Source organism: Chiloscyllium plagiosum, chromosome 21, assembly GCF_004010195.1.
Source record: "Chiloscyllium plagiosum isolate BGI_BamShark_2017 chromosome 21, ASM401019v2, whole genome shotgun sequence".
NCBI lineage: Eukaryota > Metazoa > Chordata > Chondrichthyes > Orectolobiformes > Hemiscylliidae > Chiloscyllium > Chiloscyllium plagiosum.
Window position 1 is genome coordinate 18,876,878 of NC_057730.1, and position 118,781 is coordinate 18,995,658.

At 39.3% G+C, this 118,781-nt stretch overlaps 1 protein-coding gene across 2 annotated transcripts; it reads left to right on the forward strand.

Moving 5' to 3' along the window:
• Positions 1-4,532: 4,532 nt before the first annotated feature.
• tecpr1a (tectonin beta-propeller repeat containing 1a) lies at positions 4,533-78,736 on the forward strand. 2 transcript variants are annotated; one of them, XM_043711360.1, is made up of 26 exons: positions 4,563-4,594; positions 9,575-9,732; positions 14,647-14,879; positions 16,066-16,248; positions 21,229-21,351; positions 26,300-26,422; positions 27,132-27,306; positions 28,369-28,469; positions 34,970-35,071; positions 35,484-35,632; positions 39,968-40,518; positions 43,044-43,189; positions 43,965-44,120; positions 46,462-46,611; positions 49,907-50,064; positions 51,669-51,796; positions 53,001-53,103; positions 55,975-56,068; positions 57,549-57,628; positions 63,041-63,097; positions 63,238-63,412; positions 67,039-67,174; positions 67,826-67,918; positions 69,229-69,335; positions 75,370-75,489; positions 76,418-78,736. In XM_043711360.1, the coding sequence occupies exons 3-26, from the start codon at positions 14,655-14,657 to the stop codon at positions 76,571-76,573; spliced, it is 3,591 nt and encodes a 1,196-aa protein (XP_043567295.1). In that variant the 5' UTR covers positions 4,563-4,594; positions 9,575-9,732; positions 14,647-14,654; the 3' UTR covers positions 76,574-78,736. The 2 variants fall into 2 exon arrangements, with proteins under 2 accessions (XP_043567294.1, XP_043567295.1); XM_043711359.1 differs by lacking the exon at positions 9,575-9,732 and having other exon boundaries at positions 4,533-4,594.
• The last annotated feature ends 40,045 nt before the right edge of the window (positions 78,737-118,781 follow it).

A 118,781-nucleotide genomic window follows, 5' to 3' on the forward strand; every position in this document is an offset into this window, starting at 1 on the left:
CTCACCCATTGTACTCTATGCTACTTTCTCCCCACCCCCACCTTCCTCTAGCTTATCTCTCCACGCTTCAGGCTCACTGCCATTTTTCATGATGAAGGGCTTTGGCCTGAAACCTCAATTTCGAAGCTCCTTGGATGCTGCCTGAACTGCTGTGCTCTTCCAGCACTACTAATCCAGAATCTGGTTTCCAGCATCTGCAGTCATTGTTTTTACCTTTCCAAATACATGTACATCCTGTCCCTCAGGATTCCCTCCAACAACTTGCCCACCACCAAGGTCGGGCTCACCAGTCTATAGTTCCCTGGCTTGTCTTTACCGCCCTTCTTAAACAGTGGCACCACGTTTTCCAACCTTCAGTCTTCTGGCACCTCACCTGTGACTATCGATGATACAAATATCTCCGCAAAAGGCCCAGCAATCATTTCTCTAGCTTCTCACAGAGTTCTCAGGTACACCTGATCAGATCCTGGGGATTTATCCACTTTTAACCATTTCAAGACAGCCAATACTTCCTCCTCTGTAATCTGGACATTTTGCAAGATGTCGCCATTTATTTCCCTACAGTCTATATCTTCCATATCCTTTTCCACAGTAAATACTGATGCAAAATATTCATTTAGTATCTCCCCCATTTTCTGTGGCTCCACACAAAGGCCGCCTTGCTGATCTTTGAGGGGCCCTATTCTCTCTCCCTAGTTACCCTTTTGTCCTTAATATATTTGTAAAAACCCTTCAGATTCTCTTTATTCTATTTGCCAAAGCTATCTCATGTCCCCGTTTTGCCCTCCTGATTTCCCTCTTAAGTATACTCCTACTTTCTTTATACTCTAAGGATTCACTTGATCTATCCTGTCTATACCTGACATATGCTTCCTTCTTTTTCTTAACCAAACCCTCGATTTCTTTAGTCATCAGCATTCCCTATACCTACCAGCCTCTCCTTTCACCCCGACAGGAATATACTTTCTCTGGACTCTTGTTATCTCATTTCTGAAGGCTTTCCATTTTCCAGCTGTCCCTTTACCTGTGAACATCTGCCTCCAATCAGCTTTCGAAGGTTCTTGCCTAATACCGTCAAAATTGGCCTTTCTCCAATTTAGAACTACAACTTTTAGATCTGGTCTATCCTTTCCCATCACTATTTTAAATAGAATTATGGTCGCTGGCCCCAAAGTACTCCCCCACTGACACCCTCAGTCACCTGCCCTGCCTTATTTCCCAAGAGTAGGTCAAGTTTTGCACCTTCTCTAGTAGGTACATCCACATACTGAATCAGAAAATTGTCTTGTACACACTTAAGAAATCCTCTCCATCTAAACCTTTAACATTATGGCAGTCCTAGACAATGTTTGGAAAGTTAAAATCCCCTACCATAACTACCTTATTATTCTTACAGATAGCTGGAATGCTTTGATATGAAACATAAAAATACCATAAATATAATCTATAACTGTTAGAAAAGTAAGGCATGCTGTGTTGAAATAAAATTATACTGCACTATCAAATTTAAACTCTTTCATATTGAATCTGCAAATGTATTGAATGTGATGTGGAGGTGCCAGTGTCGGACTGGGATGAACAAAGTTAAAAATCTTACCAGATTATAGTTCAACTGGTTTATTTGAATTCACAAGCTTTTGGAGCAACGCTCCTTCGTCAGGTGTGTCTCTGAACGCTTGGGATTTCAAATAAATCTGTTGGACTATAACTTGGGTTCATGTGATTTTTGACTTTGTACATGAATATAGTACATCTAAAAGTCTCCAGCTTCCAGCACTTGATTTTGAATGTAACAAATGTAATTTACAGCAAATACATTTTTTAAAGTCTTAATTCTGCTGACAATTCCAAACCTGTTTTTAAGATCTAGGTTTTAAAATCTGAGACAAAAGCTCCATGTGTTTTTCTTTCACAGTAAGAAGAGTGTCTGTTATCAACCTACATAGCTAAGGATTAATTACAGCTTTAGTGTATCATGTGACCACAAAGCAGACTAGCAGCCTATCTCAGGTTCTTATTTACTAACAGACGAGCTCTGGAAACAAGAGACACAGTAACTGCAATTCCACATTTACATTGTGGCTAATGATGCGTGTCAACATAGTTAAAAAAATAAGGTTGCCCCGCAAAATTCACATGATTATCAAAAGGAAACCACAGCTTTTTCTGCAGCAAATACACTAGCATAGTCAAACTACCATTAATATTTTAATATATCAGTTTTATTTCTATGTCTAAGGTACAGGAGAAACTGTTCAGTGGATAATAATTAGCCCAAAGGAAGAGAGTTGTGGTTGAGACCAAGCAAATAAAATCAGCCCCCCAACATTGCAGGAGTCATGTCTGATGTTATTGTAACCTCAAATTAACATTCCCACCTACACCTCATAACCTTTCAACCCCTTACTTAAGAATTGTTCTCCCAAAATATAATTTAAAACCAAGTATTGTTGCCAGAGTTGAAGGGTTTAAGCTATTGGGAGAGGCTGAATAGGCTGAGGCAGTTTTCCCTAGAGCATTAGAGGCTGAGGGGTGATCTTATGGAGGTTTATAAAATCATGAGGGTCATGGATAGGGTAAAGAGACAAGGTATTTTCCCTGGGGTGGGTGAGTCCAGAACTAGAGGGCATAGGTTTAAGGTGGGAGGGGAAAGATTTAAAAGGGACCTAAGTGGCAATTTTTTCAAACAGAGGGTGGTACATGTATGGAATGAGCTGCCAGAGGAAGTGGTGGAGGTTGGTACAATTACAACATTTAAAAAGGCATCTGGATGGGTATATGAATAGAAAGGGTTTAGAAGGACATGGGACTAGATTGGGTTGGGATATCTGATCGGCATGGATGAGTTGGACCAAAGCATCTGTTTCCGTGCTGTACACCTCTAAACTGACTTTAATTGACAGGACTTATACAATGTTGAAAGTGTGTTGCTGGAAAAGCACAGCAGGTCAGGCAGCATCCAAGGAGCAGGAAAATCAACATTTCGGGCCAGAGCCCTTCATCAGGATTTACACAATCACATGTAGGACCCTGGGTAGTGTTGCAGAACAGGGAGACTAGGGGTTCAGGCACAATTCTTTGAAGTTTGCATCACATATAGACAGGGTGGTTAAGAAGGCATTTAGCATGCTTGCCTTCATTGCTCAGATCTTTTGAGTATAGGAGTTGGAATGTTATATTGAGGTTGTTCAGGATGTACGTGAGGCCTCTTCTGGAGTACGGTATCCAGTTCTGGTCACCTTGTTTTTGGAAGGATATTATTAAGCTGAAGAGGGTTCAGAAGAGATTTACCAGGACGTTCACAGGAATGGAGGGTTTGAGTTATAAGGAGAGGCTGACACGTTTTTACTGGAACGTAGGAGGTTGAGAAGTGACCTTTTCAATGTTTATAAAATCACGAGGGTTATAGATAAAATGCATTTCTGTCGCTTTTCCCTAGGATGGGAGATTTCAAGTCTAGTGGGGCAAATTTTCAAGGTGAGAGAGGAAAAATTAAAAAAAAGTCATGGAGGCATTTTTTTTTAAACCACAGTGGTTTCTGCGTGGAATGAACTTTTAGAGGGAGTGGTGGTTGTGGATACAGTTACAACATTTAAAAATCATTTAGATAAGTACATGAATAAAAAATATTTGATGGGATATGGACCAAGCACAGACAGGTGGAACTAGTTTAGTTTGGAGTTATGATTGGCATGGACTGCTTGGACCGAAGGATCTGTTTCCATGCTGCATGACCCTGACACATTCAACAGGGTATTAGATGATTTTTTAGATAGTGGTAATAATCCTACCTCTAAGACAGTAGACCTGGATTTAACTCCCACTTGCTCTAAAAGATGTGTAATAACATCTGTGCAAAGATATGTTAATTGGTAGTAGATAATGATGCTTAAAGAGCAGTTCAGTCACAATTGGCTCAATGGTCTTCTTCTGCACTTTATCAAATCCGTGAAGAATCAATCTACATCTGCCTTAAAAATATTCATGGACCTTGCTTCCACCACTTTTTCAGAAGAGTTCCAAATACTTACAACCCTCAGAAAAAAAAGCTGAATTTTTTGTCCCATATAGGCAACCTGTGATTTTAGGTTTATTCTGAATGCTGGATTCACATATATGAGGAAATGTCCACTCCACATCTACCTTTACATGATCCCTCAGGATTTTAAGTTCTTTTTATATTGTTAAGGTTTTCAATCTCTCTTTCAGAATATTTCTGTACCAAACTTTCACCCATCTTTCTTCAGTGCTCTAAGGTCCTTTTCCTTTAAGCTGAATGAGAAAGTATCTCAAAAATACCAAAGAATTGTGGACACTGTAAATTATGAACAAAAACAGAAATAGCTGGTAAACTCAGCAGTTCTGACAGCATCTGTGGAGAGAAAGCAGAGTACTGCATTTCCTTCACCACCAGCTGCTTAGGGGGCGGGCACGTCAAGTACGTAACAGCCACACCTGATTGACTTGTGGGTGCCCAATCGCAATCTTAGGGTCAAGGGAGCCGACCAATCAAGCGTATTGAGGGGTGGGATCTCAACGGCTCAACAGCGGTCGTCAAGGAAGAAGGTTCCGGAAGCCGAGTCCGGTTTGAATGGTGAGAATTTACCTTCGTCTGTCTGTTTGTTTATCAGGGTGCCGTTCAGAGTCGGCAGCGAGCGCCTGTTTTCCCTGGAGATTGGAGGGGCGAGGTGGAGTCATGTGCAAAGATGAGATCCGATTTATGGAAGATCCATTCACAAATGCGGGCTCTGACCCATTTAAAGGTGGTCCCCTCGAGAGTGGAGTGTGACCTATTTACAGGTGACCCCCTCAAGGGTGGGGTGTGACCCATTTAAAGGAAGTTTTCCTCAAGAGTGGGTTCTGATCCATTTAAAGGTGGTCCCCTTGCGAGTGTGATTTGACCAATTTAAAGGTGGTCCCCTTGAGTGTGGACTATGAGCCATTTAACATTGGCTACCTCAAGAAGGATTTGATCTAATTAAAGGTGGTCCTTCGAAAGTGAACTTTGATCTATTTAAAGTTGGTCCCCTCAAGAGTGGGCTCTGATCCATTTAAAGGAGATCCCCTTAATTGAACTCTGATTCATCTTGAGAAAGTGGGTTCGGACCTGTTTAGGGACCCAACCCCAGAGAAATGGGTTACTCGGTCGGACTGTGACCTATTTGTTGATGAAGACATTTTTAAAAAATTATTCATGCAATGAGGGCATCGTTGGCTAGGCCAGTATTTATCTCCTGGTGATAGTTAAGAGTCAACCACATTGTCGTGAGTCTGGAGTGACATATAGGCCAGATCAGGATAGCAGTTTCTTTCCCTAAAGGCTGTTTGTGAATTAGAGTCGTAGTCATAGAGATGTACAGCACGGAAACAGCAATGGTTTCACAGTCTTCTCTGGATTCTTAATTCCTGATTTTAATTGACATGCCATAGCAAGGTTCAAATCAAAGTCCCAGAACACAATCTGGATCACTGGAATAACAGTCCTGCAATAATGCTACCAGGCCATTGCCTCCCCTATTATTTGTCCAGTGATTCATTTGTCTTCAGAAATCAGCCTTAAGTTGTCAAAGGTCTAAGGTCTGGAATTATTTCCTTAAACCTAATCATTTTTTTAAGATGGTCCTTAAAACTTAAATCTTTGACCTAGCTTTTGGTAAAAGCACAGCAGGTCAGGCAGCATCTGAGGAGCAGGAGAGCCCTTCATCAGGAAGTTTCTGGTAGCTCTAATATATCCTTAGGTGATTTAATGGTCATGTTTGATCAAAGATATCTCCGTGTGCCTTGGGGCCTTAAACTACATTAAATATTGATGTAAATTGTTTATATTAACAGCCAGCTGACTTCTGGGAAATTCTTTATAACTGTATGTTTTGTGTCATTCACACCTCATCTGACTGACAAATGCATATGAGCATATCTTGCTACCTTCAGGGATCTGTGGACATTCATTCCAAGGAAAACTGAAAAAACTGCAGATGTTGTAAATCAGAAACAAAAACAGAAATTGCTGGAAAAGTTCAGCATGTCTGGCAACATCTGTGGAGAAAAATGTTAATGTTTTGGGTCCAGTTATCCTTCCTGATGGTAGCAGGAAGAATTTGTTTTTTGTGGAGAAGATGGGTGGATGGGGAGGGGAGAGAGGGGGTAAGGGGTCGATGATAGGTGGATAGAGCCCAAAGAGAGAGACAGGAGTGGACAACGATCAGCCTGGGAGAATATATAGCTACTAATGGGGACAATTAGCAGCTAACAATGGCATAACATGTGATAACCAGGTGTGCAGAGTTTGGGGTATGGTTATGCCAAGGAACAAGGTGGTGTATTGAAGTGGCAGGCAACTGGAAGCTTAGGGTGTTTATTACAGGCAAAACATGGGTGCTCTGTGAAGCAGTCACCCAGTCTGCACTTTGTTTCTCCAATGTAGAAGAGACCACATTGTGAGCAGCAAATGCAGTAGACTGGAGGAATGGTGTATAGCTTCAGGTTTAATTTTAATTTTTATATTGTATATTTTAAGACATGGTTTTATTTTCATTTTTGAGTTTGAGAACTTTGATGCTAACATGTTTCAGGTTTGTTTGTATAATAATAATGAGGGCATTTGCAGACTTGGAGTAGAGCTGGGAGTTCCTAGTTTAAAATATTTTTAAAAAGTAAAGAAAATTAGGTTGTTGACTAAGGTATTCAGTGACATAGGGAGACAGACAAGCATCATTGAGTAAATCTGTGTCTGTGGGTACTAAAAAAATGGCAGCTGAAATAATAAGCTAGTAAGAAACTGGCCAGAATACTGCTGGGAGCTGAATATTTGGAAAACCCATGTGCTTGCTCTGAATGGACATTAAAAGTCAGTAAAATGAAAGCTCCAGAAATCAATTGCAAGAAGTTTTAGCTTGGAAATAAGGTTGACTTTAAGTTTTGGGTCCTTGTTGATGAAGGGCTTTTGTCTGAAACGTCGATTTTTTTCTTTTCCTACTCCTTGGATGATGCCTGACCTGCTGAGCTTTTCCAGCACCACTCTAATCTTTACTTTAAGTTTTGAGTGCCTATATGTTTGTTGTTACGGACAAAACAGTTGAATTTTTCCTTCTGCTATTTGTAATGAACCCATTTCAAATTGTTCTTGTATGATGCAACATAGTTTATGTTTTTTTTTTGTATAATAAAATTTGTTCTTTTGCTAAAAGTACATTGGCACTTTCATGAGAAACTGGTCAGTGAGTGACCTCTGCAATAAACAGAAAAAAGCAATTTATGGTCTATCAAGCCAGGTTTAATCTTGAGGTCTAATTTGTCCAGTTGAGATCAGCTGGGATCAAAACAAAGTCTGTGGGATCATAAATTTTTGAGTTTCAGCAGGGTCTATGAATTTTAAAAACACAAATGTGGAGGTACTGAGCATAAAAATAGGGATAGTTGTGAAGTATGTTACACATTGGAATTTCAAATTGGTTTTGACTGTTGCTAAGACTACTAGAATTAAAAGATGTAACAGTGGATTATTTCAATCTTTGACTAAGGCTAAACTGAGAAGGTTAGCAGATAAATTACAGCTGGAAGTAGGATCTCATAAGGATAAAATGCTTAAAGTAATTACCCAGTATTTAGAATTTTAAATGAGGAAATAATGTATCACTGCTCAAATTAACTAAAATAAATTAAGTTAAAAATTTAATAAAGTGTGAATTAGCCAATAAAGAAAGAGTAAGTTAAGAAGACAAGAAATAAAGGGAAATAGAAAGGAAACTAACGTTAAAATGTTTGAACTCCAAAGAGGCAGGGAAATAAGACATCGTGTAGGTGCAAATACTGCAGATGTTGGAATCTGTACTAAAAATTGCTGCAGATCACAGGATGAAGGGTCATCTAGACTGGAAACGTTAGCTTGCTTTCTCTCCATTTAAGCTGCCTGACCCGTTGTGATCGCCAGCACTTTTCAGTACACGTAAGACATCGTGTTTGGCTAGAGGAAAGCTTAAAGTAAAGGAAAAATGAAGAGGTAGTAGTTCAGAGAACAATTCTGTTTCTAATGAGTGATTTGATTTAATTACAAATCTGTATTTAGTACCTACATTTACAGATTATGGAATTGAAAGATCTGTCAGCTAATTTAAAAAGCTAGAGCTGTGAAGTTGAAGTTGCCAAAAGATGCTTGGACCTTAATGTTACAGAGTATCCTGATGGGTATACCAGTTTGTCAGAAGAGCAATCTGCAGACTATGGCGCTGTTATAAGGATGGTGGTTGGTTAGCTTAGTTGTCTGCACTTGCAAAGCATAGTGATGCCAACAGCATGTGTTCAATACTGGCTTAGGTCACCATGAAGAACTCTCCTTATCAACCTGTTCCCTCATCTGAGGTGTGGTGACCCTCAGGTTGTACCACCACTCGTCTCTCTCTCTCTCTCTCTCTCTCTAATGAGAGAGCTGCCCTATGTTCTCTGGGACAATGGTGACCTTACCTGACCTTATAAGGGCAATGCACTTCCCTGAACCTTCCCACTTAAAATTTAGAGGAATAAGAAAGAAACCTAGTCATAACTTTGTAGAATTTGCAAGAGAAGAAAAATGCTGTTGGATCAGTGGTTTTGTTTACTGACGTAAGTGAAACAAATTGAGAATAGAAAATAAATCATATTACTGAAGCATATGTCAGCAATCTATAAGACTTATTTAGATGAGTGCCTCGCACCAAAGATCCAAGAAGCAGCAGTTGTATGGATACCTATGATATCTCAATTAAAAATCACACAACATTAGGTTATAGTCCAACAGGTTTATTTGGAAGCACTAGCTTTTGGAGCGCTGCTCCTTCATCAGGTGGTTGTGGGGTGTAAGATCGTAAGACACAGAATTTATAGCAAAAGTTTATAGTGTGATGTAACTGAAATTATGTACATGTATTGAAAACAAACTTGGATTGTTTCTTAAGTCTCTCATCTCTTAGAATGAACATGTTGGTTTCAGTTCTTTCACATGTAAATCGCAGAACATTTAAAAGTTCTTGAGAATGTAACTTTTAAATGTTCTGCAATTTACACACGAAAGAACTGAAATTAGTTCCATAGATTCACCACACTCTGGCTGAAGAAATTACTCTTCAGTTCTAAAGAGTCATCCCTTCAGTCTGAGGCTCTGTCCACGCATCCTAGTATTGCCTACTAGTATTCACATTTTCTCCACATCTGCTCTATCCAAGTCTCTCCTTATTCTGAAAGGAAAACTGAATGAATAGAAAATCTTGGAAAGGAAAATGTATGTTTTTTTTCTAGAGCAATAAAGGGAAAAAGACTAGGACCTAAAGATGATATTGAGAAAGTAACATGCTTCTATTGTGATAAGACTCGACACACTAAACGTAATTGCTGGGAGTTCCATCTGAGAATCATCATGAAATTTTACAAATAGCTCATGAAATTCCAATGATAAGGCACTAGGATTTCAGGAAACTGCAGGCTAAAATACTAAAATATACTGTATAAATTTGTAGTTAAATTTGCCAGGCATGCCATGCACATCAAGTAATTGGGGAAACCCCAACCATAAATTAAACCTGTGTCTTTATTCCAATATTAGCTCTAGAAGAACTATTTAACAGTGTCCTAATAAGATGTGTGGGACCTGTACCTAAAGCAAGAAGAGGGAATCAATATCTTTTAACAACTATGGATGCTTTGACAAGAATTCTTGAGGCAATGACTTTAGAGAAAATTATGGTGGAACAGTAGTACAAGGTCAGTTCAATTTTTTAAGGTATGCATAACCCAAAGAAATATAATCAGATCAAACTTCAAGTTTTATATCACAAATATTCAAAGAAATAATGAATAGTCTGGGAATGAAACAATTTGTGTCTTTAGCTTATCATTCATAATCGTAAGGAGCATATGAAAGATGGCACCAAATTTAAAGATCATGATTAGAACATATTGTCAAGAATGTGCTAAGGATTGGGACAAAGGAATTCCCTTGTCACTGCTGCCAATAAGAATGCTCATACTGGGTCCCTTTTGAACTGATATATAAGCATGTCTTAAGAGATTCCCTTAAATCAATAAAACCAAAAGTCATAACCTAAAGGTGAGAGTACCTTACTGACATATGCATCAAGTTTTAAGAAAAGCGAAGCAAAATATACACGGTTTGTGAAAAAAATTGAAAAGTGCTCACAAACAATGAAAACTAGAGCAACCAAAAAGGCCAAAGCTGGTGACAAAGTTTTAGTACAGTTACCTATCTCCAGGATCCATTAAAAGCTAAGCAAATTATTTAAAAGGTTAATCGTTAGAAGTTCACTTGATCTTAGCAATTCAAACAGGAACTCAATAATGTGAGTTTTCTGGTGAGTATCCCTGATGAGAGGCAAAAAAATCAGTAAGTGTCATATTAATATGTTAAAATGATACTAAGACAAGGAGGATAGTCAGAACAAAAGTATATTTACAGTGGTGAACAAAGTAGAGAGTGAAATGAAAATATCAGTGATTTGAAAATCACTCTGGTATTGAAAATTCTAAAGCCAACCATCCAATAACCAAATTGGATAATACGAATAATGCAAGAGATGTTTAAAAAAAGGTGGAATAATATACTATCTTCCAGAAAATTATTGAGGCAACTTATAAAAGCTATTATAGACTCATAGGTCAGGGAAAATTCCTTTGGTCATATATGATGTTGATGTAGTTAGCGCATTACCAAGAAGGTAATATCCTTACGTACTGATACTCATGAGAAGTTAGCCCAAGTGAGGGAAGAGATCAAGATCATGATGGGAGTGACATTGTTGAACCTAATTGGAGCTCACCTATTATGATGATGCTGAAACCAGACAGAATTTTACAAAGCCAATTCATTAACAAAGGAGGTTCAATCCAATTCCATGATGTTAGGAATGTAAAGAGAGGACTGAATAAGCACAGTGCATTATACACATTGATTTTTTAAAGAGATATTTTTAAGTTTCGTTGACATCCAAAGAAATATCAGCTTTGTAACCCCCAATGGACTTTATCAAAATCATGACATTCAGAATGAAAATGCAACAGCAATTTTTTATATTAACCAACAAGGTCATTGAAAGATTGTGTTGTATATATAGACAGTTTGGTTTTGTTCAGCCAAACGCAAATATTTGCAACATTTGAACAAATTGATTTGTTACAAAGAACCAATTTAGTTAAAAAAAATTAGGTAAAATGAATTTGTCATAGTAAAAATAATTTATTTAAGCTACACTGTCAAACAAGGCCAAATAGCACCTTGAGAAGCAAAATTAAGGACTGTTTTTTAAAGTTTCCCATGCTTAAGAAATAACAAGAAATTTTGCAGTATATTGAATTTAATTGGAAGTTTGTTCTAAATTTCAGCACTCTGATAGCTCTTCCGTAAAATTTCTTCAAAAAAGACAAGAATTTGAACAGGCAAAGGAATGTCTGAGTACCTTTCACAGCTTGAAAGCTGTGTTGAATACCGTACTTCCTTGCTGCTTTTTTCAAAATATTGAATCAAGTTAGTTAAGCATCATCTTACTAAATTTGTTACTATCCTAAAATTAATTTGTGCCTTTCTAAGTGACAGTTTATTCTGACCCTCAGAATTGATTTCATTAATTTGCCCACCACTGAGGTGAGAGCAACTGGCCTGTAGCCATTGGTCTATCCCTTACTGTCTGATTAACCAAAGATAAAACATTATCGATCCTCACCAGTAAGGATTAAAAATGGTGAGATTAGATTAGGTTACCTACAGTGTGGAAACAGGCCCTTTGGCAAAAGTCCACACCAACCCTCCGAACGGTAACCCACCCAGATCCACTTCCTTCTGACTAATGCACCTAACGCTATGGGCAATTTAGCATGGCCAATTCACCTGACCTGCACATCTTTGGACTGTGGGAGGAAACCGGAGCACCCGGAGGAAACCCACTCTTCTGCTAATTTATCCCGGTTTCTTTTAATGGATTGGGGTACATTACATCTGCCTGTGGTTATTTATCCACTTTGAAGGATGCTAACCCCATTAGAACAGCCTCTTTTCCTACGTTTATAACTTTCAAAAATTCTCATTTCTTCTCTTTAACTGCAAAATCTCTGCCATCCCCATCTTTTGTGAAGAAAATACAAAGTATTCATTAAGAGCCATATCAACATCTGCTTTTACACTTAGGGTATCTTTCTGGTATTTTATGAGTCCTACTCTTTCCTTAGTTATCCTGTTATTCCTGATGTGTTGATAAAACATCCGTGGGTTAATGTTGATTTTGCTTGCCAATATTCTTTGCTTTATCAATTACCTTTTTGATTACATTCTCCACTTTCTATACTCTTGGTCTTCTGCAGTATTGAGTTCTTGGATTGCTTATCTTATCCTCTAAGCTCCTTGACATCAAGGAGGCTGTAGATTTGGCCATTCCCCCTTTACCACTGTTGAAACGCTCTTCCTTTGAATTCTTGAATCTCCACTTTGAGTATTCCCCTTTGCCCTGACATTGATTTACAATCATTTAGCTGTTTCCACTCCAATTCTACTGAAACAAATCTTCAGCTTAGTACAATGGGCCATGCTTTAATTTAGAACTCTTAACTAATTGCTACCACTAAAATGCTCTACCACGGACACCTACCGGGCCAGCTTCTTTTCCTAAAATTAGGTACAGAGTTGTGCCCTCTCTTTTAGACTTGCTATGTATCGGTCATAAGTGAGCTACTGAACGCACCTCAAGAATTCTATTTCCTCAATTCCTTTCACACTAAAACTATTCCAGTTAATATGGGTGTGGTTTAAATTCCCTCCTATTTCTAATCTATTGTTTTGCAATTCTCAGAGATTTGCTTATGTGCTTGCTTTCCTAACATTTTTAGATTAGATTGCTTCCAGTGTGGAAACAGGCCCTTCAGCCCAACAAATCCACACCAACCCTCCGCAGAGCAACCCACCCAGACCCATTCCCCTACATTTACCCCTTCACCTAACACTACGGGCAATTTAGTATGGCCGATTCACCTAACCTGCACATTTTTGGATTGTGGGAGGAAACCGGAGCACCCAGAGGAAACCCAGGCAGACACAGGCAGAATGTGCAAATTCCACACAGACAGTTGCCGGAGGTGGGAATTGAACCTGGGTCTTTAGCACTGTGAGGCAGCAGTGTTAACCACTGTGCCACCGTGCAGCCAACTCTGTTTGGGGGTCTGCAGTACACTCCCAGCAATGAGATTAACCTCTTTTCTTGTTCTTTAACTCAATTCATATAACTTAATTTGATGATCCTTGTAATATATCTTTTTCATGAGGTTCTTACACACTTGATGCAACTGCAGATGCCAACTTCTGTGAACAAGCAAAATTTTATTTGACAAGTACAGCTCATGTTTTCTAGAGGAACCCTTTAACACACTTCACAATGCTTGCAAGGCCAAGTCAAGGGATCTCTCCCTGAACAAAGAAAACAGTCCGTTCTTTATACAAGATCTTTACATCACAGTCAGTAATGCCCACAAGACACCCCCAACCATTCCCCCGCCCCATAGTCACATGCCACTCAAGACACAATGCAGTGACCTGATCATCTCCAGAAACAGTGTAATGTAAATCATCCCTTAATGGTCAAATCTGTTGTGAATAGTTTTTTTTTTAACTGCAGGGAATAGTCAGAATTTTAATGGCAATGTTCTTATTGATTTCTGAATAGGAGATGATAATGTAATTCTTTTACTTTGAATAACTAGGAAATGGCCATGCAATTGATTCTGAATGGCAAGGGATGGGAATGTAAATTCCCTACATTCTACCTGTAAGACAGAGACATCTCACCCTAGCCTCAGGACATCCAATTTCTTTCAGGTCAACAAAGCAAATTAACCCTTTAATATCTCATTTTATATCATTCCTCCTTGCAGCTATAATTGTTTCTTTGACCAAAATGATTAGCCCCCTCCCCACTCCTTTTTATGTCCCTCTTATCCGAAAACACTGCAACCTGGAATGTTGTACTGCCATTTCTGTCTCTCCTTAAGCCATCTTTATTTGCTGCCACATTTCTATCTGTGCTGTCAGCTGCCTCCTGATTAATTTAACTTATAAAAATTGGACTAGTATAGAGAAAAGTTATAGAACTAACAGGGATAGCTGTGGATCAGATTGAAAATAGGAGCAGTGACTAAATGTGCTTTATTGTTTATAAGCAGTTCCTAAGTGAAAGCCATCAAATAAACCTACTAACAAGATTCCCTGTGATAAAAACTTTGTACCATGAACTCACATTAATCCTCTACTAACTACTAATAAAGCCCAATGTTAGCAGGATTTTTTTCTGGATTTCTCCAAATGCATCAGAAGATTATTCAATAACAGACATTTCAAAATCAAAGCTGCATTGGCAACCACAGAATTTTCAGAATCACTTCAAGTACTGTTCTAGTTGAGAATTGTTCCCAGTTTGTTCCTACTTAGTATGGCTTCAACAGATTATTATCAATTCTGCCAGATTACAGAAGATTGTTCAGGGTTACTCAATGTTTCTGGCCTGTGCTTTCATAAGTTATTGCTTGGGAAATTGTTTGGGGAGAAACATGACGATTGATTGATAGGAGGTGATCAGTAGCAGACCGTCAAATTTACTAATGGAATTCACTCCTCCTTAATAGAAGCTGGCATGCCTAGTTCCCTTCTATGGGCTGTGGATGTACATGGAAGAGTTTATAGCCTCTCTACAGCTGGACAGTACTGGGAGTTGTGCAAAGATGAAAGCTTACAATTTAAGAGATTGGCAGCTGTTAAGCAGTGCTGCTGGGGAATTGCATGCGACCATCAGATCTATGTCTACGTCCATTCAAGTGAAGTCCCAATCCATTACCAAGAAGAGACCTATGAAAATCAGGTATGGACACTTAAAATTAGATAGCCTTTTGTTCATGCTGATAATTTATATTGTTATTTGTTTTACCCTTTTACGACACAGGGCACTTGTCTTGCCTCCTGAATGCCCTCAGTGCTACTCATTGGCTGAGATGAAGCCAAATGCACAACATTGTACCAAGACACACATTTAGAGTCATAGAGATGTACAGCATGGAAACAGACCCTTCAGTCCAACTCGTCCATGCCGAGCAGATATCCCAACCCAATCTAGTCCCATCTGCTAGCACCTGGCCTATATTCCTCCAGACCCTTCCTATTCATCTCTCCATCCAGATGCCTTTTAAATATTGCAATTGTACTAGCCTCCACCATTTCCTCTGGCAGCTTATTCCATGCACATACCACCCTCTGTGTGAAAAAGTTGCCCCTTAGGTCTCTTTTATATCTTTCCCCTCTCACACTTAACCTATGCCCTCTAGTTCTGGATTCCCCACCCCTGGGAAAAGATTTTGTCTATTTATCCTATCCATGCCCCTCATGATAAACCTCTATAAGGTCACCCCTCAGCCTGTGATGCTCCAGGGAAAAATATTTCTGAAATGTCACAAACCTTTTCAAATGTAATAACTTGTTTTGAAGTACATTTACAGTTATAGTTGTTTCTTTTTCACACAGCAAAATCCCATAACAGCAATGAGTTTTGAGATTAGTTCATCAGTTTTATATTTGATAATGTCAGTGGCAGAAGGAAAATTGGTCAGGACTTTGTGGAGTTCATTTAAAGTTCTATTCTCATTTTAAAATCCAAATCTGATATTTGATAGTGCTATTGACTGCATGAGTTCTAGTCATTTAGAGTTGACTGTTCTGTAACAATATAACAGTGCCTTCACATTTAAATACCAACTGAGACCAAATTCAATATTGTGCCCTCTGAACAGAATAAATTTCTTATGTAGATACTTATAGCCATAGCTACCAATAACTACAAAAGTAGATATGATCAAGCGAGAAGGTGAAATATGAATAAAATAGCATTTATTGTCATGTGATTTTACAAAAGAAATATAGTGAAACGTTTTATCTGTCATCTGTGGCTGTGCTGTGTAACAATTGAAGTAAAATTCTATGACTAGACTTGCTAAAAGTGTGTCGTGTCTATGCATATTATGCCTGTGAGCTATGTTTTGTTAATCTCAATGTAGCGATGGAATCCTGTGGATGGTTTCAGTGACCGCCTTCTACCCAGTGACCGCTGGCAATGGAGTGATGTTACAGGTTTGATCCATCAACCACTAAATGAGTTTAAACTTGCTTCACCGCAATGGGAGTGGGAATCTGACTGGTACGTGGATGAAAATATTGGAGGAGAGCCAACAGAAAAAGGGGTAAGAAGGTACAAGTGTTTGTGGTTATGATAAACATGAGTGAATGGTATTCCAAGCAAGCAGACAGCGGTGTGTTGAGGTTGCCTATATCCTCTTTTGATTTTCCATCTTTCCAAATCAGAATTTTACATAGCAAGGTTACAAAGATTTAAGATCTGTTCTGGAAGGACAAATTGTAAGTTTTTTTTTCATGAATTGGTTAAGAATTTATAAAAAGGAAAATATAGTTTCAGTTAATAATGTAGAGTCATGGCAGATCAGATGTGCAAGAGCTGAAAATGTGTTGCTTGTAAAGCGCAACAGGTCAGGCAGCATCCAAGGAACAGGAGAATCGACGTTTCGGGCATAAGCCCTTCTTCAGGAATGAGGAAAATGTGTCCAGCAGGCTAAGATAAAAGGTAGGGAGGAGGGACTTGGGGGAGGGGCGTTGGAAATGCGATAGGTGGAAGGAGGTCAAGGTGAGGGTGATAGGCCGGAATGGGGTGGGGGCGGAGAGGTCAGGATGAAGATTGCAGGTTAGGAAGGCGGTGCTGAGTTCGAGGGATTTGACTGAGACAGATGTGCAAGATGATTTCCTGCTGTGGTGTAATTCTGTGTGATTCTATGTGCTCCTCTCGAGTTCACCTCTAGATTGTCTGTTTAATTAATACTTTGTATCTTTTCTCATGAACTCCAGCATTTGTTTATTTTTCACACTACCTGGAAGCACTGGACTAGTGACGTTTCACCTGTACTATCTTACAATGGCTTAACGCTGTATCATAAAGGCATTGAAAAATGTTGGGAATTAGCACTAGAAAAATTCCGTTATGTTTTTCTGTTTAGCGTATTGTCTTTGGATGATTGATAATGTCACACGCTGTAGCACAATGTAGTTAAAGCTTTTCTGTAGTTTTCTGTTGCAGTGAAAATATGCTACAGCATCTCCTATGGTCTTTGTGATTTCAGCTAGGAAAGCTTTTAGGTGAATAGGTAGGCATTCGTTAGACCCCTCAGTGTTATTGGACTCTTTGGTTGAAGAATGTTCTGATCTGTGATTGCCTTATCTGTTCATTTCATTGTACAGTGTATGAGATTATCCCGTCTCATCAAAGGTTTCCATTCTTATCTGTACTGGAGACAGAGGATGGTGGCGGAGGGTTGTTTTTCAGACTGTAGACCTGTGAGCAATGGTGTTCCACAGAGATTGGTGTGGGAACACTTTTGTTTATCATTTGTATAAGCAATTTGGATAAAAATTTAGAAAGCATGGTTAGTAAATTTGTGGATGACACCAAAATTGGTGGTATAGTTGACAGTGAAGAAGGTTATCTAAGATTACAAAGGGATCTTGATCAATTGGACCAATAGGATGAGGAGTTGGAGATGGAGTTTAATTTGGATAAATGCGAGGTTTTGCAATTTGCTAACAAACAAGGCCAGGACTTATACAGTTAATGGTAGAGCCCTGAGGAGTGTTGTCAATCAGGAATACGTAGGGGTTCAGGTACATATTTCTTTGAAAGTTGCATCACAAGTAGACAGTGTGGTAAAGAAGGCGTTTGACTTTTTAGATTAGATTAGATTCCCTACAGTGTGGAAACAGGTCCTTCGGCCCAACCAGTCCACACCGACCCTCCGAAGAGTAACCCACCCAGACCCATTTCCCTCTTGCTTGCCTTCATTGTTCAAACCATTGAGTATAGGAGTTGGGATGTCATGTTGCGGTTGTACAGGACGTTGGTGAGGTCACTTTTGGAGTAGTGTATACAGTTCTGATCACCCTGCTATAGGAAGGATATTATTAAACTGGAGAGGGGGCAGAAAAGATGTTACCAGGACTAGAGGTTTGAGTTATAAAGAGAAGCTGAATAGGCTGGGACTTTTCTCACTGCAGTATAGGAGGCTTTATAGATAACCTTTATAGAGGCTTATAAAATCATGAGGGGTATAGATAAGGTAAATAACAAAGGTCTTTTCCCTAAGGTGGGGGAGTTCAAAACTAGAGGGCATTTTTTTAAGATGAGAGAAGAAAGCTTTAAAAAGGACCTGAAGGGCAACTTTTTAAAACAGAGAGTGATCCATAGGCGGAATGAACTGCCAGAGGAAGAAGTAGATGCTGGTACAGTTACAACATTTAAAAGACGTCTGGACAGGTAAATGAATAGGAGAAAGTGAGGACAACACATGCTGGAGATCAGAGTCTAAAAGTGTGGTGCTGGAAAAGCACAGTTGGTCAGGCAGCATCCGAGGAGTGGGAGAGCCGAAGTTTCAAGCATAAGCTCTTCATCAGAAATGAGGGGGTGGCCCAAGGGGCCTGAGAGATAAATGGGAGGTTGGTGGGGCTCAGGGGAAGGTAGTTGGGAATGCAATAGGTAGATAGAGGTGGGGGGTGCTGGTGATAGGTCAGAAAGGAGGGTGGAGTGGATGGGTGGGAAGGAAGATGAACAGGTAAACATTTCAAGAGGGCAGTGCTGAGTTGAAAAGTTGTTTTTGAGATAAGGTTGGGGGGGTGGGGGCAGGGAGGACGGGGAGTGAGCGAGGAAATGAAGAAACTGGTGAAATCTACATTGATCCCATGTGGTTGGAGGGTCCCAAGGCGGAAGATGAGGCATTCTTCCTCCAGGCATTGGGTGGCTAGAGTTTGGTGGTGGAAGCGGCCTAGGACTTGTATGTCCTTGGTGGAGTGGGAGGGAGAGTTGAAGTATTCAGCCACAGGGCAGTGGGGTTTTGAAGTGCATGTATCCCAGACTTTCTCTGAAATGTTCCGCAAGTTGGCATCTTGTCTCCCCAATGTAGAGGAGATCATACTGAGAGCAACAGACACAGTAGATGATGTGCGTGGAAGTACAGGTAAATCTCTGTCGAATGTGGAAGGATCCTTTGGGGCCTTGGATGGTGGTGAGTAGGGAGGTGTGGGCACAGGTTTTGCACTTCTTGCGGTGGCAAGGAAAGGTACTGGGAATGGAGTGTGGGTTGGTGGGGCCGTGGACCTCACGAGAGTTGAAGAGGGAATGGTCTCTGTGGAAGGTAGATAGGGGTTGGGAGGGAAATATATCCCAGGTGGTGGGGTCTGTTTGTAGGAGGCGGAAATGGCAGAGGATGATGTATGGTATCCAGAGGTTAGTGGGGTGGAAGGTGTGGACAGGGCGTTCTGGCCTTGTTGTGATTGGAGGGGTGGGGTTCAAGGATGGAGATGCTCTGGAAGGCGTTGTCGACCATGTGGGAGGGGAAATTGCGGTCGTTGAAGAAGGAGGCCATCTGCGATGTTCTATAGTGGAATTGGTCCTCTTGGGAGCAGATGAGACGGAGGCGGAGGAATTGTGAGTAGGGGATAGCGATTTTACAGGAGGCAGAGTGGGAGGAGGTGTAGTCTAGGTAGCTGTGGGAGTCAGTGGGTTTGAAGTAGAAGTCTGTGTTGAGTCTGTCGCAGGAAATAGAGATGGAGAGGTCCAGGAAGGGGAGGGAGATGTCCGAGATGGTCCAGTTGAATTTGAGGTCAGGCTGGAAGATATTGGTGAAGTTTATGAACTGTTCAACCTCCTCGCGGGAGCACAAGGTGGCACCGATACCATCATCGATATAGCGGAGGAAAAGGTGGGGAATGGTGCCAGTGTAGCTGTGGAAGATGGACTGTTCCAGGTACCCGACGAAGAGGTAAGCATAGCTGGGGCCCATGCAGGTGCCCATGGCTACCCGTTTTGTTTGGAGCAAGTGAGAGGATTCGAAGGAAACATTGTTGAGGGTAGGAAGGGTTTAGAGGGATTCGGACTGAAAGCAGGCAAATGGGACTAGTTTAGTTTGGGAAATTTGATCGATATGGACGAGTTGGATCGAAGGGTCTGTTTCTGTGCTCTATGACTCCACTGGAATATCCATGCTGGCCTCCTGTAGGCGAGTGAAAAGAGCCTTGTCATTGGACTGGTTGGCCTTACACTGCTCCTCCTCTTTCTCAGTGTCTTGTGTGTATTTGTGTCACTATTTTCCAGGTCTTCTTCATTAACTTGATTTTTAGAGCATTTGAGTTGGGCTTCTGCTTCTTATCAATGATCATGACAACATGAAAAATCAGTTACCTTTGGAATGAGTTTTTAGGTTCCTAATCAGCCCGAAATCATTGGCTCGTGCTTGGTCACCGTAAGACCAAGCTTGCTTTGTTTGATACATTTTGACCAGTTTTCTGATCCATGCCTCAAAAATGCTGGAATTCAACCAAGCAGTTTTGTTAACTTGAGCTGCAAAGTAATATAGCTTCTTTGATTTGCTTATCATCAGTAGCAGCAACCTTTCAGTGCCATGGTCTGCATCAGCATAATGGCAGTGATTTGTCTTGATTTCACCTTCCACAGTTGCACATTTCATCATTAAGTATTAAAGAGCAATCTGGTTAATGATGTTGAAATTATATGGTTTCATCCACATTAAAAATGTCTCTTGGCATATACCCTTTCAGAATGTGGGCATGACCATTTTGCAATCATGTCATTGATTGTATAACTGTTGCACCATCACTGTTTTTTAAGCAGAAGACTAGGTCATGCATTATCTTGAATTAGTCTAACCATCCATTACTGCACGCTTGTGACCCAGCCCCTTTGCCAGAGTGAGCTTCCTTTCCTGTAGAATTGGACCAGAGATGGGAATGTTCTGTTCTCGAGCCTTCTGGATCCACATTTGCATAGCTTCTTCAGCAACAGGAAAAGCAGCAATTCTCATTCTCTCCCTTGCTTGGTCAAACTGACTTTCATCTTGTGCTTCAGAATTGTTTACCGAATCTTGATAATGGAAAATCCCAATCATTAATGATATCTGATTTTTGTTTTGTACTAATTTTCCTCTTGTTTTATCAACTTTGCTTCCAATTGATAGCATTTTAATGTTCTCATAGGTTTAGCCATACTTGCATGGTTTAAGGATTCCATAGGCTTTAGAGCAAAGAAAGAGGCTACTTAGTCCAATGGTCTTTGCATTACCCAAAGCTGTTTGTGTTTCCTATTTTAGGGTTGGACATATGCCATTGATTTTCCTGCCACTTACACAAAAGACAAGCGGTGGAATTCTTGTGTGCGTAGACGGCGATGGATCCGATACAGAAGATACAATGCATGTGACATGTGGGCAAAGGTTTGTAGACTAGCCTATCGTCCAGAATAGATTTTTCTTTGAATTTTCAGAGTTAGCCTTTTAAATGAAAGACTCATGATAGGAATATGTGGACTAATTCGTGAATAAATTACTCTGTTGTACATTGAATGAATTTTCCCTGTTTTTGCATTCAGTATCCTGCAAATGCCCATTCTTGCTGCTTTTTGTAGGATTATAAACCTACAATGTGGTTGGACCTAGTTAGAAAATACTATACAGACAGTATTGCAAGAGTTACCTTTGGTGTGTCTAGTGGGTAATGTGTGCTGATTTCTTTGTCAATTAAGCAATGTTAATTTAATTTTAGCAAAACATATTATTAACCTTTCTTCAAGGTGGAAAACCAACAGGTAAGGTGGAAAAGAATGAATCTGATTTTATGTGAATTTTGTTCTGCTATGGAGCATAGTAAGCACAAAAAGTTTAAAATTGACTACTTGATCTCTCATGTAGTTAATTACACAACATAACTAACCAGGACAGGTATGATATGTCACATGGGCTACTTCCATGCTGTATTATTTTTTGATTCAGCCGAAAGAAAAGTGTTACGCGTTTTGGGTATTTTTACATCAACTAAGTTGTGTACAAGCAAAACCACTTCCAATAGTTTAGAGCGTTTCTACCTTCTTCTCACATCATGTTGTAGACTATCCTATAAGCACTATAGTCTCTCATATGGCTTAACATCAAACTTTCCATGACCGTCACCCCTCTAAAATGCCTTAAGAGGGACACTTATGAAAATTAATATAGTAGATGATCAATTGCAAGAGTACAGGGAATGATGACTACACAATGGCATTCTGGGCAGCCAGTTGTGGACCAATAAACTGGAGGCAGGTGAACATGTGATAAAATCTTCAAGAATAAACTTGTCCAGAATTGGCAACCAGCCAGTGATGGTATGAAGAATCTCATAATTGTGACAGTGTAGAAGGAGGCCATTCGGCCCATCATGTCTGTACCAGCTATCCAGCAAGCTTTATGATTTCAAGGCATATTTTCCTGTCTTTTCCCCATGTCGTTGTGCATTGTTACTATTCAAATAATCGCCCTCTTGAATGCCTCAATTGAACCTATCTCCACCACACTTTCATGCTGTGCATTCTAGACCTGTGTGGAGGAGTTCTTTCTCCACATCATCATTTTTCTGTTTTGCAATCTCTTCAAATTAGTGCCCTCTCATTCTTAATGCTTTTTACAAGCAGGAACAGTTTCTCCCTATCTACTTTATCCAGATTTCTCCTGATTTTTGAAAACGTCAACAAAATCTCCTCTTAACCTTCTCATTTCCCAGAAAAACAATCCCAACTTCTCCAATCTATCCTCATAACAGTAGTTTCACATTCTTGGAACCTTTCTTGTAAACCTCTTCTGCAATCTGTGCAATGCATCACATTTTTTCTAACATATGGTGCCTAGAATTCAGCACAATATTCTAGCTGAGGTCTAGTATCTTATACAGGTTGAGTATAACATCCCTACTCGTATTCTCTATGTCCTTATTAATAAACCCTAGGATACTGTATACTTTGTTAACTGCTATCTCCACCTGACCTTCCTTCAATAATTTATACACATGTACACCCAGGTCTCTCTACTCTTGCACAACCTTTAGACCGGTATCATCTTTACTCTCCCTGCATGCTTTTTTTTAACAAAATGTATGATTAGATTAGATTACATTACAGTGTGGAAACAGGCCCTTCGGCCCAACAAGTCCACACCGACCCGCCGAAGCGAAACCCACCCATACCTCTACATTTACCCCCTACCTAACACTACGGGCAATTTAGCATGGCCAATTCACCTGACCCTGCACATCTTTTTTTGGACTGTGGGAGGAAACCGGAGCACCCGGAGGAAACCCACGCAGACACGGAGAGAACGTGCAAACTCCACACAGTCAGTCGCCTGAGGCGGGAATTGAACCCAGGTCTCAGGCGCTGTGAGGCAGCAGTGCTAACCACTGTGCCACCGTGCCACCGACCTTCAAATACATTTGTACTTCTTTAAATTGAACTTCATCTGCCACCTGTCCATCCACTCCACTACTTGTTGATGCTATTTTGAAGTTTTCCAGTCCTCCTCATAGCTTACAGTGCTTCCATGTTTTGTACTGTCCACAATCTTTGAAATTGACCCTCTATTCCAAGATCTAGATTGTTAATATAAATCAAGAAAAACAAGGGTCCCAATACCAACTTTGGAGTACTCCACTGCAAATGTTCCTCCAACTGAAAAATATCCATAATTCACGACTATTTCCTGTCACTCAGCCAATTTTATCTCAGCTTTACTACTGACATCCTATTTCATGAACTAGAAATTTTCTCCATTATGTGGTTCAGTATTGACCAATTTTTGAAGTCCATATACATGTCATAAAGTGCATTACCATTATCAACCTTCTCTATTCCATCTTCAGATAACTCCAGCATGTTATTTAAACATGAATTTCTCTGAATAAATCCATTCTGGCTTTTCTTAAGTAGCTCACATTGTTCATATGACAATTAATTCTATCCCAGACATTTCCCCACTACCAAAGTTAAATCGACTGTTCTGTAATTGTTGATCCTATCATTGCAGCCTTTTCGGACCAAGAGTATAAAGTTTGCAGTTCTCCAGTCCTCTGGCATCCATTCTAATTCAGGGAAGGCTGAAGAATTTAGCCGGTCCCTCTGCATTTTCCACTTATAGTTCTTTCAATATCCTTGATACCTACCATCTGGTCCTAGGTTTTTGTCAAGTCTAAAAATCAATAGTTTATCTAATATCTCTTCTTTCTCAATTTTGAAGCTTTATAGTGGCTAAGTTACCTCCTTTGCCACAATGGGCTGGATAATATCTGTTTTCTTGGTAAAGGAAGATGCAAAGTATGAAGTTAATACCTCAGCCATTTCCCCTTGCCTTCACGTATAAGTCTCCTTTTTTGGTCCATAAGTAGCCCTACTCTTTTTACCACCCTTTATTATTTATATGCCCATTGATATGATAGCTGCTAGTCTATTTTCATACTTCTTCTTTGCTTCTCTGATTTACTTTTGTACCTCCTTTCTGAAAATTCTAAGTTTAACTTGGTTCTCAGTTGTATTTTCTATTTGACACTTATTACTCCAACTTCAATTTCCATTTTCATCCAGGAATCTCTGGATTTACTTGCCCTCCTTTTTCTGTTTTGAAGGAATGTACCATGACTGTAGCTGAATCATTTCTTGAAGGAAGTACATTGCTCAAGTATAGTTTATCCCACCAACCTTTGACTCCAGTCTATCTAACCCAGTTCCATTCTTGCCCCGCTATTCTGTCCCGGTTAATTATCCATACTCCAGATTATCCATTGTCCTTTTTCTACTTTAATCATAAATTTTCTGATACAATGGTCACTACAAATTATTACTGTCACATAAATATTCTCTCAATGACACTTAACCGACTTGGCCCATTTCATTTTCAAGGTCCAGCTATGGCAGTGCTGCCTTTCTTGTTGGATTTGATCTATACTGTTGTAAAACAATTGTCCTGAATATCTTCAAAGAATGCTTGCTCCTCAGTCCTTAACACTACCACTGTCCCAGTGTATATTTAGGTAATTGAAGTCTCCCATTATAAATACTTTGTAATACTTGGACCTCTCTATGATTTCCTTGCAGATTTGTTCCTCAACATTCTACCCACAAGCTAGTGGTCTGTAGGCTATGCTGAGCAATGTAGTTACACCTTTTTAGATTCTTACCTTTAACCATATCAATTTTGACCTTGAACCTTTTGATACATCCTGTTAATCAAAGCTAGCATCCCTAATCCTTTTCTTCCTAACCTAACTTCCCTGAACACCTTCTAACCAAATAAATTGAAGATGCCGAAACCAGGAATATCTAACACCCAGACCTGCCCATCCTTCAGCCAGATCTCTCTCAATATTATAACATTATACTGTGTGTGGCAATCTGTGTCTGTGACTTACCAATCTTATTTTCTATTCTCTGCAATTCTCATAAATGCAGTGTGATCCTTACTCAATGTTTTTATTCTCCTTATTCCAACTCCATCTATGAACTTACTACTCTCTATTCCAGTATTTGGTGGATCCTGGTATTGTATCTCTCGTGGTTCCACACATGTGAAGAGCAATTTTGAAGCCTGCTCCACCACTAGCAAAACACTCCATCCCCTGGAACTCAGCCTCAGCTCTATTACATATACAGCCATAAAACACCAATCTGTTCCCATAATTAATGTATGCCCTATCACTAATATTCTTCCACTCTCTTTCCTTCTGTACAGTTGGCCCACCAATGGTGCCACAAGCTTAGTGCTTGTTGCATTCTCTGAGGAACCATCACCTTCATCGTATCCAGAATGGAAAGCTGATTCTTGAACTAGACCTCAAGGAACTGTTACACAATTGCCTAGTTCTCTTGAACTGCCAGGCGGTCACTGATTCCCTAACTGCCTGCAAGCCCCTAATCTGCAGTGTGACCACTGTATGTTTTATCCATGTAACTAAACCTGGTAGATGCACCATAGTAACTCCAAAAATTCCAAGTTCCAAAAACCCAATGCTCAAGTTACTGCAGCTGGTGATACATCCTGTACATTGGGTTTCCCTTCTGCTAACACTATCTCTTGACTGTGCTGAAATTCCTGATATTATAGAAACGCAATCTGACTTGGAACCTGAGAGTTCAGTAACATAAACCAAAAGAACCACAATTGTTAATGATGTGAAAAAAGTCATAAGATTTTGATCCCATGATGTACTTTTACAGTAATGTCAATGCAAGTATGCCTTGTAATTCATATAGTGAATGTGAAGTGCTTTGTTTTAAATTTAAATGCTTTTAAATTAATCAACTTGGAATGAAACAGCAAAGTAGAAGCTTGTTACATGTTTTTAACGGAGATTTTTTAAAATCAGATTCCTTTACAAGAGACTGGACCACTGCCAGATCCCTTTAATGATATTGCAGTAGGAGGATGGGAAATCACTGATGAACCTTTAGGACATCTTTCAGTCTGGGCAGTAACAGTACAAGGAAAGGTACAGTAAATTCAAAGAGGTATTGTCATGGAAATGTTTAATCTGAAAATATCTGCAGAAGCAACATGACCAAAACTATGCAGATTCAATTCCACCTGAAGTGACTGGCTAGCAATCAAGAATGTGAATGCCTTCCCCTTCTTCTGCAGTAGTCACCACAGGCTACATTGAAGGCAGTGTTCCTACCCTGGTGTTGAAACCATGAATCATATCCCTATTCTATCACTTTTTAAAAAGAATGTCTATACTTGCCAGTCTTTGCAATTTAACAACAAATGTACAACAGACGTGACACTAGGCTGAACCTCCTGCTGTAGGGGATCTTGTCTGCTGATGGGAGACTGCTACTCCCTTTTCTTGGGTACAACTGCTGGCCAATCAGAGACCAGCAGCTCGTGCGCTCAGCAGCATCCTGCCATCAGTTTCAGGATCATGGAGGACCTAGGCCAGGATGGGAGTCATTAAATGCCTTCCTACTTCCAAGCTTGTCACTTGAGAGAGCAAAATGTTTTGCCCATAATTTCAGTACATGTTCGTGTTTCTCTACAAATTTTGTGGCAAGTGCTATAGTTAAACGTTGAATCCAGAAGAATACTTTAAGACTGTTTTAAGACATACAGGTCTTTTGAAAGGACAAATGTTTTCCTCAGAACAAAAGGTCTTAACCTGAACCAGTGTGGTGTATAACTTAGCATTTGGTTTCTTTCAGGTATTCTATAGAGAAAATATAAATGACCAGAATCCTGAAGGTTCTATGTGGACTGAAATCCAGACTCCTGGGGAAGTAGTTCAGATAACTTGTGGACCGGGAGATCTTTTGTGTGCTGTATTATGGGAAGGTCAGCTGATTGTGAGGGATGGAATAAACAGAGAGAATCCTAAAGGTATACAATTTTAGTTTAGCATGAATGCACTCATAATTATTGTTAATATGTTGATATAGAACATCAAAGTTAGGAATCTCATTGAATACGCAGGCAAGAAAGTGTCTACCTAAAATTGCAAATAAGTATAAAGTGCAGAAAGAGCTCATTCAGCAAATGGTCTTTGTGCATTGAAATTTAGATTTTTGTGTTGTAGATGTTGTGAATCAGGAACACTAAGGCATACACGCTATTTAGATATAACCCAAATGACATTATTACTTTCTGCAATGTTCCATCAAGCAACATCATGCTTCCAAATGTCATCCTGATGAGGCAGAGCTGGAGCACAGAAGGAAAGAAAAGGAAGAAATTCCCTCACACCAGATCCCATTACCCCATGAGTCATTCTATGCCATGTGCCCAAAGACCTGTTCAGCCGATTCAGTCCCACAAAGACCCAGAACAGAAATTTGTGACCCAAAATAGACATCACTCTCAAATCAAGGGACAGCTGCAATGCCTGTCACTGCTTGGAGCAGCAAAAGGTTCCACCCAATAATGGAAACCTCTTTGACACAAAGATAGTAATATGATCCTCTCAGTGTGGTTGAAAGCTGTAAGCTAGTAAAAGAAGTATGAGACATGGTCGCTAAATTAATCAATGCAGTCAGCCACTGACCTCATATTTGATGACAAATGAGGAAGTCATGTTTTGGGTATGTGAATATTGCAGCGGTCCAGGAGGATGGATTTACAACTTAGGGCTGGAGTTCAACTGTTAGTCATGTTTGGAAACAGCCAGATTAAGTAATTTAAAATTATGAAAAAATCTGGACAACGAGAGGCCAGAGCTTTACTGTTCAGTGTGGCATGTCAAGGCATTTCTGATAAAATTATATTTCTTCAGACTTAATTTTCACAAAGTCTTTATGAATAGATGAAAAGCCTTGTCTTCTCATTTATTTATTCATAAATTAAAGTGCTGCATCTTGGCCAAATAATAGCCCAAGACACTGCAGTTTTCCACTGGGTGTCATGTTACGGATGCTATAAATGTGTTCTCTGTTACTTGATCTATAGGGAGTTCTTGGAAGATTGTTGAACCACCAAACTCTGAAAATGGTCTTGTTCAGGTATCAGTGGGCGTTAATGTACTATGGGCTATCACACGGGACAGAAGAGTAAGTACACAAACTGCAGGTAGTCTATACAATATTATTGTTAGCGAGGTTTTGGATGTAGGTTTGCTCACTGAGCTGGAAGGTTCGTTTCCAGACATTTTGTCACCCTACTAGGTAACATCTTCAGTGGGCCTCAGGTGAAGTACTGCTGAAAACTCCTGCTTTCTATTTATATGTTTGGGTTTCTTTGGGATGGTGTTGTCATTTCCTGTGGTGAAGTCACTTCCTGTTCCTTTTGTCAAGGGTGGTAGATGGGGTCTAACTCGATGTATTTGTTGATAGAGTTAGACCCCATCTACCACCCCCTGAGAAAAGGAACAGGAAGTGACTTCACTACAGGAAATGACATCACCAACCCAAAGAAACCCAAACATATAAAGCAGGAATTTTCAGCAGTGCTTCACCTAAGGCCCACTGAAGATGTTACCTAGTAGGGTGACGAAACGTCTGGAAATGAACCTTCCAGCTCAGCGAGCAAACCTACATCCACAATATTATTGTAAATAATATATGCATTGGTTTGGAGTTCCTCAGCTGAGACCAGGAAATAAATCATAAACCACAATTTTAAACATGGACCCTTTGTTTTCTGCACAGTCACTGCTGTACTAGAAGATGTAATAATAGTGAGCTCTTAGAGGATGGTTAGTGGTGGGCGGCATTGTGAACCAGCTGTGGGCTTTCTCAAATTATATCTGCTTTCTAAAGCCAAACAATATTTTAAATAGTGCAGCTCTTTAAGTTGACAAGAGGTGTGTGTATGCAAAGGAGACAAATAGTCATAGAGACATACAGCACAGAAACAGACCCTTCAGTCCAACTCGTCCATGCCAACCAGATATCCTAAACTAATCTTGGCCCATATCCCTCCAAACTCTTCCTATTCATATACCCATCCAAATGCCTTTTAAATGTTGTAATTATAATGAGAGAAAAACCATGGTCTGTCCCTTGTGCTCAGGATCTAACAGAATGATTCCATTCCCTTCCTGTCAATGGCTGCTGGATGATAGCTGATTGTTCATGACCGGGTTCACTCCTCCTTCATGGAGGACAGTGACTTCAATATTTGCCTGGGACTAGAGACCTCCATCAGCATAAGGAAGCAGGTGGTCTCTTGCTTCTGAGGGTTGTATCATGACTGCATGGATAACTGCTCTGTCGTCCGAGTTCTTATAGAGTATAGGAGTTGGAAGGTCATGTGGCAGCAGTAGTACATTGCATAGGCCAATATTGGGATACTGCGCACAGTTCTGGTCTCCCTGCTATAGAAAGGATGTTGTGAAACTTGTAAATCTTTTTTGAACCCTTACAAGGATGTTGCCAAGGTTGAAGGGTTTGGGCTATAGGGAGAGCATGAATAGACTGGGGCTATTTTCCCTGGAGCATTGTAGGCTGAGGGGTGACCTTAGAGGTTTATAAAATCATGAGGGGCATGGATAGATTGAAGAGCCAAGGTCTTTTCCGTGGGGAAAGGGATTCCAAAACTAGAGGACACAGGTTTAAGGTGAGAGGGGAAAGATATAAAAGGGACGTAAGGGGCAACATTTTCACGCAGAGATGGTGCATGCATGCAATGAGCTGCCAGAGGAAATTGTGGAGGCTGGTACAATTGCAACATTTTAAAGGCATCTGGATAGTCAAATGAATAAGAAGAGTTTGGAGTGATATGGGCCAACTGCTAGCAAATGGGAGTAGATTTTTTAGGATATCTAGTTGGCATGGACAAGTTGGACTGAAAGGTTTGTTTCCATTCTGTACATCTCTATGGTTCTAAGAGTGTGTATGTGTGAGAGAGCAAGTTTGTGTAAGAGATAGAGATAAGAGCATGTGTGTGTGCATGAGAGAGTACAAGATAGTGTGTGAATGAGAGAGTAACTGCATGTTACTCTCTCATTCATGAAGGAATGCAAGAATGTGTGTGTTTATGTGAATGAGCGAGAGAACAAGAGTGTGTGTGAGAGAGGGATGTCTGAGTGTGTAAGAGACGCCGTGTGAAAGTGTGTGTCTATGTGTGCATATGTGCGTGAGGGTGACACTGTATGCATGTGTAAGAGAGGGAAGTGTGAGCGTGTGAGAGAGGCACTGAGTGTGAAAGAGAGACAGACAGACAGACATTGAGTGAAAGCAAGAGAAAGTGTCTGTGAGCAAGAGAGACCTGTGTTTGTGTTTAAGTGTGAAAGAGAGAATTGTGCACACTTCCAGCTGTTCACCTTTCCCTACTCTTCCACAAATGCCTGTCCACACACAGGCCTCAGAGAGGAAGAAACCCCAGGCTGAATGGCAACGCACTCTGTCCCCCAATCTGCATGAATTTTGCCCTCGTGAGCTTCAAGTGTACATCATTAGAGGTAAACACAAGATTTAAATCAACTCTTTGGCTTGGCCCTAATCTCCATCCCTTTCCCTGGTGACCAGGATTTGACCTCCCTCTATATGCTCCTTAAGCAAGAGTACTCTTATCCATCTGCCTCCATTCTATTTTTCATAATTTTGAAATTTTCCAAAATTATGCCACACTGCGTCTTAATTTTCATGAGTCCCCTCTCACCCGTCACCCCTTGCATCAGGACTCAATTTAGTAACACTTTGATTTCAAAATTTTAAATCTAAAGCTTATATAAAATAGAATGTGGGCAGATGGCAGATAGAGTACAATGGAATACTAAAGTCTACTGAAAATAAATTCATGGATTGGGGTCTTAGTAAATGAGCTATGGCAGAAGCAAAGTTGGGTAATTTTACAGAGGTGGAAATAGGCAGTCTTCATCGTGACATTGATACGAGGTCAAATATCACTTTTGAGTTTAAATGTGACCCTGAGGTAGCATTTTGACAGCACTTACAAGGAAACAGAGCTTGTGTATGGACTAAAGACAATTACTTTGGTCTTCAACATATATTTATGTGGCCCCATATATTGACGAAAGCAGAGTAATATTTATACCATACAAATGCCAGACAATGATCATCTCCAATAAGAGACAATCTGACTCCCATCCCTTGACATTCAATTGTTTCATTATCACTGAATCCCCCACTATCAACATTCTGGCGGTTAACATTGACTCGAAACTCAATAAGACTTACCACCTAAACACAGTGGCTAGAAGAGCAGGTGAAATGCTAGGAATACTGAGGTGAGTAATTTATCTCCTGAGTCCACAAAGCCTGTCCAACATTTACAAGGTCCAAGTCAGGAGTGTGATGGAATACTCCCCACTTGCCTAGATGGTTGCAGCTCAAACAACACTCCAGAAACTTGACACTATCCAGGACAAAGCAGCCCACTTGATTGGAACCACATCCATAAACCTTGGTTTTAAAATTTTCAACTTGTTTTTCAAGTCCCTCCCTGGCTTCATCTTCCCTATGTCTGTTTAGATCCAGCCTTTCAATCCTCTGACATATCTGTGTTCTATAAATTAAGATCTCCGTACATTTCCCAAGTTTAATCTCTCTACTGTTGGTGGCTGTACCTTCAACTGCCTAGAATTGAAGCTCTAAATTCTCTCCTATACCCATCTTACCCTCTTTACTTTTAAGATTGGAGATGTAGTGGACAGCAAAGAAGGTTACCTCCGATTACAATGGGATCTTGATCAGATGGACCGATGGGCTGAGAAGTGGCAGATGGAGTTTAATTCAGATAAATGTGAGGTGCTGCATTTTGGGAAGGCAAATCTTAGCAGGACCTATACACTTAATGGGAAGGTCCTAGGGAGTGTTGCTGAACAAAGAGACCTTGGAGTGCAGGTTCATAGCTCCTTGAAAGTGAAATTGCAAGTAGATGGGATAGTGAAGAAGGTGTTTGGTATGCTTTCCTTTATTGGTCAGAGTTTTGAGTGCAGGAGTTGGGAGGTCATGTTGTGGCTGTACAGGACATTGGTTAGGTCACTGTTGGAATATTGCCTGCAATTCTGGTCTCCTTCCTATCGGAAAGATGTTGTGAAACTTAAAAGGGTTCAGAAAAGATTACAAGGATGTTGCCAGGGTTGGAGGATTTGAGCTACAGGAGAGGTTGAACAGTATGGGGCTGTTTTCCCTGTAGCATCAGAGACTGAGGGGTGACCTTATAGAGGTTTACAAAATCATGACGGGCATGGATAGGATAAATAGACAGGTCTTTTCCCTGGGGTGGGGGAGTCCAGAACTAGAGGGCATAGGTTTAGGGTGAGAGGGGAAAGATATAAAAGAGACCTAAGGGGCAACATTTTCACGCAGAGGGTGGTACATATATGGAAAGAGCTGCCAGAGGAAGTGAGCTAGTACAAATGCAACATTTAAAAGGGATTTGGATGGGTATATAAATAGGAAGGATTTGGTGGGATATAGACCAGGTGCTGGCAGGTGGGACTAGATTGGGTTGGGATATCTGGTCGGCATGGACAGGTGGATTGAAAGGTCTGTTTCATCTCCACGACTCTGATTCTATGCTACATTAAAACCAATCCTTTGACCAAGTTTTCTGATATCTGCTTGAATCTCCTTAAGAGTAAAATTTTGCTTTATAACACACCTGTGTGAACCTCCTTGTGATTGTTTAAGGGCACCTATATAAATACATGTTGCAAACCATCACTTTTGAAATTTCTATTCTTTGTCTGTCTTAATATTTTGCTTTGTTCATCAGATGCAATCCAAGCAAATAATTCATCTATTTGTTCTAATTCCATGTTGCCCTCTCTTCTAAAGTCACTTTCAGTTGTCCTCTTTCTGTATCTCATTAACTCAGTTTTCATTCTTTGTTCAAAACTTGTCTGATCACCTCCCAAATACCTTTTGGAATCTCTCTCCACTCTGTTGCCCTCCTGGTACTTTGTCAATTTCCCATTGTTCTAGAATGAAGCTTACATGTAGTAATAAACCAATGTTGAAGAAAATGTTTTCAATAAATTACTTGAAGACTAATAAAAGGATATAAACCTCAAAGTAGAACTATTGAACAGCCGAGGAAAGAACCCAGAATACTTTTGATATAGTCAGATAACAATGTATCTAGTTTACTGCTCCAAGTATGATCCTATTATTGTGGAATTTCAGTCTGTTCTCAGGCATTGCACATTTCAATTTGTCTGTAAGTGCAGCGTATTTTACTCTCATTGATTGTAGCAACCTGTATTCTAAATCACACAATTCCTCTTCATCCATCTTCATTGTAATTGCAACTTGACACCCCATCCAGTGACATTTTAATTTTGAAATTTTCATTTCCGTGGCCTTGGCACTCCCTCACTCTCTGTTATCTCTTCCAGCCCCACAACTCCACAAGATATCTGTGCTGCTCCAATCCTGCCCCCTTGTGAATCCTTGATTTTATTGCCCTAACGATGGAAGCCATGCCCTCAGCTGCTTCGGTCTTGAAGTTTTGAAACTTGAATCTCCACGCTTCTCTATTCTCCCTTAAGATGCTTATTAAAACCTGTTTCTTCGTACAAGCTGTTGTTTGCTTGCTGAGCCATCTCCTTATGTGGCTCAGTCTCAAATTTTGTTTCATATTTAGATTTGAGTCCTTGTGACTCGGTAGTCTGTAGCCATCAAGATTCAACATTGAGTGCAGTAATTTTAGATCACTACCTTAACCTCCATTTTGGTTCATGTTCGTGTTCCTCTTGGTTCGTTCTTTACTCATTCACTTTGCATTTGGACAGGTGCTAGCTAACCCCAGAGTTCAATTTGTTTCTTATAACTGTCCATTACTTTTCGCTTTGGCTTTGTAATTTGAAACCTTTTACCAATTAACCTCTTCTGCCCACCACCATATCATAGGCTTTCCCTTTATCCTCCTGTTCGCCCCACCCACCCCCCGACACCTTACTTGCAAAATCCTGTTAAATTTCTAACTTGCAGTTCTGATTAAGGGATTATTGATTATGAATCAGATTCTCTCTACAGATCCTGCCTTCATCACTGAGTACATACAGCATTTTTTGTTTTTATTTTACTAAATCCAGTTTCCTCCAGGAACTCCGGTTTCCTCCCACAATTCAAAGATGTGCAAGTCAGGTCAATTGGCCATGCTAAATTGCCAATAGTGTTTGGTGCATTAGTCAGAGGTAAACATAGGAATGGGTCTGGGTGGGTTACTCTTCAGAAGATCGCTGGACTTATGGGCCAAATGGCCTGTTTCTGTACTGTAGGGAATCTAATCTAATTTTTTAAAATGCATCATGCCTGTACAATCTCTTTTGAAAGAGCACTCTCATTCTACTCCTGTGTCCTTTTTTCTGTATTTTTTTTATTTTTCAACTATATCTCCAATTCCCTTTTGAAAGTTAACGTTGATTCTGCTCGCACCATCTTTGCAGAAGATGCTTTCCAGATCACTAGGTTTTAAAGAAGTCCTCCTCATCTCTCTTTTTTCTTTTGCAAGTAAACTTAAATCTGGTTACTGATTCCCCTGCCCTTGAAATAGTTTATCTCTGTCTCCTCTTTCAAAAAGTGTTGAACACTTTAAAAATGTATGTATCATTTTGCAAGCAGTGTTTCTCTGTCACTAGGTCTGGTTTCGAAGAGGTGTCTGCTCTGAGAACCCTGTAGGAACAGGCTGGATTTGTATGAATATAGAGATGGTAATGGTGAATGTGGGATTAAATGATCAGGTATGAATAATTTTTTATTTCCTTCTTTGACAGTTCTCGTGCTTTTTAAGACCAGTTGGATGTAACTGGCACAAAGTTTTATTGCATTGTTTCAAATCAAATGTGTCTACATAATGCAATTTGTTTTCATGTTTAATCTTCCCAGTTTTATTTATACCTGAATTTAATTATTCTACTTTGTTCCTAAATCTTTTCAAAATTATCTTCAAAACAATTTTGATCAATTTATTTCAGTGGGTTGTTGTGGGTGATGCTCAAGGCTGTAATTATAGTAACTAAGTTTAGCTTTGAAATTCCTCTATCAATATGTTATTATACGCAAACACTTTGTTTTGCCAGCTGGCTTAAATTAAATTGGACAGCAGGCTGCACTGTGCCACTTACACAATTTTATTTTTTGTTCTAATCCAAGGTTTGGGGAATTGGTTATGAAGATCGTAATATTTATTTCCGTCATGGAGTGACACCAACTGAATACAGTGGAAAAGCTTGGAAAATAATAGTAGCTAGCAGAGAGCATGACCGAGCTTCTCGTACAGGCAGTGCTACCAGTCTTGCAAGGTACAGTAACCCATCAAAGACACAAGGATTTGCAACATACACATACAAATGTTGAGATAAATGGTAATCATTTGTAGGAAGGAACAGTATTAGAAAGAGGCTAGTCAGCTCCTCAAACATGTTCCATCATTCACTTTAATAAGCAGCGACCAATATCGTAGCTCCATTCACCTGCCTTTGTTCCACTGATACCCAACAAAAATCTATTCGTCTGTTTTTGAAATTTTCAATTGATTTCCAATCTTAATGTAATTTAGAGACAGAATTCCATATTTCCAGTACTCTTTATAAGAAGGACTATATCCTGCCATCACCACTAAATGTCGTAGCTCAAATTTTCAAATTAATACTCCCTTGTTCTGGAATTCCTCATTCCAGGGGAAATAATTTCTCCCCATATTTATCTTACTGAATCTTTAAACAGCAACTTATAATTCTGATCATCCAACGGAATTAAGCGTTTGTAACACCCCATCAGTAGTGGCATATTAACCATTGATACACTAACTAGTTGTTACTCGTCCCATTGTCCACCAAAGTCTACACGCACAGAGTCTACTGTGTTTATTTTGATTTTTGTGTAAGATTGGTTAATAATGGATGCAATTATTTCTGGTAAAGTTCTGCATTATACATCAGGATTACATATCTTCCAAATTGTCCATTAAATTCAGCTGTTTCTCTCGACAAAAAGTGCAAAAAATACTAAATTTGCAGTACACTCAAGAAACTTCTGTCTACTGAAATAATTCCATTCCCTCCACTGATTACAATTTACTCTGACAAACTGCAAGCCTTCCTTTGTAATTATAATAGTCATGTGGTCAGGTTTTCTTAGACTCTTGATTGCTTGTAGCTGATGTCTAAGTTGGAGTACTATCAGCTATTTCAGTCTACTGAGAGTCAGCCATTTTCTAGTGACAAGTCTCTATTTTAAACTCAGCCACTTTAATGAAATGTAAAGAGAGTCCCTGCTTCTCACAATGAGGCTTAACTTAGCAAATTCCTGCGCTGAAAATTCCTTTCCATGTTCATTGAATATTCGCTGATACAACATAATATGTCACAGAATCTTGAATTTTGTTCATCCATGAGGTTTGTGGAATAGAATTTATTGCCCATGCATAGTACCCTTGAGATGGTGATAATGAGCTGCCATCTTGAACCTGTTTGGTCAAGGTAAATTCAGTACTGTTAGGCAAAGAGCTAGACAGAAACATTTGGATCTAGGGAAGTGAAGCAACTGATATATTTTCAAGTAGGATTATAAAGAACTGTGGACTGAAATGAAAAGGTACTGTTTTAAATTTTTCTGAAACACTAGCTACATGTTTTGGAAAGTGAGAAACCTGATTCCCATCAGGTATCATAAATATAGTCAGTTCTGCTATAACATGCTAGTTACATTCTCGTGCAATCCTGCCTAATAAGAAAAGCGCATAACAGGAGCACCATTTAAATTATTGGGTTTGGATTTGCGATATAACCAATATACGCTTGTTTTAGAAACAGTGTCCTCAATGAATCAATGACATTATAGCGAATTTGCATTAATGAAATGTGCATTATAAGCAGAATGACCTGTAATTACTTGCAGTTGAAGTGATTGCACATGAGGAGGAGCTGAGGACTTGTGTACAGATGCAGCTGGTTACAGATGTTGATTGGTCTATGGGCTAATGCATAGTTGTTAATGACAAGGATCTTTTTTTTGCCAACAACCCTGTGACTGGTTCTTAGCTAACTGAACAGCTTGGAGCTGGAGCAAGATAGAGAAGGATTTTGGTCTGCCTCAGCTCAAGGGCTATCTCTTGGTTTTCAGCAGTCAAAACTCACTTTAAACTTGAAGAAAACCAATGAATCTTTCCCCAGCAGTTGCTGCAAGCTGTGGACTTTTAATTGATAAATCAGAGAAATTTTACCATGCTTCTTGGAAATAGTGGAAGCATTCAGAAAAGGGAAGCCAAAAAGAAACTTTCATATCAGCAAAAACGAACCCAACAGATCTTGTGGACAAATATTACTGAATTATCTGTCCAGTTTTCCCCTTCCATCCATGTGTTTTTTTGCCCTATACATACATCTATCTGTCTGTGTGTTGGGAGTGGGATGGGGTGGGGTTTTAAGGAAGTCCGAGTTTTAATTAGTAGCATTTTATGTCAATGGTTTACAACTGTTTACTTGTGACTAGAATCTAATTACTCGTAATAAATAGAAATTCTTGTTTAGTACAAAAATCTGGTCCATGCTTTCTGTCAACCTAGGACTGAAAATCAGGCATATTGGGAAATTTTGTATAAGCCCCAATGCTTTTTATAAGCATATTAAGAGCAGGAGGATTGCAACCGAAAAGAGTGGGACCTGTTAGAGACCAAAGTGACAACCTGTGCATGGAGCCATTGGATATGGGTGAGGTCTTAAATGAACACTTCTCATCTGTATTCACAGAGGAGAAAGGCATTGTAGCCAGGGATTTCATTTAGGATGGTGAAGTTCTAGAACACGTAAAGACTAATAAAGGAGAAGTTCATAGAATTATACAGCACAGAAACAGACCCTTCAGTCCAACCAGTCCATTCCAAACATAATCTAACTGAGGGTTCAAAATTATGAGAGGCCTAGACAGAGTAGATTGTGAGAATCTCATGCCAGATGTGTCTTAGACCAGGGGGAATATGTTTAAGGTAATGAACAAATGGTTTAGAGGAGATCCAAGAAATATTTTTTTACTCAGAGGGCTGTAGGTATATGTTGTGCTGCCTGAGAGGGTGGTGGAGGCAAGTATTCTCGCAACATTTAAGAAGCTTCTGGATGAGTACTTAAAGTGTTAGGGCACAGTAAGCAATGGACCAAGTACAAATAAATAGGATTAGTGTAGTTTGGTGTTTTACGGTCAGCATAGACATGATGGTGGGCCAGATGTTTTGTTACCATGCGGAATGACTCTAGTTTAAAACCTTTAACTTTTATGATGGCACTGGGAATAATGGAATTTGGTTTCCAGTGGGCTGCCCCTGTGAATCAAGTTATGCTGGTGAGTGGCTTGCAGGTGGTGATGCTACCATCCCTCTGATGCCCTTGTCCTACGTGATAGCAGTAGTTGTAAGTTTAAAAGGTTCAGTCCTTAGAAGAGAAAGTGAGGTCTGCAGATGCTGGAGATCAGAGATGGAAATGTGTTGCTGGAAAAGCGCAGCAGGTCAGGCAGCATCTAGGGAACAGGAGAATCGACGTTTTGGGCATTAGCCCTTCTTCAGGAATTCTCCTGTTCCCTAGATGCTGCCTGACCTGCTGCGCTTTTCCAGCAACACATTTCCATCTCAGTCCTTAGAAGCCTTGGTGAATTTCTGCAATGTGGTTGTATGTGGCAGACACCCCTGCTTCTGTACTTTCAATGGTGGAGGGCGATAATGTTTATGGACCTATTGCCAATCAACAGGACTGCTTTTTCCTAGATAGTGTCAAGTTTCCTGAGTGTTATTGGAGCTGTACTTATCCAGACAAATGGAGAATATTCCATCACACCTCTGACATGTGACTTGTAGATAATAAATTTTGGGGAGTCAGGAGATGAGTTACTTACTGCAGGATTCCTAGCCTCTGACCTGCTATTATAGCCACACTATCTATAAGGCTAGTGCAGTTCAGTTTCTGGTCACTGACAGCCCTTAGGATGTTGATAGGAGTGGATTAAATGATGGTATTGCAACTTAATGTGTTGGGGATGTAGTTAGATTCTCTCTTGTTGCCGATGATCATTGCTTGATATTGGTGTGGCATGAATGTTATTTGCCTTGTGTCAGCCTAAACCTGGATATTGCCCATGCCTTGCAGCATTTGGCTATGGTTTGTTTCACTGTCTGAAGAGTTGTAAGTTGTGGAGAAGAGTATCTGTGTCTGCTGGTATATGGTAATCAGCAGGAGGTCCTGACATTGGAATAGGTCATACTCCGGCATGGTGGTGGTGTTGCCATAGTGGAATTCAAACCCAGGTCCCCAAAGCATAATCTCGGTCTCTGGATTAGTAGTCCAGCGATAATTCCATGATACCATTGCCTCCCTGCTTATAGCAGAGAACAAAATCATTTAGCCCATTGTGCCTATGTTGATGTTTTGAAAGAGCTAACTAATTAGATTCATTTTCTTGTTCTTTGTGCAGAGCTGTGCAATTTTTTCAAGCATTTATCCAATTCCCTTTAGAAATTCATTTTTCAATCTGTTTCTGTGAACATTCAGGTACTATGTTCCAGATCTGATAACTTACTGTATGAATAGGTTTCTCCTCATTTTGCCAATTACTCTTAAGTACTTACAACTTTGATTTGCTCTTTATTTTAGTGCTGGCTGTTTCTTTGGTGATGAAGTTAGGTTGCCATCACAAGTGTCCATTAGTAGCGAAGTCGATTTCTCCTCAGAAATGGACAAACTGGCAAAGAAAACTGAAAACATTCTCGAAACAATTGGTGAGCGTGCAAGATGTCCCCATGCCAGTGGAGATGGAGATGGAGATGGAGATGTTGCTTCCAGTCCTGACATTGAGAAAAAATGTGCTGATGTTGCAAATGTATTTGAGACCATCCCTTTAATGGGAGCATCTTCAGAAAAATGGGTGCAACCTGTTGCTAAACCATCTGTTTCCCAAGCTCCATATTTGACGGACCAAGGGGGACCTTTGCAGGATGGTGCTGAATTGATTATTGCTCATTCAATCTCAAACACAATGAGCTCAGACCCGGCTGAAACATCCAGTGTTTCTTCTGTAGGCACCTATCCTTTTGGAATTGAAGAGCACTACGTGTCTGATGAGCACCCACTCTGGGCCTGGCTCAGTGGAGGAGGTTGTGAAGTAGAAGCTCACACCCAGCTGAACTGGTTCACTGCCCAGTCAGGTAGTCAGTCTCTTACATTCTTATTGTTATACTACTCCTGAGCAATACAGCTGATAATGATAGTGTTAATGCACCAATGAAAATTACATCTGTCCCTAGAGTCACTGTCCTGAACATGTTTTATTAATTGAAAGCAGTCTCAACTAAGTTTCCATTCTTTCTTCATTTGCTAAACCCCTCACTTGTATTTTTATTGCCTCAGGAGTTGGATTTTCCAGCCTCCCACCTTACATCCTCTTAAACTTGAACTCATCAAAGGGGAAACACACCCACAATGGCTCAGTGGTCAGCACTGCTCCCTCACAGTGCCAGGAGTACTGGTTCAAATCCAACCGTGGGTGACAGTCTATGTGAAGTTTGCACGTTCTCCCCATGTCTGCATGGGTTTCTGCCTAGTGTTCCGGTTTCCCCTCTCAGTCCAATGATGTGCAGATTAGGTGGATTGATCATGCTAAATTTGCCCCAACAGTTTCCAGAATGTGCAGGATAGGAGGAATAGCTAGGGTAAATGTGGGGCAATGGAGATGGGGTGGCAGAGTTGGTCTGAGTGGGATGCTCTTTGGAGGGTTGGCACAGATTCGATGGGCTGAATGGCCTCTGTCTTCACTATAAGAATTCTATAAAAATAATTCTGCTAACCCACTTTCTAACCCAAACCAGGTCGAGTTTACCTGTCAGCCCCCTGTAACCATCAAATCTGCTCTTGATCTGGCAATTCTCTGAAAAATAGCTTCAAACTAAGCTGTGAATAGAATGAAAGGAAATACTGATTGAAACAATTGCAAAGTTAAATCAGGTCATGTAATAGAAGTAAAATCTCTGAAATTATTTCATTAACTATTAAACACCATATTGGACTAAACAGCCATAGCCTAAAATCTAAGGCCAGGCACTTCGGTAATGAAGTTAAGACTCAAAATAGTGATAGAAGGTTGGAAATCTGTTCCAAAAAACACCTTTGATGCTGACTCAACCAGTAGTTTTAAATCAAAGAATGGTGATTTTCATTAACTGAAGGTATCACAGGATATGGGGCAAATGTAACTACATCAAGTAAGGTCACAGGACAGGAATAGCTCTGAATTTTACAAGGGTCATGCTACTCTGAGGAAATACCTTTTTCAAAATGATAAACTTTTAAAAAGCTTGCCCACACAGAGGTAGCACATGGGGATGACTTTAAAAATCTGGTGATTTGTATATGGAGGGTAAGAGGCCCACATGGGGTGACCAAGAGGATGGAGTGTGTTGGAGGCGGGAGAGGGGGTCCTCGGAGGGTGGGTGGAAGTCACGATTGAAGGGTTTATGCCTGAAATATCAACTCTTCTGCTTCTCGGATGCCGTCTGACCTACTGTGCTTTTCAAGTGCCACATGTTTTGACTCTGACTCTCTAGCATCTGCAGTCCTCAGTTTCTCCCTGATGGTTGGTATATGTCCTGCTCTTGAGAGCTGCCAGCCAATGTGATTGACTAGCAGTCCGGGCACAGTCACAGTTATAGAGTCATACAGCATGGAAACAGACCCTCTGATCCAACTTGTCCATGCTTACCAAGTTTGCCAAACTAAACTAGTCCCACTTGTGCATTTGACCCAAATCCTTCTAAACCCTTCCTATAGATGTACCTGTACAAATGTTTTCTAAATGTTGTAACTGGACCTGCGTCCACCACTTCCTCTGGCAGTTCATTCCTCATACAAACCACCCTCTGTATGAAGAAGTTGCCCCTCAGGTGCTTTGTAAATCTTTCTTCTCTCACCTTATTAATAATTTTGAACTCCCCTACCTGAGGGGAAAATACCTTTACTATTCACTTTATCTATGCCCCTCGTGATTTGATAAACCTCTTGTAGGGCCACCCTTCAACCTCCTATGCTCTAGTGAAAAAAGTCCCACCCTCTCCTTATAACTCAGTGAACACAGTAGTGGGCGCAACTAGGACTACAAGGAAGCCCTCCGAGATTGTGGCTGACATTGGAACCCAGGGAAGCTCTCTGCTTTCAGGTTGGGTAGGGATCAAGCATCCTTTTTGGAGGCTAGGTGGGAAGAACAAAGTGGTTTGAGAGATGTGATGGAGGAGTGGGAAATGCCCCATAGGCTCAATTAAGTGGTTTGCTGCCCCTTATTTCTCATTCTGAAAAACTGGCCTTTCTACTCACCACCTGCTGCTGCCAGGATTTTACGGCAATAGAGAAAAATCTAGACTACAATTTCTTTGAACAGTGATATAGATCCGAGAGGACAAGTGGCCATTGACTATCATTGTGTTCCTTTAGTGGTGATTGCAGTCTTTTTGAATGGATGAGTTAAAATTTGAGATTAAAAGCATTGTTGTGAGAAAAAATTTTCAGTTTTAAATTTTCTTTTGGTATTGCACATCACAAATGTGTTATCTTCAAACTGGTTGCTTATATTGTTTCCCGTCAGATTTAGGTCACAGGAATGTCAAAACGACCCTTTTTTAAAATCTTAAATAAAAAAAGAGAGTGACTTGTTCCACCATATGCTATTTCCGTGGTTTTGCAGGACAGCCATTTTCTCAGCTGTCATTCTCAATGCCTATTAGCTGCACCCAGCAGACAGTTTGGCGGAAACAGATAATTCATCAGTTAACTGAACGGTCCAAACGGGAGCTGGAGGATTTTAAACATTATGAGCAAGCAGTTGAACAGGTAAGGTGGTTCTAACATCTTAAAAGACTCGTGTTTATGTTCCTTTTCCATGATATCCCAAGCATTTTATAGTCAATGAAGCATTTGTTGAAATGCAGTCACTGTTGTAATGCAGCATATATTGCACCAATTTGCACAGTGTACTCCCACAAGCAGTAATGTGATGCTGACAGGATCTCAGTTTAATATTTAATAATCCTAGTGTGTGACTTTCCTTTTGTACATCTAGCCTAAATGGGTACTTAAGCCTCTGAAATAAGTATGGGAGTAAAGTGGGAACAGGGAACTGAGTTGGGTGATCAGCCATTATCATATTGAATGAAACAACAGGCTCAAAGGGCTGAATGGCCTCCTGCTGTTCCATTCAGTATGATCATTCCTGCTCCTATTTTCTATGTTTCTAATTCAGATTCAGAGACAATACCTACAGATCGCCAGCTGGCGCAGGATAAATTGAATATTTAGATTATGATATCATAATGTTTCTCACAGATATGTTTTTAATCTTTGCTTAATTTATAAGAGATGTTTTGCCAGGGGATTAAACGTCAAGTCATTTTTGTAATGCAGAGCTATTCTTGTTGTGTTGTAATATGTCAAAGTAACCATCATTTAAGGAGCTGCATATTTCAATTTGTTTAACATGTGATTTTCTATCCTTGTGAGCTAGGATTTTTAACTGGGAGAGTGTTGCTTATTATTTATAGTTGGATAAACATGTTTCCAGTGATCCATAATTTTTCTTTTCCCTCTTATACCATGCTGTTATGCCTAGTCCATATGGATAAAAAAAGGAGCAATGCAGTGGTGGAGAGATGGAAAGCCATACAAATGGATAGACGTCAGGGTAGCACTGGAACAGTTTACAGGGAATGATGGAAAACGGGATGGGATCTTTTTCATTTACTACACATTCAATGATGAGAAGAAGGTGAGTACTGTTTGTAGATTCTGCAGTCCAGCTATCTTTATGTCAGAAACAGAACTGAATGGTAGGAGTTAGAAACTAGAGTCTTTGTCAAATGTACTTTGCTGCTTCAAGGGGAATTCATTTATTCCACTACATAATTCAGTCTTATGGATTGGAATTTGAGATATTTGGAGAACAGTTTTAATCATGCTGTTTAAATAAGCTAAAATGTATGAAAACATCAAAATGGATAACAATCATGATTTGAATTCTTTGTGCTTGTAGGTGAGGTCTATCCTTGTAACAATCTAAGTATTATGTAAGTTAAATACTGTAGTGCTTCTGTGTAATTATTTTTAGTTGTAAATAAATGTAATCATTAGTATTAGCCTGATCACTACAATTTGGAAGAGTCATAGAGATGTACAGCATATCATCAGGTCGGTCCAACTTGTCCATGCCCACTAGCTGTCCTAAATTAATCTAGTTCTAATTGACCATATCCATCTAAACCCTTCCTATTCATATACCCATCCTGATGCCTTTTAAATGTTGTAAGTGTACTAGCGTACACTACCTTCTCTGGTAGCTTATTCCATACATGCACCAACTCTTGAAAAGAAAACAGAAATCGCTGACGAAACTCAGTAGGTCTGGCAGCATCTGTGGGAAGAAAGCAGCCTTAACATATTGAGTCCGATAACTCCTCAACAGAACTGATAGCAGCTAGGAAACTACTGCTGAGCTTTGCCAACAATTTCTGTTTCTGTTTCAGATCTCCAACATCCACAGTTCTTGTTTTATTATCGTATAGGTTTCTTGTTTGTCTTGGTCAAAAACATAAATGTTTATTCCTGTGACACTCAGTCCTATTCATTACATATTAAACAAAAAGCAGGTTAGTTCAAAGGAGATACAGTTTCTACCCAAATAGAATACCAAAGTAGTTGGGTATCTGTAGTACATGAAATAAACTTTGGGATGGTGCCTATGTTTGTCATCTTATTCACAGTCTTTCCAACATTTTGCTTCTGCACTGCACTTTGATGCTTTCCCAAAAGAACTTGATGAAGCATATCATAAACTTAGTTGGAGGTGAGTTAGCCTAATTCTATGAACAATTTATGCATTTGGACTTCTGAATGAAATAAAAGACTAAGCACACCTTCTTTGTCAAGAATGAGGATTTCTGATTATGAATTATGTATACATTCTCAACTTCTGGCACATTTTATGTTGAACTATTACTTGTATTATACTTCCAGTGTTGATCCTCCTACACCATGTATCTTCACATCTGCAGGCTGTAACTTTTGTTTCTTTAGCCATGGTTTTTGATCTGATAGGACAGTCATTCATCCTGTTGAAATGTGCAATTCTCAGTTGGATTCAGGTCAACTGAAAATTTTAAAACAAAAATTGATAAATTCTTGTTGAATACGGAGCCTTAAAAGTTCAGGAGCCAAGATACTAGTAAAGTTAAAATACAGATCAGTTCTGCTCTAATTGAATAGCAGAACAAGTTAGAGGGGTTAAATTGCTTCCTTATTTGCTGGTGTTCAAGAGAGTAACAAATGAAAGAACATAATGGAAGGATAGTTTGGAGTATGGATGTTCATCCTGCCCCTCCCATTTCCCACAAGATTTGAAAGTTGTCAATTACATAGCAGCAAGAGTAGGCTATTCAGCCCTTTGATCCTGGTCTAGCATTCAATGAGATCATGGCTGATTTGTGGCCTAACTCCATAGATCTGCCTTTTGGCTCATATCCCTAAAATATTTTGCTTAAGAAAAAAAATGTATCTATCTTAGAACTAAAATTAAAAGCTGATCTAGCAAGAAGTGTTGTTTGTGGAAGAGAGTTCAGTTTCAATCATCTCATTGTTAGGAATGCATAGCAGTTTTTTGGTCAAATCGCACCAGTATATCTTGCATCACCTGGCTCAGTAGAGCCTAGCTTGGAGAGTTAGCTCTCAAGTGCCCTGGGCGACTTGTGATTATAGAAAAGTGTGCCTTAATACTCAAGAGAAGTTACAAAGCCAATTAAAAAGTTCTCCCTGTGAGTGGACAGGCGGTAATCCGCCTACAGTTGTGTTCTCCCAGCAGTATTTCACAGTGATAAAGTCTCAAATTGGTGGCTCATTGGATGTTGCACCAACCTAGCCTGAGGTATTGAGCCCTAAGTTATTTAACAAACATATGTTCATGGAGAATAAGAGTACATGAAGCACAAAGATAAAAGATGCCTTTTTTATGAACACTGTTGATTTTTCTGAAATAATCACTCTTTGAGTGTTCTTTGTAGATATCTAACATTTTACTATTCTTTCATATGTCAGATGTATTTTTTTTAATTTTACAGTACCTTCACATGTTTTCAAATGAAATTACAATTTTGGTTCCGATTGCTAATGAAACAAAACACTCATTTGCTATTTATACTCCTGAGCGGACAAAGCAGAGATGGCCAATCAGGTTGGCAACAACTACAGAGCAAGAAATGTATGACTGGGTAAGTGATCGAAGGAGAAATCATTCAGTATCCTAACCATTTCCTGGAGGTCAGTGTGTTTTCTGGCACAGAATCACTACCTATATAAGCCTTTGTGATGGTGCAATCGCATGTTGACAGATTCCTGCTGTCTGAATTCAACAGTTGAAAAACAGCTTGCTGTTAAATTGGGAAAGATAAAAGCCATTTGATATGTGAACAAGGACATTGGATTCAGGTGAAATTACTTAATACAGAAAGTGGTTAGAATGTAGAACTTGTTATCACAAGGAGCAGTTGAAGCAAAATAGCATAGTTCCATTGAAGGGAAAACCAGAAAATGAGGTAAAAAGAATTAGTGAAGTACTAATAGGGTGCATTGAAACAGCCACAAGTGGACCATACCAAATAGCCTGCAAATACTTTGCAATACCTTGCAATAACTGGGATCAGAATTGTATGTCACTGCCAGCATGGCTGGTATCAGTCAGCTCTGTACATTTTCTGTTCTGAAGAAGGGTCACTGGATATGAAGCATTGAGTCTGCATTCTCTATGTAGATGCTGTCAGATCTGCTGAGTTTCTCTAGCAATTTCTGGTTTTGTTTTAGCATGTACCTATTGATGCCTTGACTTCAGGGGTACGAGTCCAACAAGCCCTCAAAGTAGGTTCTGAAGAACTCATGTCGGACTCAAACCTTTAACTCTGTTTCTCTGGCCATAGATACTGCCAGACATGCTGATTTTCTTCAGAAGTTTCTACTTTTGTTTCATGTCGTCAAAGCTAATGTCCATAGCTGGGAATATTATTCATTTCCAAATTCTTCAGTGGCTGCAATGCTATTCTCACAGATACTTTATAAGTGGAAGGGAGTAATGCAACATTAAAACAAGAATATAAAGATTCTGTGTTAGTTCTTAAGAAAGGAAAGCTATTAGGATTGTAAAAGCAAAATACTGCAAATATTGGAAATCTGAAATAAAAACGGAATGTGCTGAAAAGATTCAGCAGGTCTGGCAGTATTTGTGAAGAAAGATACAAAGTTAATATTTCGAGTTGAATACACTACTTCTTCAGGACTGAAGGAATAGATGAAGAACATACAGATGTCAGAGATAAGCATTTCCACCTTTGTTCAGCAATTTAAATGGTGCCTTTCACAATCTCAGGATGTCCAAAATTATTTCTTAGTCAATGTAGTAATTTTGAAGTTTAATCCACATTATGATGAATGGTACAGCAGCCAATTTATAAATAGCAAAGTCCCTAAGCAATTGGATAAGTGACAAGTTAATGTGTTTCAATCTGATATAAATATTGGACAAATCTTCTGGATGAACTCTCCTGCTTTTCTCAACCAGAAAACAGCAGTTCCAACAAAGCCGTGTTCCCTCTGCTTTAGTACCAGGAGTGTCAGCCTATATTTTGTGCCTGTCAGAGCTGGTTCAGGCTGTCTATGTTTGAACATCCTGCATAGTTCACTGAAAAGTGATCTGTAACAAAAGCTCTGCTGGATTTTTATTTTTTCTTTTGGCCAGCGAATGTGGTATTCTAAGATCCCATTGCCTATGAAGGAGAATTGTAGCCAACTAAATGTAAACGAAGAATTGAAGCTGGGAAATTCTTGCTCATCGTCATCTACATATTCACTGAACCATCCTGGGAGTCTGTGATGTGATATGAATTTTAGATGCGAGCCAGGGAACTTGTCTGTGATATAACTTCTTATTTGCCTTTTTTTTTCCAATATCTCTGCAGAACAGAACTGTATAGTATAAGTGAGAACCAAATCATTGTGCAGTGGTCATGTTCAATAAAATGACCAGACAAAGGCAGCTTTGAGGCTTAGCACATAACTTGTTTTGTCACAGACTTTGTAGGACATGGCCCTGCATCGTGCTTCTTCACTAGACTCAGAAAAGTCTAGGAACAAATGCTTCGCTATAAAGGGAGGTATATCAATTCTAGAAAGAATAATTGTACAAGAAAAGCTATATCTGAAATAAGTAATTTGATTTGATAACCCCTTTCCACAACTTAATTTTTTGCTCATCCTCTCCTGAAAACACTGAGATTGACAATATGTGTTGGTATTCTATTTGGCTATGAAAAGGGGTGTGCTAGATTCACAAGGAACATCTGATATCCATAGACATTCTTTTCAAATTTGGGTATCACACTTTATGAAGGATGCAAAGACATTGAGAGCAAAGAAGAGATTCACAAGAATAGTGTTTGGAGTGATGAATTTCAGTTATGAAGCTTGTTTGGAGAAGTTAGGACTGTTTTCATTGGACGTAGGACTGAGATCAGATTTGGTAAGATTTTAAAAATCTTGAGAGTTCTGCACAGAGTGGATATGATGAAACTGTTCCAGCTCAACATAGGACTGAGAATGAGAGCGCACAGAATTGCTAAAGAAACAAAAAGGACATGTAGAAAAGCTTTTTCTTGCACTTAATGGTTACCGGAATGCATTGTAAAAAGAGTGGTTGAGTCAGTATCGATTGAATCATTCAAAAGGGAGTTAGACTGTAATTTGAAAAGGGAGAATGTCCAGGGTTACAGGGAAAAGGGCAGGAAAATTACCTAAGTAAGTTATTTATTTAAGAAAGCCAGTGCTGATACAATAAGCTAAATGACTTCATTTTGTGCTGTCACAACTCAGCAATTCTGTAGTTGCTGATAATATTATATCAGCATCAGGCGCACAATAGATTCTCTCCTTTTTTTATATCACCTTATTCACAAAACAATGAAGTATGAAAACGAACCTCGTGCTTGAAATTTAAAACCAGTGAAATTTATAAAAGGCACTGTAGTGTTATACTAACTGAGCATTTTTTAAAATTTCTTAATCCACCAAATTAAGTAGTTTTTGATTGGCATAGTCAGCCCAAAATCTTTCAAGATCTCTGGTTATCTCCAAGTCTGGCTTCTTTTGCATCCAAGTCTTAATTTCCCCTGATTGGCAGCCATGTGCATATCTACCTGGACCCTAAACTCTGAAATTCCCTCCATAAACACCTTGGCCTCTCTCTCCTTCTTTTAAGGCACTCCTTAAACACCACCTCTTTGGTACTTATGGTCACCCATCCTATTGTTTCCATTTGTGGTTCAGAATTGAGTTTGTTTGATAGCACTCCAAAGAAATTACATTCCAAGGACAATATATAGATGCAAATTGTTATTTGCGATGGTCAGGTGGAAAAATGCATGCTGTTAGTAGCCATCTACAAGACGCAATTTTATTCAAAAAAAAATCACTTGTCTTATATATATATTTTGTACTATAGTATCATGTGTTTTGCTACAGCTCGCTGTCCTGAGTTTAGCATGCTGTGACAGTAGAGATCTCCATGGACCCCCGTCTAACCAGGCCCTTTGGTCTGTCACATGTAAAGGAGATATCTTCGTCAGTGAGCCAACCCCGAATTTGGAAGCAGCACAACATCCTTTGCCAAGTGATCAATTGTAAGTCCTCTTGCCTTTGTTGGAATGCCCAGGTCTAAACAATAATGCAGCATCTTTTACAATAATAAAGCTAGTATAGCTTGTAACTAAACAGAATGCAGAAAAAAAGAGTACAAAGCTGTTGGATTGTTATTAAAAACATAATTTGGTTTGGTAATGTCCTCCAGGAAGGAAACTTGCCTCACTTAACCTGCCTTAATGTAATTTCAATACCACACTGTCATGGATTACCTTTCATTGCCTTCTGAAGTGGCCTAATATAAAACCAAACCAGCAGTTCAAGAAGCCTATCCAACACGACCACCTTCCAACGGAAACTACGGATCTACCGTGAATCCTTCTCAGCGACATCAGTAATATTTTGAAGGCGCAGAATGGACAGTAATGGTTCATTAGACATTGATCTGAGTTCCTTTCCACATGGATAGAAGGAGAGAGACTTTAGTGCATAGTGCTGATATCAGTGTGTATGTTTAAATCCTGCAGAGTGAAATTTGAAAAGCCCACACCTTGAAATATTTCCACTTGCAATTCACCATCTGCTAAACTTTTCAGAAGTCTACAGATGTTTCCAAAACCGACAGAAGTTAAGCTTTCATTAAAAGCATTCTCCTGTACATAAAGGCAACATCTTTGGATTCCATCTCTCAGACTCCGAAGTGAGAATGTTCAAATGCAGCAAGATCTGGATAATATCCAGGCTTGGGCTGACAAGTGGCAAGTAACATTTGCATCACACAATTGCCAGGCAATGACCTTTTCCAATAAGAGACAATCTAACAATTGCCCACTGATATTCAATGGTGTTACCATCACTGAATCCCTCACTATCAATATCTTGGAGGTTACCATTGACCAGAAACTTAACTGGATTCACCACATAAACACAGTGTCTACAAGAATAGGCCAGAGCCTGGATGGCTGCAGCTGGTACAACACTCAAGAAACTTGATGTTATTCAGGACAAAGCAATCTGCTTGATTGGCACCACATCCACAAGCATTCACTCCTTCCACCACTGATGCTTAGTGTGTAATATATTCAAGATGCACTGAAGAAATACACCAAAGATCTTGAGATTGCACCTAAACCCATAAACACTTCCGCTTAGAAGGACAAGGGTATTAGATACCTGGGAACACCACCAGCTGTAAATTCCCCTCCAAGACGCTCACCATCCTGACTTGGAAATATATCTCCATTTGTTCTCTTGTCACTGGGTCAAAGTTCTGGAATTCCCTCCTTAAGAACATTGTGGGTCAACATGTGGACTACAGCGGTTCAGGAAGATAGCTCATCACCACCTTCTCAAAGGCAGCTAGGGGCAAGCAATAAATGCTTGCCATCCAGGGATGCCTACATCTCATGGATGAATAAAATAAAATTGTGTATTGTTTTATACTAAAACACTGCCTGAGAGCACATGAAGTAAAGTCTGTGCTTATTTTCATAAGAAAATTGAGTAATCGCTTTAAAAATTAAATATGTGCATATTAAGATTGGAGGAATGGGAATAATTGGATAGTTTCATCAGAGAGTTGATGCAGGCACAATGAGTCAAATTGCCTCCTGCCAAACTGCAATTCTAAAATTGTCTTCCATAGGTATTGGCGTCAGATTGGAGGACATCTCCGTATCATTGAATCCAACAGCCAAGGAATTGTATGGGGCATTGGATATGATCACACAGCCTGGGTTTACACTGGTGGATATGGAGGTGGCTTTTTTCAAGGTGATTTATCTTAATTCTTTTCCTTTCGTTTTGTTAATTTTATTTTATAAACAATCCTCACTACCCCAGAGCTATGGTCAATGAGCTCATTACTTCTGTGTTGAATTATCTTATGAATATACTTCCAGGTTGCCTGCCCAAGTATTTCTGTAGTTGTCAACTAAGTGGTGTCATGGATCACAGTATGTATCCTCTATAAATTTCTGCTTTGCATCTTCCCATTTAATATAGCTTGCATCAGGAAATTAAGCAGAAATTCTCCTTTTATTCTGGAGATACTGTGAGCTCTTCATCAGATTCCCTACAGTATGGAAACAGGCCCTTCAGCCCAACAAGTCCACACCGACCCTCCAAAGAGTAACCTACCCAGACCCATTCCCCTACCTCTGACTAATGCACCTAACACTATTGGCAATTTAGCATGACCAATTCACCAACCTGCACATCTTTGGATTGTGGGAGGAATTCGGAGCACCGGGAGGAAACCCGCGCATACACGCGGGGAGAATGTGCAAACACAGACAGTCACCTGAGGCAGGAATCGAACACCTGGTGCTGTAAGGCAGCAGTGCTAACCACTGAACCACCGTGCCACCCCACAGTTCATTCTTCATCAGTGGTTCACTTGTGCCTTATCCAAAGATTCTGGAATTTGTAATAATTGAAAGAGCTTCAATCCTGCCCAGATGAAGGCAGTAATGTGGGAAAGAAGGTGATAGGTGTGCAAAATAACACATTTAAAGGAATGCAGAGTTCTCAAGAGAGCGGTAGAGCTGGGGAGATGAGCTTCAAAACTTTCCATCACTCCTTTTTTTGTCCTTTTTTAAAACGCTGCTTAAAACTGATCTCAGTTTTACTTTTAAATCAGCTAACATAATATTTCCTCCTCTGTGTGTCAAAACATTTTTAATAATTGCTGCTGTGAAAGACTTTGTGATATCTTAAGGATTTTGTATTAGTGCATGTTGCGTTATCGTAATTGAAAATTGACCCACCGCTGGGCAAAAAAGAAAGATCTTTTCATTTATCAATTGTTGAAAATTTATACTTGACACCATGCAAATGATCTAACTGTTGAATATCGCTGTTTTGTTTCTCTAATGTTCATTTATGCCAAGTGTCTGAAAGTCGATGAATGTGAAAGTGTAACAAACTGATTTTTTTGTTGCAAAACTACTTTTTTGATACGCCATTTTGTTTTCAGGTCTGGCTAGCAGTACAGATAATATTTATACACAAGCAGATGTGATGTGTGTTTACGTCTACGAAAACCAGCGTTGGAATCCTGTTACTGGATACAGTAGTCGGTATGAAATGAATTTCAAATGTGTCAGCAGAAAGCTTTTGTACTGAATTCCTGTTAGAATGTTGACTCTTAACAAAGATTTATTTAAAACTTAAGCTTTATTACCAACTGACTCTCCTTTATCTAACTTGCTTGTTACCTCCTCAAAGAATTCAGACAGATTTGTCTGGCATGACCTCCCTATGAACGTTGTTATGCTGACTCAGCCCATTTTATCATGGACTTCCAAGAATTCCGCAGTTTCATCCGTAATAATGGACTTCAAATCTTACCAATGACGAAAGTCAGGCTAATCAGCCTATAGTTTCCCTCTCTTCTTTAACAGAGGTGTGACATTAGCCATTTTCCAGTCCTCTGGGACCCTCCCTGAGTCCACGGATTCCTGAAAGATTCCTTGGATTCCTCCACAATCCTCCACAATCTCAGCTATCTCCTTCAAAACCATGTCCAGGTGATTGATCTATCCACCTTTCAAACCCCAATGCCTTCACCTCTGCCTCTGACTCTTGAAGTTCTGGTATGCTACTAGTGTCTCCCACTGTGAAGGCTGATGCAAAGGACTGACTCAGTTTCTTGCCTAGTTCTTTGTTCCCCATTACTACTTCTCCAGTCTCATTTTCCAGCGATCCGATGTCATATATCTAAAAATACTCTTGCAATCTTCATTTATATTATTAACTAGCTTACCCTCTTATTTTATCTTCTTCCCGAATTTCTTCATCTGCCCCTTTATTGCTTTTTTAATTGTCCTCTGCTGGTTTTTAAAGGCTTCTCAATCATCTGGCTTCACAGTAATCTTTACCACACTGTATTCTTTTTCTTTTGCTTGTATGCTGTGCCTGACTTCCCTTGTCAGTGATTGTTGCCTCATCTGCCCTTAGTATGTTTCTTCTTTCTTGAGAGGAATTTTTGCTGTGCCTCCCGAATTACGTCCATAACTTCCTGCAATTTGCTTCTTCACCATCTTCCCTGTTGTGTTCACCTTCCAATCAACTCTGGCCAGCTCCTCACTCATGTATTTGTATTTACCTTTACTCAATTGTAATGCCATTACATTGAATCTGACAAGTACCAGACAGGAAACTGCTAAATAAGGTAAGAGCTCATGGTGTTAGAGAAAAGGCACTGACATGGATAAAAGATTAGCTGACTGTCAGAAGGCAGGGAGTGGGGATAATGGGGTCTTTTTCAGGATGGCAGCTGGTGATAAGTGGAGTTCCACAGGCTCCGTTGTTTGGACCACAACCATTCACGCCATACATTAATAATCTGGACAAAGAAACTGAGGGCAGTGTTGCTGAGTTTGTCGATGAGACAAAGATAAGTGGAGGAACAGGTTATGTTGAGGAGATGGGAGGCTGCAGAAGTACTTGGACAAGCTAGGAGAGTGGGCACAGAAGTGACAGATAGAATACAATATGCACTTTGATAGGAAGGATAGAGGTGTGGACAATTTCCTTAGTGGGGAAAGGCTTCAGAAATATGATGCACAGTAGGATTTATGCCAAATGGCTTAATTTTGCTGCTATATCTTGTGGTCTTATGGATTTGGAAAATCTTTTCACCATATCAAGCATTCCCAAAATGCATTGCAGCTAATTCAGTAATTAATAGTATTATTGTAGTATAGGAAATGTTGCAGCCAATTTGTGCACAGCTAAGACTCATAAGCAAAAATGCAATAACGACTAGATAACTAGTTTTAGTTATGGTTTGAATGTTGGTCAGGCCACTAGAAACATGTCTCTGCTCTAATCAAAATGGTAGCAGTGGGACAGTGTGTATAAATTACCAGAACTGTATTACAATGTGTGTTTTTGAGCTGAAAATATGTTGAACAGTAAACAAAGTAATCTGGAAAGATTGAACAGGCTCTAGTAAAATGTAGACCGAGGGTTGACCTGATAGAGTACTTGAATATTATGAAAGATTTTGACAGCGTAACCATTGAGAGGATATTTTAATGTATCGGGGAGACCAGAAGAACAAAATATAAATATGAGGTAATCTAAACAAACCTTTTAAGGAATTCAGGTGAAACTTGTTCATCTAGGGTATGGTGAGAATTTGGAAGTCACTACAACAGGGAATATTTGACTTGAATAGTATGTCTGCATTTAGCTTGAGTAAAAGGAACACAAGGGACAAAGGAATGGAAGGATATCCTAATAAGGTGAGTGGAGGCTTGTGTGCTCCATAAACAGCTGGAACATAATACAGAAGATTATTGTCAGGTGGCAGGAAAACAACCACTTATTCTGATTTTCACATCATGACAGGCTCACTTACAATTAAGGATGGCAGCAGGCTCTTGAAAGGAATGGTGAGTGAGGGGCTTTCCATCTTGAGAGAAGCAATAGGCCTCTCTGTAACTTCACATTTAAACTTAAAAATTTAAAGAAAGTGAGGAGCTATTGTACAGACTTTCCTATGTCTACATCTGTATGCAGGAAGGTCTCATGGTCTACCTGGAGCATTGTCCCCACCCAACAAGCCTGCTGCCTGGAGCCCACCTCCAGAGACCTAAACTGGTTCTACTGCTGTTGGAACCTAGACACCAAGTGGAAAATCCCAGCAGGCCTCCTTTAATTGCACGTAACCAATTTAGCCCACTAAAAGTCACTTAGTTGGCTTGCTGCTCCCTGATCCTGTCACCTCCAAAAATATCCTGAGGTCGTTTGGAACCTAAGAACTATAATGAAAACCAGTGGGGCACTCTCCTTAGCTCTTTTTTGACTCCTATTCAGGATTCAGTGGAGATTGAAAATTCAGCCTCATTTATAATTCTGTATAATCGTTAATGTCTTAATTAAGTTGCTGTGACAGAAGGATGTGCACTACTATCAGTGGTACTAAGACTTCTCTCTCACAGGGGACTGCCAACCGATAGGTACATGTGGAGCGATGCATCAGGTCTGCAAGAATGTACCAAAGCACACACCAAACCTCCTTCACAGTGGACTTGGGTATGTAGATTTCTCTTCATATCTTAAAACCTATTCTACACTTTTCCTGTTGTTTTACGTCTTATACGGAGGGGAGGAAGAAAGACTGTCATTCATATACTTTCCTTTCTTGACTTCAGGAGGTTCCAACATACATTACAGCCAATGCAGTTACTGCTAATGTAAGAAACATGGCTGTCAGTTGGTTCACATTAACAGCTCATAAATAGTTTTGACATATTGATTATTTGTATTAGTAATGTTGTTTGACAGATGAAGATTGGTCAGAACTCAGAATAACTTTCTTGCTGTTCTTTGAAATAGAAGTCATAAAAACTTTACTTCCAACTAAGAAGGCCACTTATTCTACACTTTCCACATACCTAATCTATGTTTGTAACACGTACCTTTATAATCTGTACTCAGGTTAATTAACATGCTTCATTCACAATAACTGTAAGCACTTTGTATCACTTGTGTTTATTTTCAGGAATGTGCAGATTTTTTTTGTTGTCGAAAACCTTTAAATCATTGTGAATTTTTAAGCAGTGATTAGAAGACACGGACCACTATAAAATTCTGCCATCAGGCGTTTTATTTTTCTTCCTTCACTTTCAACTGTTCATCTTAGCTGTGAGATGTTGTCATTCGCTAAATATTGATTCCCACTCACATCTACTGGGCCAGCTGTTTCAACCATACTCAACCACTAGCGTTGAGAGGACAGCGGTTAATAGCCTGTCGCTTCTTCTATAAATTTGAATAAACCAATTTACAAAGTATGTAATAAAGCACAATTTTTAAATCCTGCTAATAATGAATGTTGATAATTTATCCCATTTGACATAAAGTCCAGTTATGTGAAACATTTGGCTTTGCAATGAGCACATGCTCTTTCGAAGCAATTAAGCAGGACTGACAGCATCTGTGGAGAGAGATACAGAGTTAACTCCAGTCCTGAAGAAGAGTCATACTTAACTCAAAATGCTAACTCTATTTTGCTCTCCACAGATGCTGCCAGACCTACTCAGTTTCTCCAGCATTCTCTGGGCTTGTTTCAGATTTCCAGCATCTGCAGTATTTTACCTTTTATTTCACACAGTTTAGAGTAATTTAGCAGGAATTTCAAAACCATGATTCAACAAAAAATGTTCTGTCGGGATTTTGCCTGCAATGATTTCCCTATCTCTATAACCTCTTCCAGTTCTATCGCCCTTCATGATTTCCGTACTGCTGCAGTTCTGGCCTCTTGCATAACTGAGTTAATTCTGTAATTGCTGACAGCTATCAGATGGTGGCAGCAGAAACCAGCACAGCAGAAGAAGAATATGGAGAAACCTCCCATGCTGTTAGATTTTAAGTTTGAATTCATTTTTTTCATGTTACCTGCTAAAAGATTAAATCTCATCCGTTGAGAGAAGCTCCAGACACACATACGCTGTGTGGATACCTTTTTCTTTGAAATCGTGTAGAAAAAATACATTTGTTTCTTCACTGGCAGGTTTCTGATTGGTATATTGATTTCAATGCTCCAGGAGGGACTGATCGGGAAGGATGGCAATATGCAGCTGACTTTCCTGCGTAAGTACTTAAAAGCAGTAATGATTACAATTGCATCTTACTTATGGTTTTGGTGATTTCTTAACTTTCGCAGTGTCTGCTGTTGAAGTACGGTGGGGTGAGTCTCCTGTCTGAATGTAACTCTCTGTTGCTTGAGAAAATGCTGAAAATTCATAAACTTCGCTTCCAGTTTCTATCCCTCCATCATTTTCACCTGGTCCATCTCCAACACTTGCCTTCCTTTCCTTGACCTTTCTGTCTACACTTCCAGCAATAGTGTGTCCACTAATATCCATTACAAGCCCACTGACTCCCACAGCTATCTGGACTACAGCTCTTCTCACCCCACGTCCTGTAAGGACTCTATCCCTTTCTCTCAGCTCCTTCGCCTCGGCCACATTTGTTCCGATGAAGCCACTTTCCAAAGTGGTGCTCTTAATATGTGCTCCTTCTTCTTCAACTGTGGCTTCCCACTTACAGTTGTTGACAGGGTTCTCGACAGCGTGCAGTCCATCTCCTGCGCCACGACCCTCACCCCCTCCCTCCCCTCCCAGAACAAGGATAGGGTCCCTCTTGTTCTCACCTTTCACCCCACCAGCCTTGACATGCAAAGAATAGTCCTCCGCCATTTTTGCCAACTCCAACATGACGCCACCACTAAACACATCTTCCCTTCCCTCCCCCTGTCTGCATTCCGCAGAGATCGTTCCATCTGGGACAACCTAGTCCACTCCTCCATCACACCTAACACCTCTCCCATCACACATGGCACTCTCCCCTCACACCTAATACCTCTCCCATCTCATACGGCACCTTCCCATCACACCTAACACCTCTCCCATCACACACGGCACCTTCCCATCACATCCATCACCTCTCCCATCACACACGGCACCTTCCCATGCAATCGCAGAAGGTGCAACACCTGCCCCTTCACCTCTTCCATGCTCACCATCCAAGGCCCCAGACACTCATTTCAGATTAACCAGCATTTCACTTGTACCTCTTTCAATTTGGATTAGTGGTGCTGGAAGAGCACAGCAGTTCAGGCAGCATCCAAGGAGCTTCGAAATCGACGTTTTGGGCAAAAGCCCTTCATCAGGAATAAAGGCAGTGAGCCTGAAGCGTGGAGAGATAAGCTAGAGGAGGGTGGGGTTGGGGAGAAAGTAGCATAGAGTACAATGGGTGAGTGGGGGAGGGGATGAAGGTGATAGGTCAGGGAGGCAGGGCAGAGGAAATGACCTGGGAGTTGCAGTGGGAGAGGGACTCCCTGAGATTCTTGTAGAGAGAGGAGGAAAACTTCTTCAAGGCAGGCATCCTTGCAAGAGGATTCGTACTAGGGTTAAAATTTGGTCTATTGCATTCGTTGCTCCCAATGTGGTCTCCTCTATATCGGAGAGACAAAACGCCAACTGGGTGATCGCTTTCCTGAGCACCTTCGGTCTGTACGCAGTCAGGTCCCGGACCTTCCTGTGGCTTGCTACTTCAACACACAATCCTGCTCCCATGCCCACATGTCTGTCCTTGGCCTGCTGCAATGTTCCAGTGAAGCTCAACGCAAACTGGAGGAACAGCATCTCATCTTCCGACTAGGCCCGTTACTACCTGCCGGTCTCAACATTGAATTCAACAATTTCAGATCATTTTTATTTCATTTATTTTATGTATTTTTTAATATATTTTTTTCACTGTTCTGTACCTCTTATTTCTTCATTGTCTGTCTTTCTCTCGCTCCCCACTCTGTCATCACCTTTTTCCTCTCCTCTTCCCCCTTTGCTTTGCTACCTTTGCTTCTGGAGCCATGACTCTCTCAGCCTCGTATAAATACCTCCTATTTCTCCCCTTTTTTTTCGCTTTGACAAAGGGTCAGTTAGACTCGAAACGTCAGCTTTTTTCTCTCCTTACAGATGCTGCCAGACCTGCTGAGATTTTCTAGCATTTTCTCTTTTGGTTTCAGATTCCAGCATCCGCAGTAATTTGCTTTTATCTCTGTTGCTTGCACTTGGTGGACAGGCAACCCCAAGTGAAAATGCCTAAAGTTTAGAGTGAGTTACCATGACATGTCACAGTAGCTAGAGCATAAGACGATCACTCCACCCCCTTTCAAACCCCCAAACAGACTTCAAACTAGAGCACTATGTATAGTTCTGAGCATTGTATGTATGCACTAACCTTGGAAGGGTTGTAATGTCAAGTCACAAGAGTATTACCAGAGCCTGAGGAGTTAAATAAGCCTTGCTTATATTCCCTAAAAGATAAAGGATTCAATTGTGAAATTTATAGAATTTGAAAGGAATTGTTACATTGTTCAATTGGTGAGAGAGTCAAGGATAAGAGACATAGCCTTAGAAACATAGATTCTAGAAGCAGGAGTAGACCATTTGGCCCTTCGAACATGCTACACTATTCAATATGATTATGGTATGATCTTCTATCTTCAGGCCATATTCTTTCTTAGATGTTATCAATATTTTTCTTGAATATATTCAGTGACTTGGCCTCTACAGCCTTCTGTGATGGGGTATTCTGCATTTTACTACCCTTTGACTGAAACAACTTTTCCTCAATTCAATTCTAAATCGTCTACCCCCATATCCTGAGGCTGTGTACCCCAGCTCTAGAATAACAAGGGAAAACATCCTCCCTGCAACTAGTCTGTTCCAGCCCTGTTAGAATTTTATATATTTTAATCAGGTCCCCTTCCACCCTTTTAAACTTGAATAAATACAGGTCCAGTTGAACTAATTTCTCCTCATAGGACAATTCTGTCATCCTTGCTATCAGCCTAGTAATCCTCTGCTACACTCCCACATGACAAGATGAACCATTCTTAGGTAGAGAGATCAAAATTTCATGCAGTACTCCAAATGTTATCTCACCAAGGCCCTGTATATTTGGAGCAAGACGTTCTTACTCCTGAAATCAAATCCTCTTAAAATGAATGCCAATTTACCCTACCTTTTTAACTGGTTGCAGTGACTAGCGTTCAAGGACATTCAGAAGCCTTTGTACATCCACACTTTCCAATATATCATCATTTAAATAATACCCTTCTTTTCTGTTTTTCACAATCTGTGTATAACTTCATACTGAGCCACATTATACTGCATCTGCTCTATGTTTGCCTACTCACTCAACTTGAAGCTTCCTTGCATCCTCCTCCCAACTGTCAAAGCTGCCCAATTTTGTGCCATCAGCAAACTTGGAAATATTGCATTTGGTTCCTTCGTACAGGTCAGTTTTATATATATTGTAAATAGCACAGTCCCAAGCACTGATCATGTGGCAACCCATTAGTTACTGTTTGCCACTTAGGAAAAGACCCATTTATTCCCACTCTCTGGTTCCTCTGAAAACCCACATTTATTCCAAGTGCTTTAGCTTTGTCTACTAATCTCTAATGGGGGACTTTGTCAAAAGCCTTCTGAAAATCTAAATATGTCACATCCACTGGCACTCCCTCATCAATTATATTAGTTACATCCTGGAAAAATCTCCAAAGAATCCCACACAATATTGTTAATTAATCCTTTCTCGTTGTACAGTACCCAGTCTAGAATAGCCTGTTCTCTGATTAGTTCATCAATGTGTTGGTCTAAAAAACCATCAGGTACACACTGCAGGAAATCCTCCTCGACAATAGCATTTCTAGTTTATTTGTCCAATCTATATGTAAATTAAAGTCATCCATGATTATGCATGCATTTCTGAATTCTTGTTTGATGTCCTCCCTTACATGTTCATCACTTATTGGGGATTATTAATAACTTTCAATAACATTTTCTGGCCTTTGTGTTTCTTAACTCCACACATCCAATTCCATATCATGATTTTTCTGAGCCAATAATCACTTCAATACTGGATTGCTTTTTTTTCCCTTTACTAACAACACTCCCCAATCTGCTTTCCCTTTTTATCTATCTTTCCTAAATATTGAATACTACTGGATGTTTAATTTCCATCCTTGATAACCCAGCAGTCATGTCTCTGAAAGCACAATTGTATTGTAGCCATTTATGTCTATTTATGTTACTAATTCATCTACTTTTATTGTGCAGACTTTATGTGTTAAGACACAAAGCCTTTAAACTTAACTTTTTAACCTTGTTGGTCATCTTAGCTTTATTTTGCACTCTGGCCAATTTGTTAGCTGCCTTTTCTTTTTGCCTTCCAATTTTTATTCTGACCTATGTGCCTTCTGTTCCTAATCTGTTTCAGTCTCCTTAGGTTCCCATCCACCTGCCATTCTCATTTCAACTCTTCATGATACCACTAGCAAGCATCACCTGAGGACTTGCGGGCGGCACAATGGCTCAGTGGTTAGCATTGCTACCTCCACAGCACCAGGGACCCGGGTTCGATTCCAGCCTCGGTCAACTGTCTGTGTGGAGTTTGCACATTCTCCCCGTATCTGCGTGGATTTCCTCTGGGTGCTCCGGTTTCCTCCCACAATCCAAAGATGAGCAGGTTAGGTGAATTGGCCATGCTAAATTGCCCATAGAGTTAGGTGCATTAGTTAGGGGGAATGGGTCTGGGTGGGTTACTCTTCGGAGGGTCGGTGTGGACAAGTGGGGCTGAAGGGCCTGTTTCCCTTCCTCACTGTAGAGAATCTTAAAAAAAAGACTTTTGCCTAAGAATCAAAGCCAGGCCATTTTGGAGAGAAATTAGGAAGTATTTCTCTGCACAAAGAAGATGATAGAAATTTAGAAGGCTTACCTACTAAAAGTACTGACTCTCATATTAATTTCAAATCTATGATCAATAGATTTCTTTCAAGCAAAGGGTATTGAACTAAAGTGGATGGAAGTAAATTAACTATGAATGGTGGAACAGGTTCAAGATTCTAAACACTTCATTCTTGTACTGAATAGATTTAATAACACAGCACAATCATCAGGTCATCACACTTCATCGAAGGAAATTTACACTCAATCAGAACCATGCTCTGAATCACCTTGTATTGCTTAATGCCATAACTGGCAGGACAAAGTAGAGAAATATTCTTCAGCAATGACATGCCTCACTTGACAGAATTCACGCAATGCAATGAGAATTGGATTTTCAAATAGTTGTTTGTGCTGACGTAATTCTCATTGAAAATTAAACTTCTATAAAGTTTATTTTTCATTTTTAAATTTTACTGTGAGATGTAGTGCATGAATGCAGGGGACTAATTAAATGTGGTCCAGTTGCAAAATGTATGTATCTTGTTCAAAATCTGGGTGTGTAGCTGGGTCCTAAGCATGAAGGATAATTGCCAGTGAAAGTTTTGATTTCTGATGCCAACATATAAAAACACCTTTTCATTTATTTTAGGGATGCTTTGATCATTTTTTAAGTACAGTTTTACAACATGTAAGTTTCATCTGTAAGATTTTTCAAGATTTCAAGTGTGAAATGAGTTTTTAACTGTGAGATGTGATGTCTTTTCAGCTCTTACCATGGTTATAAAACGATAAAAGATTTTGTGCGACGCAGACGATGGGCAAGGTAAAGATTGTAATTGAAAGGCTTTTTTTACATTAATGTTGTAATTATTTTATTTGGAAAGAAATGATGTTGTCTTGACCTGATTGAACTTTTCTATTGGAAAGTATGACCTGTACTTTTTGTTCTTTTCTTTTCTGTAGAAAATGCAAAATAGTTACGACAGGTCCCTGGTTTGAGGTTGGACCTGTTGCACTCCGGGACATTTCACTGATTCCATGTGTATCTCAGAAGGCAGATGATGCATCAGCATTGTGGGCCATTAGCAGCAAAGGAGACGTCTTGTGTAGACTGGGAATAACTAAGCAAAATGCACTAGTAAGAAAATGCATTTTGGCCTACAGTTCGTAACAAGCAAATCTCTTGTTTATCACAGTACAGTTTCTTTAAAATTTGCCTTCAACCAATAATCTAGTATACATGGGAACACAGAAACAGGAGTAGGTCATTCAACCAGTCAAGTCTTCTCTGCCATTTAATACAATCATAGCTGATCAAACTCTTCAATGCCTTTTATCTACAGTATTCCCATAAGCTTTTTGCCATTGATAATCAAAATGTATCACTTCTACTTTAAGTATACTCAAAGAATGAGCTTCCACATCCCTCTGGGATAAAACATTCCAAAGACTATCCACCTTGAGGAAAAAGATTAGTCTTCCTCTTCATTCTTATTTTTAACTCTGTCACCTATTTCTAGACTAGCCTACCAAGGAAAACACCTTACTTGAGTCTATACTGTCTATCCCTTAAAGTATTTTGTAAGAAATCAATGAGATTACATCTCATTCTTCAAAACTCTAAAGAGTACAGAATCAGTTTGCCCAATCTTTCTTCATAGAATAATCCTGCCATTCCAGGAACAAGTCTGGTGAACGTTTGTTGTATTCCCTCAGTAGCAGTAATACCCGTCCTGAGATAAGGAGACCAAAACTGTACACCGTACTCCTAAGAACATTCTACACAAACTCCTACACAATTGAAGAAAGACCTATTTACTCATTTAGTCAAATCCTCTTGCAACAAAGGCTAATATTCCATTAAACCTTCCTTATAGCTTTCTGCACTTGAATGTTAGCCTTAAGTAACTTACTGACAATGACACATAAATACCTCTGCACATCTATACTTTCCAACCTCTCATTATTTAAGAAAAACTTTACATATCTGTTCTTCCTACCAAAATGAATAACCTTCTAATTTTCTACATTATCTTCCTTCATATAGCTTTAAATCATCTGCAAATTTGGAAGTATTACATTTGATCCCCATGTCCAAATCATATTGTGAAAAAATGGGGTCCCAGTTACTGACATTGTGTGCCAATGCAAGAATGACCTGTTTATTCTTCTCTTTCCTATCTAAAGATAATTCTTAATTCATGTGAGTACATTACCTATTGTACCATGTTCTTAAATTTTGCAAATCAACCTTCCTTGGAGCCTTTTCTAAAAAGCTTTGTTAAAATCCAAATGTAATACATTCTTCAATTCCCTTTATCAATTTCATTTGAAACAACCTCAAAAATCAACAGATTTGTCAAATACAATTTCCTATTCCCCAAGTCCATGTTTTCTATGCCCAATCAGATTATATTTAACCATGTGTCCATTTATCACATCCATTATGCGATATTGGAGCATTTTCCCCACTACCAACATAAGCCTGAGGGGTCTGTAAGTTAACTGGTTTATCCCCTTGCTTCTTTCTTAAATAATGGGGTGACATTTGAAAACTTCTAATCTGCAGGAATCATTCCAGAACCTATAGAATTTTGGATGATGATTACCAAAATATCAATATCTTTATCCCACCTCCAGAGTATCAGGTGCCACAGATTTACTCATTTTTAGCCCCATTAATTTCTCCAGTGCACCCTTCTTACTAATAACTAATTGCTTTTCTTTCGTCATTCTCTCTAGTCACTTGGATCAATAATTCTGGGTGATTTATTTCATCTTTCTCAGCGAAAATAGACACAAAGTAATCATTCAATCTGTCATTTCTCTACTATTATAAATTCTCCTGAATCTGCTTTTAATTTGCTTTTGCCAAGCATTTCCTTTTTACTAACAGAAACAGAAATCATTGGATAACTTCAGCAGGTTTGACAGCATCTGTGGAGAGAAAGCTGAGCCAACATTTTAGCTCTGCTTTCTCTCCACACATGCTGCCAAACCTACGGAGTTTTTTCCAGCAATTTCTGTTTTTGTTTCTGATTTCCAAAATCCACAGTTCTCTCAGTTTTTTGTTCAGTGTTTCCTTTTTACTTCCCTTTAGCAAGTTTTTACAGTCCATTCTTATGTTATTTTCTAGATTGTATTCATATTCTATTCTTCCTTTCCTTACCAATTTCTTGTCTTCTTTTGCTGTATTCTAAAATCTTCCCAATTCACAGATTTATTACCAATTCTGGCGACTTTAAAAACCGTTTCTTTTAATCTGAGACAATCCTTAATTTCCTTTCTCAGCCACAGTTCACTGACCTCTTTTGAGTTTTTGCACCTTTAGTGAATACCTATTTGAAATTCTTAAATGACTTACTTTGATCATCTTCAAAAGAAGAAGCAAATGTGGAAGTATTAAGGCCAATGTGCCTTTTCTGCCCTGGACCGTTGAATCCACTATAATGTGGATCTTGCCCACAATGACATTTCATCATCAGAGACAAGAACTTGGAAATTACTGTTCTTCATCTCCCACAAAAAGTAACATTAGCTGAACTGTGGAGAATTTAATCCTGTGTCCTGTATTGCTCATGCCAACCACTTATCTTCCTTAACACGAGCCTCTCAAATAAATAAACCAAAACACTGCAATAACACATTTGATCATTGCTACATGTACATCCATGAGTTTTAATCCCATTGCAGATTTGTTATTCAACAAGCAATTAATTTTTTTAAATATGCCATTTAAAGCATTTTAACTGAAGATTATTCCATTTAACTGCTGCTCTTTGTATGGGAATGCACTTTCCCTTTGCATTTATAAAATATTGGATTGTGAGTTTCAAGACAGCTCAAAGGGATTCATGCACAAAATTTCTTTTAAAAGTATAATCATTGCTAAAATATAGGCAAATGCAATAGCCATTTTTGCAGGCTAAACTCCCACAAACAGCAATGTGCTCAACTGTTTTTGGTCATGCTGGTATATAAAGAAAGTCATCTTGAAGTCAGGACATCCCAAAGTGTTTTTACACAGCCAATGATCCACTTTTAAAGTGCAGTCATTTTTGTTGGAAACAGAGCAAGCTCCTATAAATAGCAATATGACAATAACCAGATAAACTGGATGTAGGTTTGCTCGCTGAGCTGGAAGGTTCATGTTCAGACATTTCATCACCATACTAGGTAACATCTTCAGTGAGCCTCTGGACGAAGCATTGCTGATGATTCCTGCTTTCTATTTATAGGTTTGGGTTTCTTCTCAAAAACTCGCTAACCAGATAAACTGTTTTAATGACATTGGTTAAGCAATAAATATCTGCCAGATCATATGAGATCACACCATCTCTTTATATTGTACCATGGGAGCTTATACAACTATTGAGTTAACAAGTTTAACATCTCTTCTGAAAGGGGGCACATGCGCTAATGCAGCAGTCTCTAAGCACTGTATGGTCATGATAGTCAGCCTAGACTTTGTACTCCAACCTGCTCAGGAGGATTGAGAAGGTACAGGGGGATGGAGGAGGAGAAATAATGAAGAAGAGCTGGAGGAGGGTACAACTAAGTATAGCTCAGTCTCAGCGATCACAAAATCATCTTCTCCCGCACTGTTCCACTTTCCCTACTTCCCTGGCTTCTGACCTGGATATAAGTGCTCCTGATGTTACTTGCCTAGCCATTCACTTATTGAATGAATTAGGAGCAGCTATCTGTATGTGGCATTGTACAAAGCAATTAATTGAATATCATAGTAATTAACTTTCTTTTCAGGGTTTATCATGGCTGCACATTGGTACAGATCAACCATTTGCATCAGTGTCTATCGGTGGCTATTACCAGGTTTGGGCCATTGCCAGGGATGGAGCAGCTTTTTACCGTGGTTCTGTCTCTCCACAAAATCCTACAGGTAAATTCATACCTCAGAGGCTGAAATCCTACAAAGTGGTCATTCTTTTTTGAGTAATTTTAGATTTATTGCATCTGGATTCCTGATACAGTCAGATTTATTTTAAAGAACTTGACAGTCTTTTTTTTAAACTTATTCATAACTAAGTTTGTGTTTGAGATAACAAAGTAATTGAAACCTACTATAATCCTGATTTTTTGGAATTCTGTTGATAAGTAGTGTAATACCCTTTTTCTTGATTTCAACAATAGTTTAGTGAGTATCACTTTGAGTCAGAACATTGTGGATTTAAGGCCCACTTTGATGACTTGAACACAGCTACCGGTGGGTGTGCTGTGTTGGCAGAGGTTCTATCTTTCAGATGAGATGCTATTCTGAAACTCCATCTGCCCTCATGATCCCACATCCACTGTTTTGAAGGAGAACAAAGGAGTTCATCATGGTGTGCAGGAGGGCCAATATTTATCTTCCAAAGACCTACCAAAAGAGATTATCTGTTCATTGTCAAATTGTGGAAGTTTGCATAAATTGATTGCCACACTTCCTGCATTGCATAGTGGCTGAACACAGAATATTTAATTGACTATACAATGCTTTCGGATAATCTGAGACTGTGAAAAATAATATATTAGTGCAAGTCTTTCTGTCTAGGGGATTGTTGGTACCACATTCCACCCCCTTCCAAACAGAAGCTGATACAAGTGTCTGTGGGCCAGACATCTGTTTATACAGTGGATGAAAATGGTAAGTTGCCTTGCTTTGTACGAACTTTCACTCTAATGAAAGGGCAATAGCAATAAAGCTATTATTTTGTGTTTGTTTAGTAACATGATTAGTATGTAGACATTTGGAATGTGAATCTGCTGATCTTGGATGTACAAGGCAGAGGTCAAGTTCAAATCCCATCATGTGAAATAGCAATGTTTTTCTAAACAGTCTGATATATTGCTATAAAAAAGAGAGTTCGAGAAATACTCTGCAGAGCTGCCAGTGTTAGTGGAAAGAGGAATAGGATTAATATTTTGGGTCAATTACATTATATCAGAATTGAGAAAAGTTGGAAATCAACATTATGCCAGTAGAGGAATGACCAATTGGAGATAAGGAGGCATGAGTTCTTAAATGATGAAGTGAATTAAAGATAATGTAAATCTAACGGGTGTGATACTGGCACAAGTAAAGAACAAAAAATGATTCCAGAAAAGGCATAAATGGTAATAACAGAATCATTAGCAATACCTGCTATCCAAAAAAAATGGAGCAGTGATTATGACCTTAAATTAGCAAACTCAATAATGAGTTTATAAAATACCTGATCAAAACATTAAGTGCTATCCCTCAATATTGCATTGAGCTGATACATTAATAAACTAGCATCTTTGAAAACTATTGGTAAAACCCAGTCAAATGTCCTAGTCACTTATGTCGTTCAGGAAATGAGTCTGCCATCTTGTCCCAGGTCTGACCCATAAGTGATTTCAGTCCTGTGCATTGGTTAGAGAACTTCCATTCAGCAACATCTTGCATTTATTTAGCACCTTTAACATAGTTAAATGATTCAAGGTACATCTAAGAAATAGTGTCAGACAAAGTATGAAACCATGACAGACAAGAAAATATTAGGATAGGTGACCAAGCATTTGAGAAGAAATGGGTTGTTTCATATCTTCGAGAGTGTGGTGTTGGAAAAACGCAGCCGGTCAGGCAGCATCTGAGGAGCAGGAGAATCAACGTTTCAGGCATAAGCCCCTTCATCAGGAATTATTTAAAAGCCTTATCCAATTATTTTCACTCCCCTATCTTTCTCCATGGACATGCAAATTATTCCCTTCAAATATTTATCCATTTCCCTTTTGAATGTTACTGAATCTGTTTCCACTACCTTTCTCGGCAGTAACATAAATAATTTTCTTTAAGTTAAAGAAAATTAAAAAGGGATCAGTAGAAAATATTTTTAATTTTGGTTTATTTACAAGACGAAGATTTTACTGAACATGATTATTCTACATGATTAAGAGTTGAGTATTGCTAAATTATTGCTGCTCTTTCTTTAGGTAATTTGTGGTTTCGCCAAGGTATTTCTCCAAGTTATCCTCAAGGATCGTGCTGGCAGCATGTTTCTACTAATGTTCGCAAAGTGTCTGTAGGTCCTCTTGATCAGGTTAGTGCTTGGTTATGTGTCAACCTCAGTTGACATTGTTTATATTCCATACCAGAAGCAGAATTCATTTAACCTCCAGAAAATGCTGGAAAACATTCCATAGGTCAGACAGGAGAGAAAAACAAAGTTAACTTTTCAAGTTGATGTCCTTTCATTGGATCTGAGTGAAATGTTCTGATGAAAGATCTTGAAATTGAACTGTTTACATCGAATTATATTGTTGTTTATAGCACAGAAATTGGCCTATCATTCCAATTGGTCTATGACTGTGTTTATGGTTTACCAAAGCCTCCTGCCACCCCACTATGACTTGTCCAAGAGGCAGTCCTTGGGGCACACCATGAAGGGTTCTATCCAGCCAACCACCAGGATTCAAAATTCAGGAAACAGAGCTTAAAGATTCTCCAAGGAGATGCGCCTCCAATCAGATGCTGTTTATCGCTTGCATTTGCTGATGGTAGGTTAATTTACAAGCAGTAAATGGGGAAGACATACAACCTCTAATTGGAAGAGCGAGTGCTGTGAAGAAAGGAGTCACTAAGGCTAGGCTGAGGCCTACACAACATGAATGACATCAGCATTAGCAGAGGTCTGCTTGAGGGGGAGGACAGAGTCCAAAGGTGGGACATCTGTCAGACGAGTGTGCATAAAATGACTCTCCTAGATGTGCGCAGGAAGTGAGGTTCCGAGTCAGCAAGCGAGTCAAAGAAGATGATTCAGTCCTTCCCATGCAAGTACCTGGACACCTGAAGGATCTCACTGAAGGTGTTGGAATGGGCCTGCAAACCTATGAGCTTTGCAACTGAAAAAGAGAGGGAGAGAATGAGTGAGGTGGGGAAGAATCATATGCAACTGAAGGAGGGAGAGGGAATGATTGAGAGAAGCTGAAGGAGGAACAATTGTGGGAAGCGAAGAGAGGGGGTTCAGTCAAGAGCGAGAAAGAGAGAGGTGCAGGTGAAGGCAAAAGGGAAGTGTGGAGCCAGGGAAGGAGGGAAAGTGGAACAGTGCAGGAGAAGATGATTTTGTGATCCCTGAGACTTAGCTATACTTAGTCCTACCCTCCTCCTTCATTATTTCTCCTTCTCCATCCCCCGTACCTTCTTATTCCTCCTCCTCTTCTTGCTCGTTTGTCAAAAGCACCTGCATAAAGCAGGCTGGAGGGTTGCTTCCCACACCCATATTTGCATGAATTCTGAGGCCAATTCAAAGTATGCACCATAAGGCATGAGAGCAAGATCAGTATTCATTAAGCTTTAGCTAGTCACCTATTCTTTCCTCTTCTCCTTCCCTGGTGAATAAGACTTTGGACATAATCTGCCTCTCATTTAGCTCTGCTTCTTAAACATGAAGGCAAAACAATTAGTTGGCTCTGCATAATAGCACGTTTTAAAGGCCAATTTAACTAATTACTCATTTTAAATTGTCAAATTATTGATTGGAATTTTATTCTGAAATTCGTATTTACTTTTGTACCTTTAGTCACTGGCCCCCAGAGTGAGAGAAAAATTAAAATATGTCTACCCTCACCATGCAAAAAAGGTTTGACAAGCCTGATCTAACCTCCTCAGCATACCTTTCTCCGTTGTTTTCATTTAGCTTCTCCTCAAATTCACTTTTGCTATTCACTTCCCCCACTCCATGTTTGTAGTAAGTTCCACATTCACACCATTCTGTGGCTATAAAGGTGTCTCCTAAATTGTGTGCAGTTTTGGTCGCCATACTATAGGAAGGACGTGGAGGCACTGGAACGGGTGCAGAGGAGGTTTACCAGGATGTTGCCTGGTATGGAAGGAAGATCGTATGAGGAAAGACTGAGACACTTGGGGCTGTTTTCATTAGAGAAAAGACGGTTTAGGGGTGACTTGATTGAGGTGTACAAGATGATTAGGGGGTTAGATAGGGTTGACAGTGTGAACCTTTTCCCGCGTATGGAGTCGGGTATTACAAGGGGGCATAGCTTTAAATTAAGGGGGGGTAGATATAGGACTGAAGTTAGGGGTAGGTTCTTCACTCAGCGAGTCGTAAGTTCATGGAATGCCCTGCCAGTAGCAGTGGTGGACTCTCCCTCTTTATGGGCATTTAAGCGGGCATTGGATAGGTATATGGAGGATAGTGGGTTAGTATAGGTTAGGTGGGCTTGGATCGGTGCAACATCGAGGGCCAAAGGGCCTGTACTGCGCTGTATTCTTCTATGTTCTATGTTCTAAATTCCCTGTTGGATTATCAGTTTTCTGTTTATAGCCTCAAATTTTGATCTCCTCCATAGGTGAAAATAATTTATCTATATTTCTTCTAGCAAAATGATAAAACTTCAAATAGGTCACCCCTCAGTCATTTCTTTCTGGTGAAAAGAGCTATAAAATGTTCAGTCATTCCTGGTTGTTGTAAGCTCACCACTCTGGCATCGGACTTCAACAGTTTTTTTGTACTTTCTCCAGTGCTTCTTTCTTCTTTTTGTAATGTGGAGACCACATTGAAGTTAGCTGTGTTTCTTTGTACACAGTTGCTGTTGACGTGTTGTGTTTTTCCAGTATTTTCTGTTTAAATCAGATTTGGTATCTAGCATATTTTACTTCTTTCTTTGCTTCCCATTGTTGCAAACATTTTGACTGCAAGGTGGAGAATTTCAGTCACATTTTTGACAATGTTCCAAAGTTCCTGACACTGCTATGATTGTTTCTAACAACTCTAAATTGTTAGCTTTACATCAGCCAGAATATAAACCGTTTTTCACCTCCAGTGCAACAATGCTAAAGTATGTTCAGAGGCATGCAACTCTTTTTGTGCTTTCAGAGGATAATGAGTAAGGTCCTTTTGCTGACAGCTCTGAACCTCTGCATCAGTAGACATAAATAGAATTGTGAAGAAAAAAAATCTCTAAGACTTTTCTGTGTCACAATTATCTGTTTTCTAGGGATACTGAGTTTAGCCCAGGTGTACAAGATGGATAAGGCATTATATTTTGACTTCTATACCTTGCTAAAACCACTTTCTCAGCACGACAGAACTCATTGCTAACCAGGGGATCTTATGAGTAAACATTCTACAAGTTCAGTTCTCTCTGCATTGTTTCTGTGATCTCCTCCTGCTATGCACCTCTCCAACATATCTCAGAACCTTCAATTCTGATCTGTTGCACATTGGGTTTCTTTCCTATTAATAATTGGACATCAGTTATCTCACTTGACTGGAATCATGGTTTCTGATACAGAGTGATGCCAACAGCCCAGGTTCAGTTGCCATACCAGCTGAGGTCGCTATGAAGGTCTCACCTTGGTTGAGGTGTGGTTGACCCTCAGATTAAAGCACCAGCAGTCATCTCTGTAATGAGAATTAACCCCTATGGTCAACTGGGACAATGGTGACCTTACCTGTCTTAATATATCTCTGTGATTTTCTGACAAACTTTGTTTGATGTGCCAGGGATATTTTGCTGCATTAAAGATGCTATATAAATACAAGTTGTTGTTGCCTGGATTTTAACATGGACTGCAGAATGGATAAACCTGACCCACTGTTTGATTAAGTAATTCCAGTGCCATATTTTCAAGGTCATCATACCCTCTCTCCAGCATTGCTGTCCTGAAATGTTGAATGAATGATTAATCTATTCAATATTTTAAATTTGGACTTTCAAACATTTCCCAAGTTGCTCAGTATACTGTATGATCTTTAAATTATGTCAAATTAAACAGATCCTATTTCTCCAGATATTTAGCACTCCCGAAACAATTTTTAGCAGTAATTCTTGAGAATGTGGGCCTTCTTGGTATTTCTATTTACTCTCAAAAAGGATGGTAAGATGCCTTCTTGAACCAAACAACTTAATGGCAATTGTAGATTATAGACCAGTGTAAATGATAGATGAGAATCAAGCACACTGAGGACCAGAGTCCGATATAGGTCCAGACCTGGGTAAAGACAGCAAGTTTCCTTAAGGACTTAAGGAATTCTTATAACTTATGCAGGTCTATTTTTATACATCTGATTTTCATTTCCTATACTTTAAGGAATGTTCTGGTCATCGGGATCAGTATATGGAGTATTATCACCGGTTACTAAGAATAGATTCTCATAGTAAAACTCCTTGTGTCCAGATCACCAGGTCACCACTTGACCTTTTGAATCTTCTATCAGTTGCCTTATAATGACTCAAGAACTAATCAGAAGAACGTTTCTCAGACATCATCTCCTCATATCCCTGAGAATCTTAAAGAATGGCCACCTGAATTCCCTTCACCACCTGAATTCCTAAGATAGCAAAAGCACAGAAACCTTTTTCTGTGAGTATCATCTGGATTCTTGGGAAGCTGTTGATTGGAAAAGATGTAAAATCAAAGATAATCTTAACCTGCACCAAGTCTCAAAAACACAGTGACTTCACAAGATTAATGTCATCCTCAGGAGAAAACTAAATAGGGATTTTAATTGATGAATTAAAAGTTATATGGAACCTATTTTAATTCATTCAAAACCAATTCATTTAGGCAGAGTTAAAATTGGTTCCTATGCTTATGAAACAAATAATACTTCAATTGCAGGTATACAGCATGCACTGATACTGAGTAATGAGAATGATGATGTCACTGTGTGGTTTGTTATTATTCTGTTCCATCAGGTCTTTTTAAATCTGCTAGCGATGTATAGAATAAATATCCAATATTATTGAATATTCATATTCTGCATTTAAAACTTCAATGAATAGAATCTTATTTAACACTTTCTGCCAGAAAGACATGAGCATAAGTATATCGAATTTACTTAACTTTTCCATTAACAGAATATACATTTGACCCCAATTCAGTATCATCTCAATTTTAAAATTCTCTTTCTTGCTCTTTTCAAATCCTTCTATCGTCTCACTCCTGCCATTGTCTCACCTTCCTCCATATTTTTGCAACTGCCTAAAGTATCTCTACACTCTTCCAATTCTGACCTCTTGAACATACTTGATTTTAATTCATCTGTCTAGTTCTCAGCTCTTAAATACCATCCTCAAATTCCTTTTTCTTCTATTAAGATAACTCTTTAACCTGTATCTTTCAACCAAACATTTGATCACTTAGCCTAATATCTTTGTAGTTTGCAACAGATTTTCTTTGTTGATCATTCCTGTGTAACCATGGGATAGATTCCCATCAAGGTGCTGTTTAACTGCAAATTGTTATTGATGTGCTACTGAAGAGTGTTACAACACAACGGTGAACCCCTCTGCTAATTAAACCAACTACCCAGAAAAGCTCACCTCTCCTCGTAATCTGTTAAAATATGAGTGACAGAGAACACCCAAATTCCACTATTTAAAGAAAAAATATCAATTTATTGTTTAAATCTAAAAGTAAACATTAAACAACAACTATTTACAACTCTAAGCCTCCTTTCTCCTAACTGCTTGTTATCTGCCTCCAACTCTATAACAATATACTGTTCCAATAATCACCCGTATTAAAATTACATCAACTTAATTTAAAAACCAGACAGCATCTATCTTCTCCAGTGTCGTCCTTCCTCTGGCTGTAGATCTCCCTGGGTCATCTTCAGTCTTCTGCTGAAAAAATATTTCATATGAAAAAAGGTACTTTTAATAAAGAGTGTTTTCCTGGCTGGTATTCTAGCAATGGCAGTTGGTCGCTGTTTCTCTCTGGCTAACTCTCAAAATGTCTGCTTATTTATACCCCAAACATCAGACTGTCTCATTGGTTTGATGTGGCAAAACATAAAATTCAAATTTGATTGAGTTTTAGTATCTTGGGGCATAATGTAAACTGATTAGTTCAATTCAAACTGTTGTGAAAACATAGTAACCAAAACTCAGGTATTTGTTTCACAGCCACATGTTACATATTTTCAATTTTCTTGTATACTCTGAGCCTGCTAGGCAGTCACATGACAGATGCTTGTAAGTTCTCAGTGCAAAATAGCTTCCACTCTCTCTTAAAGGTACAGTACATGCCTTCAACTTCATAACAATGCTGCTGACCGTTAATTCAGATTAATGTAACCAACAGTACATATACTATTGTGTCTGATACAGGTTTGGATAGTTGCTGATAAAGTTCAGGGCAGCCAGAGCTTGAGTTGTGGCACGGTGTGTCATCGAATGGGTGTCCAGCCACGAGAGCCCATCGGTAGCGGTTGGGACTACGGTATTGGAGTAAGTGAACAAGTTGTAAATGTCATAGGAGTAATTTATATGTAATCATCATAAATAAGATATATATCTGGAACATTTCCTTTTAACATGATGTTTAATTAAATGTACAAGTTTCTAATATTCAGTTCAGAAATACACGAGAAGCTTTGAGGTCCATGATATAATTTCTATTAGTTTTTCAGTGGTTTAAGCAGTTGAGATCTATTATTAAAGTCACTTCCACAAATCTCGTATGAAAATTGTTAAAGCATCTCTTTACCCATTTATCATAATTTTCTAAATTCTTTTTAAATGTTAGATTACTTCTTTTCTAAAATCTCCTCTAGAATTTATCTACCTATCAGCAATCACTTTACTGTAAACCATGCACCTCATTTCTTCATAGTTGCCTCATGCTATTGTTCAAAAAGAGCTTGGCAGAACTTTGAGAACTGAAATTGAGCTCATTAACATTCTGCCTTTCCCTACTCCGATTATTTGAATTGTTGAATTTTAGTATTGTTAACAATTTTTTTAAAATTGGTCCCCTTGGATTACAAGAATTTATTTGGAAAGATGTGGGCCTCTTTCTGATTTCCCCTTTCACTTTTTGACAACAAAGCTCTTACTTTCAAAGTAAAACATTTACAAAGAAGCAAAAAGGAGATTGATAAATACTTGAAAAGGTTTTGCGGACATCTGGGGAAGAGGTAGAGGTTGGAGACTGGAAGTATTGAAATAGCTCTTTCAACAAAGAACCAGCAAAGGCATGATGACCCAAATGGCCTGTTTCTCTAAGGGTCTGTTTAAAATGTTTGAAAACACCACAATTTTAATTCATCAACAGAATAAAACAACTTTAATTATCCTTAACTACATGCGATTTAAGTTTGAATGTCATACTGTAAGGTATGTTCCACTAAGTTAACATGAAATTCTCTTTTTAAAGGGTGGCTGGGACCATATTACAATCAGAGCAAACTCCATGGAAACTTCTCATAATCCTGTTTCTATGGCATCTGATAATGCACCAATGAATTTGCCTAACCAAGATGGAACTGTTGGTGATAATTCCAGAGGCAATTTAATAGTCAGTGAACAATAGGAACTTAATGGACATGCTGTTAACTGCTGACAATTTGTACTTTAATTGTTGTGTATTCTATTTGGCGGTGTTATCAGTTTGGTACTGATCTTCTGTAAATCATCTGAGACTGTTTCCTATCGTAAATAAGTAGAATATTCTTGTAATGTTTCTCCATTAGTAGTGCTTCGCTGTCACTCCAGTTGTACTGCACTTTTCACAGAGAAAAGGTTCTCACTTTGTGGGAAATTGAGCACCTGTGCAGTTACTTCAAACTGTGCAATGCTTAAATGTTCGCAATCCAACTCAATATGTTGCATTCCATACCAATTTCATGTTAATCAGACTGTGTTACATGTGTAATTCAGTCTTTTTCCAGGACTGAAAGCCCAACAATGCATTAATCTAAATAATTTAAGGACAGTGTCTCCTACTGGATCAGACAGTGGTTCTGTTAACATCATCACACTGACATGTATGGGACAACTGGCATACCGCCTGTAAATCTGTAAAAATTAATTGCCATGCATTGTCTTGATCCCTGATTAGCAATTTTTTTTCTGATCCAGTAGATTCTTACATTGTTCCTGAACTAACTGAGAACCAGTGCCACCTTTAAATATTTGATTGAACCCAAAACCATTAGTTGTAAAATCCAGTTGTCTTGATACTAACTAGCAGGGAGATGATGGGGTGATGATTGGATTATGATAGAAAGTTTCACAGAAAAATCACTGTTGTTACAATGAGAGATTGGTAGATTTATACTCAAATATTATCTTCATCTTTACATGGAATGAATAGCACAGAATGAGCCATTCAGAATTACTGGTCTATGCACTACCCAAGAACCACCTCCTGTCCCACTTCATCTCAACCTCTATTCCTTTATTTACTCTAAATGCATCTGTTATCTGGCTCCATGTTGCAGGTTCCACATTCTCAGCATTCTCTGGGGAAAGAAATTTATTTGAAATTCCCTATTAGATTTATGGGTGACTTTTTTCTGCATTTTCTCTTCCAATAACGGACTCCCCTGAAGGTTATTAAAACTTGTTGACTTATAGTTTCATATTTATATTTGTATTTTATTTATATAAATTTGCCTGAATTACTCTGTGCCCAATTTTTACACCCTGCTTCATTTACAACAGCCACTAATTCTCCCCTCCCCATTAAACGCCCCTATATTTAACAACCACAACCATTAACACCCTACTCTAATTTACACCACCATCCACTTCTAGATACCTACTATAATATCCCAAATTTATATCCTCCACCAACTTTTGCCCCCATTTGCCTCCTATTTTAAAGCTCTCTATTTACAACTTCATTATCCATTTATATCTGCTTCTCTAATTACAGCTGGCCCAATTTTGCTTTCCAGTGACTTCAGTTCAATGCAACCAGCTGCCACATATTAAAATCACACCTTTACTCTTTGAGCTTACATGTAAAATTTTTCTAGAGTCAGGATTGGAGACTTGCTGCAGGAAAGTGTGCTCCAGGAGTAGATGGCAAAGCAACAGCAACTGGGAATGGTAGATGTGATATTGCTGCTAAATCACAAGTTTGTTCACACAGGATGTTTTATTAATAGTTGGAGGATATTTTACAATGGTTCATCTTGTGGCATTGAAATGCCTAAGCACTGTATGTTAAAAAGGATGAGATCAGTGCGGTAGGAACAACCTGTCCTTTTGAACTACTGACCCATAAACTCTACATTACAAACCCAGTTTGGAAAATAACATGCAACACACATTGGAAACCTTGAACATTTCAGCTCACAAAGAAATTAAACCTTGTTAAAACATACTGAAAACAGGACAGATAAAAGGAACAGTTGCATAGTTACAGGGAACTATGCAGATGATACAAAGATAGGTAGAGGGACAGGTAGCATTGAGGAAGTGGGGAGGCTGCAGAAGGATGTGGACAGGTTAGGAGACTGGGCAAAGAATTGGCACATGGAGTACAATGTGGACAAGTGAGATCGTGCACTTTGGTGGCAAATAGAGGCATGGACTATTTTCTAAATGGGGTGAAAATTCGGAAGTCTGAAGTCCAAAGAGACTTAGGGGTTTTAGTCTAGAATTCTCTCAAAGTAAACTTGCAGATTGAGTCAGTAGTTAGGAAGGGAAATGCAATGATGGCAATTATTTTAAGAGGACTTGAATGTAAAAGCAGGGATGTACTTCTGAGGCTCTAATAGTCAGACTACATTTGGAGTATGTGCACAGTTTTGGGCCCCATATCTCAGGAAGGAGGTACTGGCCCTCTGAGAGACTAGGACCCAAGGGCACAGCTTTAGAGTAAAGGGAAGACTTTTTAGAACAGAGATAAGGAGAAAATCTTTTCAGCCAGAGAGTGGTGGATCTATTGAATTCATTACCAAAGAAGGCTGTGGAAGCTAGGTCACTGAGTATATTTAAGATTGCAATAGATAGGGTTACTGGGAGAAAGCGGGAGAATTGGGTTGAGAAACTTATCAGCCATGATTGAATGGCGGAGCAGACTCTGGCTGAATGGCCTAATTTCTGCTCCAATGTCATATGGTCTTATAGAATGTCTGCTATGGTACATACCACCTGTGTTTGGGAATGTATTAGTGGAAAAGCCACATTCCATTCAGTACTGCAGTATGGCATGTGTCACAATTTGAATCTTTAATGAATAATCTACATTAACTTCTGCTGTACTGAATGTCTTTGCCACGTTAACTCAGGAGCAATGCACTGCTTTGCTAATATACTTCAACTCCAATCAGATGTTATTTTAATTTAGTTTCTCAGTGTAACTATTCTCTATCTCGTTCGTGACAAGGCTTTTTTTATTGTTTTTATGGATTTTCACATGTAAAGCTGCAGGTTAGGCTGCTGTCACACCTTCAATAATAATTCTGGTTCTACCAAAACCCTAATGCTTTTCTTTAAAATGTATGAGTTCCTTTGAAAAGAAAATAGATTACAATTCTTAATCGGCAACCTCTGCACATCACTTAGACAATTTCACAGTGCCAAGGAGAGACATGAATTCTTCAAATCAGAGATCAAATTAAGGCCTTGTCTGTCCTCTACCAATATTAAAGGCTCCAAATCCACTAACTCAAAACAAAGTAGGGGTGTTTTTGTACTATTCTGGCTAATATTTATGCTTCATTGGTAGATGTACAAATGATAAGGAGGAAACTCCTCAATTCTTACATTGAAGAAAATAAACTGTATAATATTAGCTTCTAATGTATGAATCCAGAATTTTCACCAAGTAATTGATACTTGCGATGACAGCACTGACATCTGAGGAGAGATTGAGTCGGTTAGGATTGGATTCACTGGAGTTTAGAAGAATGAGGGAGGATCTCATCGAGACCTATAAAATTCTAACAGGACTAGACAGGTTAGATGCAGGAAGGATGCTCCCAATGGTGGGGGAATTCAGAACCAGGGGTAGTAGTTTAAGAATGAGAGGTAAACCTTTTAGGACGGAGATGAGACATTTCTTCATGCAGAGTGTGGGTGAGCCAGTGGAAGGCACTACCACATGAAGTAGTTGAGGCCAAAACATTTTGTTTTCAAGGAGGAGGTAAACATAGCTCTTGTGGCTAAAGGGATCAAAGGGTATGGGAGGAGGATGGGATTAGGGTTTTGAGCTCACCAGTCAGCTGTGATCATAATGAATGGCAGAGCAGGCTCGAGGGATCAAATGGCCTACTCCTGCTCATATCCTCCCTTTCTCAGAGTATCTCCATCCACTTGGAAATAGTGAGAACTGCAGGTGCTGGAAAGTCAGAGTTGATAACATGTAGAGGTGGAAAAAGCACAGCAGATCAAACAGCTTCAGAGGATCAGGGAAGTCCTCAGATTGGAACCTTTCATCCTGATTAGCAACCCTATCCAACATTTGATGATGTAGGATAACGTGCTTTGTCAGAGGCTATTCTTGTGAACAAGTATTGTTACTTTTCATTCATTAGGTGGGACAGTGTTCTTTACCCATAATTGGCTGTGAAAGGACCGTCTCTGAAATTCAGTCAGTAAGATCACACACTGGAGAGATGTATTAGATCAGTTGGACAAATATAGTATCTAACACCTGCTCGTTCATCCAGCAAGTCTGTTTGTTGGATGAATGTGAGCTGACAGATTTTATTCTCTGCTGTTGTGGTACCAGGGTTCAGAGTCGGTAGTAGTGAATTTAATGGTTAAACATTGTTTCTATCTGTTCTTTTTAGTGAAAGATGGCTACATAGAGCCAACTATAGAAAATATAATAGTACACTTCTTGGTTAGACGTCTCTTTGACAGAATGCTGTTTAACTGATTCCAATAATATATGGAACATGTTAACGAAGAACATGGTTATTACTTACAAAGTCACTTGCATGATTACTTAAAGTTGCATTCCTTGGAAGCTAGAAGCTTGAGGGAAGATTTGATAGAGGTTTTCAAGATATTAAAAGGGCTACACACAAACTATTTTCATTGTTTGGGGAAGTCTCACACTGGAAGATGTAGCCTTAAAAGTTAAAGCCAAACACTTAGAAGTAAAAATCTGCTTTTTGCACAAGTTGGGGTAAAAGTTTGGAACTGACGTTTTCAAATATCACTTGTTTTGGTGTAATTACAAATTTTAACTGAGATTGATAGATTTTTTTCCAACCAAAAGTATTAAGACATTCGGGGCTAAGTCATAGAACAGCTATGATCTAATTGTATAACAGAATAGATTCAAGGAGCTGAGTGTCTTCTTCTGTTCTCATGTTCATTTCAAAGAGCAGGTGTTCTCTGCAGGTGTTGTATACAGTTAAGTGCTGATTATTGCTCAGAATATATTTGCCACTGTGTTAGTTGTTGTTCTCTGCGTGTCCAGAAGAAAGGTATAATGTCCAGATAGAACACTTATTTTACACTATTAAAGGAAAGGTCACAGGACCCAACCTTTAACGAGTTTTTAGGAGCTGTTGCCTTTGACATTCTTCTTGTTGGCATCTCTAGTTTATCCAAGTTTACCGTGCAGGATATACTTGATGATTGAAAGCATAAGTGTATTTAAAGGAAAACTAGATAAGAATAGGAACTGAATAATCTTGATAAACTGGTCTAATAGCTGGTTTCTTTACTATAACTTCTACAGTAAGGCAAACCATTGGGAAGTTAGTGATCTTTAAATATCTGAGAGCTAGAAGAATTAACCAGTATTAGGATCTATTACCATTCATACAGGATGTTTGAAGATCATGTTATTAGGTTTTGATAACTGTGATGTTTGATTAATGTTCTAGATTAAGACTTGACTTTACACAGGTTCTCTGACCTTCACTAACAAAGGTATCTTTTATGTTATGTCTTATTTTATGATGTACAGCTGCATTATCTTTACCACATGTTGTAAAAGATGTGTCTTAAGAATAATGTGAAATAGCAGGACCAATTCATTTTCTGAACATGAATTAATTGCATGCATTTTCTCTAATCAGCATCATAATTGTTTAATATTGTATCTCTACATGCTTTTGGTGATTTGTTTGTGTTTGAAAACATTTGATTGGCCTACGGTCATTTTGTGAAAAAAATGCATTCATAACCCAAAAGCAGAATGTCAGCTGGACAGTTTTGTCCATTGGGTGTATTTCAGTGGATATAATCAGCCATAACACAAACCCTATTTGATTTTCAATCTTGAGAACACCATTTTAATGGCAAATTCATTCTCTTTCCTGAGCCATGTAAATAAATCAAATGCAAGAGAAAGTTTGAAAAAAATCAGTTGTTACCGAGGTTATACGGGTCTTGATGGTTTTAAATATTTGTATTAAATTATGTGAAACAATTTAAATTTGCTACAAAGTTCAGTTTTGTGTTGTCTATATTTTGAAGTGATTCTAAGTTCCTTGTGATGTAAGTGGATACTTTTTCTGTCAAAGACATGGTGTAAATGTGTTACTCAACATATTGAATGTAATGCAGTGTTACAGAGCTTTACCAAAACATAATATAATGTACCAATTTCCTGCTGTGTGTACTAATACGGTGTCATTTGTTTAACCATTGTTCACAGAAAAAATCTGACACATCCAATCACAGGAAGTGTTCATGCAAATTCATTCCATTCCTAAATGCTTTATGGAATTTCATGCATTCAGCAAAATAACTGTGAAGGTGCTCATTAACCATGCAATGTAGCCCTAAATTTGAATTCAAACAAAAAGCAATAATCCTGTGCTTTTCTTTTCCCCTAAGTATCTAATGGAAATGTGCTTCAGCAAGAAACCTGACTTGAAGAGCTATTGTGACAGGACGTTTATACATCTTGATTATTTGCTTAGATGAGTGCATTGTGACTGAAAGGTCAGAATAGGAAAACATTGGCTATTAAAATTCATTCATGTGAATGTCATTGGCAAGTCTAGAATTTATTGGCCATCCCAATTGCCCAAGAAAGTCATGGTTAGCCGATTTCTTGATTTGCTGTCGTCAGTGTAGTATACGTACACTCAGTACTTACCTCAGTCTTTTTTGGCACAACTGTGGGGCTTGCTGGACCATTTCAGGATATAGTTAAGAATCAACCCCATTGCTTTTAGTTTAGAGTCACAAATTTTCTCCCTGGCGGACTTCAGGTAATATCATGATCATACTGACAATTAATCAATTTGGAATAAAATGTTAAACTTTATTAAATTGAAATTCTCTCAGCTATGATGGTGGAATTTGAACTCCTGTCTCTAGGTTATTAGTTCAATACTATTGCCATTGTGCAACTGCTGTCCCAATAAAATCAGAATGATGACAAATTTATTGATAATTTCATTCTTATAATGGCAATGAGTTTGCAAGAGGTCTTGTACATACTCATGTATGTTCAGTTCATTTGTGTGCAACTTATAATATAGTGCCATTGAAATAAGACTTTGGAATAAGGGGAAAGTGTATTTCTGCCAGACACAAATGAAGCATCACTAATGGAAAACATTCCAATCCAGACTTTGCAGACAGTTTAGCTTGCCCCTACCCCCCACCATACATATCACCTCTGGGGAGATAATAGGCTAATGGTATTACCTGGGTCTCTGGATTAGCAGTCCAGCAAGTAATGTTCTGAGGACCCAAGTTTGAATCCTGCCAAGGCAGACGTTGGAATTTAAATTCAATAAAAATCTAGAATTAAAGAGTTTGATCACTATAAAACCATTGGCAATTGTTAGGAAAAACGCATCTGGTTCATATCCTTTAGGGAAGGAAACTGCAATCCTTACATGATCTTTATTACATGTGACTCCAGACCCAAAGCAATATGGTTGACTCCTAAGTGCCATCTGGGCAATTAGGGATGGCAATAAATGCTGGCCTAGACAATGACACCCTCATTCTGTGAATTAATTTAGAAAAGAGAGCAGGAATATGTTAAATCAGGTAGTGTACAAAGCATGTACACTAGAGAACTGCTGCAAGTTCTGTGGCACAATCCATACATTCTTGCAACTATCTTCCCTTTAACACAATAGGCTAGTTAGACAAAAATAAAATACTGCAGATACAGAAAATTTGAAAACACAATGCTGGAAATACTCAGCAGGTCAGGAGGCAGCTTCTGTGCCGAAAGAAATGGAGCTAATGTTTGGATTAATTTTTCATTAGAACAAGGAAGAATTAGATACTGTATATAGCAGGATTTAAAGCAAGTCAGTGAAGTTTGGTGGAGGTTGCAAAAAAAAACAAATGTAGGATCTGTAATAGGAGAGCAGAAGCGATCAAATGACAAGTGTTGATTTTACAAACCAAAAGAAAAGAGCAATGAGACAAGCAAAGAAACAAAGATTGTGTGTGTTGAGGTGTCACTGGCAAAGAGATGAACAGCTGTCAGTCAGAAGGTGAAAAGTTGAAAAATGTGGCACTCCACAACTTATGTATTTCAACATTGAGTTCAATAATTTGAGATCATAAACTCTACCTCTATTTCCTTTCACTTTGCCAGGCTTTGGTTTTATTGTTGTATTTCACTTTCTTGCTTTGATTTTTAAGCGACAATTATTCATCCTTATAGCATTCATACTACCCCTTAGTTTAGCCCTGCAAAAACAACACATTTGTCACTTAATCACTTGTCTTCCACTCTGTCACTCCATCCTTTGTTCTATTTCTGAATTTTCCCCATCTCCCACTCTACAGCCTTTTACTTTTTTAAAGCCTTGGAATAACTTAAATGTTCATTCCTTTTCTCTAGTTCTACATATGTTGTCTGATCTGCTGAGTATTTCCAACATTGATTGGAATCTGTTTCTCAGGATCTTGAAAGCTAAGACAATGCAGCTAAAATGCAAATCAAGATCAATACCAGTAAGTATGTTGTTTATGTGTTTGTGGGTTTCTTCTAATCTGTTGCGTTTCACGATGACAAAGGTGTCATCCACATTGCAGACCCAAAACTTGGGCTGGATTGTGGGGAAGGCTGTTTGTTCTACCCTCTGTGTAACTGCTTCTGTTAAGAGTCCTGATATTGGTGAACCCTTAGGCGATTTGTTTGTCTCACACCCTACAAGCTAGAAGAACAGCCGCAGGATTCTACAAGAAATAATAAATGATGCCCACAACCAACTCCACACATACAAACAAGAAATTTCGCGCCAATAAACTCTGTACACTAATGCAACTGACCATGAATGGACAAGTATGCTAGAACGAGCCATCAACGCTAAACAACAGTGGGCCAAGACAAAGAAAAGACAAGCCTTACAAGAAAAACTGGCCAAGCAAATGCACAGCAATAACAGTGGCAGTTCAGACACTTGGATAAAGAACCTGTTGGACCGATCATTTTTAGATATGGAAAATGCCATCCTTGTACGAGGGATGAACTTCAACCACAGGGACGCAAACAAAAGGACTTCCTAACAGCACTGGAATACACCCTGAAAGACAGCTGACTTACATAAGAAATCCAGCAGGTCATCAGACAGACAGTAGCACCAACACTAAGCAGAAAGAAAGAAGGGAAACACCCTCAACACACTGGAAAGGAAAGTTCTAGAAAGACTCAGAAAAGACAGAAATATCGTCATCCTACCGGCAGACAAAGGGTGCATGATTGTCATCCTGAACAGAACACAATATGTCGAAAAAGCAAACACACTATTTGCAGATACTGACACCTACCAACAGGTGACGATAGAACCAATTCCACAGTGAGAAAACTGTATTACAGCATCCCTGAGGAAACTTAACAAGTCAGGTGAAATTAACAAGACAGACATACAAAGAACGAAACCTGAAGGATCCAACACACCAAGTTTCCATGGATTATCAAAATTACATTAAAAAGGGGACCCCCTCAGATCCATAGTCTCACTTCCAGATACCGTCATACAAGCTAGCAAAGGAACTGCAACACAAACTGAAACACCTAGAAGGAGACTCAAGCCACTCCATCCACTCCACCCACGAATTCTTTGACATCATCAAAGATACCAAGGTAGAGGATGTTAGGTTATGGTTTCCTTCGATGTGACAGCCCTACTCACATCAATAAATATCACCCTAGCCAAAGGAATACTGGCCTCACTGCTAGATGAACCAAGGACACAAACACCTGACAGCACCAAACCCATCAGCAAAGACAGCATTCTCAAACTAGTAGAGCTGTGCCTTATAACCCACTTCACCGTCAACAACAAGACCTACAAACAAATCAATGGGACGCCTAAGGAATCACCAATATCAGGACTCTTAACAGAAGCAGTTACACAGAGGTTAGAACGAACAGCCTGCCCCACAATCCAGCTCAAGTTTTGGATCTGCTATATGGATGACACCTTTGTCATCACGAAAAGCAACAGATTAGAAGAAACCCACAAACACACAAACAATATCCTTACAACATATTCCTGCTCTCTTTTCTAAATTAATTCACAGAATGAGGGTGTCACTGTCTAGGCCAGCATTTATTGCCATCCCTAATTGCCCAGATGGCACTTAGGAGTCAACCATATTGCTTTGGGTCTGGAGTCACATGTAATAAAGATCATGTAAGGATTGCAGTTTCCTTCCCTAAAGGATATGAACCAGATGCGTTTTTCCTAACAATTGCCAATGGTTTTATAGTGATCAAACTCTTTAATAAGGTTTGCCAAAGAGGAAGAGAACAACAACAAGACTCCATTCCTGGACATCACGGTAGAATGCAAAGCCAATGGAGAGCTACAGACCAGCGTTTACAAGAAAGCCACATACACTGACCAGATATTCAACTAAAGGAGTAATCATCCCAACACCCACAAATGGAACTGCATCAGGACATTATTTAAATGAGCCACAACACACTGCAGCACCCAGGAACTAAGAGAAGCCAAGGAAAAATACCTGTGCAACATATTCAGGAACAATGGGTACCCGATAAGCACAGTCTGCCAATTCCTATACAACAGACCTAAACAAGAAGATACGACATGCCCAGAAACTCTAGCCATCCTGCCATACATTAAGGACATCTCAGAGATGATGACCACATTACTCTGTTCTCTAGACATCATGGTAGCCCACAATCCTACCACCACACTGAACCAACTCCTGATGAATTTAAAGGACCCCGTACCAACAACCAGTGGAATGAACGTCAAATACAAAATACCCTGCAAGCACTGCAATAAACATTACATTGGCCAGACAGGCAGGAAACTAGCCACCCGGATACATGAGCACCAACAAGCCACTAAAAGACATGACCAGCTATCACTAGTATCCATACACAGACGAAAAGGGACACCAGTTCAACTGGAACAATATACAGTTTAAACAAAGACAAGCTTCTGGAATTCCCAGAGGCCTGGCACTCAAACTGGAACTCCATTAACAAACATATTGATTTGGAACCCATTTACCAACCTCTCAGAAAAAGAACCAGAAATGATATCACCCACCTCAACAGATCAAGACAGATAACTAGCAAGCAGGACAGAATACCAGCACTTCATTGGAGGCTAACTGATGATGTTACCTAGCATGGTGATGAAATGTCTAAGAACAAATCTACCAGCTCAACAAGCAAACTTATAACCTGATCCACAACAAATCTTCTCCAAAATCTTATGTTACAATATTGAAAAATCAATCTGGGACTGCCAATTTTGCAATATTTCTATGCCACATTTTAAACAAACAATCTTGTTCAGATGTTCTTGTCAGCAGACATTGGTAAAAGTTGCTCCATGAGCTGAAGGAAAGGCCTTTCCATATACACATTGCTTGTTCCAGCTATCCTGGAGGTTTAAGTTGCATCAATACTATGATCATACTATTATTATTCAACCTTAATATCCCAGTGACACTAAATACAACAGTTTTAGGAACATGTTCAGTTATGACAGAGGCATCCAAGGATAGTTGCAGGAACTGCTACCAGACATTTGGGTGGCAAAAGGGCAAAGATCCACACACATTTGGTAAAACACAGACATGGATCCCAATTTTATTCGCTTTTGTTCATAGGTGAAACCAGTGTCAGTACCTCAATAGTGAATTGGAAACAAAATCTAGCCTCACACTCTGATGCAATATTGAGTGAGTGCTGCACTGCCAGAGGAGCTGTATGGAGGGAACACTGCATCGCCAGACAGTCATTACTGAGGCAGTGCTGAAGCAACAGGAGGTGCTACCTTTCACTTAAGTTGAACTAAAGTTTTGCAGGAGTCATTATATTGTAGTTAAGACTACCTATACACAAGTATTTTTACAATGATCTTTTTTCTATAATATACAGTATATGTATCAAGATGTAGAGTGCAATTCTCCCTCCCTGGAGGTGGTGAGAAGGGCAAATAATTGGGCAGGTTAGACCAGGAGAGAAGGGGTAATGATTGGGGGAGTTGGACAGAGATCTATGCTTGCCCCCTTCTTGTCACTTCTGCAATTAAGTGCTAGTTGAGAAGATCTTTGGGTTCCTTGATGCCACCAATTAAGAACCTTCAATGGTCAAATAACAGCTTCAATTTGCCACTGGTCTGAAGCACAAAAACTGACCTGCCTGTCAAGCTGCTGGGACTTCTACCATTTGTTGGGGCAGGCATTAGGTGACTACTAAAAGCTAACCTATCTTTGCCTCTGAACCCTTTTGTCCCAAGGACCTCTTTCCTGAAACACCTCCCCCCACCCACCACATCAAAAAAATCACTTCCCTTCTTGGCATTTTAGCCCCACTTGGCCTCCGTCAATGAACTCTGGGATGCAGAAGTTGCTGGGCTGAAGCCATCCGCACAGGCATGTGTTCTGCTAGATTATTTTATGGGTATGGTAAGGGCAAATCTCCAAAGCTGTAGTCATATCGTAATCTGCATCAGGTCTCAGGTCACTATGATCTGGATGAATCTACTGAGGTCATCGCTGCTAAGTTTGCAAATGGCACAAAGATAGGTGGAGGGACATGTTGTGTTGAGGAAGAGGGGAGGCTGCAGAAGCCTCGAAGAGTGGGCAAAGAAATGGAAGTTGAAATAGGGTGGGAAAGTGTGAGGTTGGGCACTTTGGTGGGAAGAATAAAGTCATCAACTATTTTCTAAATGGGGAAGGCTTTGGGAACCTGAAGCACAAAGGGATTTGGGAGTTCTAGTTCAGGATTCTCTTAATGTCGACATGCCAGTTCATTGGCAGTTAGGAAGGCAAATGCAATGTTAGCATTCATTTCAACAGGGCTAGAAAACACGAGCAGTGATGTGCTTCTGAATAGGAGCAAATTACTGCCGATTCTGGAATCTGAACTGAAAACAAAAAATGCTGGAGATTTCAGCAGGTCAGGCAGCATCCATGGATGATAGTCCGAGTTTAGATTACTTCATCAGGGCTGAATTGAAGTGTGGAGGGGACAACATTTATGTGATAGTAGGGTTGTGGGGGGGTTATGGTTAGGGAGTGCTGGAAGAGAAAGGATATTGATAGTTCAGATTGAGTGATCAGAATGTGACAATGGACTTGAGGCTGTATAAGGCTCTAGCCAGTTTGTATTTGGAATATTGTGAGTAGTTTTGAGCCTCATATCAAAGAAAGGATGAGCTGGTTTTGTGAAGGGTACAGATTTATAAGAATGATCTCAGGGATGAAGAGCTTATATGAGGAGTAGTTGAGGACTCTTGGTCCGTACTCAATAGAGTTTAGAAGAATGAAGGGGGGGGCAGATTGAAACTTCCAGAATATTGAAAGGTTTCAATGTGGAGAAAATGCTTCCAATAGAAGAGACTATGATCCAGGAGCAACGCCTCAGGGTGAAGGGACAACATTTTAGAACTGAGATGAGGAGGAATTTCTTCAGCCACAGGGTTGAAACTCTGTGGAATTCATTGCCACAGAGGGCTGTGGAGGCCAAGTCATTGAGTGTACTTAAGACAAAGATAGATAGGTTCTTGGTTAGTATGGGGATCAAGGGTCACATGAAGAAGGCAGAAGAATGGGATTGAGAAACAGATCAGTCAAGCTTGAATGGCTGAGTGGACTTGATGGGCTGAATGGCCTAATTCTATTCCTATATCTTAGGGTTTTATTACCCCGTACTTGCTGTCTTACTTTGCCCAGTAACATCTCAAATTTAAAATTCTTATCCTCATTTCAAGCCAATTTCTCTAATGTTCCTTCAGTCCTCAGATTTCTCAACTCATTAATTCTGACTTTTGCACATCCCAATTTTCATTGTTGCAACAATGAGGACCATGTTTCAGCTACCAAGGCCATGAATACTGAAATTTCTCCCCAAACCTCAGGCCTCTCTCATCCTTCAAACCATTCTTCAGAAACCTAGCTCTATAATCTGTCCTACTTCCAAATGGCTCAAATTTTCTCTCAAACTGCTGGCAAGCGACTTGGGACATTGTAACATATAGCCCTAATAAAGTTGTACAAGAAGGAGGTGTGTTGTTTTGGCTCCTTGCTAAGGTGTAGGCTCACTGGACTGAATTTTAGAGAGGGAGACAAGATTACTCCTCCACTTCCAAATCCCACACAGAAGGAATGAAGACCAGGAGCCTTAACATATTATAGGGAGGCTAAACAGGCAGAGAGAGGAACTTTACTCTTCATTGTAAAAACACTCAGAAGAAAATGTCATTTTGGACTCAACATTAACTCTTTCTCCCTGCTCTGCCAGAGCTGCTGTGTTTCTCCAGCAGTTTGTTTTTATTTCAGATTTCCAGTATCAACAATATTTTGTTTTCGTATTTGTGCTTAGAAATGGTTAAATTGTATCTTACAGTATAACAGTTGTAATCTCATCTACTGTTCCTAAATATTTGCAAGATTTTTTGTTCCTGCACTCCTGGCTTACTTTAACACTGATAATAATAACTTTAACATAATAGCTTAGTGAACCAAACTTCTGTGCTGCATTACATAAAGAAATCTCAAATCTTCCAGTGTTTTCAAAACAAAGTTTCTTGGTCCGATAGTATCATTCTGTTTTTATTATTCATTATCATATCAATCATTATCCCACTGACTGCTCTGCAGAGTAATTGAATAATTAATTAACTGAAATAGTTTCATGGCAGTGCAGAAATTGAATATCGTGTATCAAACCAATACTTCAAATGGATAGGAAATTGTAATCTCAATTTTTAAACCTCTGCCAAACCAGGAGAGAGAATATTAATTCTAATTCAGAAACACTAAATACGACTATTGTCCCCTTCCATTACGATTTTCCTCAAGGTTCTGCACCCTGTGTTTAAGAAGAATCTATGCCCCTCAGTAAATGGAAGAGATGTTTTAATTACTAATTAGAATTTGAAAAGCCTATTGACTGCCAGTGGATTCGCAACTCTGCCAGCCTGTTTGAGCTTCTGAGTTGAATCTCCAACCAAACCATAACCCCTCTGTTCCAATCTCATTTCACAGGGAATGCTGATTAAAGGTAACAGGTGCAATTGTTACTTCAATATATCTGCACAGATAGGACCAGGTAGCTTACTGACATTGGTGTAGGTTAATCATTTTCCATTCTCTCCTTAATCATGAAGTTTTAACCTGTCTTGAGATTTTCATTACCCTCCCTTGAGATTTTCATTACCCTCCCTCATCCACCCTCCCCACCCTTACCATCTACACCACCTACACTAATTCCACTCTGACTTGCTGCCAATGACAATCTGCTTCCTGAGTAACAGGCATTTGCTCTGGATTATTTTCTGCACCCATTTCATGCAAGGAAGTGTTTGTCTCCTCTTGGTATCTTCTACTAATAGGGTGACTGTTATGATCCCAGCTAATGTTTTTATTGGATAATTCAGATCCCAACCCCCATGCCAGACTGAATTTTTTTTATTTAATAATGTGGTCTTTCACTGAAATACTGGTCCACAATGCTGCAGATCTGGTTTTAACAATAACAATTTTTTTATGCGAAGGAAACAAGATAAAATAGAATAAACCAAACTATTTATAAATAACAATATGATTTTGAAACAGCAAAAATACAACATTCCATCTATCTCAATAGCATCCCTTTCCGGTATCAAATGCCAACAAGCATTTGCTTCTCTATCATATTTATAATTATAACTTATCTGTTTTTTTCAGTTCCTCATCATGAGAGACTGATAGCCTCTTCCTTGAGTATTCACATATATAACTGAACTGAGACTCCCTGAGCTTTGAATAACACTTTCAGGATTCTAATCAAACACTTCTATCCTAGAACATTCAACTTAAAACTGGTAAACAGATGTGACCTTTTTCTTAAATTTTCTGAACTAACTTCTTTCTCCAGGAAAAACAGTTTCATACATTTTACTTCAAAGACTTCTACAAACTGAAACCAAACGCTTTACAAGTTGTGAGTATTTTCCATAAGCACAAAGGGGAAAAAAAACACTCGTTGTAAGCAGCCTAATGCTTTTTAGTAAAAAGAGAAGACGGCAGATGCTTGAAATCTGAAGCAAAATCAATTGGAAATTGGAGGAAAAACTCAGCAGATTTCGCAACATCTCTGAAGAGAAAGCAAAATTAACATTTTAAGTCCAGTGACTGTACTGAAGAAGATGCTCTTTAGTATTTACTCTGCCCATACAAAACATTCTCCCAATTCAAACACGTTCCCTTATCATTCCAAAAAGTCTTTTTTCTTAAAAAAAAGAGCAAGTTTCAGACATACATGATAACCATTAAATTCCATTGTGCCCATATGCCACAAGTTCAAAATTGAATCTCTAAACATATTTTAACATATGTAAATCATGCACCTTATGTCACAGGAGGCAAAGTCTTGGAAATCTGCCATGAAGAGGAATATATGACAAACATGTATCATGCTGCTCCCTGATGTATTATGTAAATACTATTTTGACACAATATCATCTTTCAATTTGAGTGATTTGTTTGTTACTTGTATTCTTTACAATTTATTCACTGAATTATTGCTCTGTTCACCAAAAGAATAATACCAAATTCCACCTTCAAAGCGCAAGTCTGAACGATAAACTGTACCACCCATCACTCAATGGGTTGCACAGTCAACTCTTGAATCAGAAGGCTCTGGGTTCAGATTTCACTGCAGAGACTCAAAAATAAAAATCCAGGCTGACAGGCCGATTAGTACTTTTGGCTGCTATGTTATCCATGCCTGCTCCCTCAGGTGGGCATTATATATTTGTGGCAGTATTTTAAAGATGATCAGTAGGGTTTTGTCCTGCCTGGTGACCAATATGCATCCCTTAACCAACATTACTTAGAAAGATTGCCTGGTCATTGCCAAATTGCTTTTTGTAGGCAAACTCCATACTCAAATGTGTTGCCACATTTCCTACATTCCAACAATGACAATGCTTCACACATGCATTTCATGGGCTGGAAAATTATTTCTTTCAGTTAATGTTAGAGATTGCAAATTGGTAGGCATTATGAAGGTGAATATCAATTTCACTGGTCATAAAGTCAATGAAAGATTTAACAGCATAGGTAAGGAGAAATTGTTTCCACTGGTTGAAGGATCAATAAACAGAAACCACAGATTTAGAAGCAAATTCAATGTTAACTTCAATAGGGAATTTGGTAAATACTTTTGAGGAATGAAAAAATGCACAGTTAGATGGAAAGAGTAGGAAGCAAGTCCAAGGGATACCTCTTTCAAACAGCTGGCAGACATGATATACCAAGTGACCTCCTTCTATAATAAAGTGTGACTGCAAATGATTAAAGCTATTTTGAGCATATTTACGGAGTAATCTGGAAAATGTTTCAGTAATTACTATTGACTATTATGGATCAGACCAGACCCCCTCAAAATATATTAAAAAGGTAGCCTAGATCCTAACTTTTTCTTAATTTTAAAAGCAAATGTAAAGTGCTGTGTCCCAGATGCAATTCAATTAGTCAAACCACTCAGTGTTAAGCAAACACAATTTATTAAAATACTATAGTTTAAATACAACAAAAGAAAGAAGAATTTAAAATAATTTAACTCTATTGGAAAACTTAAAATAATAGGTACAGTAACGATTACTAATTATTTGTTCCAATATAGTAACATTCCATAAACATACCCCTTAGCAAAAAGGCAAATTCAGACATCAGATTTTCTCACATGCAACACCTGCAGTAGGAAGAGAAACCCTGGCTTCTTGCTGTAACCGAGAGAGAAGAAAAAGTAGTTTCTACTTCTTCAAAACTCCAGTAGCTTCTGTCCAATCTAAAAGCTAAAAAAAAAACTTAGAAATCCTGGTCTGTGAGCGCTGACCATACCCATCCAGGCTGCTTCTATTGTTCCACCTTTTTTAAAATAAAAAAAAGTGCCTCACAGCTGTTGACATTTCCACAGACTGCTCAGTGCCTCTCGTTCAGTCTGTCTCAAACGAAACCAGGACAAAAATACACCTCTTAAAGCCATTGTCACAACTATGACACAAATCAGTTTAACTTCTTTAATCTAGAACCATGCCAAAAAACCATTTATAAGCCATAGAACAAAATTATTGAATAGTTCTTGTTTTAAATCACAACTGACTTATGGAAATGCAAAAAAAACACTTAAATATTTAGTTTTAAAATGTACATGGTGTAAAAGGAAATTATTGTACCAAATACCATTCACTAATCTACAGAAATTAAACCTTAAAAAGTCACACAAAAGCCATTGCATTTTAAAAATTAAAATGCATCATACACATTAAAGAAAGCATTACAGTATACAAAGAATTCACATTCACAAGATCACTTGCACAAAATAACTTCATGATTTGCTCTTCCCCTCTTGCTCCTTTCCTCACTAATAAAATAAACAGATCATAAACTTCATGTACCTTGCATATTAATAGATGTGCAAAAGGTAGCATTTGGAAAGAGAGAGAACTCTGATCTGAAATGTTAATCGTTTTTTTCTCTCCACAGTTATTGCTTTTTGGATTTCCTGCATCCACAGTATTTTGCTTTCCAAGAAAGGCTGCAGCAAGTCATTGAGAAGATCCCCCGTGCTAGGCTATTGCACAAAATACAGACGCATGGGATTTAGGGTGATTTAGCAGTTTAGGTCAGAAATTGGCTAGCTGAAAGAAGATTGGGGGGTGGGTGAGGTTGATGGGAAATATTCATCCCGGAGTTCAGTTACTCATGGTATACTGCATGGACCTGTTTTGGGTCCACTGCTGCTTGTCATTTTTATATATGTCCTGGATGAGGGCATAGAAGGATGGGTTAGTAAATTTGCAGATGACACTAAGATCGGTAGAGTTGTGGATAGTGATGAAGGACATTGTAGATTACAGAGAGACATAGATAAGCTGCAGAACTGGCAGAGAGATGGCAAATGGAGTTTAATACGGAAAAGTGTGAGGTGATTCACTTTGGAAAGAGTAACAGGAATAGAGAGTACTGGGCTAATGGTAAGATTCTTGGTAGGGTAGATGAGCAGAGACCTCTCGATATCCATGTACATAGATCCTTGAAAGTTGCCACCCAGGTTGTTAAGAAGGCATATGGTGTGTTAGCTTTTATTGGTAGAGGGATTGAGTTTCGGAACTATGAGGCCATGCTGCAGCTGTACAAAACTCTGGTGCGGCCGCACTTGGAGTATTGCGTATAGTTTTGGTCACTGCATTATAGGAAGGACATGGAAGCTTTGGAAAGGGATCAGATGAGATTTAGTAGGATGTTGCCTGGTATGGAGGGAAGGTCTTACAAGGAAAGGCTGAGGGACTTGAGACTGTTTTCGTTAGAGAGAAGAAGGTTGAGAGGTGACTTAATTGAGACATATAAAATAATCAGAGGGTTAGATAGGGTGGACAATAAGAGCCTTTTTCCTCAGATGGGGATGGTTAGCACTTTAATTAAGGGGTGATCAATGTAGGATAGATGTCAGAGTGTAGCAGGGGTGTGGAATGCACTGTCTGCAACAATAGTAGACTCACCAACTTTAAGAGCATTTAAATAGTCATTGGATAGGCATATGGACAAGAATGGAATAGTGTCGGTTAAATGGGCTTCAGATTGATTTCACAGATCGGTGCAACATTGAAGGCCGAAGGGCCTGTATAGCGCTGCAATGTTCTATGTTCTAAGTCAGTTTATTTGACATTAACTTACAAAGATATTGTAATTGGAAAAGGAAAATAGTATCCCTTTACAAGTTAGCAACATGTACAGACAGTGTGCAAAGTATTAGTAATCCATATTAACTGGTCCATGTTAATGGTGCGCTATTACCCCTCAGTGCTGTTAAAATTTTATGTTTTTATATTCTTCCATGTTCTTGCCCCCTCACTATCTCTGCAACATACTCCAATGCTACAACTCTCCATTTTCAAATGCGCCTGCACTCATGGGTTAAAAGAAATCAAATTGTCCAAACCAGTTTCTGAGATGTGCTGGAGTTCTAACCTCATGAGAGTAACACAGCATTAATAGCTCCAATCCCAAAGGAGAGATATTCCAGGGAGTCTGAAATAACACCTCCTCTCAGATTGTCCCTCCCTCCTGCTGGAAGATGTAAGCAACAACTTTGCCTCACTCTCACCTCAGTGTCGGAAATTTAGGGCAGGGTTTGAGTCTCATTTCAGATAGTTGAACACAAAATCCAGGCTCACAATACCCACAGCATTGAGGAAATTCTGCACAGTTTGCAGGTGTTGTCGTTCCATTATACTGAAGACCCTGTTTGCCTCCTTGTATGCCTGATGCTATTTCAAAAGTGCTTTCCTTGTTTTCCTAGACAATATTTATTGTTCAATCAAGCCTTTAAATAATCAGATTTTCTAACTTTCTGTTTAACTGTTGCCGTTTGTGGGACCCTGGTGTGCTTTAAACTGGTTGCCATGTTTTCTAAACACTTTATAACCATTCAGGTCTTTTTCAAAGTGCTTGGGACATCCTGAGGTAATGAATGGCGTTATATAAATACAAGCTGTTTATTTTCTACTGGTCAGGCTGGGAACAGTACTGGAATTTACAGGCACCCTCTTAGTACTTCTGTATGCCACCATAATGTTCAATACTACCACAATAAGCTCAGCTATTACCCCTCATTTTTAAGGACACTAGTTAAATGTGTAATCTTGAATACCGGTGTAGCTTGTTGATTAATACTCTCTATCAGTTTTACATTAAGTGAGGAAAGTATTGTCCTTGGGCATACTGTCAAATTCTGTTATTATAGAAACTGATGATTTTCTTTAATCATTTAAGAAAACCTGTTTGATTACTACCTCTAATTCAGCATTGTTTTAACATTTTGAATGACTGATGTCAGCAATTTGAAGTTCTACATCTATGAGGTAGAAAGCGGCTATTACCTGTGTTTGTGAATGACTATACTCAATCCAGCATAACACTGGCAGCTATTCTCTTTCCCAGAACAGAGCAGTCCCACCATTCATCCATCTTGCTACTCCTGGTTATTTCCAGCAGAACGAGAACACCCAGTTTTATTGACCAGTTCCCAAATTCAACAAGAAGTGGTAAAGGAGGCATTTCTAGAATCTGCTGACTGATTGTGGGCAGCAGCATGAATGGCAGTACTTACAAGTCATGGCAGTACTTACAAGGTCACGCCAGCTGCCAGATTCAACTACAACACAACCGCTCCCATAAATCCTTAAGTACTCCTCAGTGCTGATAATCACCTTACTGATCCAAATTAGCTCTGGTGTGGCAGTTTGCTGCAGAGATTACATTTCAAAAGTAGTTCATTATCAATAAATTGCTTAGGGGGATTCCAAAGTTGTGAAAGCCATCATAGAAATCTATATACATATTCTCTTTCTTTTAATTCTTTTACTCCTAACACGTGTATGCAATTCTGTTCAATGTTCCCCTGAAGTCTCAATGAACCTGACTGACCTATCCAAATCTGCAGCACTAGTTTCCATGTTTGTTGAACTGTAATAAGGTACTAACTTGCATTATTTAGATTGCATCTTTAAATGTAGAAAAGGCCATAAATTAGGAATGTAAGAACAAGTGGACGCTATTCAGATGCTAAAATCTGTTCCATTTTTCAATTACATGACGGTTGCTTTGTAGTTAGCTTGATTTATCTATTTTTGCTACTTATCCCCCCTATCAATGAAAGTTCCAATTGACACACATCATTTTGGGGAAAGTGAGTTCCACATCGCTACTTCTTGTTTGAAGAGAGGTTCCCCCTAAATGGCCTCCTATCAATTGTAAGATTGTGTCCCTTGGATCTAGATTCCCCACTGGTGAAAACACTTTATCCATTAGTACCCGAATCAAATTTATTACTTCAAATACTTTGGTTAGATGACCCTTTAATTTTCTAAACTCAAGGAATAACAGGACAAGTTAATGCAACGGTCTTCATGTCCTGGAATTTTATTCTGGTGAATCCATGGGAAATGGGATTGAAGGATTTCACGGTAAGAGAGTGGATTTTAAATTTGATGTGTTGGAAGACAGAAATATAGTGAGTCAGCAGGACTGAATGCAGGTCAGCACAGGGACAATTAAGCTTTTTGAACATGCAGGGTAGAAAGTCAGAGATCAGCAACAGGAAGTATTACAGCATACCAAGGTTGAATGGAAGAAAAGCTGAAAAAAAAGGAACAGGAATCTAAAAATTACAGGCTGTAAAGAGATGGATTCAAAAAATGAGGAGAAGGAACAGTTTATACAGGGAGCACTTCATCAATTCTGTGTTACTAAATTCTTGATGACAGGCACATCTGAATATCTTGCTCAGGAAACATTTTCAAAAAGATTATAAAGTGAGATATTATGGAGTTATGGTATGCCAGTCTATCCGTAAAATTTGAGCTACTAATTTCAACTAGGGATAGTAAGCAAATAGAAGCAATGTTTACCCTACTAGAAGCAAAGGTGGGAAAATATAGGATTAAAGTTTCAAGTTATTTAGATTCTTTCATGCTTAAGTATGGAATCCTGGATAAGCTGAATCTCAATATTATCCCCCTTGAATTTATTCCATTGTAAAGTGAAGAGAGAACTTTTAATCTCAGCTCTGTCCACCTCTGAGATCCAATATAGAGTAGGGCACTGAGTTGGATGATCAGCCATCATCATATGGAACATTGGAGTAGGCTTGAAGACCAAATGGTCTACTCTTGCTCCTTTTTTCTTATGTTTACAAGAGGACACATAAAAACTCATGAAGTCATATATGAATGGGAAGGGGATTGTTTCAGGCTTCTTAAGCTATGTAAAAGGTAGCACTAATGTAGGCTCTTCTTAAAATGTCCATTGGTTTTTGACACAAAAATTGTATTGCATTTCCAATGTCATATTGACAATAGCACAAAAAATATACACACAAAAAAATCTTAAATTCTATAATCTATATTTTTGGAAAAATTACTGTACTTTACCTTCCACCACCAATGCCCTTGCCCAAGTGTTCAAGTAAAAAGTATTAAACAGCAATACCTTAAAGTTTATGTTTCAATTTTATTTTACCCATCGCACAACACTTAACAGACAAAGTTGGTGTGAAGCACCACATTATTTCATGTAAGTGCTACTGCATTTTCTGGAACTATACAGTTCCTATTTCCTGCACAATCTTTGGAATATCACTGGCTGGGAGAAAAATAATTGTGGCTCTATTGACTGCAGCCTCAGGGATGCTCAGCATGAAAAGCCCATTTTGTGAAGGTGTTCAAAATAAAATGGAGATTCTGCTATTGCCTCATAACTTACATTGTAAGCTTGGAACTGCAATACTTTTTCCAAAAAACGTAGCATAGACAAACTTAGAATCTTTGCTCATTAACTTTTTAAAATATAATTATGGAATAGATCTATTCTAGACCAGAGCCACATTGCGCAGCACCTGGGCACAGGTTGTCTTGGGGCAGTCTACTTGGTATGTGTAACTTGGCTTGCAATTTCCAAATGGCCATGGGAAATTAAAAGCACAGTTACAGTTGGAAATTACTGGCTACTCAGGGGGGCGCAGGGTTCTTGATAAAATCCTAAACACTTCAAATGGTGATCTTAACTCAAGCTGTTAGTTTCATTCCTGACACGATAAATGCCTGTTAACACCTAGCCTTCACAATTAAAAGATAAATGCTGAGTGATAATCTCTCGACCATTTCCAAAAAATAACCCAGGCACGGGAAGCCTCTACTTCATTTGGCAAAAGTCAAAATTGTTCAGAGTATTAGTAAATTCAATCTGAAGGTTTGATTATGCATATCAATCTGTATAAATAAAATTTTGGAATTACTGCAAGATGGAACAACAAAACAGCATTGGGCTCTGTTGTATAAACAAGATATTTCAGAGAGATGTTCTTAAAGATGTTGCCATTCATCCATGGTATACGTGAACTCATATTTATTAAAACAAAGTGAGACTAAATTTTGGTCAGTTTTGCCTTATCAATAATGCACACTGATAGTGAATACACTCTCCAAGTCTACCTAACTGCAGAAGGCAGATGCAGCAACCCAGTGGAACCATATACAGTACAGGTATTCTGTGCCTGTGGGAGCTGTTCTTGATCAGACTTAGAAACAGATCACTGAGAAAGTCTCACTACTTGTTCACTCTCATAGCTAACACATCATAGTGAGAGAAATCAAAGCTTACAGCTAAAGAGGAGTCTGTTTAAATAACAACCTTTCAGGTAAATTGTGATAAATGGTTTGCTCCAGGCTATAGAAACTAAGTGGTTGTTGTGTACTTTAAACTGATTTTTTTGATCTACAATCATTTAAAATGCCCTGAGCTGACCAATTTAGGATCTCACCTGCAATTTCACACCCACTGCAGCCTAATTGAGCAAGGAGCTATAGTTTTCCTCGTGACATTTTTTTCAAAAGTGGTTTTGTCAGAAATTGTAGCTTCTCATGTTTATTGTGTTGTTGACTCAGTAAACAGAAGAAGGCTCACCAGTTTGTATGAAGTGGGATACAGGATGATCCATGAACAGGAAATGCACCATAATGAGTAATGTGCTTGGGTTCAATCTTGTAGGGATTAAAAAGTTTGGGCTATTTAACTTCCTAGACTAGTTGCAGGGAAGTTATTTACCAAACGACTGTGATAATGAGATGGCATTGCATCCCTTAAATTAGAAAACTCAAACTACTGCTCTGAATATTCAATTAAAATACAAATTTAAAAATTCATACTGAAACATCTCATTCATTAAAAAAAACAGACTTGTTGTCTAATCTTCCAAGTGAACTGACACAAGCATTGGTCCCTGAAACCCTCCTGGCTATTAATAGTTCCAGTTCTGGATAAAACCCTTCACATTATTGTCCATGGGCTGATTTTAAGTCCACAATTACAATTGTATGCCTCTATCGTGTCCATCAAAGTGACAGACCAGGTGCTATACAACTTCCCTTCAGATTAAACATTGCTCTTTGTAAAATCATTGTCTCAAGTCCCAATCAGAACATTTTCTGAAGGTCCAAGAAGGCACTGCATATGTTCCTTTCAATTCAATAATTGGCACAAGATGAGTAGAAGATTCAGGTTACCTCTTCTGGTTCAAAGGCCCTCCCATGGATCAACTATTGGATTCATACTGGCAATATGGAAAAACATGGCAAAAAATAAATTATCCTTCCTTGAGAAGATTAAAGCAACTAAACTCCCAACGATAGAGTCAATTCTCAGTGGTCTGCTTGGAAGGCATGGAGTTGATGAATTGAGAGATTGTGGAATCCCTAGTTTGGGGTCTTCTAGCTTCATGCCCAGATGGATTCATCCTTGGGGGAATACGATGTTGGCGATGGCGAAGAGAGCGCAAGGGTGGGCTTGAGCCGTTGGGTTCACCCTGGCTGTCAGGAGGTTGTGGCATGGGCACCACTGGGTGTTCCTTGGTCATGCACAGGATGGTGGAGGTGAGGGACTTGATGTAGTTCTTGGCCAAGGTGAGGGTCTCAATCTTGGAGAGCTTCCTGTCTGCCTCCACATGGGGGATGACCTCCCTCAGCGCCTGGAAAGCATTGTTCAGGTTGTGCATGCGCTGGCGCTCGCGCTCGTTGCTCTCGATGCGGCGCAGGTTGCGCTCGCGCGCACTCGGTCCACCTCCCCTGCGCGGGCTGCCCGTGTCCCCGCCGTTGGCTCCACTCACCGCGCGGCCGCCGCGCCCGCGCATCCCGCGGGGCCGCGGCCGCTGGCTCCGCCCCTGGCAGCAGCTGTCTCCCTTGCTGCAGGTAGCCTGGGTCCCCAGGTGCAGCTCCATCTCCGGGCAGTCTCCTCCTCCTCTTGCAGCCGCGCCGAACCTGTCCTTCAGGCCGGAGGAGGATGCAGGAGACGGGAAAGGCAGCTTGGATTTCATCCTCTCACTCCCTGCTCCTTTGCGCCGTTTCTGGGCTGAAGATGCATCTTGTGGCTGCGGGAAACGCAGAACCTGTCGCAAAACTAAAAACAAGGTGCAGTTTGGAAAAGTTAAACATTTTAATTGTAAAATCTCTAGTCACCTGGTTTTCTCCAGGCGAGATAGAAAAAACAGACCATTTCAGAATCAATGCGCTGATAAATGCATTTTAAATAATTAAAATGTTATTTCTTAACTCCATCCTCCTGCATTGCGCTCCGTTGTTAAAATCTTATTCTAAATTTTAAAAATACATTGTTGTAATAATTGCCTCGGATGCAAAACCAAATGGGCAACGCATATCATCACTTAAATCCAACATACAAGTATTTAAAATACAATTCTATTCTTGTTCCAATAAGGAACAGCAACGTTTAACGCAGAGTTTAAAAAGTTCAAACCAAATTACAGACAGGTGCAAAAACAAGAACTCTGCAACAATAATCGAAAAGCTCTGGTCCTAAATGCATCTTTAATAGAATGTAGATAGTTGAATTTCTTTAACATACCTGCGGCAGAGATGAGGAATATCCAGATGAAAGATAGCGAGAAATAATAAAACAAAATGTGAATGGACTGAGATCGTTTAACAACTGTCTGCCTCCACTGGCTCTGGTTTGTACACGTACACGTTTAAGTCTGCCAATGGAAAAGCTGAGGGGTGGATTCTCACTGAACAAACAGGATCTGAGTTCCTCCTGGAGAAGCCTGTGCCGTGATTCCAGTCCAGCTTTCCCTTATCTCGGCCCTCACTCCAGTTATTTCCTCAGTTTAACGGTCAGCCTTGGCTCACTAATGAATCCAAGTTCTTGTGTGATCCATGTTGTTGACATAATTCACCTGTCACTTCAGAGCAAGTTTAACTCAGGTGTTAAAACTAGCTCTGCCCACTCAGGTGGACATGTCAGATCCCCCAACAACCCTCTCTCTGAAACTCGAGGGCTCTACATACAATCTACACAAATTGGTTTTCACGTCACAAGGACTTCAGTTCATGCTATCAACATATTCTTCTACTCTTCTTCCTCATGTAGTGTTGGTCCTCGTGAAATAGGTCCATTAGATACTCTATAAATGTATCCTTGTCATTCTCCTCAATTATAGTGTCATAGAGATGTATAGCACGGAAACAGACCCTTCGCTCCAACTTGTCCATGCTGACCAGATATCTCAACCCAATCGAGTCCCACCTGCCAACACCAGCCCATATCCCTCCAAACCCTTCCTATTTATATACCCATCCAGATGCCTTTTAAATGTTGCAATTAAACCAACCTCCACCACATCCTCTGGCAGCTCATTCCATACACATACCACCCTCTGCATGAAAACATTGCCCTTAGGTCTCTTTTATATCTTTCCCCTCTCACCCTAAACCTATGCTCTCTAGTTCTGGACTCTCCCACCCCAGGGAAGAGACTTTATCTATTTATCCTATCCATGCCCCTCATGATTTTATAAACTTCTATAAGTTCACCCCTCAGCTTCCGACGCTCCAGGGAAAACAGTCCCAGCCTGTTCAGCCTCTCCCTATAGCTCAAATCCTCCAACCCTGGCAACATCCTTGTAAATCTTTTCTAAACTCTTTCAAGTTTCACATCTTTCCGATAGGAAGGAGACCAGAATTGCAGGCAATATTCCAGAAGTGGCCTAACCAATGTTTTGTACAGCCACAACATGACCTCCCAACTCCTGTACTCAATACTCTAACCAATAAAGGAAAGCATACCAAATGCCTTCTTCACTATCCTATCTTCCTGCAACTCCACTTTCAAGGAGCTATGAACCTGCACTCCAAGGTCTCTTTGTTCAGCAACACTCCCTAGGACCTTTCCATTAAGTGTATAAGTCCTGCTAAGATTTGCTTTCCCAAAATGCAGCACCTCACATTTATCTAAATTAAGCTCCATCTGCCACTTCACAGCCCATTGCCCATCTGATCAAGATGCCATTGTAATATGAGGTAACCTTCTTCGCTGTCCAGTACACCTCCAATTTTGGTGTCACCTGCAAACTACTAACGACACATCCAAATCATTTATATAAATGATGACAAGTAGTGGACCCAGCACCGATTCTTGTGGCACTTCACTGGTTACAGGCCTCCAATCTGAAAAACAACCCTCCACCACCACCTTCTGACTTCTACCTTTGAACCAGTTCTATTCTCTCTATTCCGAGTGATCTAAACTTGCTAACCAGTCTTCCATGGGGAACCTTGTCGAATGCCTTACTGAGATCCATATAGATCATGTCTACCGCTCTGCCCTCATCAATCCTCTTTGTTACTTCTTCAAAAAACTCAACCAAGTTTGTGAGACATACATAAAGCCATGTTGACTATCCGTAATCAGTCCTTGCCTTTCCAAATATGTGTACATCCTGTCCCTCAGGATTCACTCCAACAACTTGCCCACCACCGATGTCAGACTCACTGGCCTATAATTCCCTGACTTGTCCTTACCACCTTTCTTAAACTGTGGCTCCTGTCTCCTGGCACCTCACCTGTGACTATCGATGATACAAATATGTCAGCAAAGGGCCCAGCAATCACTTCTCTAGCTTCCCACAGAGTTCTAGGGTATACCTGAAAAGGTCCTGGGGAGTTATCCATTTTTATGCATTTCAAGATATCCAGCACTTCCTCCTCTGTAATATGGACATTTTCAAGATGTCACCATCTGTTTCCCTATATTCTTTATCTTCCATGTCCTTGTCCACACTAAAATCCCAGTAGCCATATCCACATACTCTTCATTTGGAGTCCTTCGAATTACTTATTTGATTTATTAGTCACTATTTTTAGCCTTAGTTTTGATCTCTCATTTATCATTTTGAAATTTTAAAATTATATCAGGTTACCCATTATACTGTTCAGCTCTTCCTCATATAGCCTCTAAATCTTGATTGTTTACAACAGCTCTGGTGTCTCTCTGTATGAAGATTCAGGTGAGCTACCAGTGTTCATAGCTACTGTTAGGTCAGTCTGGCAAGGAGATCAACTAGATCTAATAAGCAAGGCTTTAGCATTACAAGTAGAATCTTGTTAGGGCCCATAGCCTTTTATTTTGTCAAAGTGCATGCACCCACTTCATTAGTAAAGACCAAATCGGAGAGACTGACCCTGGTCGAATAAGGAGTGTAGAAAGACTTTGCAAGAAGCAACAGGTTCACAGCGGCTCAGATACCAACATCATGAATGTGGTTCTCAATCAAAAGATCAGCTTCATGTCCCACTCCAGTGGCAAGAACATCTAGATCAATTCTCCAGTGTACTACTGAGACGGAGGTGCACAGTCAGAAATCACATTTTGCGGGTGAGATGTTAAATAAGCCTCAATTTGTACCTTGGGTAAACACAGCATACATCGCATGGCAATATTTGAAGAGGGCGAAAGTGAGTACTGCAGAATCAGAGATTAGTGTGATGCTGGAAAAGCACAGCTGGTCAGGCAGCATCTGAGGAGCAGGAAAGTTGATGTTTTGGGCTAAAATGCCCTCATTTCTGATGAAGGGCTTTTGCCTGAAACATTGATTTTCCTGGTCCTTGGATGCTGCCTGACCTCCTGTGCTTTTCCAGCACCACTCTAATCCAATATTTGAAGAGGCACAGGGAATTCTCTGCTGTGTTCTGTGAGCCAATATTTACCATTTAAACAGATTATCAAGTCATTTATTTGAGTTTTGGAGGATACACACTGCTACTACTGAGCACTGGAAGTGAAGGTCCAAATGTTTGTGGATGTGATGCCAACCAAGTGGGCTGCTTTGTCCTGGGTAGTGTCAAGTTTCTTGAGTATGGTTGGAGCTGCACTCATCCAGGCAAGTGGGGAGTATTCCAAGGCACTCCTGTCTTGGGCTTTGTAGATGCCAGACATGTTTTGGGGAGTTAAGAAATGAGTTACTTGCCACAAGATTCCTCACCCCTGACCTGCTCTGTAGACACGTTACTTCCATGACGAGTCAATGACAACCCCCATGATGTAGATACTGGAGGATTCAGTGACGGAGATACCATTGAATGCCAAGGGGTGATGGTTGGGTTTTCTCAAGTTAGGAATGTTCATTGTCTGGCAACTGTGTGGTGCAAATGTCACTTGTCACCTGTCATCCCAAACTTGGATATTGTCCAGATTTGATTCCATTGGGCATGGGCTGCTTCAGTAGCTACATGAATAGTACTGAACATCATGTAATACATCAGTGAACATCCCCATTTCTGACCTTATAATGGAAGGAAGGTAATTGTTAAAGCATTGTTCCACATGGTAGACTAATTAGTAAAGTTACATCACATGGAATTCAGGGCGAGCTTGCCGATTGGATACAAAATTGGCTTTATGTACAAGAAATTGGTAGGAAAAAGAGAGTGGTGGTGCAGGCCTGTTTTCCGGACTGGAGGTCTATAACTAGTGGTGTTCCTTAGGGATTGGTACTGGGCCCACTTGTTTGTCATTTATATAAATTATTTGGATGAGAATATAGGAGGCATGGTTAATAGTTTACAGATGACACCGAAATTGGGGATATAGTGACAATGAAGAAGGTTACCTAAGCTTACAAAGAGATCTTGATCAATTGGGTCAAAGGGCTGAGGAGTGGCAGATGAAGTTTAATTTGGGTAAATGTGAGGTGTGACATTTTGGTAAACACAAACAAGGACAGGTCTAATACAATTAATGAGAGGGCCTTGGGTAATGTTGTAGCACAGAGAGACCAAGGGGTTCAGGTCCATAATTCTTTAAAATTTGCAGCACAGGTAGACAGGGTGGTTAAGAAGGTGTTTAACATGCTTGCCTTCATTGCTCAGACCTTGAATATGTTGAGGTTGCACAGAACATTGCTGGGGCTTCTTCTAGAGTACCGTGTATAGTCTGGTCGCCTTGTTATAGGAAGGATATTATTAAACTGGACAGGGTTCAGAAAAGATTTACCAGAATGATGCCAGGAATAGGGGGTATGAAATATAAAAATAAACTGGGACCTTTTTCGCTGGAGTATAGGAGGCTGAGGGCTAACCTTATTGATGTTTATAAACCCACGACAGGCATAGATAAGGTGAATGACAAGGGTTTTTTGTTAGGATGGGGGAGTTTAAAACAAGGGGATATATTTTAAGATGAGAGAAAAGAGATTTAAAAGGGACATGAGGGGCCACCTTTTTACACAGAGAGTGGTTCATATGTGGAATGAACTGTCAGAGAAAGTTGTGGATGCAGGTACAGTTGCAATGTCTAACAAACATTTGGATAAGTTCATGAATAGGTAAGGTTTGGAGGGAATGGGCCAAGTGTAGCTGCTTGGGACTAGTTTGTTTGGGAATATGATTGGCATGGACTGGTTGGACTGAAGGTTCTGTTTCTGTGCTGTATGACTGTCTGATTGGGCCAAGGACATAACTCTGTGGGACTCCTGCAGAGATGGCCTGAAGATGACCTGGCTAACGCCCAACAATCACAAACCTCTGCCTTTGTGCTAGGTATGTCTCCCACCAGCAGAGAGGTTTCTCCTAATTCCCACTGACTTCACTCCTAGTGTTCCTTGATGCCACAGTGGGTCAAAGCACTTCATGAAAAACCTTAATCCTGTGGTCATGAAAGATGCTATGCATATACAAGATTTTCTTTCGAACAAAAGATAAGATGCAAACTGCCAAAGGAAATGGAAAAATCATTTTCAGCAGCTCCCAAACATTTTCATTTAAAGAAATAATGTTAAATAAAATTTGCTTATTTGGTCATGAGATAACATAGGGCAGGGACAACTGAAGCTTTCTGCTCTGTTATTAAATCAAAAAATATTGATACCCAAATAACTTCAATGAAAAAGATCAGTTTTAAATCCCATAATGCATTTGGAGAAAAGGAGGAGGCAGTTGACAGGGGAGGGGTACAACAGGGGTGAATGTTTGCGTTTCATTAGGATATGGCTTCTCACAAACAAAGACCCAAATCCACAAAGACAGAATAAATGTTGACAAATGCATTCAATATCCGATCCCAAAAGCAGACTGAAAAACTTTGCCAGATTCACATTTCCACATTTCACGAGTGATACAAATACCTTCATGACATACATCAACCTCCCCTACTATTGCTGCTTTTCTTTTCTCTCATCTGCCCATCCTGGCATTTGGAGTATGTGATTTTATTAACTAACTTGTAACCATTTTACTTTGTTGTATGTCATCACAAAGTTTGTCATTTTGTTCACATTGCTCCTTTCTCACCATTTGGTGTATTATCCAATCTCTCATAAATGTACCTATGATATTTATCTCACTTACTTCATGAAAACAAGTTTCAATTTCTAACCATTTTCTAAATGAAGAAGTGTTTCCTGGCTGGTGACTGCCGGATATCTATGGCTCCCAACTGTACTCTCTTTACTTAGAATTATCTTTTCTACATCTATACTATCAAACTCTTTAATAACTCTAAAGACTGGTATAAATTCAACTGTCAATTTTCAAGAGAAAAAGCTCCAGTAGACCATTTGTGTTTTTTTTTTAACTTCAGTGGTTCCCATCTGGGAAGTTACTGGAACTGAGATAAATATATTTAAAATATGTATCTGAAATAAAAACTGCATATTTCCAAGCCTATCCACTGATTATTAACGACACATTTCCAAAAACAGTAAAGAAAATCCATAAACTTTCTTTTTACCAGCAACGGTGGCATATCATAGAGGTGTAAGAAATCATCAAAAAAATATCAAAATAGATATCACCGGGGACATTTGAGGCATGGAATTATCTTTAATCTTTTTCATGCAAATTTAGAAATCCACCATTGCAACTATTTATTTCATGCAACATTATTTAAATTTCCAGTGTGCACTGCCATTTATTTGTTCAACATATCCACCCATTTGCCCATTTTGCTTTAAGTATCCCTTAGTTCATGAAAGAGAGAGAGAGATAAAACAAAATGAAGGTTGTGGTAGGTGGCTATCTCTTCCCACACTCTTAAAACAATTATTATTCAATTTTCCTAACTTTTAAAAACCCATGAATCATCATTTGAACCAAATGTATCTACCTCCTTCCTAGCATTAAGTATCAGGCAAAGATGAGGCATTCTTATAATCTGCATTCATGCAGTTTGCCAATGCCTGGTAACTTGCTGAGAGAATACAGTCCTTGAGTGTGCAGTCTCTATTTGCATGAACAACATGAAAGTTCCATTACACTTGCTGATGAAAGCTGGATTTAGTGTCTTCCAGCCTATGACAGGTGCATTATTTTTTAGTTTCCACCTATGGCCCTTTCAATGTGATTTCTAGCATGTTTTGAAATCATTGTATTGCAGACCAGTAATTAGCATGCTGTATGTGTTTCTGCAATTACTTTGTGTTTGATGGCACGGACTTCTCCACACTATCTTACACATTTAAATCTGATCTAGTTCAAATTCCTTCATTGAACCTGCCCATAGAGTTTACATGTCTCTAGATCTTCACATTGAGATTGTGAAATCGTAAACGATGTCTCTATCTTTTCAAAAATTGCAAAACGTTATTTGCTAATAATCAGCACTTTCAATGAGTTCATCTCATACAGAATTGCAATGTGAAAAAGCAGTGAAATCCAATGAGAGCAGTTCACACATCTCAACAAAAGTTATCAAAGGTGCAATGAACAAGTTTTCCTTCAGGATATGTGTTACACAGTCTCTCTGCTGTTTCTTAGTTATGATCACAAATTTTTTTGTTATTTCACTGTCCGCAGTACTTAATAATTTGCTACCTTTTTGTCAAGCAGATCCTTTCCATTCTCCTTCAAAGACATATGCTATTTAGCATGTTAGTCCCCTCCTTCCCTAAAGTCCATGCCTCACATCCATACAAAACTCTCCAAGTTAAATCAAGTCCAAATCAACATTTACAAGTCACTTATTGCAACAACATTTCTTTAGATTCTCAATCCACGTCATTGTTTTCATTCCATACCTATCCCATTCCTCATCCATGATGTGGAAGTGCTGGTGTTGAACAAAGTTAAAAATCACACAACACCAACAACCTACTGAATTGTGTGTTGTGCTTTTTAACCTTGTTCCTCATCCAAACCATGCTTCCTATGATCTCCCTCACGATGTCCTTTCATGCCCCCATCACCTTCCCTCCAACAGTTCCATAAACATATGAAAAACATGAAAACTGGAAGAGGTCTATTATTTATCACAGGAACATAGAACGTAGAAAAATACAGCGCAGTACAGGACCTTTGGCCCTCGATGTTGCGCCGATCCAAGCCCACCTAACCTACACTAGCCCACTATCCTCCATATGCCTATCCAATGCCCGTTTAAATGCCCATAAAGAGGGAGAGTCCACCACTGCTACTGGCAGGGCATTCCATGAACTCACGACTCGCTGAGTAAAGAATCTACCTCTAACATCTGTCCTATACCTACCACCCCTTAATTTAAAGCTATGCCCCCTCGTAATAGCTGACTCCAAACGTGGAAAAAGGTTCTCATGGTCAATCCTATCTAAACCCCTAATCATCTTGTACACCTCTATCAAGTCACCCCTAAACCTTCTTTTCTCCAATGAAAACAGCCCCAAGTGCCTCAGCCTTTCCTCATACGATCTTCCTACCATACCAGGCAACATCCTGGTAAACCTCCTCTGCACCCGTTCCAGTGCCTCCACAACCTTCCTATAGTATGGCGACCAAAACTGCACACAATACTCCAGATGCTGCTGCACCAGAGTCTTAGACAACTGCAACATGACCTCAGGACTCCAGAACTCAATTCCTCTACCAATAAAAGCCAGTACGCCATATGCCTTCTTCACAGCACTATTTACCTGGGTGGCAACTTTCAGAGATCTGTGTACATGGACACCAAGATCCCTCTGCTCATCCACACTACCAAGTATCCGACTATTAGCCCAGTATCCCGTCTTTTTGTTACTCTTTGTATTGAATCTGTTAATTAACAGATTCAAGTAACGCTTCTTCCCTGCTGATATTAGACTTCTAAATGGACCTCTCAAATTTTGTATTTAATATTGATCTTGCTCTTTGTGCACATTCTCCATAGCCTTAACATTATATTCCTCACTGTTCAATTATCCTTATGCAGTTTGTATGGTATGAGCTGCCTATATTGCATGCAAAACAAACACTCTACATGTGAAAATAATAAACCTAAATCAATTCAAATCAACTTAAATTCAGTTTTGGCTTGGCAAATTCCATCCATTTTTATCCTTTCCTGCTTTAATATTTTTTTTCTAAGGTTTCTCTTATAATTCAAACTACCACTTCTGTATGAGCTGCCTATGCGGACTGTGTGTTCTTGGTGATAATTAGGATATGTACACACAACCCCACTTCACCCTTGTAAACTTTCTTAGGAGCTTGGTGATCGGGTTAAGAACTTTTGGATGAGGCACATCAATGTTGATACAGCTTGTCCATGACTTCTTATCGTAAAGAAAATTTAATAGTTGGAAATAGTAGATAGATCTGAGTAGTTAATTCCACTACTAACAGAGACACTAATGGGTGGGCAGTGGAAGAAATGTTGCAAATGATCATTTTGGAAATGTGGTCCCACCGATGTGAACTGGTTTTCAATCTAGGTCCCTGGGTAAAGGTTGGGTGAAATTGTTTCAATAATGTAAAAAAAACTTTTAAAAATTAACTACTTTTCATTTAATTGAATGATATCTTATCATCAACAATTGCCCTTGAAATTCTCAGCCAAAGTACATTAACAATGCAAATATTCTTTGAAATTGTCAAGTTATAGACGGCTATTTTAAAAATAAAGTTGGCAGGATACCTGCAGAGAGTCCTGCATGTTTATTCTTACCAAAATTGAACCTTAAAGAACTTTGAAGCTACATCCTCAAAAAAATGATTTAATAGAAGGTGCATAAAAGAATAAAAAGATTGTAACTGCTCACTATGCAAACCAAATATTTAAGAATCTATTTGCCAGGAAAATGACAGGTGTTATAATTTGCATGTTAACTCACACAATAAGAGCTTTGAGCAAAATAAGATCAAAGCAAGTTTCAAACTCACAAAACTAGTTTCAGAAACACCAACCACTTCCCAAGTGATATCAGGCAGATAGCTTATGTTTTTAGTTCACTTTAACTAAAATGTCATACCGTCATCTGAGTATTTAAAATGAAGCGTTTATCTCCATAATATTCATGAAAAGTTAATTTAATTCTTAGCACACACTTAAAAAATTAAATATGATCTGACAGCCAATCCAAGGATGTGGCTGCAGACTGCTAAGGATTGGGTCCTGAATAATGAGGCATGTGAAATCCAAAAAGAATAGGGAGCTAGGTAAACGCAAAAGGGAAATGTTAATTGAGGAGGGCAATAGTTAGAAATGACCTTTGTTCGGGAGGTCAGGATATAGAATTTGTTTGGTTGGCATGAAGGAATCAAAGGGGAAAAAATGACGAGTGGGAATGATCTACAGGTTCCAAATATTAACTACAATATAGGACAAAGTAAATAAGAACAAATATTGGCAGCTTATGATAAAGGGTTGGTAACTATCATGGATGACTTTAATTTACATATAAACTGGAAAAATCAGATTGCCAATTGATGAGTTTATAGAATATTTTTTGAGATAATGTCTTAGAGCAGCACATTCTGGAAACAGCCAATACCAAGAGATTTGGTATTGTGTAATGAAAAGGACTAATTAATGAGGAAATAAAATGAATGTTAGTCTTCTAAAGAATTGTAATGGGAAGTTAATTCAAGAAAAATGGAAGGGTAGATGAAGTGAACAAATGCTTTGCTTCTGTCTTGCCTCAATGTAGTAAATTTGAAGATACCTTAGTAATAACTGCAACTCAGGAGATGGAAGGAAGAGAGAATTTGGTCAAATTACAACATCATATCAGAATCAGGAGTAGGCCATCGAGCCTACTCTGCTGTTCAATAAAACCATGAGTGATCTGATTTATATCCACACTCCACCTGTCCTGACAGCCTTTCAGCTCCTTGATTAATAAAAATCAGTCTACATCTACCTTAATATTACTCAAGGATTCTACATCCAAAACCTTTTTGGAAGAGACCTCCAAAAACTTACAACTCAGGGATGAAAAATCACTTAATCATTGTTTTAACTGGCTGACCCCCTGATTTTTAAACACTGATTCCCTCATTCTAAATTCTCACACAAGAGGAAACATTCTTTCCCTATGTCCCCTGTCAAGACTCTTCGGGATTGTATCTATTCCACCAGTCAAATTACCTCTTACTTCTCTAAACTTTATGGATAGAAGCCTAACTAGTCCAACGTTTCCTCATAAGACAACCTGTCCATTCCAGATATTTGTCTGGTAAACCTTCTATGAACTGCCTCCAATGCATATACATTCTTGCTTAAATAAGGAAACCAGGGCCCTGTGTAACTGAAGCATAATTTCTCTACTTTTCCATTAAATCTCCCTTACGATAAAAAGTAACATTCTACTACACAATAAGGGATTGGAGTAGACAACCTAGCCCATCAAAACTGCTCTGCCATTCAATAATACCATTGCTGATCTGATAATCCTCAGCTCCACTCTCCTGCCTTTTCCGATAGCTCTTGATTCCCTTCCCATACTGTTGAAAAATATATCTGTTCTCAACTTTGAGTATGCTTAACAACCCAGTCCTGACAGCCCCCTGGAGTAAAGAATTCCTTAGATTCACTACCATCTCAGAGAAGACAATTCTTATCATTTCTAGTTTGAATGAGCAACCCCTGATTCTGAGATTATATCCTCTGGTCTCCCACAAGCATAAACAACCTTTCCACATCTAGTCTGCCAATTGTTATAAGGATCTTGCATGTTTTAATAAGAATACCCCTCGTTCTTTTCTATTCCAATGAGAACAAGCCCAATCTACCCAAGCTCACCTCATAAAACAGTCTCTCCACACCTATTCGTCTGATTATGTATTAGCTAAACAAATCTTCTCAGGACTGCCTCCAATAACAGTCTATCTTTCTTTACATAAGGAGTGAAAACTGTTTGCAGTATTACATAGAACATAGAAAAATACAGCGCAGTACAGGCCCTTTGGCCCTCGATATTGCGCCGATCCAAGCCCACCTAACCTACAGTAGCCCACTATCCTCCATATGCCTATCCAATGCCCGTTTAAATGCCCATAAAGAGGGAGAGTCCACCACTGCTACTGGCAGGGCATTCCATGAACTCCCGACTCGCTAAGTAAAGAATCCACCCCTAACATCTGTCCTATACCTACCACCCCTTAATTTAAAGCTATGCCCCCTCATAATAGCTGACTCCATACGTGGAAAAAGGTTCTCACGGTCAACCCTATCTAAACCCCTAATCATCTTGTACACCTCTACCAAGTCACCCCCAAACCCTCTTTTCTCCAATGAAAACAGCCCCAAGTGCCTCAGCCTTTCCTCATACAATCTTCCTACCATACCAGGCAACATCCAGGTAAACCTCCTCTGCACCCGTTCCAGTGCCCCACATCCTTCCTATTGTATGGCGAACAAAACTGCACACAATACTCCAGATGCAGCCGCACCAGAGTCTTATACAACTGCAACATGACCCCAGTACTCCGGAACTCAGTAACCTGCCACATCCTTCCTCACTGTCAACAACTCCACCGATTTTCGTATCATCCACAAACTTGCTCACCCAACCTTCTAGCCCCTCCTCCAGGTCATTTATAAAATTGACAAACAGCAATGGTCCCAAAACAGGTCCTTGCGGAACACCACTGGTAACTGCACTCCAAGATGAACCTTTACCATCAACTACTACCCTCTGTCTTCTTCCAGCCAGCCAATTCCCAATCCAAACCTCCAACTTACTCTCAATGCCATACCTCCGTATTTTTTGCAGTAGCCTACCATGGGGAACCTTACAGTCATGATCAGACTGTATCTTAGATAGTCTTAGCAAAACCTCCTTCAAAGGGAATATTCCATTCCCTTTGAAATAAAAGCCAACATACATTTGAGTTCCCTATCAGCTGCTGAACTTACATACTAGCATTTTGGGATTCATGGATGAGGACTCCCAAACCCTCTGTCCTGTAGCTTTCTGCAGTCTTTCTAAGTTTAAATAATATTCAGCTCCACTATCCTTCCTGTCAAAGTGCAAAACCTCATTTTCCCACATTATAATCTGTCAAGTTTTGGCACCTACTACAGAGATTGACTGTGTCATCCTCACCACTTACCTTTTACATCTTCAATTTTGTCAGGCATGGCTTCACCATCATGAAGCCATTTTGACTCTATTTAGTTGTATTATGTATTTCTGAATACGTACTTTCTAATAGTCTCTAATATTGTCCAGTCACAAATGTTAAGCTAACCAGCTTTTGATTACCTATCTTTTGTCTCCATCACTTTTTAAATAAAGGTGTTACATTGGCAGTTTTCTAATCCTCTGGGACTTTTCCAGGATCCAAGGATTCTTTGAAGATTACTACCAGTACATCAATTACTTCTGTGATTAGATCCTTTAATATCCTAGGATGCATTCATCAGGTCCAGGGGATGCAAAGTATTTATCCAAATCCTTCATCATTTCCTGGTTCCACATTATTTTCTCAGCCTTACTCTTAAAGATGCTTATGTTCACTTTGGCTTCTCTCTTCCTTTTTCTATATATACAGAGGCTCTTACTGTCCACCTTGATATTACTTAACCATTTTACCATAAAAGTTACTATAAAAGCTTAAGTTCTCCCTCTATTTTTTTTTTGCTGGTCATCACTTATTGATCTTTAAAATTTTCCCAATCATCTGGCTTACCATTAATCTTTGCCACATCAAATATAGTTTCTTTTTCTCTCAGTTGCTCTCTCATTTTCTCTTTGTTGCTTGTTTGGCTATCCTGGGTAACCATGGTTGGTTTACCTCTTCCTAGGTGTTTCTTACCCACTGAGATATATTTGTTGTGAGCCATAAACCTTTTTCTTAAACAATAGCTACTTTCCCTGTCCACTCTAGCCAGCTCCAACCTAATTCCATTGTAAATATCTTTATTTAAGCTTAATATATTGGTTTCAAAGCCAAGTTCCTCACTTTTAAACCGAATTCTAAATTCGACCATGCTTCCTTAGGAATCTTTTACTCTGACCATAAATTATTAAACCAGTCCCATTACACATCATCAGATCCAAATCCTGATTGGATCCACAAAATAGTGTTGTAGGAAACTGCAAAACACACATATATGCATGCTTTTTCTATCAATCTACACAAAGATTAAAGTCAGCCATGATTAATGCATTGCTTGTATTACATGCCCTCATTTTCTCTTGATTTATTCTTTGTCAACTCAATAAAGCTGTTAAGGGGCTTACAGACTACCCTGATCAGTATCTTCTTTCCCCTTTTATTTCTTATCTCCATCAATACCTCCATTTTTGGATCAGAGATTTTTTTTTGCTACTGTATTTATTCCATCTGGTGCCATCAATATTGCCCAACCATCCTGTCCTTCCTGTCCTTTTGAAAAGTCAAATACCCTGAATATCTATTTCTCAGCTTTGAGAAAAGCTGAGACTTATAATCATGGACCTTCCAAATTACTTGATGTTCCTGCATCACATTTGGATCATCTGCATCTCAAAGCTGACCGTTTAAATGCTTTTAAAATTCTTCTTGCCAAATGCATAATTTCACATTTTCCAATTCATTAAGCCACCAACATTTTTAATAACCATCTGATATCCTTATCACACCTAACTTCCCTTTGTGTCATCAGCAAATTTGGTGATCATGCTTACCATCCCTTCAGCCAAGTCATAAATTGTGCGCAGTTGAGTTTCCAGCATCAATCCCTTTGGCATACCAATCATCTTGTGTTACAAACCCAAAAAAACATCCATTTACAACTACTGCCTACTTCCTATTAGTCAATCTTCTACCAATGTCAATATGTGACCCCTACACCACGAGCGCTTACTTCATGCAATAACCTTTGATGTGGTACTTATCAAATGTCTTCTGGATGCCTAAATACACTACATCCAGCAATTCCCCTTTGTCTATAGTACATGTTCAAATCAAATAATTCCAATAGAATGGCGATATATGATTTTCATTTCACAAAACATTACTGCTGCCTGATTAACTTGACCTTATCCAAGTGGCCTGTTTTAAGTTCTTTAATAAATCCTAACATTTTCCTTATGACAGATGTGAAGCTAATTGCCCTGTATTTTCCTGCTTTGTCTCTCTTTTTAAACAGGCAGTGTTTAATATCCATTCACTATCTTCCAATTTAAAGGGACCATTCCAGAATCAAGGGAGTTTTGTAAAATTAAACCTGTCTCACTTCTTTTCAGACCCTTTGAAGAAGTCCATCACACTTGTCAACCAGTAACTCCAGTGCGACTTTGCTGAGTTCCTCCTTCCCTCCCTTCCATTTTTGATTATCACTGCTTCTGGTACTGAGCAAACTGATGTTGCTATTAACTGACATGACCTCAGGTCATGATTGTCTTCATCAGACTCTTAAAAGAGGTACTATATAAATTGGTGTTAAATTTCCAGAAGTTGCTAGATACAAGAAAGGTAGCATCAGTCCAGAAAATAGCAAATATACCTCTCTCCCTGGAATTGAGGGGTTATCTTCCAGAACACAATAGATCAGTTAGGTTGACATTTGTCATTGGGAAGTGGTCAGAATTCATCAATAACTGGGCACAGTAACAAGTGACAACATGCAGTGTAGATAATGGGAGCTCATTGATGTACTGTAGTTGGATTTCCAGAAAGCTTTTGACAGTATCATATTAAAAAGACTGGTGCATAAAATAGAAGCACACACTGGATCATGCCAATATGGATGAAATATTGGCTGGCAGTCAGAAACATGCATAAACTGATCTTTTTCAGATTAGCAGGATATTAATGAATGGGGTCCTATAGGAGTCGATGCCTCAACGTTTTATAATATATATTAATTACTTAAAGGAAGGAAACAAAAGCATGGCATATAAATATGGAGAAGACAAAAACAGATAGGAAGAGATATCGTGGCAGATACAAGAATGTGCGTGCGAAAACCTGGCAGATGGATCATAATGTAGGCAAAACGTGCAAATGCTCACTTGGGCACAATGGATAAATACAAAATATATATTAATGGAGATTGTCTGCAGAATTACAAAGTGAAGAGGGAACTAGATGTTCTAGAATTAGAAGTTATTGTCAGGTGTTCTCAAGTATAGGAATACAGAATAAATGCGAGGTGCTGCATTTTGGGAAAGCAAATCTTAGCAGGACTTATACATTTAATGGTAAGGTCCTAGGGAGTGTTGCTAAACAAAAAGACCTTGGAGTGCAGGTTCATAGCTCCTTGAAAGTGGAGTCGCAGGTAGATAGGATAGTGAAGAAGGCGTTTGGTATGCTTTCCTTTATTGGTCAGAGTATTGAGTACAGGAGTTGGGA

Excerpts from the sequence above, each read along its gene's own strand:
- tecpr1a (XM_043711359.1), top strand. The coding sequence starts at position 14,655 with ATGCCTAGTTCCCTTCTATGGGCTGTGGATGTACATGGAAGAGTTTAT. Across the intron at positions 40,519-43,043 it reads CTGGTTCACTGCCCAGTCAG|GACAGCCATTTTCTCAGCTG; the intron begins GTAGTCAGTCTC and ends GTGGTTTTGCAG. Across the intron at positions 69,336-75,369 it reads CTGTAGGTCCTCTTGATCAG|GTTTGGATAGTTGCTGATAA; the intron begins GTTAGTGCTTGG and ends TGTCTGATACAG.